The sequence below is a fragment of the Dipteris shenzhenensis genome, chromosome 14 (genome assembly GCF_047967505.1).
Source record: "Dipteris shenzhenensis isolate YYH24624 ecotype China chromosome 14, Dip_SZ_1.0, whole genome shotgun sequence".
Classification (NCBI taxonomy): domain Eukaryota; kingdom Viridiplantae; phylum Streptophyta; class Polypodiopsida; order Gleicheniales; family Dipteridaceae; genus Dipteris; species Dipteris shenzhenensis.
Genome location: NC_141609.1, coordinates 46,197,898 through 46,308,087, shown reverse-complemented (window position 1 = coordinate 46,308,087; position 110,190 = coordinate 46,197,898). Strand labels below are relative to the sequence as shown.

The following is a 110,190-nucleotide window of genomic DNA, read 5'->3' as shown; positions in this document are numbered from 1 at the left end:
TACATGGGCTATGGTCACCTGGTGGCATAGTATCATTAACCAATTTTTGAGGATTTTGTATACTTTCTTTTTTTGGAGTCTCATTATCTAGCTTCATCTGCACATGTGTCTTGAAATGTCAAAACTTTTTATGTTGGGAACTGTGGGGTAACTTTTCCACTGGCATAGTATTCCCAAGTAATGGTTCATTTTCTATGCATACACCTTCGAGTCCATTAGGGGACCATTCAAGGGGAGGTGGCTCAAATTTTGGGAGAACTGGCTTGGTAAGATACAACTCTATGATCCTAGCTTGGACTTGCTCAAACTCACTGAAGTGGTCGGCCTTGGCTTTGTGGCAATGTCCTCTTTTGGTTTTCTTGTGGGATCTTTTGCTATTATTCAACATTTGGAGTTTCAAATTTGGGAAGTTTGATGGCCATTAGGGCATGGAGAATGGCTAAATCATTATCAAAGACATATTCTTCTAACTGAGCATTTTCAACCTCTGTTTTAAGGTCCCAAGGAAAATCCGAGTCCTTATTATCATGGACAACTTCTTCGGGATCACTATCCCATTCAAGATCAACCATAAAGAATGGCACTTCTAGATTGATTGGTTCTTCATGTGTGAGTAGAGGTTTTACTTGCATGACCTTAGCATCAATTTGTGAGAAGATTGGATCTAGTGTATGGCAGTTGTCAATGGTCAACTTCACATACAAAAGCCCTTGGGAATAGTGAATGGAGTGTCCTCGAAAGTAGTAGGAGTCCAATTTACTCTTCATTTCACAATCTTGGATCTCCCCAAGAAATCTTATCAAATCTTGCTTGGACGTCCTTGGTTGCACAAAGCATCACTCGTCCATGATTGGGGAACTGATAGATTGATAATACAAAATCGTGACACAGCAATAAGAGTCAATGTGGGGACATGAGCAATAAAACCCATTGTGCCTAGAGCGTTGGATGAAACCTCTTCAAAGACGATCTCAAGCAAATCAGCCCTCCCATAACGTGCGGATGTGGAGGACCTGACAGTGGCAGAGCTGGTGAGGCAAAGAGGCCACTAAAGGGCACAATGCCGGTGAGGCACCAATAGATTTGGGCAGCATGGCCGTTGTAGCATCAATAAAGTTGGCGAAGGGCTGGGCAAGTGTCACTGTAGCCACCATTGTTGTTGGCGGGTTGGCCAACCACCTGTAGGCGAGCCTTTGGGCCACTTGAGGAGGGGGGTTGGAAAGGGGGTGGAGAAGGGGGGGAGAGGGGGTGGGGTGGGCGTAGTGGAGGAGAAAAGAGGGGGGGTGTAGGGGTGGTGGTGGAGGGGGAGGTGGGGGTGGAAGGGGGGTGGGGTGGGTGGAAGGGGTGGGAGTGGAGGCGATGGTGGATGGCAAGGGGGAGACGGGGTGGTGGAAGGGGGGGGTCTCGGGGTGGGGGGGGGTATTAGCAACTAGTTCCTTCTTGAGCCCCTCCTCTTGAGTAGGGGCTAGTAGAAAAACTAGTTTTTCCTTCCAGTGGAACCCAAATTCAATTTCTTGGTTTGCAACTCCCCCTTCCCAGGTGGTTGGGGGTGTGGGGGTTGGTGGTGGAGGGGAGGTCAGGGTGGAAGGGGGGTGTGGGGTCGAGGTGGAGGTAGAGGGGGGGGGGGGGGGTTGGGAAACTTGATGGATGGAAATCTTGATGGAAATTCAAGGAGATGATCACTTTCAACACTCTTCGAATTCTTTCTCGATGTAATAGGATTGTTGAGGGTGAATGGATAGTGGGTGGATGGCTAGGTTATCACTTCTACAAGAAGGGCTTGAAGCAACTTGACGATGAGGATGGGAGTAGGATGGTGGTCAATGGAGAGGGAGGAGGGTCTTGCATAGGGCTTGGAGTGGGGAAGAGGATGGATGCTAGATGTGAAAGAAGAAGAATGAGGGGCTCGAGTGGATTTTTATAGGAATGGGTTTAGGGTTAGGGTTAAGCCCTAAACTCTTCATGGGCCATAACTTTTCATGGTTAGCTTGGATCACTCTTTTGTAAAAGGTGAAATGTTTGAAATTGTGAGCTCTACACATTGGTGTCCATTAGATAGCCTGATTTGTTTCTTAAGTGGATGCTTTCTAAGAAATAACAAATTTCTTAAGGTAATAACCCAAGGTTGATGCTTGGGGTTAATACTTTTGGCTAGATTTGGGAAAATGTTTTACTCTCTTGGCCCTTGAGTAATATGTTCATGATAGTTCATGGTAGTTTGTTCTTTACACATACTTGCATATGTTTACTCATTACTTGAGATGCTAGTCTCCCTTGGCTCTTTTCCATGGCTTTCGCAAGAAGAGCAAGGTGTTCTCAGTATGCAAGGTTCCAAGACTTTTTGTCACCTACAAGTATATTGGTGTCGTAGTTTGTAGTATAAGTGTAGCTTAGGACCTCGAGTCATATTCCGATGAGAGACATAGGCTTAGGTGTGGTAATCAAACATAGTGCATGCATGTGTGAAAGGAACATGCATCATCATGATTGGGGTAATGAAGGCTTTCGCCTTCATTGGGGGTTGAAAGGTTTAGGAAGAGTTTAAGGGTTAGAGGGAGGTTCAAGGTTCAAAAGGAGGTTCCAAGGTTTAGAATAGGGTCTAGGGTTTAGAAGAGATTAAGGGTTCAGAAGGAGTTTAAGAATTAGAAGGAGCATCCAAGGTCCATTGTAGAGTACAGGGCACATAACTCATATCCCTTGTAGATAGTGGAGATCAAGGGTTGAGGGACTAATCTATGGTAGAAGGGTTTAGTGGGGGCATAGTGGGAGAGGAAGAAGGTGTAAGAGCATGGGGGAGGAGAAGGGAGGAGGAGAGGGAGAGGAGGGGCTACAAGGTTGGAGGAGAGGGGAGTAGGAGGCAAGGTTAGGACATGCTTTTGGATGTGGAGTGCAAGGAAGCATGGACACTTGGAGACAATTGCTTGGAATACCAAAGTAGAACTCAACACAATGCCCCAAAGAATGTGGGCTTCATTCCATTATGGCATATTTATACAAGTTGGCGAGCTTCTCTCTCTCTCTATAGGAACTGTAAGACATTCTTACTCTACATGTAGAACTTGCATCTAGGATGCACATGTAGAAGTTGCATGTTGCATGTAGAACATGCATGTAGGAGTTGCATGTACAAATTGCATGTAGGAGTTGCATGTATAAATTGTATGTAGGAATCATGTGTAGAACTTGCATGTAGAACATGCATGTAGGACTTGCATTTTGAAGATACATATTGAGGACTCCTAAGAGAGATGATTCCTAGCCTTATGCAAGTACAAGGGCAGCCCTAGATGGCTAGCACATGAAGTACCTCGATAAAGGTATTTTGTCTACTTGGAATGCCACCTAGACACCCAACCCTAGGAAGCAAGACATCCAAGCCTAGAAAAAGGGATACATGTCACTATGTTATTCAATAAAATATCTCAACTGAGGTGTGGTTTCCCACTACCCATTATTTGGATTCCTTTGTATTTTGGTGTGCTCCTTGTGTCTCATTTTGCCCATGCCTACACAAAGTGGATATCCTTAGCTTGCAACCACCCCTCTTTGTTGTTGATTCTAGCGACACTAAATATGAAGATTTGCTAAAATATTTATCTCAATGTGATTTTCCAATACAAATGGCCAAAGGAAGAATCGGAAAATTTGCTATTAAGGCCTAGAAATATAGTTTGATTGGTGGTCAGTTATATCACCAATGTGTGGATGTGTTACACTGGTGGGTTTTTCTACACAAGTGCACCATATGGTGCTTGTTGATGCTCAAAGGCTCCTATTGGAGGTAATTTTGCAAGTGATCTTGTAGCTCAAAAGTCTTTACAAGTAGGATTGTGGTGAAGCACACTATTTCGGGATGCCCATGCCTTTACAATTCAGTGTGATGCTTGTCAACGTATAGGAAGGATGCTTCCACCTGATCAAATGCCTTTGCAATTGAGTGAGCCTTGGGCTCTTTTTAGAGATGGGGCATCAAATTGTTGCTCTACTACTTATGTGACCAAGTAGGTTGAAGAAAAAGATGTCAGAGATAACTCGCTCACACTACTGCTAAGTTTCTCTTTGAGAACATAATCTACATATACGGTTGTCCTATTGAGTTTGTAAGTGATCAAGGTACATTCAAGAGAAATACTTGGATAAGTCTTTGTGCTACTAGTCAATGGCTATGAAATATAAGCTCTTAGAGTAAACAAAGACTGCACTTAATAGAAATTATTAGAGTCTTAGACTTTGTGCTACTAGATGATGATTGTGAAAGGTACATCCTTCCTTCTATTTGTTGCATGATAAATTGCATGATAAATTTGAAAAGTGTCTTACTATCTATGCATAATCAAAACATACCATAGGCAATAAGATTTGACCTACAAGACTATATCTGCTAAACATAACCTTTAGGCTACGCGATTTGTGGTTGCCCTTGCAAAAGAGAGAAGGATCAAACGATGAGACTATTCATATAGTCTAATCCCCTTCTAGATACCATGATTATGCACATGGGGATAGAGTGCAAGCTATAGGCTTGGATAGATAAATCAAAGCTTGTATGGAAACACACAAAATTAAAGAGGGTAAGTGAAAAACCTTACTCTCTAATAATGGAGCTTAGTGAGAGCTTACCTTGTAGAAATTCTATTGCCTTTAGCCCACACTACTAGCTGGCTCTTGACAGCAAGACCTTTCCAATTTTTGATCCCTTCAACAAAGACCCATAGATTGTTAAGTTCTTTAGAGATATATAGATTGTTGATAGAGAAAAGTGAGCTGGTAAAAGAGAAAAATGGAGAGGATGGAGAGAGGATGGGAGAGCTTGAGCCGATGGAGAGCTTGAGAGGATGGAGAGGGTGTAGGAGAGCTCAAATGTCAAGGGAATGCAAAAAATAGCATCAAGATTTGCTTAAAGAACTTCTAAAATAATACTTGTAGTGTCGTGCATACTTGTGCAAGTCCTTGATTGTGGTTGGCCCACCACAACCCTACTTGAAAGAATTTCTTTGATGTAATATTTCTTGAAAAATGACCATAAGACGCTCCCTAGTGCACATCCTATAGTGTTGCATTTTGTTCAAGACCTATAACACATCTACGTAGTACTTGTTTAATACCTCTCTCATACAAGTCCAAAATTAGCATTGATAAGAATTCCTGGTAAGTTCTCAAAAACTACTTATATTAGCATCACAACCTTTTTTGAGTAGCTATTTGGATGATATTTGATGGTATATTGATGATTTTTTTGATGGAAATATCTACGTCCTCCGTGCAAAGTTTCATCTTGACGAAACATCTCTAAGCCATCTTAAAAACTTACCTTGTTAAAATCTTAGCACACATGTGTAATATTATGTAGCATTAAAGGTTTTTAAATGGCTAAATGAATTCGAATGGTTGTGCCAACGTTGCATGTATGAATATTTGTGTGTGGAATTTATTTATGTCAAAAAATAGCATACCAGGCAAAAGATTACTTGAATCTATGTGCTTACCCTATAGAAATTTTGTGAGGATAAAGTGACAAATGCATGTCACATGCAACCATATGATAATAATTTGTATGGTTCTAAATTGTCTCTAAGAATTATGGGTCCAAGTTGCATATTTAAATTGTGGAAACTAATATATCCATGGTCTAACTTGACTTGTTAGCCCATTGTATATATCCATAACTTATATAGAATATTTTAGGTCCTTGGGGTGCAAACCACATCCAACAGTACATAGTAATGAATATAAATAATCAAACTTAGGTGATTATAAAGGACCAATGAGCTAAGCACATAAACATTGTAAAGAGCATTCCCTACCATGCTCTAACGTAAAGATTAAGGGGCAAGTGAAGTCAAAAGGACCCCTAAAAGAAGTCTTACAATTGAAAGTATCATAACTTGAAATTTATTAACTGTTTTATCGGCAGATTTAAGGATGCTTATCCTATATGGAAAAGTTTGAGGGTAGTTTCAATGGTTTTTTTAATGCTTATCCAATATGGACGAAACTATCAAAGGACTTTGTATCAAGTTATTTTGATGCTTATTGTAGTTTAATTAGGGTTTTATATCCATTTAAGTTTTCTCGATGAAAACTCTATTTTCAAGAATATAAAATTGTTTGTTATGCATATTGAATAATTATTTTTTTTGGGATTAGTGATAATACCAATGCATATATTGAAATCTCTTTTTTCTCCTTGAAAGTGTATTTTGCCACAAAGTCCACACCTCGGATACTACCACATCTGAATCAAGAAACCTTATTCTATTTATAAATGTAATTGTACTTAATAAATTTTGTGAGATGACCCTTGAAGAATAATAAAAGGTCATTGCAAAGCAGCTTCTTTCCTAAAATATGCTTCCTTTGCTTCTTCTTCGCTTTACCTTGGTGATTTCTTTTGCATTCTCAAATATCTTCATTACCACCTTTTGGGTCTCACATAGGCAACATGGCATCTTGTCTACATTTGATTTTATGCACTCACATAGAAAACATTCATGGTAGTGGAATGTGGCTCTAGTTGATTTGGTGCACGAAATAGACTCCCAATGAGTTATAACACTCTTATGTTCTTGTTGAAACACTGTACATCCACAAGTTCTTACATTACTTCCACCTATTTGAAAATCACAATTGCAAGACACTCATGAAGGGGAAAAATATGAATCCTTAGCTAGTTGAATGCATCTTTGAGGAAATACATTTGCCACATAGAGAGCAAGTGGCCAAAGTTTCAATATGAGTCTTTCTATTTATAGCTTGGATTTGTCTATGGATAGTGTTAATCCTTTGGATGCCAATCCACATCTTGGTCTACATGGCCAGGGATAGTTGTAAACTACAATATTGCTCCATGGCTATAACAAAACTATATCTCATGCTAGCCTTAATAGTTTTAGGAAAACATAAGGTAAAGAACATGGACCTATTTTTTACACCATCGATGGATAAGCTTTAAGCTTTGTGGCACAACATTCAGTTCTATGATACCTCACGACCCGTGAGTGAAGGATCCCTAATGTTATCCGGATTTTATTGTTAGCACTTAGCCTTAGTATGTCCTTGTCGACCAGTTAGAACATTTAGTCCTAGGACACCTAGATCACTTAGGACATTTTAGTGCTTAGTTAACGAGTTGCATTTGGTCCCATATATTGGCTACTCTTGTACTTTCTTCATTATCCATTTGCAAGTAGACTTTAATCCCTTTAGCTTATTGTATCCTCCTTGCATTCCAGCTTCCTTCCATTTCTCCTTACATTTAGGAGTTGTATTAGAGCATGATTTCTTGCTCCTACTTAACTCCTCTTGTGCTCTAAATTCATCTGAACTTACTCCTCTCAAGGAGATAAATGTCATGGGTAAAAACAGGACTGGAACTAATGTGCAAAAATAAGGGTGGGAGTGGCTTCTATTTGTATGCTTCAAAAATTAGTTTGGGATACAAGGGAAAAAATAGAGAGAGTATAGTTCAGGCACATCCCCATGACCTATAGCTTAGCAAATTTGCAACCTCAATGTTGCTCAATCCCATGCCATTTAGCTCATTCTCAATTTATTAGTACAGATTCATGCCATTCATCTCAACTTACATCTTACCACTGACATTTTTACTCTAGTTTTTAGCAAATTGGTGCCACCATTTGGAGAAACTTTTATTCTTCTCCATTGTGCCACCATCTACAAAAACTCTAGCTCTACTAAAACTAGTCACATAATCAATACACACGTTTGCTGTTGGTAATTTCACCATAAAATAGTACCCATACATCAACCACGCCATCAGTTGCACCTACTCAAAACTTAGTTCATATGTATGTCTCTGTCTATACACTTGTATGGACATCCATATGTTGACGGTCTTTATCCCTGATCCTGAGTTGACTAACTATTCATCCTTGCCAAGTTTGATGCACAAAATCTCATAAATAAAGATGCTCTCTCTTGCAGTCTATGGGTTGCTAGGCAAGGTTGCAAGTTGATACAAAAAATAAATAGGAAGAGACATCAAATAACTAACACAGGGTGACATAACAAGTAGGCAACCTGTATGAAGACATGCACAAATTGCTCGAATGGAATGAGATACAAAATTCAAGGGAACCAAATGCCAATTTTAATTAGAGTAGTGATGCCCTTCTTACAACATCTCATGGTTGCATAATCAACTCTACTCAGACTTTGACTTGGACTCGCCTTCCATTTCCTCGATTGGAGTAGAATCTCTATGAGCCCTCAGACCTATCTAGACCTTCAATCTTGGTGCTACCTTGGTCCCTCTATAGTATATCAATAGTACTACTCTCTAGTATGTTTGAATCTTGAATCTAAATAGAAGCCTTGCTGACTACACAAGGGCAAGATCAACAAATTCTAATTCTATCCCTAGCTAACTTGGTGCACTGCATTCCACCATTGGTTGATATTGATGAATTCCTACTTTTTTTCAAAATCTATGGAGCCCTTTTTTGTCAGTAGCATTTGAATCTCCATTGCTTCTACAATGCTTGCTACATCAGATCATGAGCCGATTCTGCATTACTAAGTCTGCCACCCCTAACTCTTATTGTAACCAAGGGTTAATAATTTCCTCAACCTATCTTTCAACTGTGCCCTCATAGTTTATCCCAGTTGATTGGTTCTAGTCATTTCTCAGAAGATAAGGTACCATCGATGGTGTGTCTTATGCCATAAGAATTTCATTGACATTTTCTTGGAGGGGTTTTGTGCTCAAGATGTGGCTCGAGTGGAAGGACCTCCACTTTAGTATGGTAGATTGGGAGCATCTTGCTTGAGGTTGTCATTGCCACATTATCTCCTCTATAGAAGCAATGATAGCTTTCATTTAGCCTATTGCTTAGGAGGTTCATTGGGACGTGTTGGTTTTGGTGGAATGACACCAGGGATCTGCCACCAATAGGAAATCTTTGTCTGGTAGCTCAGAGACTCCAAAGTCCATGGATATATTCTTGTAAAGTCAGTTGGTGACACTATTAGGGTGTGTTCCCAAGCATCTATCAATTCACTAAGGTCGAGGTGCATCTAGGCTTGAGACTTAAATATCATGTTGTAGTGGCAAATGACCCCATGTTTAGGCTTCATCCAATTTGCATAGGATGGTTGATAGAGTTTCTTGATGTGTTGGAAGTATGTTTCAACCTCTGTGAGTACATTTTTGAGTAGCTATCTTACAAGCCAAAGGACCTCTACAAAATAGGTCAGGAGCTATGACATACTTGGGGAGGGATTATGGTGTGCTATGCCTCCCCATTGTGCCACAAAAGAATCCTATTGCTTGTATGCTAGAGCTAATACTTCATTTGTCAAATGGATTGATGGCCCATTTGTAGTGTGTAACTTCCTTGACTAGATTGCATCCTCTTGCTTGTATGCCAGAGCTAGTACTTCATTGTCAAATGCATTGATGGCCCATTTGTAGTGTGTAACTTCCTTGACTAGATTGCAATTGGAGCTATAGAGCTTCCTCTTTGCAACTCGTTCACCTCTACTGGACACAGATGAGGCCATGGATATGGTGGAAATGGGAAAAATAAATAAGATATGGATTACACGGTGACCGACTTTGCCAAGGGAGCTGTGAGGGAAGCTGTAGGCATGGAGACAAAGACTTACCGAGATGAAGGTGACACAGTGCAATGTTGTGCATGAGGTAGTGGCTTGTTGATGACAATTTGCTACTAATTCAACCATCCCATGTGACTCATCAATCGAAACCCACTAGCTATAGCGCTCATGATCAGTGCAAGTATTGATGACTTTAAGAGACTCGATACCACGTGGCATTTGATCAAGCTTTCGTATATTGTCCACTATTACTACACTTGTTGTGGCATTGTGGTAAGGTTTGACTCGACTCCCATTGATCAGCTTGGGAATCACTTTGCCTCCTAGATTGGCCAACTTAATAGTACCATTATCATGAACTTCCACCAACTTGTATGGACCATCCTAGCCAAATTTGAAATTAGGTTTCATCTTATCATCCCTTGTATTGCATAACAACATAAACATACCCTTCTTTAGATTTTTGGGCACAATGTACTTGTCATGCAAAGCCTTCCTCCTACTCTGAATTACCTAGTGTCCATGTAGCTCTTAATTGTAATACATCCAATTTGTTGAGATGTTCAAGTCCCTGATGTATAGCCTCACATTCACCCAACTTATGTTTAGCACAGCTACACATAAACTCGGGACTAGGAACTCCACTAGAACAATAGCTTCCAATCCACTAGAACAACAACTTCCAACTCAAAGTCCATACATGGAGTAAGGTTGGTTGTGACTTATAAGCAGTTCTATATGCCCATAATACTGAATGCAATTTGGTTTCTCAATCAATGTGATTAGAATTGAGAGTTTTGTTAAGTGCAAGATTCAAAGTTTTGTTAGTGGACATTACATTTGGGGTAGTCAATAGTAACTGCCCAATGAACAATCACAAATTCCTTTGTCAGGATTTCAAAGACATCATTATGAAATTCAATCTATTTGAGATATTCTCCTTGACTGTATAGGGATTAGGATGTATCAACTTAAATATGGTCATCACTCTTTTCAAAATTCTTTTATTTTTCAATGGCCCCAACCAACAAACAATTAGCAATGCACTTAAGGTAGCATACATGTAGTACTTGATAGGGTTAGGATGCATCAGCTGAAATTTGGTCATCTCTCTTTTCAAATTCATTTTATTTTGGAATGGCCCCAACCAACAAATGATTGGCAACCCACTTGGAGATAATACATACAATATTTTTGACATAATGAATGGTAAGGTAAAAGTGGCCTTCCTCCTTGGGGCACATCTTGTCCCCTTTAAGGGAGCTGACATGCATTCTAAGGACTAGGGAAAATTTGATTGTGAGATATTAGTGGAGGTATTTAATACTATCAAGAGCATGAGAAAGGATAAGGTATCCACACCTAAGGATATGACTCTGATAAAGCAGGCTAGCAAGAAAAGAAATGACAATTTTTTAATAGGAAAAACTTGGAATAAAGATTTCTTGGAACCCTACTTTTTGTTTTACACAAAGGTCTTATATGAATGGCTAGTAGAGTATGTGTGTGTGTGCACATTTGAATGCAAGATTCATGAGTGCATCCTGCCTTGGTCATTGTCAATTATTTTAATTTTGTTATGAGCGTACTAGGAGTATTTGGACTCACTTGCACATTAAAGGGGCTTTTGTATTTTGGTTTTGTAGTTGTTCTAACTACTAGCTTTTGTATGCTCTTCTTTTCATTTGCAAGGGAAGCTAATAAGCATGGATGTTCTTTTCAAAGCTATACTTATATATTAATATAAAATCCTAGCAAAAGTTTATCATGCTAGTTTTTGTAGATTCACAATATTGATCGAACATGGTGGAATTCTCCTAGTTTCAATGACTTTTGCACTTTAAAGTAATATTAATTTGCTAGATTCATATTTGTGCTAATTTGGTTACTAAGTTGCAAAGAAGCCTTTAAACTCACTTGCACATTAGAGGGCCTTTTGCATTTTAGATTTGTAGGTGTTCCAAATGTTATATTTTGCCTACTATAATTTGCATTTACAAGGGAGGATAGTAAACATATTTTAAAATGTTTAGCAAGTATGTTTTTTTAAAGAACGTTATTCCTACAGTAGAATGGCCCAAATGAGGATTCTTTTGTTTGCATGTTGCTATGAATAAATTTTATGCTTACAAAAAGGTAATTAGATTTTCAAGACATTATTTTCCTAGTTTTTCTTTGAAAATCTATATGTTTTACTTGAACTAAAGCATCGGGCATGAGTCCGGATGAAGCCACTAGGTTTCAAGCCCTAGAAGGTAGAAACCTTGAATTTGGGTATGGATGCATCTTCCATGGTTTTTATTTTCTTGAAACTAACATTCTAAGGGATGAAGCAAGTGCCTGCATTATAGCCCATGACATCGACTTTGGTTTAGGTAAAACATTCCTTGTAATATTATGTTTGCAAAGTTTCTTGTAATCATATCACATCAACGAGAATGACCAAACATTTATTTCCATATCCAAGTTTGTATCTTTGTAGTAATTTGGGAAGAGATTAAAAGAAACCTTGAAAGGTGAAGTGAGACAAGATTGAGTAGGCAAGACAAGATTGAGTGATAATTGAGACAAGATTTTCTTCACTCTACTTGTAGGATTGGCACTCAACAAAGAAGAAGCTCAACAAAGTAAGAGTTCAAGAGACATAGAGTTTTCAAATAAGGGAGTGTATGAGTTTAATTTGTAAGATTGAGGTAACAAGGACAACTTGCTTCAAGTTTCCTCAATGTTACAAAATCAAACTTGTACTCTCCCTCCTCCCCAAACTCTCTCTCTCTTGAAGCTTAGAGAAATAGCCTGGCTATCGTGAACTTTCGGTAAAAAGTGGATCCAACATACTATGTAAGTTATCAGTTACTATCTTGTCAATTGGTGCATTTTGTTTGTACATTCATTTTTGTGGTAATCTTGGCTAGAATAATCTATGTTTTCTTGTGTAATGGAAAGCTCTTCTTGTTTTGAACACTCTTGTGGTTTGGGATGTTGCCATTTTTTATGATAACTCATTTGCAAGCATAATATAATCAGATTCTTGGGGTTGTGTAATGTTTATCTAGTTCAAAGGATCTATGAGCTTTCAACTTTTATATTGCTAATGTTATTTTCTTGGCATAGACTAACATAGAGGATGAGGGATATGAAGCAGAACGAGGAAGACGGTTAAGGTAAAGAGAGATCCTGAACAAGAGAGATTCTAAGGGGTGGAGCATGGGGGGGTCGAGCTTGAATTTGTCAGGATTGAGTTTGAATTTGTACAAGTTTGGAGGGGATCGAGAGAGACCTTAATCAAAAGAGACCCTAGAAAGGCTCATGAATTTGGGGACAAGGGAGAGTACGAGTTTAATTTTGTAAAAGGCACATGGGGTCCAATACCAATATTATACTCTTGCCTCTTCCCAAACATGTACTTTCCACAAGCATTTGCTATGGTGCTCTTGCTTGGAGGTTTGGTGCTTAGTAAAGGTAAGGTTGCATACTTTGTAAGGATGGTGTCCTTTGGAAAGAATATGGTACGTTCTCTTCTTTGATGTAAACCTCTTCTTGTTGTAGAATATCATGGTTTGAAATGCATTTGCATTACTTTCTGTGAGGCTCATCCACCATTTATAGGCTTTATTTCCAAGGGAAATACTTGCTTCCATGACTTGGTTATCAGGAGGAGTATTCCTGAGTCGATGGAAGTCTTGCCACTTTTGCAAGAACGTATTAATCGTATCTTTATTATGCTCCTTTTCTTCCCCATTGAAAATTGGCGATTTCAAGTCCTTAAGGATATTAGAGGTTTCTCTAAGTCGAGAGGTAGACCTATCAACTTGATTAGGAGGAATCGATGAATTTTCAATAATAGATACCGATTGAGAATTGGCTAACTTAGTTATAGATTTAGCTAGGGTTTTCAATGTATCATTGATAACTCCTAGTTGTGTTTCTATATTTTGCATTCGAGTTTCAAGTTTAGTGAATTGCGTACACAGAATTTTATAATCACCATAGTCTATATCCTCCATTTCCACGTTATCCTCTTGAGTTTCAATTTGTACCTCCTCATGTATTTCCTCTCCAACTATCGCTTTTCCTTTTCTAGCCCTTTCCTCAGCCTCCCTAATCATTTCATCTCTTTTTGGAGTTTTTTTTTTTAATGCATACTTTCCATAAATTATCAAGCAAAAAGCTTTATATCAGAGAGAAAAATGTGATGCCCACTTCCCCAGTATTTGTTTGAGGCATTGGATTCATCTTTAAAGTTGTTTCGCTTTCTTTTAATTCACGAACTCATCTTTGAATCTGGTCTTTTGCTTCCTTCGACTCAAAACTCCTACACGCGAGCTTTGATTCTCTTCTCTGATCTCCACCATCTTTTCAAGTCCTTTTCTTTAAGATTGGTGAGGCTAGAAGATTGGTAAGACCAAGGGGGTAAAAATAGTTTTAGAACCTTAGGAAGAAGAGGGGTAGAAAAGGTATTGATGAGTTGGCTTTTACCAAGTACAATTAGATGACGTGGCTTTTACAAAGCCTTAGGCTTTGTCTATCTATGCCTGCAGGTCGATGAACGGATGAAGGCACTGAAATTTGAATCCTACTTCCAAGAAGTCGTCTCAATCATGAAGGAATTTAATGCGATTCACCGTGAAGAAATTCGATGAATTCACCATTCCATAAGTGGCTGTAAGCCTACGCTACCCGTGATTGTCTGAATAATAAAATTATAGAAGATCGGCTACTGCACTGCTATAGCAAAACTAACCGCCTGACTCCGGCCGACTCTGGCCTGAAGCTGCCTGAAGGTGGACAATCTCAGTCTCGCAATAGAGATCTCAGAAATGATGCCTGCACCCCTCCATGCAAAGCTTCTCATAAATGCACCTTCCGTACCCTGCTCGCCCTGTGAAAGTTATACACTAGTGCTCAATTGAACCAGCCCTCATCCTTGCACAAATGATTCGCTTCTCTTAATAACAAATCCCCCTACTATTGAATAAGTTAACATGGGCTTCTCATGCTGCTCTACGATGATGCCACAAGGTCATTGGGGTTGCAGTCTCCAAAAACTCAAAAGTCAACGAACAGTTCAAAAGGATCTCATGGACTCTTAATTGCATCCACCGTTGCAGTGTCAAACCCTCTTGGTTTCCCACCTCACCATAATTTCATGGCATGGCTCTAGGATTATGGTTGACATGACAATCTGAACTAGGTCTGGAGGTGCTATTGTCGTGCCTTTCGCTTCAACTCTCACCTTGGGCTTCAGCTCCAGCTTATTGTCATATTCCAAATCTTCTTGGCCACTAGATAGCTCCAAATTTGTACTTTTGATCTAGAGAGAAGGTAATTACTCCCATCCAGTTTGCCTTTCTCCTTGGATACGCAACCAAGAAGCCATGGATTTGAAGCAACTGAAAGAGAAACACACTATTCAAAATTTTTGGACTTGTGTAAAGTCCAATTTGAGAAATGGACTAAAAAACAATCCAAAATTTTTGAATATACTAGTAATGTTGTTTTTTGAACTAGATTTGACAACTCCAAACAAAAGATTTGGTGATTAAGTACTAAGAACATCAATGCATAACCAAATCTCTTACAGAGGTGGTCTACATAAACATCTACTATCACCTAAGAACATCAATAGATGACCAATTCTCTTAGAAAGGTGATGTAAATAAACACCTTTATGTGTAAGTGGTGTGCACACACCTTTATGACCATTTCTTTTAGAAAGGTGGTGTACATAAACCCCTTAGAAAGGTAGTGTACATAGAGCCTTTTTATGTGTAAGTGGTGTACATATACACCTCACTTGGTATTAAAAAACACCTTAACTATAAAAATACATTGACATAAAGTTTAAAATACACCATTAAGTATAAAATGGACCTCACAAACAATCTTTATACACAATAATGAGAGTAAAGAAATCAAAAAAGTAGTTAACTTTTTATTAGATATTCACTTTACATAGAATTTTAAAACTTGCGAAGTTCAAAACTTGTGATTACAAAGCCGTCAGCCATCATGTTCCTCAGTACCAATGTCCTCAATGCCAGGCCCTTGACTACCAGGGTTCTGACTAATAGGCTACTCTAAGATAGTACCAATGTCCTCAATGCGCCCTTGACTACCAGGATCCTGACTAATAGGCTGCTCTAAGACTGGAGTCTCAGTAGCAAGGTCCTCAATAGTTTGCTCTTTAGTTCCAAGCACCGGACTAGTAGGCTGCTCTAAAGTCTCATGTCCAAGTTCTTGGTGAGTAGGGTCCTTGCTACTAGGTTCTTGACTAGTAGGTTGCTTTGGAGTCTGTAAGGTTATGGTTGAAGAACCATCTATGCCTTCTGGTAACTCCTCCTGGTCATGCTTTGCCTCACATCCATACCTTCTTTGGGTAAGGCTTCCTTGCTTGATCCACTTGCATGTCCTTCGCCCAAGATCAAATGTGCCTTCCTCACTTTTAATTTCAAGGGAAGTGCTTCCACCTCTTTAGCCTTACCTTTTCCTATGACATGATGTACTACTGCTTCTTGCTGCCACGAGCCTTCCCATATGATGAGTGGAACCTCCTTGACTCTAGTTGACAATCGATCACCCTTATTCTTTGTACAGATTTCTTCTTGGCATAAGTCATCGGATGCAGAGCTTTCATCCTCATCATCACCTGAGCTAGAATCATCACCCTCAGACTCACTACCCTCATCTTCGACATTTTCCTCACTACCCTCTTCTTTCACATTTTCCTTTTCAAAGAAGGTAGTGCAACTGTAGTATGTGTCAAAGAACTCAATCTGATGGGGGGTATCAATGACATTTACATTTCTGCCTTGGTGTAGCGATTTCTCAGCAGTAAAACCCATTCGATACAATGCTACTTCCCACCCATCATTCAGTAAATTCTTTGTCATCTCTAGTATCACATCAGGATCCATCAGCTTTCTATAATCCACCATTGTTGCATCAAGTTTAACCTTATTGTCCTCAAAGTAATGAAGCTTGAGATGGTGATGAACCCCACCTCCTTTGATCCATGCAATAAAGTGGCCATCCATATATGTGACAATATGATGGACAAAGTGGATTCACTAACCTTATAGAGTGCTATAAAGGAAAGGGTTAGATCCCCTAACCCTAACCCTAAATGGGTTTATATATATTCTATTTTTTTCAACTAAATCTAGCGTACATTTAGTCATTTGTGGTGTGCTCTCTAGCTCTGCCCTCTCCTCATCTCCACTCTTCTCCTCTCCCCTCTTCATATTTTATCATGGTATCAGAGCTCCCTTGCCTTCCGCTGAGGCATTGCAATTCTTGAGAGAGTGGGAGTGATTGAGAGATTGAGAGTTCTCTTGAGTGTTCTTTCACTTCCGTTGTGAGCGATAGAGAAATTTCCATCCATTTAAGAGGAATTTCTGTCCATGAGAGATTGAGAGATTTCCATTAATCTTTTTAGATTTCTTGAGTGTTTTCTTCAATTTCTTTGATAGAATTCCGGTTGAGAGAGAGAGATAGATAAGACTTTGAGTGAGAGTCTTCTTGTGCCTGAGAGAACTTAGGGAAAGAGATAATTAAGAGAAAGAGAGAAAGGTGATGAGCTAAGGGCCTCTGGGTCCTTCTGCAACAAGCAACGATGCTACTCCAAAGCTCTTCTCCAAAGCAACAATGCTACTCCAAAGCAGAGAAGCGCCTCATAGAAGGCTTTGGGAGCCGACTACTCTACCTAAAGCTACATAGCTAAAGCCTCTATAGCAACCTCCTTCTCCAAGCAGCTCACGACCACCTTTAGCAAAGGCTGACTGGCAGTGCTCCAACTGCAATGGCTCCTAGATCAGCCACATATCGATAGCGCACCAAATACAAGGCTCCATATTCATACTCTTGGATGACTTGTGGCTTCTCGTGAATTTGCTGTGCAAGTTGTGCCTGAGTGAGTTTCTTATCTAGCCGACCTTGCATAATTACCTTCTTGAGTTTATCGATAATATCTGGTGCGAGCTCCTTCGCCATCAGCCTGCTCTACAAAGAGCTCCAAATACTCCATCAACACTGCTCAACAGCAAATGGCTAGGAGCAACCTCATGTTTGGAGAGGCTAACATGTGCCAGCCGATGGATCTTCCAAGGCTCGCAACCAAATCCCATGCCATCTCCAACACTCCACATGGGCTCTACGGCGGCTCCTTCTCCAGCGAGCTTCACCATCAACAACAATTGAAGAAAGGCTCCTTCACTCCAACGTAGCTCAACTCTAGCCACTGTCGACTCGAACTCTCACGTAGCTCCCACACTTGCAAGCACCAAACGGCTCCAATCCTCATGCTTCTTCCTCGCTCTAGTGCAGCTTCCTCAATGAGCTTGCAACACCTCCAAGGCATATGGCCTCTTCTTCATCCTCACAGTCAGTGACACAAGTCTTTAAACAATCGGAATCTTCCTCTCATAGTCGGAATCTACAAGATTTCGGTTGCCCATGAAGAGGCACGTGGCACCTCACCTCACCTTATCCACTCCACAAACCATACCAGTAACCACAGTGGTTAATAGAAGATAGGGTTGGTCAAGCCAACCCTAGGTGAGGTTTAACAACGGTTCACCTAACCTAGTCTAGGTTAGCTAAGGTGTGATCAACAGGTCTCCATGTGGCCTTATCTCCTTATTTGCCACGTCAGCCGTGATTGCCATGTCAACCTTATTTGACATGTCACTCAAGCCACATCAGTAGCCCCATGAGGTTGCCACATCACCCTGCCATCTCACAGCCACGTCAACAAACATGTCATCAATGCCACATCATCTGCCACATCATTTGGCACGTCATCATTGCCATGTCATCTGCCATATCATTTGTGCCACATCATTTACCACTTCATCACTACCACATCATCACTACCACATCATCAATGCCACATCATCATTACCATGTCATCTGCTGACATCATCAGCAGTGCCCCCTTAGCTATCCAGTGACCTCTGCAGGCACACATAATGCTCCACAGTCACTTCATGTGACCACTCCTGCCACCTCATCACAGGGCTCCATTGGCACACCTCTTGCTACGCACAATGCCACATCATCACTGCATGTGACCCACAGTGACACATCATCATTGAGCACCATTTGCACTCCTTTTGCCCCTCCACCTAGATCGTCGTATCTCTCGATCCATGAAGAATTTGAGGGTGCTCCAAAAAGGAAAGTCACTTGTTTTTTTGTGCTCTACACGCTCGTCACATCACGCACACATTTTGGTGCAAGTTACACTCACATTTGAGCCTCATTGACAAAACCACTTCCTTCATGCACATTTGCCTCTACATCGACGCATCTGACCCAGCACTTAAAAAGAACAAAAGAAAAGGAATTATTTGCTCTTCTTTCATCGATCAATGATTGGTATAGATCTAGATCAGAGTAGACTAGATCGCCATAGAGGGGATGCTTTGAATTTCCCCAAGTTGCCAATCTAAGCCATGCCTGAAATTCCCGACTAGTACCTACTCGGAGTCAGAGTGCATATGCTCATATATGGTTTCACATCATAACATTACTTGAAACCTTACGTTCATCAGTTCATGAGTAGACTTCAGAGAGTACAAAGGCATTGCAGCTTGTTTCCGTGGGCAGATAGCACTTGATTTCACACACACATGCCACCATTGTAAAGCCTATTTGGCTATCTCATGGCATTGTGCACATCATTTCAAGCTTGTAAAGCCTCTTGGCTATTCCCGATATCATTGCCACAAGCCTTGTAATATAGATCAGATTTTATATATTGCAGTTCTATCTTCACTGACGGTTTAGAGATTTCACTTGGCATAGTTAGTGTATCTGCAGTTGATTCATATAGAGATTTTCACAACACTTTTGAGTACATTTCTTGCACCATGTCTATGACTAGCAACCTGAATGTAGAGGCATCTGCTAAGTTACACAACTCCAATTACGACATGGAAATACCGAATGGAGACCATTCTTGTACTTCAGGACAAATGGGAGTATGTTGATAGGTCTACACCTAGACCATTGGCCGATCTAGCCACAACTAGCTCTACTCCATCTATTGTCACAGCACCAGCAATGGGATCTACAACGGCATCTACAACCACACAAACAGTTTTCGCACTAGTAGTAGATCCTGCCATTGCCCGAGCTCAGGCAGAATGGGATAAGAAAGACAAGTATGCCTATCATCTGATCAAGCAGAATGTGCAAGATGTCATGCTAGAACAGCTCAACATAGTCAAGACATCGAAAGAAGCATGGGATATGTTTGCAGCTCTCTATGAGTCCAAGAACACATCCAGGATTCTCACCCTAAGAAACCAAAAAAACTAGAGTTTCTGCAACAGCAGTGAAACCGGTCATGCTTATGTACTCCGTATAAAAGACTACAACAATCAACTTGCAAGAGCAGGAGAGACTATGAACCTGTAGAAATAGTTCAAGTCATCCTGAATGGACTAGGAGAGGGATACGAGAATCTAGTCCAGAGTATTGCCATCCAACGGCAAATTTTGACACTGGAAGAACTTCAGTCAGTTCTACATGGTGAAGAACTCAGGACTCAAGCTATTCAAGCATGAAAAGGTCATTCTAATAACCAAGCATTCACAGCTTCAAACAGAAGCAAAGGCAAAGGTAGAGGCAGAGGTAGATCATACCAGAAAAGTGGTAATCATCAGCAACAAAATCAAAGTCAAAATCAGCATCATCCTCAGCAACTCAGAACCAGCAAAGAGGAAATCATTCTGACTGAGGAAGATTCCAAGGACGAGGGAATGCATCCACCAATATGTCAAACATTCAATGTAACTACTGTCACAAGTTTGGACACTATGAAAGAGATTGCCGCAAGAAGTAGTATGACCAAGGCGGTTAATCCAGTAGTAATCAAGGGAATTCCCGAGGTAGAGGAAATCATCGTGGTGGACATTCTAGTCACAGTCATTTTGCAAACGAACATGGGAATATGTTTCTTGCAAGCAAGGAAATGCATCGGACTGATACAGTGTACCCAGACACTGATTACAATCCCAAAGAGGACTTCAGCTATTAAGTCGACCAAGTGGAACAGGATCCTTGGTACATCGACAGTGGTGCATCATCTCACATGACAAATCATCAAGAATGGTTCACAAAAATGAAGCCATTAGAACGTCAGAAAAATGTCATCTACACAGCAGACAATACACCGAATCCAGTTCAAGGGACAGGTGTTATCTCGATGAACAACTTCATTGGTACAAAAGGATTAGTGAAAGATGTGCTCTATGTTCCGAAGCTCAGCAAGAACCTTTTGTCAGTAGGTCAAATGATGGAACACAATTACAAAGTCATCTTCAACGGTGATGAATGCACTATCAGAGACAAATCCAAAAGATGTTAGCTAGTAGCAAAAGGTGTCAAAGAGATTGCCGCAAGAAGTAGTATGACCAAGGCGGTCAATCCAGCAGTAATCAAGGGAATTCCTGAGGTAGAGGAAATCATCGTGGTGGACATTCTAGTCACAGTCATTTTGCAAACGAACATGGGAATATGTTTCTTGCAAGCAAGGAAATGCATCAGACTGATACAGTGTACCCAGACAAGTGTACCCAGACACTGATTACAATCCCAAAGAGGACTTCAACTATCAAGTCGACCAAGTGGAACAGGATCCTTGGTACATCGACAGTGGTGCATCATCTCACATGACAAATCATCAGGAATGGTTCACAAAAATGAAGCCATTAGAAGGTCAGAAAAATGTCATCGACACAGTAGACAATACACCGAATCCAGTACAAGGGATAGGTGTTATCCCTATGAACAACTTCATTGGTACAAAAGTATTAGTGAAAGATGAGCTCTATGTTCCGAAGCTCAACAAGAACCTTTTGTCAGTAGGTCAAATGATGGAACACAATTACAAAGTCATCTTCAATGGTGATGAATGCACTATTAGAGACAAATCCAAAAGATGTTAGCTAGTAGCCAAAGGTGTCAAAGAGATTCCCACAAGAAGTAGTATGACCAAGGCGGTCAATCCAGCAGTAATCAAGGGAATTCCCGAGGTAGAGGAAATCATCGTGGTGGACATTCTAGTCACAGTCATTTTGCAAACGAACATGGGAATATGTTTCTTGCAAGCAAGGAAATGCATCAGACTGATACAGTGTACCCAGACACTGATTACAATCCCAAAGAGGACTTCAACTATCAAGTCGACCAAGTGGAACAGGATCCTTGGTACATCGACAGTGGTGCATCATCTCACATGACAAATCATCAGGAATGGTTCACAAAAATGAAGCCATTAGAAGGTCAGAAAAATGTCATCTACACAGCAGACAATACACCGAATCTAGTTCAAGGGACAGGTGTTATCCCTATGAACAACTTCATTGGTATAAGAGGATTAGTGAAAGATGTGCTCTATGTTCCGAAGCTCAGCAAGAACCTTTTGTCAGTAGGTCAAATGATGGAACACAATTACAAAGTCATCTTCAACAATGATGAATGCACTATCAGAGACAAATCCAAAAGATGTTAGCTAGTAGCAAAAGGTGTCAAGGAAGGACGCTTATACAGAATGCTAGCTATAGTACTAGATAAGCATGTCATGTCAGCTCAACCGCAACAGATGCCACTATCTGTAAAATGGCACAACAGATATGGTCATGTCAATTTCAAGTACTTGTTAGATCTCAAGAACCAAAATATGGCAATTGGGATTCTGAAGCTACAGTTTCTTGGAAAAGTTTGCGAAGCATGCTGCTTCGGCAAACAAAAGCAGACCAACTTTGGCAGAAGTACCTCTTGTGCATGAGGTATTCTTGATTTGATACATACATATATATGGGATTATGCCCAGCCCCGCAGCATCAATGGTTCACTTTATTACTTGACTTTCATTGACGATTACAACAGATATTGTTGGGTCTACTGTCTTAAAGAGAAATCTGAAGTGTTTTCTAGATTTTAAGAATTCAAAGCCATGGTAGAAAACCAGACAGGCAGAAAGATCAAGGTCATGAGATCAAATAGAGGAGGCGAATACATGTCTTCATCATTCATGTACTTTTGCAAAAGTCACGACATATGAAGACAATTCACATGTGTAGATACTCCTCAGTAGAATGCAAGAGCTGAAAGGAAGAATGGGACTTTAGCAAACAGTGCTAGAGCAATGCTTAGTGAAAAGCATCTTCGGAATCAGTATTGGGTAGAAGCAATAGCCACTGCAAACTATTTGCTTAATCAGCTTCCTACCGAACCGATACAAGGTATGACTCCTTATGAAGCATTCACTGGACACAACCCACACATTGAACAGGTTGATGAAGAAGAGCAAGAATTGCCAAACACACCCCAAGCAGAGCCGTTGGTTATGTTCCTGTAAGGAAATTACATCGGGGCATTCTATGTACATAGTGCCAAAAAAGTCTCCACTTATTGACATTGCAAAGACCTTGAACATTGTATGTAATGCAAGTAATTGAAGCAGACATAAAAGATATGTACAGCTGAGCCAAGAAACATAGTAAAGGTATAAGCTGTCAGGCTTATACCTAATTATTCGATGCAAGTGAACATAGCTAGGTCTCAATTTCCAGCATCTCTTTTCTCCTCAGCCTGATTATTCAATGCAAGTGAACGCAGCTAGGTCTCAATTTCTTATGCATGTTCAGTTTATATTGTCTCAGGAACAAGCTCATGCATTGGAGCAGCCATTTATGCTTAAGGAACTAGATGATGCTTTGAGTCATTTACGTAAAGGCAGCTCTCTTGGTTGGGATGGATTGACTGTTGAATTCTTCCGTGCATTTTTGGGTGATCTCAAGCACACTCTTCTTCTTATGATCAATCATGCTTGGGCAAAACAATCTCTTCCCCCTTCTTGGAAACATGGGCTTGTCAAATTGATCCCTAAAAAAAGATTGTGTGAGACAATGGCTGATTGGCAACCCATATCTCTTATGCCAGTCATCTATAAACTCATTGCCAAGATGATTGTCCTTAGGGTTCGATTTATCTTGCAAGCCGGACTTCATCCCAAGCAGTATGGGTTTGTTCCCAGAAGGTAGATTACTGACAATATCTCCAATGCTTTGCTTGCAATTGAGTATGCCAAATATTCTAAACAAGATGTTCTCATTCTGCAAGTGGACATTGCGAAAGCATTTGATACTGTCCATTGGGATTTTATTTCTCAGACAATGCATAAATTGGGATTTGGCCCTTGGCCCGTTCATGTTATTTACTGGTTGTATTCTCATGCCACTGCACAGTGTCTGCTTGGTAGTGGGTTGTCAAGGACATGGACTATGACCCGTTTAGTGAGACATGGATGCCCTCTTAGCTCCCTACTGTATGCCATTGTTACTCATAAGTTATTGTTGCATATGGACCATCTTGCAGATACAGGGCAGCTTCATGGCTTGCAAATTCCAGGGGCACAGCCGTTTCTTGCACAGGCATATGCTGATGATTCATATTTCATGCCCAGGAATTCTCAAAGTGACCTCTCTCATTTGATGCATACTTTGAATGATTTTGGCATAGCTGCTGGACTGCATATCAACTTTCAGAAATCGAATCTTCTAGCATTGAAAGAAGCTGATTGGCATGCACTTCTCTGGCTAGGCCACATTATTTCTTCCCATACCATTGAGAGGCATTTAGGGTATCCGATTGGCTGGAATATTACCCCTCAACAATAGCTTAAATGGGTGCTTCAAAAGATTAATAAGAAGCTAGAATACTGGCACTTGTCAACTTGGCCTCCACATGTTCTAGTCCAGTCTATCATTATGGCATATGTGCAATTTTACTTGCCTCTTCTTCACTGGTCTTTTAAGCATTTGGCTTCCTATATGTCCCAGGCTATGGAGATATTTTGGAAAAGCAAATCTCACAAAAAGGCTTTGCGACTACTTCCCATGCAGTCTATTTGTTCTCTTAAGACTCACGGCGGACTGAATATTCTCAATCTTCAGTTTCATATGTTGGCAAGAAAGAGCACTATGATTGCTGATTTCTTTCAGCAAAAATAGCCATGGGCTATTATACTAGCAGCTATGTGTGGAAACATGAAGTCCCATGCATATGGGCATTGGATTACAGATCACTGGGAAGCAGTCATGACCACATTTCATGGGAAAATTCCTGGCTGTCCTATTTCTACTGCTTTTATTCATGAGTGGAAGAGAATTCTCTCTTATGCTAAATGGTCAAGTGCTTCCTCCCATCATGGTAACTCTCTTCGTTTGGAAAGCATCCATTGGAGCAAGGTGTTTGATTCGCCTCTTGCTTTACAGGCACCAATTAAAGCATGTAATCTTATGAAATTGGGCATAAGATTTGTCGGAGATGTGGTGGATCAACATGGTTATGTGCTCTCATTTCCACAAGCTTGCAGGACATTCCCCTTAGGTCTGCATCATAGGCCCATTTGGAGAATACTTACAACTATGTTGCATCCATTTGTTCATGTTCCTCCATTGTTTGTTCAGGACAGATTACTGGACTGGAATCTGATTTCCTTGTCTCCTACTACTTGTTCACTTTCACTGCATAATTTGACATCTTCGATGGTCTACAGATTTCTTCTTCCACTGCCATGGATTGATAAGCATGCCAACGCTCTTTGGAATTTGGATAGGCCTTTATCTTGGTGGCAATCAAAACTCAGGAAAATTTGGAAAGCTAAATTGCCATTGAAACAGAGGCTCTTCCTTTGGAGATGTATAGTGGGAGCTTTTTCTATTGGGGTGAAATTGGAAGCACGTCGTATTGCTTCCTCTTCCTGCCCCCATTGCTCTCATCACCATGAGACAGTTTCCCATTTGTTATGGTCTTGCCCGCACTCTCGAATATTGATCACTCATGTCTCTCATTTGCTACGGCTCCGGTTTCCCTCTATCAGATTCGGGAAACTCTTCTAGATGTTTGGATGCTTCTCACCTCAGATGTCTCCATTCCTCCTTTTCTTTCACAGGCTCGCTTTTGGGTACTATGGACTATTTGGACACAGAGATTGCATTTTAGGATGGGACAACAGTTTCCTCAGGCATTTGCTTTCTTCAGAATGTCCCTCAAGCAATCTTTATATGATAGTTATGCTGCGAGGGACTTGGATGCTACTAGCCTTGAAGTGTTTTCTCACTGTTTTTGAGTTCTTTCATTAGGCTCTCCTTTGGAGTCTAATGTCATGTACATTGATTTCATGTTAATTTTATAGTTACTGGTTTCACCAAAAAAAAAGTGTGTGTGTGTGTTTGTGTTTACAAGACATATGCAAACCAATTCATTACATTGTTGAACTTTAATTTGACAAGATATGAAGAGGGGAGAGGAGAAGAGTGGAGATGAGGATAGAGGGCACAGCTAGAGAGCACACCACAAATGACTAACTGTACACTAGATTTAGTTGAAAAAATAGAACATATACAAACCCATTTAGGGTTAGGATTAGGGGATCTAACCCTTTCCTTTATAGCACTCTATAAGGTTAGTGCTATGCACATATGATCTAACCCTACTAGGTACTTCTCATTAGATGAAATATTTGAAAAAATAGACTCCACACTTATGGAATTTAAAATTTTATCTTTGGAGATATGAATAGATCCACGAAAATATGGATACAATAGAAACTCTTCATTTCATACACTTTTAATAAATCCAACATTATTTATAACTTTTCATTCTTTTGTTTTCCATGCACTTCCTTGCAATGGGGCGGCCCATGAAAATCGTCAAAGATAACTACATTTTCATAATCAATAGCAACAAATCCACAAGCATACCATTCTACGTGTCTTTTTCAATATTTTAGGTCTCATTCCACTGGTTTGGGGGGGCATTGAGAAGTCCAATTTGGTGATGTGTATAGCCAAAGGAGGCAAACCACGACCATTGCTTTTATCCAAAACTTCAGGTCTCTTATGGGAGGTTCCAAAACCCTCTCTAGTAAATCCGAATTATATTGCCACCCATAACACTTCTTTTTGTGCTCGTTTTCATGGTCTTCGCACTTTCTCCTTTGGGTGTGCAAATTGAATCCAAGAATTCTCTGCAAAAGGAATGGTCAAACCCATTGTTTGGGCAACACTCTAGCCATGCCAATGCACCTAGATGATACAAGAGGGTAGAACTAAAATTTTGCCCCTCTTTCTTTCTCGTATGTGCCCGTTCCTAGCGCCCCTTAAAGTGCCACAAGCCCCCATGTTCCACACAACCTCTTCTTTAGGGTAACCCTCTTTTCATCATGTTGATCTCTAACTTGAGGTTCTTGTGGTGCTTGGGCTGGATATGGAGAAAAGATCTAGCTACAATTTCTCCCTTTTTCTAGGATGCCACTTCTCTCTTTCCACAACTTGGGCATGATGGATGTGTGAGCATAGCTCTTGAATGGAGTCTTCCTCAATATCAAGGTTTGATTTGTTTTTTTTGCATTATTACTCTAAGATGAGCAATGCATGTTATGTTATGATGATGGCATTATAGTGGAAGTTGTTTCCTTTGAAATTCCTTATTCTTGTGGTTCCTTCTTCCTTCCTTGAAGGCCAGAGGATTAGTATTCATTCTTCAACAAGAATTAAGGAATTTCTTTCTTCTCTGCTTGGAGGTCGGAAGATTAGGATAAACTCTTTAGCAAAGAATTAGAGAATTTCCGTATTGTTTTTCATGCAATTTTACACATTTGCATATGAAAACTTATTTGCGTTCTAGATGAACATCTAGATAGTATAGAAGCTCTTACCCTTGGTATTCTTTTTATTTGTATTGCAAGGAGAACGGAATTGATGGCAGGATAGCCATGTTTCATGATCATGTTGAGATCTTAATGTTCTAGTGGCAAACAAATGAGAAATATGCTCATCCTCTTCAACGATGCCTTGATCTCAATCAAGGGCTCTAAATGGATGTATCTTTACCAAGTGAATGTGGCTCTCATATCTTGTGTCATGTGGAATTGTTATGTTTCATATGTTTTTTAGTTTTTCATTCCTTGTGCAACTAAATGAAATGGTGAGCTCCTTCATTATTAAAGGGTACGTTTTTCCATTTGGAGCCTTGGATATGATGTTGAATAAATTGACATGTGCTTCATGTTTTTTGGTTGGAAGAAACAATAGAACAAGCATAATTGCATCATGAAGCTCTATAAATGCATGGTTTATGAAGCTCTACACATGCACGGGCCATGAATGTAAAGTTTCAACACATGGTTTGTCTTGTTGTTATGATTGAACATGCGAATATGATGCTACAAATAAGTATGCTCACTTATGATGTGAGATATCATGGGTCTTACTATTTGATCCCATACTACTAAACGCATGTGTGTTATTCTTTTTGGGATAGAAATACTATTGGGGAAATTAAAAGACACGACCATGGTGGATATGAGATCAAAGGAAGACAACACGAACATTGATGTCATCATACTCTAGGTCTAATTCTCATCTAAGTATATATATCAAGTCACATAACAATGTCTTCCATGTTATCAAAGAGAAAGCTTACAAGCTCATGACAACAATGCTATTATACATCTATTTGCTAGGCTTCAATCCGTCAAAGAGCATGTCTTTGATCACTAACTTGGGAATAAAAGCACTATCCTTGAGAGAGGATTCAATTGTGATGGACCATGTGTCGCACCTAGTATCCACAATTTTGTTCATACCTTTTGTTCCTTGATATGAGAAAGGGTTAAACTGTAGGATTCAAGTTGCGTTTGGAGTTTGCAAGTGTGTGCTCCATGGGAATTAAATAAACGAAATCTCAATTTTCATAAGTAAGGTAGTCTTCAAGTTGTGTTTCACGTTAATGGTTGTATTCCAAGTTATGGGTTAATACCTTACTTAGTTACTCTTCAAAATAGTTATTTTAAAGAAGCTGCTAGCATGTTTCGCTAAGGAAATTTAGTAATCCAATTTACACAATAAACAATTGGACACATAAATAAAATAAAATAAAATACACACCTACCCACCCCTGTGGTCCTATTAAGGGGCACTCGCCCTGGATCAGTGGGTACAAGGTCCACAGTTGCGGACACACCGCACACACACACCCACTCAACAACATGCTAGGATACCAAGTGCCACCCACCAACGTTTGAACCAGTGAACCAGTGATATGGGGAGTGGAATCCCAATGCCCAAACCACTAGGTCAAAGCTTTGGAGGAGCCATGTTACAATAACATAATGAAGAAATGCTTGCGTGTCAATATATTTTGGAAGTGTCATACTATTCGATTATCGGAAGTCAATCTAAAGTACCGTGATAGGGCTATTTAGAAGAGACAGAAAGTTTAAACTTAAAATTTGGGCGGAGACAGAATGTACTATCGCCAATATGGAATCTCCACGCACGTTTTGAAAGAGCTTTTAGCTAGCGTACTAACAGAGGCTACACTATACACGGCAATACAATTAATCTTCTAAAGATGGAGGATGAGGATGCTTGCAACGCAATTATATTACCTGGTCGTGTTAAACGTCACAAAAAGGTACAACTTTTGTTTCAATTCTTTGGGTATGATAAACCCTACGTGGCAATGCTCATGGTCTTCCTGCTCTGTGATAGGATCGGAAATCATCAGGTCCAACTGTCCCACGTTTGTCCAAGAATCAGCAAAGGAAACTACGTCGATTGCAGGTTTTGATCAAATGTTGTTTCTTTGAGTGTTACTAAGTTTAACTTATTAAACCTGAGAAAATTATGTATAAATATGAATTTAGTTACTTTGAAAATTGTGTATTTTGCTTCTGGCAGGAAGAAAAGGAACTAAAGGACAAGCGGAATGAAATTTTTACAACTCTTCAGTATCCTACTTACCCCTCTTGTTTAGCGGCAAGAAACTTTTATAGTAAAATAGCTAAAAAGGATTCAGCATATTGTGGTGGCTAATTGGGACTCAAATTTTATTGTAGCCCCTCCAAGGACAGAGTGACTTCTCAAGTCGATGAAATTGAAAATGGAGAGTCTGGGTGACCTGCCAACAAAAATTGGCGCGTCATATCTCATAAGGCATTGGCAGCAATTCAAAAAATATTTGTTTTGATCTTAATCCAAATCTCAGAAAGCACAAGTTGGCAGACAATGCTTATGCTCTACTTCATGCTTCTAGTACACGTGGGCAGGTTTGTACTCTCTTGGTTTGGCTTAAATCTGCTGAATTATTGCATGGTCAGACTTTCTGTTCCCTTTAGCTAGGCTTTGTTTGTTAATCGGAAAGTGTGATCTGCAGAGAGAACATATGCGGGAGAAGCTTCGAAGAGCCATCCAATTTGAACGTGCAGGACTCAAAATTCCTTCTGGAGTGCCACTGCTTTGTGAGAGGACGTTTGAAAATGGAAGCCTTTGGGACTCTCAGACTAGTAAGGAAGGCGAAAGTGCTTTACAGACAACTATTGAAGCAGGAAATAGACATGGCTTGCAGGCTCTTCTTAGTAAACGGAAGGGAGTTTGCAGTAATCATTCAAGTGCTGAGAATATTCATGGTGGAAATTGTGATGTCAAAGTCGAGTTATCATCCACAAAGCTCGAAAGAGTTGGCACGGAGCAAGAAGACTGTAAAGCTGGTGGAAAGGGCAGATTGTTAGTTGAACATTCAAGACCTATTCAGCATGATTCAACCATAGCTGGAGCTGTGGGAAAAATGGCACCTGTTTTGCAAAAGAAGAAGAAGAGGAAAGCTAAGATGAAGTCAAAAATGCAAGATGATACTAATGTTGGCACAGGAACATGTGTAGCTATTGATGTGGGACTTGCAAAGCTTGATAAAGATCCTGTGCACGTTGACCAAGTCACACAAACCAAGGTTGTTAATGGAAATGATGAGATTTTTACTGGCAGCCAGAAGTTTGTTGTGCATGTTTCAAGACAAGAGGAGGTAGAGATTGCAAGGAGAAAGCTTCCAATCTTCATGATGGAGCAGGAAATTATGGAGGCCATAGTTGAGAACCCAGTTGCCATTATATGTGGGGAGACTGGCTGTGGCAAAACCACCCAGGTTCCACAGGTACATATTTAGTGCTTTAAATATTACATCTATATGGCTTTAGTTCTACTCATGCATCCCTTAAACTAAGCAAAAACAGAATATAGAAGGTTTTTTTAGAAGCCTTTTATTCCTGGAGAGAGGTTGGGTAAACTCTGCTCTCTTTAAATTTATCAGCATTGCTCTCTGACATAATCAGTGTGATATCAGTGTGGACCCCTGCCTCAAACTCTAGAAAATTCTTGTTCAGAAAATAATGGATGAAAATTTTTCATGTTATCACACTGATGCATGAGAGTACATCCAACGAGTAAAGTGTTTTACAGGAAAATTTTTAGCTCAAACCAGAAATGCATGTGAGTATTTGTGCAATGCAGCCTAATAGAGCGACATTGCCCATGGGAACAATCTTGATTTGAAGTCTATAGTTTGATGCGTTTTACCTTTGGAAATATAAGGTTTTCAATGTGTCAATCAACACAGTTATAAAGTATACCATTCTTTTTCCCCTTAAAGAATTATACCATCTAATAAATGATACAGAGAGTCAGCTGTCCATGAGGCATTGAGAGAAAGGTACCTGTCCTGCAACCTGCTTTGTGGGTCTCAGCTTACTGCTCGAAGCACAGGTGCCAACTGTTGGGGATTAGCTGTTACCTCCCCACCTGTGAGCCCCCATATGAGGACATGGGGGAGGATGACTGTCAGCAGGGAAGGGGATCAGAAAGAAAAGAGAGAGAGAAGAGCAGCATGCAGGCTGCTGCGTGTGCAGCTGGTACAGCCAGTGGGGCTGCACTGCAGCAGCACCAGAAGGCCCTGGAATAGCGCTAGGGTGGTGCCCTGGACGGGCAGCACATATGGCACCTTCTAGGCCTATTTATAGCTAAGAGAGGGGCTGAACCAGGTCAAGACTGCAGGTACAGGTCGACAACAAGCAGCAGCAGTGTACCTGACTCCTGGTCGGCCTGTACAGGGTTTTCAGATGTATAGACTGGTCGGCCAGGTCAGGGGCTCTCCAGTCATATGAAATGGCTTCCAATGGAGGTGTTGGCATTCAGCAGGATCCTATGAGTGCAGATCTCCACCAGAAAGAAAAGCACTAGAAGAGCATCTAGGAGCAGCATAGAGCCAGCACAATGACGCTCATTAAGAACATGCAGAGCATGCAGGCTGACAGAGCTGAGAGGTGTCAGGAGGAGGTAGAAGGCAGCATACAGCCATGCCAAAGGCCCACATCCAGGCAGCATTTAGGCTGCTAGATGGTGCACTACATTTTGTATCAGGGTTTGAGCATTCTTCTATGTACATTTTGGCTATTGTACATGCTGTGCATTCTCTAGTTTATGTCTGTTTATTCCTTCTACACTTATGTATACATGTAGTGATTCTCTTTCATGGTTATATGATCTTTGTCAGTTTCAGTCTTCCATTGTATTTTCTGACACAAACAACCAGTGTGGTGAACTATCCAACCAACAAATTTCTTGATCTGTGAAAATATATACACGCTGGTATCAGGGTTTGAGCATCCTCCCATATACATTTTTGCTTATTCTACACGTTGTGCATTCTCTAGTGATTCTCTTTCATGGTTATGTGATCTTAGTCAGTTTCAATGTTTTCTGACCAAACTGCTCAAACTGAAACGGTCTGAAGGACTGATATCCAGAAGTGCATTGAGCATCTGCCATAAAACCTCTGCATGGTGCGGAGAATGCATCTTGGCTGTCTGACTGATTCCCATGCTGGGGTAATGCTGCTTGCTTTTGTGTGTTAATGCATGTGTGGTGACTTGGTTGAACTGCTGGCCAATCTATTGACCAAGCTGCTGCCCCAACCATAGAATATGCCCTGAAGCATTGAGGAGAACGCCTCAACAAATGATGTCTGCATATTCAGAGATGCAGGAGATATGGGCCAAGTAGAAACATCAGCAGGATGCCTATGAGTGCAGATCTCCACCAGAAAGAAAAGCACTAGAAGAGCATCTAGGAGCAGCATAGAGCCAGCACAATGAAGCTCATTAAGAGCATGCATGCTGACAGAGCTGAGAGGTGTCAGGAGGAGGTAGAAGGCAGCGCACAGCCATGCCAAAGGCTCACATCCAGGCAGCATTTAGGCTGCTTGATGGTGCACCACATTTTGTATCAGGGTTTGAGCATTCTTCTATATACATTTTGGCTATTGTACATGCTGTGCATTCTCTAGTTTACATCTGTTTATTCCATCTACACTTATGTAGTGATTCTCTTTCATGGTTGTGTGATCTTTGTCAGTTTCAATCTTCCAATGTATTTTCTGACACAAACAACCAGTGTGGTGAACTATCCAACCAAACAAATTTCTTGATCTGTGAAAATATAGACATGCTGAGCACTACATGTTGTATCAGGGTTTGAGCATCCTCCCATATACATTTTTGCTTATTCTACATGTTGTGCATTCTCTAGTTTGTGTTTGTTCCTTCTATACGTGTGTACACATGGAGTGATTCTCTTTCATGGTTATGTGATCTTGGGCAGTTTCAATCTTTTCTGACACCAACAACCAGTACTGGGGACTAGACTGCTCAAACTGAAACGGTCTGAAGGACTGATATCCAGAAGCGCATGGAGCATCTGCCATAAAACCTCTGCGTGGTGCGGAGAATGCATCTTGGCTGTCTGACTGATTTCCATGCTGGGGTAAGGCTGCTTGCTTTTGTGTGTCAATGCATGTGTGGCGACGTGGTTGAACAGCTGGCCAATCTATTGACCAAGCTGCTGCCCCAACCATAGTGTTAGAAATGACCCAACAGAGGGTACGCACAGCGGAAGACTGATAGAATTGCCCAGGAGCTCTCACAGTGTGGTGTGGGGTGTGGAATCACAGACTTCTTAACTTAATGTGCATAGATGTGCAAGCCAGTAAATAGACAATGCTCAGAGACAAATATAAAAGCAACTCTTTATATTTCCGTCCGTCCACAAAGTAGGACAGGATACAATACCAAAAGGTTCTCCTACTAGATGTCAAGCACTTCTAGATCTCTGAGCCCGCGTGATCCACCTCGAGCATATGTAGACTCTGTGTCCAAGCGTTCTTCTCAACCTTGCCGCCCTGAGTGTCAGCCTAGGTAGGCAGCCCCTGCCAAGCTTTGTCTGCAGCTCACAGGTCCTCTTGGTCCTCCTGAATGTAGGCCCCAAGATAGCGGCTCCACTGCTCCAAACTGCTTGTGAATGGCTGCTCCAAAAGATGTGAAATGAGGGCCTGGAGACCCTCCTTTTATGGGCCCCCAGGGGGCCGGCAAAAACTGACCAGCCTGCCCATTCTGGCCGACCAGTCTGTGGTCCAGCTCTACAAGGGTTCACAAACCGGGGCCTTTTTGGCCCACTCTTCTAGGGCCTTGGCCCTCCGATCAAGGCAAGGGCCCAGCCCTATATAAAGGCAGGTCCCTGCCTCATAGCAGCCTCCTTTGCTGCTCCACCAGGCCTCCATGTGGCTGACCTGTCATGCTGGACTGCCCCGCCTCTGCTGCACCACGCTGCAGCCCTTTGCCGGCACCATGTCCTGCCCGTACACCTTCCGTACAGTGCCCTGCAGCAGCCCGTACTGATCCGAACAGTGGCTGACATCATCGCGCCTTAATTCAGGCCCTGTTCCAGCCCGTACAGACAGTCCTTGAAGCACCTCTGCCAGGCTGCTGTGCTGCCCACATGGCAGCTCATGTGCTGTCCATGTGGCAGCCCCTTATGGCTGTCCTTTCCCTGTGAGGTGCTGCCCATGTGGTAGCCCCCTCCCTTACCTTTTCTTTTGGGCACATGCCCTAAGTCTCCCTCCCCCATGCTCTCCTCATATGGGGGCTTACAGATGGGGAGGTGACCTTTCCAACACATAGAATGTACCTTGAAGCATTGAGGAGAACGCCTCAACAAAACATGTCTGCATATTCAAAGATGTAGTAAATATGGGCCCAGTAGAAACATCTATGCCACTAGTGGATGCACCCACTATGGAAGGCATTTGCTTATGCTGAGCCTCATATGGTGGGTCACTACCAGGTAATGACTCTTCAAAACAAGGTACACGCTTGGTTGCCATGTTGAATTGTCAGGAAAATAGAAGTACAAATGCGGCTAGCTCCTTGCAAGAAGGTCCCAATCTGATAGACACGGCTCCCCCCACAAGCAAGTACTACCACGGTGCAATGAGGGAAAACAAATTCAATGAGATAGACATTTGTGTGAAATCTGTTATAATGTTAAATAAGCCCCTCATATTGTGTGCAGAGACATTGGAAATGTCACCTGGAGAGGTTTAAGAGAAAGGTCGTTGAAGAAGCTTTGGAGTGGTGCTCAAATGGGGCTGAAAACAGCCTTGTAACAGCTCGTAAAGGCCTTAAAAAATGGGCTGTAAAGGCCTGAAATTTCGGGTTTTTTGTAATAGGACACCTAGATCACCTAAGACAATAAGGACACTTGACCTATGACCACCAGGACAGCTAGGACAATTGATTCAATCCCAGTTAGTCAAACCTAAACTAACGTAGGTTAAATGTACCTAACCTAACATCGACTAGCTTAACCATTAATCAAAACAAGGTGGGGATCCCACTTAGGCCCTGCCTTTTGGAATGTTATTGTAGGTGTAAGTGTGCATTATGTGCAAATGCATGCAATAGGTCACCACTATGGCCTTGCTTGCAACAAGGTGGCACAATCACTAAGTCCCCATTAGAGAAAATGTAAAGTAGCTCGGATAAATATTACAATGAAATCTTCCAATAATGTGTAAAAGGAAAACAGAAGTGTAAATTGGAAGGAAAGGGAAAGAAAAAAATGCAAGTGAAGGTGAATGAATATTGGGAAAGGTTGATGAGTGAAAAGAGAGGAGAGAAAAGAGATGGACCATTAAATAGGAGTGGGGACGTGGCCATTTTGGCAAAAGATCCTCATTTAAATAATATCACATGCTTTTAATAAAGGTGGTGTCATACAAGCTAAATGACAAAATAACTCACTACCCCTCATGTAAGGCCAAAAACTTAATCAACATAAAGTGACAAAGTCATTTAGGATATCCACAAAGGGACAAAAACCTAAACCTAAAACTCATTACAATGGCCTAAACTACCACTAATCCTAACACTAAACACCCATTAACATGGTCAACTTGACCAAATAAACTATATTCTAGACTATGAGCGAGATTAACATTCTTTAATCAGCACCATCCCTTAGGACCCTTGTAGGGCCAACAAAACTAATCTAAGATCGATCTAGTGATCTATAGAGAAGTTTTGGAGGTTATAGTTTGATCCTTGGAGTAAACCTAAGGGTGCGTTGCCTTACCAGCTAGATGGTCTAAGCATTTTTTTTGGCATGGATGCTTGTTTGGGAGAGACTAAAATGAAATCTTATAGTCTTCACAAGCACTTGTTGCTTGAATGAAGAGAATGTGGATTGCTTTTTGATTAGCATTCTCCTTTAGTGCTAGCCTTTGTCACGGCGGTTGAGTTTGCCCTTCATCTCCAGAGTGCCGACAGAAACTTAGTACGAAAACCTTTGTATAAATGGTTGCTCAAGTATGTGTGGATGTGTGGATTTGTATGTGTGAGAGCATATGTTTGTACTATGGTCTACACCCACTGTTGGGCGCTGATGGTGTCAGTGGGGATGTCATAGTAGCTAGTCCCTGCTATGTGTGATGGAGTTTATGGTTTTCAACCTTATGAGTGACTATCATGAGATTGAAACTACGCTATGTGGTGCGTTTTAAGAGGATGAGTTTGGGCATGTTCCTGGATTCATCTTGATATATATAAACATAAGGGTTTTATCTTGAGCGTTGGTGCTTTAGAGGCCAAGAAGTCCCGAATGCCGACATAGAAGAACGGCCTGGGATCTCTTGATCATAAGAGTTGGTGGTATCCTCAGTTGACCTGAACAAATCATCCTATTGTTCGCCTGGTCAACTTGTGGCTCAACTTGGTCACTGGATTTCTATTCGTCGTACTAATCCTCAGCACTAGACTGTTCTACCAATCTTGGCCATTGGTTGGACTAAGGAGCTATGGGGCAAGTCCAAGAAAACATCAGCTCGCATCAATAGGAGAGAATGAACTAGCACGTTCCTCTCAGAATCCAGCATGTAGGGAGTCTGCTCTTACTGTAGAGAGGCTCCCATGCGGTGTCCCCCTCCTAGTGTCTTTTGGAGGCCTCACGGAGCTATGAGGCAAGGTACATTAAAAACTAGTATCTCATACAAGCTACCATGGGATGACACAAGGCTCGCTAGGGCCATTGCCAAGTGCTATACTAAAAATCCAAAATCAAAAACTCAAAATCCTAAGAGAACCAAAAGATGTAGTCAACTATGATCCTGGGCCTTCGATGGGATATATGGATATCTTGCCTCTCCCTTTGTCGGGTTGTCTCTTGCTGTGGTGGGGGGCGTAGCCTCCGTGATCTTTGTCTGATACGTCGCCTTTGATGGTTCCCTCTAAATAAAGTTGGGATAGACTGGACCTTCATCATTTGTGCTCCAGTCTATCTCCATACTATGCGTGGTCTCTGTGGCTCTAGCTCTAGTGCTCCTCATCTCCTCCTCACTAATCCACGTTGTCCTCATCTCGGCGACCTCCTCCTCCTCTCTACTGTGACCCAATGCTGGCTCCATGTATAGAAGTCTTTTGACATGCTACTGCGTCTGGTCTAGCTCTTTCTCCCGTGTCACAATCACCTCCTACTATTTGATCTATCAATAGTCTCTCTATGTTATCGCATCTTGATCAAGTAGAGGCCAATGCAGATGTGATCATGAAAATGGATCAGCCAAGAAAGTAGTCTGAACCCATGTCCCTCGTAGAAAAAGGCAATGATATCATCCACCACAATTCTCGTAGTAAATTGGGCATGTATAGAGAAAGTGCTCATGTGGCTCCTCCTCCTCCAGTGTGCATAGCATGAAGATCTTGCATAGTCTGCAGATGCATTGCTCTCTAGGTGTGCCTGCAAACCTCCCTATCTCGATCGTGAGCTAGGGGTACGAGACCCGCAACTGTCCAATAGCAATCATACGTGCATGGGAGATGCGTTTGTCCTCTAGGTATATGTCTAATAACCAATCTGTCGTCGTACATATGGAGTTGGAGTAGGTCCAAATGTATGATTCGATTGATCTCATCTTGTAGAATGTGAGAAGGTTGAGCATCCAAACTGTACTGAAAGGGCAGGAGTACATTCATCTTAATACCCTGACTAGCAAACTGTTTGGATATACATGAAGAACAAGCTGTAATTGCCTGTATGACTCTAGTGCCAAGCTTAGTAGTCTCTATCTTTGGGCAAAACCCAAATTCGATGAAGATATGCCACTGTCTAAAAAATGGCTTTGATCTAGAGTAGCATCATGGCAAACTTTGTCCGTACTATCTGATGAGGGACTGAGAGCTTTGCTTCGAATCATATGGGATCCCATAGCCACTTGTAGCCTCTCAAATCTGCCCAGTTAGTTGTTGCTAAGAGATCACTCCCTCCAATCGTGCTCTCAATCCAGACAGACATGGCATTTGGGGTTCATACCCCTTTGATTGACCCATAGAGACTCATCACCCCCCAGATCTTGACTCTTGGAATCTGAATCTCCGTGAGGTCTCTTGATCTTGCGAGATCGCGGAATTGTGTCAAAAGCCTTCTGAAAGCCTAGAAAGTAAGTGTAGACTTTTTGAGATCTTAGTCTTGCCTCCTCGATGATGGCCCATGCAATGAAGATGCGATCTAGAGTAGGGTGCTAACTTCAGAACCTAGCTTGTCCCAAAGCCTGCTACCCTTGTGCCTCTGTGAAGGTGCTGATCTCTCTCTCTCTCTCTCTCTCTCTCTCTCTCTCTCTCTCTCACTGACCAGGAGGTCAACCGGCTCATTCGAGCGGATCTGCTCCAGCTCCACACCTGGCGGACATGGTTTCTTCACTCCGAGCTTCCTGTGAAGCTCGACTTCTTCTACCGCCGACACTGCCTCCAGATCTCACAGGAGGGCTTCATCACACCTTCGGGTTACACTCAGCTTCATCTACCACATGCGCTCCGGATCTTCCTCGGGCCGCCTTTGCCCACTTTGCAACTTGCAGGAGATCGAGTCGTAGGAGCACTTTGCTTTCAGATGTCTAATCTATTATGCCATCCGAGGCCGGTACCACTGCCTCTTCCGTGACGGATTCGGCCCCCTCCCACACATGTTGCAGTTCTCGGATCAGCGATGCCTAGCCGCTTTCTTACATGAGATGACTCGCCACCGAGATACCTCTCTCCGAGCACGGCGACACGTGTAGCACACACAGTGTGAGGACACCCAACGGCCCATCACTGATTTCTTCCAGTCACAGGATACCTCTCCTCAGTCTAGCCGACGACGCGGACGTGAGCGAGAGCCAGAGCCACGACAGCTGCGCTAGCGGACAGACTCACACATCCGGGTCCATGACATCTCGTCTCTGCTCTTTGCCCGCCCCACCGGGGTTACCGTTGCCCTCATCCACAGGGCCACCCGCCCCCCCCGACGACTGAGCTCGACTAGGCCGCGTGACGTCAGAGGCCAATCATCTATCGTAGGGTTTTTTCCGGCCTCCCATTTGACGGCCCCTCTATGATTGGTCTCTGACGATCACCACCTGCACATATATTTTGTATCTCCCCCCCCTGCCCCATTTTTGGTGGCCCCCCCTTCTTTTTTGTATCATTTGGAGGTTGACACATATTTTTTGTATCAGGACTAGACACACCATCCTTCATAACCTCTTTTTTGTAGAAACAGTTGGCTGGCCCGTTTTGAGACCGCCACCGTTATGCTCATTGTATCAGTTATCTTTAGTCTCATAGACCTTCACGGTCTCTCGAAGACTTTAATAAACTTTCTTTCTTTCTTTCTTTCTCTCTCTATCTGATGGGGTCACCTGCCTTGTGTATTGGTACTATGGTGGTGGTACTTTGAGTAGGGGGAAGCCATGGCATATGGCATGATTGAACTTCTGTGCTAGGATTGGCGGCCGAGACCTCTTGCCCGTGCATGAAGTGCATGGTCTAAGGCTCTTCTGTTATGGAGTCGACGAAGTGCAGCCTGCACATTCCATGTGGTAAATAAGGTGGATGTGTCGGGCTTGGGTAGGGAGGACATATCAAGTGGTGCCTGGTCTGGAGCGTCATAGAGCGACTCGACATATGTGTGCTAGCTCGCCGGGTCTGTGATGAGGATGGGTGGCTTCCTATTTAATAGAAGCCCCCACGCAGTGGTGTGGTCCCCTCCCTGAAAAGAGAGAGAGGGGCTTGCCCAAAACTCAGGCCGAAATTACCAAAAGGCAGCTCAGTAGGCACACCAGCAAACTTGATGAAGGTTATAGATTGAAGATGATGAAGGGGAGGTATCTTGAAGGTGCAGCAAACATGCTGGGATGAGCCTAAACAGGGAGACAAAGTCCATTAAGGGCTGAGATAGAGGCTGAGGAGGGATGGCTGAGGGTCTCTAAGGGAGGAAGTGGCATGGTAGAGGAGGGAGGGCAAAGGTGGGTGGTGAAGCTAGCTAGAGGATGGAGCTCCGTTTCACAAGTCATTCACTAAATTATACCATTGTAAACTTGGCAAAGGTCATTGTGAAGAATCACAAGCGAGGAAGAGAAGGGTGCTAGTTCAAGTCTTCAAACGATTGTTAAATATGGATCTATATTTGTGATTTACTCCCTGTCTGTAGCCTCTCGTCATGTATGTTTGTAATGTTCACTTACCCAACTGTTTGGAAGACTATGAGATAGTGTGAGAAGGGGCCCTTTTTTGAGTTAAAAAACATCTTGGATAAGGTACATGATTGGCCATGGCCCATGTGATATTTGTCAGAATGTGCATTAAAACCCTCATGATCCAAAATCATTCTTACATCTAGTACATGAGTCAGCTTGTTCCATTGATCGGAATCACAAAGTCAAAAGCTTACTAATGTATCTTGAATAACCTTCATAAGAAACAATCCTCCCTTCTTTGGAAAAGAAAGAGAAAACCTCACTTGTTGTGGTTGGACATTAGCCTGTTTTTCTTTCAGGGCGGAGATCTTTATACCATATAGGATAAACTCTGTTGTGGACTGTTTTTGTTTCCCTGTTGCATACTTTCAGTTTTTGTATGAAGCTGCGTTCTCTTCAAGGGACTGTGCTGCGAGATCAGGGATCATTGGAGTAACACAGCCCCGCAGAGTTGCTGTTCTTGCAACAGCTAAACGAGTGTCCCATGAGATGGATTTGAGGTTGGGCCATGAAGTTGGTTTTCAAGTTCGACATGATCGGAAACTTGGCGAGAACACTCAAATTAAGTTTATGACGGATGGTATTCTCCTCCGTGAAATACAGGTTAGTAACGCTTTCTCAATATTCTACAGCTCAGGGATTTGTGATGGCTGCTTTGATTGTTTTGGTAGTGAAATTTGTGATTGTCATATGTTATGATTTAGTGAAAAGTTACCGACTCTCTGCAAATGTTAGGTATACAAGCATGCACAGTGGGAAATTCCATGCAAGAGATCTAGCTTGCATAGTTAAGAAAATAATAGCAATTGGAACCCTTGACCTAGGGTTCCTCTAACCATAGCTCCATATGATCAATAGCTGAGATGATCAACACAAGTAAGCACCATCTGGAACACACCACTCAATATAGAACTTCTGAAGCTCACCCCCAAGCACAAGACGTCATGGATAAGGCCTAGTGGCCCCTGGTAGGCATCTACATCCCATATCATGGATGCTCCCTCTATCAGGGAGGCATGGACTAGCTTGCTAGGCTGCCGTCGTTGTGGCGAAGGTCCACAATCTAGGTACTGATGTGTGAATGCCCATGGCCCAAGTCCTCATGCCACTATATAGTCTTAGGGCTTTGCTGAAATTCTCATGCCTTAGATTTCTATTGCAGATGTATTCTTTATCCGTAGCCCTAGGACCTTCCACTTTAGGTTAATAGCTTAGCCCCTGGGGTCTCATCAATGTTAGGGCTAGGCACCAGCAAGCATGGATTGACGTGGATGTACATATTTTGACTCCAGGATATTTATGTCCTCATATACGTTTTTGACTCCTATAAGAGGCTCATACCACCGGAAGTCATGAAGGAGGATGCTTTGTTAGGCTGAGTCATCAATAGGTTTTGGTTCAACTCAAGCCTCTAGTCAATTGGAACATCCTATGGTTTGCCATTTAACTCCTAAATGCTCTTGAAACATCTTCCAACTGAACTTTCAAATCACTTGCAAATATCAATCTATATTTTTCTTCTTTGCATTGTGATTTAACGTAGATAAATTACAAAGGCAAGAGAGAATTCTGCTTTTATTCTCCAGAGTACTATATTATCGGTACTCTTTCTAGGGATCCTACTGGCTTGCTCTGTTTCAGAAAATCATTTCTCAGAAACCGTTGATCATTTGCGATTGGAATCAATTGCAAAGTGATTCTAATTTTCGATACAAAATTCTAATGAACAAGCGAAAGGCAGGGCTGCTGCGAGAGAGGGACGCAGAGAGGGAGAGATGACGTCAGCACAGAGAGACAGAGAGAGAGAGAGAGAGAGAGAGAGAGAGCTCGCAGGAGAGGGAGCAAGTGATAGTGAGATAGAGAGGGAGAGAGCAGAGGAGGGAGCTTGTGTGTGTGTGTGTGTGTGTGAGAGAGAGAGAGAGAGAGAGAGAGAGAGAGAGAGCCTGAGAAAGAAAGAAAGAAAGAAAGGTTATTAAAGTCTACAACATAGTCATGTCCATGGTCGACTATATATCAATCTCAGCATCATCATCATCAGTGGCAGCAAGATATCAGGATGGATGAGGCAGTGGAGGCATGAAGTCGGCAATAGAGTGCTATCGGCCACTCAGAGGTGCGGTCCTGGCACGTCTCCTGGTCGTAGCTCTGCGTCTAACTAGGGCTACTGTGACCCTTGTCGGTCGGGCTCCGACTCGCGGGCTCCGACTCAAAACAAGGAGGGGATGTCCTCAAGTGTGATCTGTGTGTCGACCCTCTGTCTGAGTTGTCGCGGGTCACAGGCTCCAGGTCACGGTCATGTCGAGGCCTCGTCTCGTGGGGGTCCATGTGATCTAGTTGAAAGAACTCCGTGATAGTGCTTTGAGAGGGATCAGCCAAGGAAGAAGTCTGCTCTTATCTCCGTGCTCGGAGTATCCTCTCGCGGTGTCTAAGTGCCTCATGAATGAAACCTGCCAAACACCGTTGGTTTGGGTAGGAGAGGAAATGGGCCAAATCCCATAGCTATCCCTGAAGAGGTAGTGGAAACGCCCTTGGATCTCATAGTAAACAGGATACCTGAAGATGAAATGCTCCTCTGTCTCAACCTCCTTCATGTCACACTGTGTGCATATGCGCCTCTCCTTGGGTAGTCGCTTTGCTCCGCCGCTCTCATGCGAAGTCTGTGTGAAGAGACCCGGAACTGCCCAAGAGAGACCCTTAGCGAGTGGGGTAGGTGGATCTGCATGTATCGTGGTGGGTCAATGAAACCCTCCGCTTTGATATGTAAGAAGTGATCTTTGTAGAAGCTAAGCTTCACTAGGAGTTCACTCGGTCCCAACCAGGACCGAAATGTGTGTAGCTGTAGTAGATCCTCATGAATAACTTGGTTGACCTCGTGTGATAGGAGGGGAGAGAACGGAGCATCCATGCTGTACTGGAAGGGAGGTAGTCTATCCATGTGAAGCCCCAGTCGCTCAAACCATCTTTCTGTACGTGCATACCATCACCTTTGGTCCCCTCCTGCTGCAAGTGCCATAGAAGAGGATAGAGCTATCCATGGTAGCCTGCTACGTTCCGAGGTGTAATCCCCATATTCCCTAACTCGGTACAGGTATGTGATGACCTGAAATGCGGCATCTAGCTGTTAAGGGGGTGACCCAAACTCAGCCTGAATGTTTTGATGAGGAACGGATGGCTTACCACGAATCATCTGTGATAACATGAGAACCTGTAGCCGCTCCACACGGGCCCACTCTGTATCCTATAAGTCTGGCCCCCAACAAGGGCTGCTGTACATCCCCACTGGGTGAACCAAGGAGTCAAAAAGCAAACCCTTGGTGCGTGGATCCTAAAAGTGCGAGCGGAAGCACTGCCTCTCTAGTCTGGCCAATGAAGCATACCCTCTGCTCAAGTGTGCCTGCATCGCGGGTCTCATAGTGAAGCTGGGTCCGGAAAAGATAACCCCAAGATAAGTGTATGATGAAACTATCTCAATAGGTGAACCCTCAAATGTGAACTGCTCCTGACGCATGATGGCTTGAGATGTATTGAAGATCATGACCTTGGTTTTACTCAGGTTGACTTCCAAATCATGAGACTCACAAAAGGACTGTAGTGCGTCTAGGTGTCTGGAGCCCCTCTGCCGAGGAAGACAAGAGAGCCACATCATCTATGTAGAGCAATATCTGGATCAGCGTGCCCGCAAGAGAGCAACCTACACCCCCCTGTGTCTGCATCACTGTCTCAAGCTCGTCAATGTAGAGGCCAAACAAGGTAGGCGACAAAGGACACCCTTGTTTGACCTCGATGGTGCTCATGATCTCGTCTGTCCATCCAGATCCTACATGAACTCTGCCTGAAACTCTCTCGTAAAGTGCCATGACAGCCCAAATGATCTCTTGGTCATAACCCAAGTCCAATAGGCTCCGTATGAGGCGGGCTCTCGGAACTGTGTCAAATGCCTTGCGGAAATCCACAAAGCAACAATAAATCCTCTGCTTCCGTTGCCTCGCCTCCTCGATGATACATCTGAGCGTGATAATGTGGTCCATGGTTCCATGATCACGTTGGAATCCGGCCTGTCGTGCTGCTCTAAGTCCTCGACACTCTGCAAATCTGCTAACCTCAGAGTCAAGTACTGATGCATAAATCTTGGACATGACATGTCCAATCATAATGATCCTGTAGTTCTCTGGGCTCATGGGATCCCCTACCTTGTGGATGGGTGAGATAGTGTTAATGGTCCAAGTGTGTGGAAACCCCAAACAAACAGCTTCATTAAAAAGCTTTGCTAAGATCGGGGCTAGGATGTTAATCCCATATGCAATGAACTCAGTGCATAACCCCTCATGATCCTTCGCTCGGCCATTATGAAGTTTCATTACGGCATCCTTTACCCCTCCTCTAGTGAAGAGGGTGGAGGATGTGGGGCGAGGCATGTGTGAGAGATTAGGGACTGGCTGATTTGGGATGTCATAAAGTGTGCGTGCATAATTAAACCAGATCTGAGTGTCAGTGAGTGGCGGAGGGGACCGTCCTTGTAGAAATCTCTGCCAGAAGTCCTTAGAGTTGTTACTAAACAAAATGTTCAGTAGCTCCTCCTCATTCCGACGAACGAAGTCTAGTTTCTTTCTCCGTACCAGTCTATGGTACTCGCGTACCGTATTTGGTGCGCTCGGAAGACTGTTTTTTGTTTTGAATCTGAGCTGACGGCGTAAAGCCTTACACTCATCATCGTACCAACTATACAGGGTACGGTCCCAAGGGGTGTTGGAGCGGGTGGTGTGGGGGAAAGTGTGAATGGCAGCCTCGTGTAGTGAGTGGGTGACAAGGGCAGCACAATCCTCTAAAAGGGGTATGAAGTCAATATAAGCGAGAAGTATGTACAGACGGCCATAGTAAGGAGGTTACGATAGAAAGTGGTGATCGATTCGTCTGATCGATTCGTCTCTTGGTCTACTTACGCTTGCACGCTTGGGTGGTTCAAACTTCGACTTAAGTGGATACAGCGTTGTGTCTATACTACATTTTGGATACCGCCATATACTCATAGTAAGCAACAGGATACTATCATACGCAATAGGACACTGTCATACACTTAGGATATTGTCAATCGGATGTAGGCTAGTGTGGATTTGGTGGTCCAGTCTTTAGGATATTCATTTTATCGTCCAATCGTTAGAACAGGAGGTTGTGATTTGCTTGAGAGGAGATTGCGCAGATACATGGAGATGTAGAGTGATGTTAGTGCATAGAAAGTTGTAGTTCTGACCAGGGAGCTTTCCATCCTTTCTTTCTTAAAAAAAAAAATCGATTATGTTTGAATTGCAGTTTTTTGGTAATTGCATTTAGTTTAAATTGTAGGAATTCCCTAGCATAGGGAAGTGCACCGACAATTTGTAGTTTACAGTTTTACAATTTGCTATATGCTTGTATAGCGGGGTTTTGGAAAGTTGTTATATATAGTTGTAAATACAATTTTTGAGTTTGTATTATTTGGATAGTGGTGGGTGGAAAAAAAAATAATAACCAAAATAAGCCAACCCAAGTAGGGTTAAACTCCTGGACTCTAATTGCAAGATTTCATGGACAAAGGCAAAGCTATTGCAATGGAAATTGAAGAAGAAGAGAGTCCGGCCGACCCCATAGGTGTCTCGCCTAGCGGTCTAGACATTATTTGGTAGAATTGCATTACTGGAAGATGCCTTGCAACAGATTTTGGCTCAGCAACTGCAAGTAAATGTATGATAATCCGAGCTTAGGAAAATGGTTCACAGTATGTCTACTAGACCATCTCATGAGGAGAAAGGTAAAGCTCCACTGGAGCTTGAAATCAGTGTTCACATGGTCGAGCCTAGGAGGGCTAAGGTGCCTCATATTGCCAATTATAGGCCAGAAAAGTATTTTGGTCGGATTTCTAATCGCATTCCGATATCATAGAGACTTGGTTACACAAATGGGATGAGACTTTCGCCATTTGTGAGATCAAAAATGATATGAAGAAAATCCTCGAGGCCACCCACATGTTTAATGAGACAGCGGATAGATGGTGGATAAAACAACAGAAGGATGGAGTGGCATCCACTACTTGGGAGGGATTCAAGAAAGAATTTAGAAAACACTTCTTGCCTGTTGACGAAGAATCCCGAGCTTGGGATCAGTATAGAAACCTCTGCAGAGGAATTTGCCAGTAGCCGAATACACTAATAAATTCAGAGAAAGTGTAATGAAAGTTTATGAACCTCTATCTCAGTTGGTACAAGTAAAAGTTTTTTTTTCCCAGACTGAACGATCGGATCCGGGCTAAGTATGCGAACACGCTAGATGAAGCAATTACCATAGCCTTGATCTATGAGGATGCCAAAGGAAACAGACCAAGTGGGTTTGTGCAGGTAGGGACTCGGTATGAGTACTTGAAGAAAATTGGGTTTAAGAAGAAATGGGCTAGCAAAGGGAGTGTCTCACAGCCTAGTGGCCAAGCCAAGCATGCAAATCCAGTTGAGACTCCTTCCAAACCAAGTACCACTATTGGAGTGAAGAAAAGTGACACCAATGGCAGCCTGGGCTTGGTCAAAATCTTCTTTGACCCTAGAGCAAAAAGAGAAAGCGAGGAGAGAAGGCTTGTGTTTTGGATGCCTTCAGCCTCATCAGTGGAAAGATTGTCCACGAAACAAGGATCGTCGGATGGCTGAGATGGTAATCTCAGAATGTGACGTGGAGATGGAGGGAAGTCCCAAAGCAGTTTAGATGCAGATTTAGCTAGCGGGATCTTCTCAGAGGTCAGCACTTGTTTTTGTGTTGCTAAGTTAATAAACAATGCACCTGATAATATCCTATCAAAGCCCGCAGCAACGGGGGTATACAGTCTTTAGAGATATTTTTTTGCCGAAAAAACAGTGCTGATTATATTACTTCGAAAACAAGATACATGAGGTCAGCTTTGCAGCTAATGGGGCTGCGTTCACAAATCGGACGCAGCCCAAAAAGGAAACAAAAATATAAAGCTCTGTCTCACGGAGGGATCAGGCGAGTGTGAATGAACAGCCAGAGAGGTGGTGAATAGCGCCACTGAAGGCCTTGCGAAGTATGCTCGAAGAAGAGGCCCCGCGTATCCCAATCACGGAGGAAACGTCTCCGCTTCTCCCGGCCAGCCCGGGAATCTCCCTGTATCTGGTCCCACTGGCCTCTGAGTGTGTGTATAATCTCACTCCAGATGTCGGTCATGACCTGGGCAGTCGAAAGAGAGGTGCCACCGAGGATCTGCGCACAGTGCGAGGTCCAAATGTGCCATCCAGCGATGCTGCTAATAATCTCCCAGACTGGCTGCCTCTCCTGAGATCTTGTGTCAGCCTCTGCCAGGTGCGGCGGAATGCCCTCGAGCGGCCCCCAAGTCCCCTGTGTGATAAGGAACGTGGGGTCCTGCGGGCCTGTCTCGAACAACTGATGAAAGCCAGGTGCGGTGCTGCACCAGCAGAACGCGCCCCAAGTGATCAAACCTAGCTCCGGTGCTGCGCGAGTAAGGATCCCGAAGGTCCACCTCCACACTTCCTGGGCGCGAGTGCAGCTCCACAGGCATTGTTTTGGTGACTCCTCGTCCTCATGACAGATCTGACAACGTCCATCCTGACCAACCTGCCGCAGCCAGCTCCCCACTGGAAGACCTTTGTGGGCGAGTAGCCAAAGGAAGTAGGAGATCTTCCGAGGCCTCCAGCTCTCCCACAAGGCCTTCCAGAAGGCCTGCAAAAATAGCCTGGAGATACCCTGAGCATACCAACTGGGCCGCTGGGTGGGCGGGCGGCTCTGCATCCTCCCGAGAACTCTCCTGCCCAATGTCGTGCTGTAAGCGAAGAAAGAGGTCGGCCCCTGGCCTGTCACAACCTCTGGCCATCTCCACTCTCCTGGGTCCCAATCAAGCTCTGACAAGGCCCGCCCCTCCCAAAGCCAGAGTCGCCATAACTGCAGCTGATCCTGCTCTATACTAGGATCGGTCCGCCAAACCTTCCCCACGAGGCCTACGATCCGAACCCTCTGCCACGGGAGGAGGGGGTCGATGAGCACATCCTCTCTCCTGAGTCGGCCGTCCCCCAAAACCGCGAAGAAGGAAACAGAGGTGTCGTCCATCCGGCCTGCAACCACCAGTGGGATGCCACGGGGGGTGAACTGTCCCAGCCACCGGTCATCACCAGGCATGAGGATCTGAATCTCGGGTGGAACCAACCAACCGGCTGGAATCGCTCCGTCTATCTCTGTGCGTCTCGCCTGAGCTCCACGGGCACCTCCAGCTGCGGCTGCTAGAGCAACGGTATCCAAGTGTCTGTACGTGTCCCTCCAAACTCGAAGGGACCGGGCTGGCTTCCGCATCCAACCGTCCCACATGATATGTGATCTCTCCCCCAGCTGAAGGCCCAAGGCATCTCTGACCTGATCGTTCCAGATGAGCGGCTGGCGGTCGATCTCCTCCTGACAGCTAGGAGGGGACTGTATGAGACTGAGGTGGAGCCGCCTCCAAACCATGAGAAGGCTACGAACGAGCGGGGAGCGGGGGTGAGTGAGCGGTGCAGAAGTGAAGATCCACCTGAGGGACAGTAGCCACTCTCCACCTCGGCGCGGGACGCAAGAACCGATCCCCTGCTGAAGTAACATCTTCCACGTTTGCCCCCCCAGGGTCAAACCGTGGATAACCAACTTGCCCAGCAGGGCTTGACTCTGAAGCTCAGGATCGATGACCCCCAAGCCACCCTCAGCCTGCGGAAGAATGACTGTCTACCAAGCTACCCTGGCTCTGGTATCTCTGAGACCATCCCCCCCAGACCACAGGAAATTCCGGACCAACCTCCTGAGCTGTGCCACGCTGGATCTCGAGAAGCACCAACAAGAGGCCACATACCATGCCGTGGCCAGGAGAACCTGGTTGACTACAAGAGCACGACTTGCAAGAGAGAGCTTAGCAGTGCTCCAGAAAGCCAGCTTCCGTCGAATGGAATCTAGCACCGAGAGAAACTGTTGAGCTGGCATGATGTCCAGGCCGACCTGAAAGCCGAGATATCTAGCTGTCTGTCCCCGCGGGATCCATCTAAAACCCAAAAACCTCCCCCACTGTGAGCATGCCTCGGGGTATGTGAGAAAACCAACTGATTTGTTCCAGTTGATTTTCGCACCGGCTGCCAAACAGAAGACCTCTAAGGCCAGCCTCACCCTCTCCAGCATCATCTCATCATCCTGAACGTACAGCGCTGTGTCATCTGCATACCCCGAGTCCAAAAGCTCCGTGTCCTCCCTGATGGGAAGGCGAACACCCCGGATCCCGGTCGACCTCGCCCGAAGGTAGTATGTCATGGCCTCGGCGAAGAAGAGAAACAGGTAAGGAGCAAGGGGGCAACCCTGACGCACTGATCTCTCCAAACGAAATCGCTCTCCCATCCTGCCACCGATGATGACCCTGCTGGAAGCTGTCCTGTATAACGCTGAAATACCCTGAATCCATCCTACTGGGAATCCTAGTCTCTCCAGAGTACCCTCCAGGAAGGACCAGTCCACTCGATCGTAGGCCTTCTCAAAGTCGAGAAGTAGGATGGCTAAGTGCGACCCACTGTGCTGAGCCCACTCCGTCGCCTCTGAGAAGGTGAAGACATTATCCAGGATACTGCGATTCGGACAAAGCCTGTCTGAGTGTCATGAATGAGGTCAGGAAGTAGAGGCCGAACTCTGGCGCTGCTGATCATCTTGGCAAGGATTTTGTAGGCAGTGGTGAGGAGAGTGATCGGGCACCACTGACGGATCTCCTGATATATCCGCTGCTGAAAATCCTCTGAAGGGCTGCTAGGAGGGGCTGATGGATCTGATCCCAGAAGGAGGTGAAGAAAGCGCGAGAGAGCCCATCCTCGCCAGGGCATTTCTGCCCATCGATGGCCATCAAGGCCTCCAGCATCTCGTCAGTAGTGAACGGTGCCATCAACGTCGCCTGCATGGTGGGCTGAACAAGGGCTGGAATGTGCCTCCACACCTCCTCGCGGGAACGTCGAGTACGAGGGGCAAGCTGCTCCTGCTGGAAAAGAGTCCTGTAGAAGTCGGTAGCCAACCCCAAGACCTCATCCGGATCAGTAACGATGTGCCCCTCCGCTGTCCTAAGACTCCGAAGCTGATCACCTCTGCTGCTCTCTGGCCATGCGTCCTGAAGAACTCCCTGCTCATCCGGTCGCCCTTCGAGCCCAGTATGAGAGGGAGGCGTGATACGAAAACTCTGAGCGGCGCTGGAGAGTCTCCTCAAGATGGGCTTCGGCTCGAAGGGCTTGGATCCGAAGCTCCTCCGAACCCGGGGCTGCCTGCTGGAGTCGCTGAATGGAGGCGAGGTCCTTACGAAGAGCTCTCTCTCTGCCCCACCACTCCTGGCGAACCTGAAGGGCTGCGAGCTGGCAAATCTGGCTGGACTCCTGCAAAGCCTGCGCCACCGAATCTACCAGATCCACGCACTCGCCCCAATCTCTGTCCCAAAGGCTACCGATACTGCTGCGCACCTCCTCCCTCGAGAAGATGGAATTGGGAATCCGGCACGAACGGGGAGGAAGGGACTGAGTTGCCAAGTCTAATGATAAGAGCACAGGCGCGTGGTCGGAGAGTGTCGTCCCTGGCACTATACCCGCCTGATCACCTCTGCTGATGGCCCAGTCACTGACATAAAATCTATCCAGTCTCTCCAGGAGTCTGCCTCCTTCCCTGCGGAAGCCCCACGAGAAGTCCAAGCTCCCGTGCCAACGGCGGAAGGACGGGTCTCTCCAGCTGTCCCTAGCTCCTGTCGCGAAGATAAAGGAGTCCCAAGCGGACTGCTCTGCCTGAGCCATACTTGTAAACTCTGGTCCTTTGCCCTGCTGGTCCTCCAAAGTCTCCAGATTGTTGAAGTCACCTCCAACAATCCAGGAATCCATGTCTGGGAGAATCCCTGTGAGTGTCCTCCAGAAAGTGGCTCTGCATCGGAGGTCTGTGGGAGCATAGATGTTGAGGATTCCTATTTTGGAACCCTCCAACTCTAGGCCAACCCAAAGTGCACGGCCTGGAATCAACGTACCATGACCAAAAACTCCCTGGGCAAACAACTCGCACACGGAAGTACAGACACCGCCACTCCTTTCCTGTGCACCAATCGAGGGCTCCCAATAAGTGTGAGAGCGTCCAGGGAGGATCTTCCCGCAGCTACGGGAATGAGCTACTGAAAGCTTATGCTCCTGGAGCAGAAGTATATCCAAGCGACCAATCACTGCTGGCTGAAGTTCCTGTCTCAAGATGAGCTTCCTAGGACCACGGGTGCCAGAAGAATGAAACCCGTTCACGTTCCAGGAGACAAGGTGTAAGCTCATGATGAGGACTGGTTGGCTGCGAACAACTGTCTGCTCGCGGCTGATGTCGATGAAGAAGCTGACATTTCGGAATGGAGGCGCTGACGCTTTTGAGAGGGTTTGGAGGGGGAGGCAGGGTCGTCCTGCCCGTTCTTCAAAACTTTTAGCAAAGGCGTGAGGCCTTTAGTGCCATGGACAAACGCTTTCTCGAGCCAACTCGAGATCTCTGAGGTAGTCATCCCGTAGAAGGCTCGGAGTTTCTGAGGAGTCCAGGCTTTGACATCCTGGGGAAGGGGCCACGACAAAGGGGGCCTGAGGATCACAATCAATCTGAAGTGCTTGGCGGCGCAGCGCCATTGCAGGCGCACGTCACCCTCGGACCACTGAGTCTTGAGAAGCTGTCCACCCGACGGGCCTATCCAGGAGCAAACCTGAGCGTGCGTCTGCTCTCTGAGAGCCTCCCAGACCGAGTCATCTGTCCAGGTCTCGGTGCCATCGCTGAGAAATGTGAAAGCAAAGCTAGGGCCATCCCTCGGGACCAAGGCTGCGATCTTCCCATCCGCCTCTTTACGGAGCAGGAAGATACTGATGTCGAGACAAGCAGGGAAGGTCCCAAGGTCGGCCACATCCAAGTAGTCCCAGGGACCAGATCTGTAGAAGTTGCGAGGAAGCTCTCTCTCCTGAAGCTGAGGCCCGCCAGAGTCTGCAAGTGAGGGGTCGGGCTAGCAGATAGGGAAGACTGCTCCAGGGGTGGTGTAGACTCGAGGTGTCCTGCCTGGGATGGGGAAGGGGGAGGAGGCTGAGGGGTAGGCAACTCAGACTCCACGGAAGCGACTAGCGGGGGGGGCGGACATCAAAATCCGCTGCGCTGAATCCACGGTACCAAGGGACTATCGTGATGATCTTTCCATCCACAGATGTGGGGGAACCAGCATTCAGGTTGCTCGCAGCTTTCGCAGTGGAGAGTTTAAGCCAGAAGATGCCCCTTCCCATAAGGGCCACCTCCTCGATGTGGCTGTCCTCTAGCATGAGAGTGAACTGGAGCCAGTCCCTGATGGCTGATCTGGAGGGAGAGTGTCCAATGACTCTGCCATAGACGGAAGTAAGGGCAAAGTCATTGGCAACCTCTTGTACCCGAGACGACTATTGCTCTGTCAAGATAATGCGGTAGGCATCTGGAGAGGGAGGGTCCGGCTGGGCCTCCGGTTCCGGGCAGGGAGCCGCCATACCGCCAAGACAAACTGCGAGACCTCCGATGAAGAAGAGGCTGCCACCAAAAAGGGGGGAGATGGACGAGGGGGTGGGGCCTGGGTGTGACGGAGAAGGGTGAGGCGAGACGAATTGAGGCGGGTGGGGGAAACGGAGGCGAAGGCGGGGGCGGAGGCGGAAGGCGGAAGGAGTGGAGGGCGGATGGCGGAGGCGAGAGCGGAGGCGGAGGTCGAAGGCGAGGGGGAGGGACGGCGGTGGAAGCGAGGGCGAGGGGCGGAGGGGGAGGGGGCGAGGGCGAGGGGCGGGGGCGGAGGTCGGAGGGGGGTGAAGGGCGAGGGCGGAGGGCGGGGGGGGTGAAAGGCGAGGGGGGTGAAAGGCGAGGGGGAAGGGCGGAGGGGCGAGGGGCGAGGGGCGGGCGGGCGGGCGGAGAGCGAGGCGAGGGGCGGGGGCGTAGCGAGGGGCGAGGTGAGGCGGAGGGGTGAGGCAAGGGGCAGGCGGAGGGGCGCGGCGAGGGGCGGGGGGGGGTAAAGGTGAGGGGCGAGGCAAGAGGTGAGGCGAGGGTCGAGGGGCGGAGGGGCGAGGGGGTGAGGTCGTGGAGGCGGGCTGAGGCGGGGGGTGTGCGGCGAGGGCAAGGGGGGTAAGGCGAGAGCGAGGGGGGCGAGAGCGAGGGAGAGAGGCGAAGGGGGGTAGGGAGGTAGAGGCTGCGGGAGGGAGGGAGGGGGGCTCGCAGGAGCTGGTTGGTGTCAAGATGTAGCCTTTAGAGATATGGGGTTACCCAGTTGGAACTTCGAATTCAGGACTATGCAGAGAAGCTTGATTTCGAAATGACAAGGCTTGCTCACGCAGATATAGCCCTAGGTAAGGCTTGGCATTTTAAGAAGAATCTAGCCATAGATTGAAAAAGAACATTTATTAGTTATGAATGATGTGTTGTATGTTTTACGAGGTAAAAAGGATTTACCTCAGGAACCGTTAGTTTCGGTTATGGAAGTTCAAAAAACTCAAGAAGAGTTTTTGTTTCTTTGTACAGAATTGGTAGAGCCGATTGATGGTCCATTGGCTAGCATTGATGTTGATCGGATAGTAGAGGAGTTCTCTGACTGATTGCCAAGTTGGCTGATTAGATAGTAGAGGAGTTCTCTGTGTGTTTTAGGGACGAGTTGCCTTAAAGGCTACCTCCAGAGTAGAATGTTCAACATAACATTGAAGTTAAGAGTAGAATGTTCAATATAACATTGAAGTTATCCCGGGGCAGAACTTGTAAATAGGCGTCCCTATAGATTAAGTTTTACCGAAGAAGGGGAGGTGCGAAGACAATTGGAAGAATACCTCAAGCTGGGGCATATTCAGCCCAGTATCTCACCTTTTGCTTCGCTAGTGATATTGAAGAAAAAGAAAGACAATACTTTCCGCCCATGTATAGATTACAGAGCACTAAATAATATCACTGTTAAGCACAGGTATCCGATGGCTCGGACCAATGACTTGCTGGATGCATTACATGGCCATAACTTTTAGCAAGATAGATCTTAAGTGTGGCTACCATCAGATCCGTGTTAGAGCCAAGGATTGCATAAGACCGCTTTTAGAAGCAGGTTTGGACACTATGGAGTTTTTGGTAATGCTGTTTGGACTTACCAATGCTCTAGCTACATTCGTCATGCTTATGAATGATTTACTATGCTCGTATATCGGGGAGTTTGTAGTACATTTTATTGACGACATTCTTGTTTTTAGCAAAAGTATTGTTGAACATCGTGAACATTTAAGAATAGTGTTAAGTACTTTTAGGAAAGCCAATCTGTATGTAAACAAAAACAAAATTGTGATGTGCATGGAAAGACTTGAATATTTAGGATTCATTATTACTCTTGAGGGGGTAGAAATGGATCCAAAGAAAGTGGCCGCGATACTGACTTGGCCTATCCCTCAAAGTTTGACCGCTTTGCGATCATTCTTGGGATTTGTCCAATTTATCGAAGACGTATCAAAGGATATTTTGAGATAGTATCGCCATTGACTGATCTGACCTCAGATAACGTACCTTTTATATGGGGATAGAATCAACAATAAAGTTTTAACGCCATAAAACAAGCTGTAGTCTCAGGACCGGTGTTAAAAATAGTTGATCCCTAGAAACCGTTTTTCGTAGAAACCGATGCGAGTGGCATTGCGGTAGGAGTAGTTCTCCACCAAGAGGGAAGGCCAGTAGCCTTTGAAAGCAAGAATTAGAGTTGTATGCTGTTGTCTATGCTTTGAAAACATGGAGACATTGTTTGTATGGATCAGAGTTCTATGTTGATGTTGATCATGATATTCTGAAACATATCTGTAAGCAACCTGACTTGAGAGGCCGCCAAGCTAGGTGGGCATAACTCATGCAAGAGTTTAACATGACTATTCAGTACCGAAGAGGGACGGATAATAAAATTGCTGAATCGTTGTCACGCATTATGCGTAATATGAGTTATTAGAGAGTGCTCTAATGGCCAAGATTAGAGAAACTCAAAAGGTGGATGAGTTCGTCCAAAACCTTTGGCCTAAGGCTTATGTACTTAAACCCGGGGAAAAGGGTGACCTGGCATCTAGAAAGGCCAAACTTATGCAAGATATACCATACGGAATGGTATGTTGAAAAGAACATATGCGGATGAAAACAGATTTGTTAGGGAATTTAAGGAAGGAGAAAAGGTTTTTCTCAGAATTCCTTCACACTCCAAGTCTTTGATTGTAGGAGTGCAATGAAGGAGGCCGGGGCTGAATTGGTGAAGCGCCAAAGATGGCAAGAAAGGGGTGTAGGCCATTCTATGGGCTATCCATAGGTGCCACTTATTCCTTTGTATGTGCCTTGTAGGTCTAGTTATAGTCAATTAGGACTATTGGTACAGTTAGTTCATGTACCATCTAGGTCAGTTAGGACACTTAATCGAGTTAGGGTAGTTAGTCCTAGGGTTTTGTTATGTTGGCTCTCCCTGGAGCCTCCGCACTTGTACTTGCAGCATTTTCTTTACAACAGCTCGTTTTTTGGCTTCTTGCACTCATTTCTGAGCCTCCATCGCTTCCTACACCCAACAATGGTATCAGAGCAGGTTAGGGTTCCACCCTCCAGCCATTGGCAACCTCCCCGAGCACTAGTCCTCGCATTTGGAGCTGTTTGGCAGCCTACTGTTGGCCCATTTCTCTGTGCATTTCCACACGTGTGCACATTCGAGGCTTCTCCAAGCAGTTTGGTCGCGGGAAGCTTGTGTTTTGGAGCATCTGCTGGATCTTTCGCTGCATTTTCCACCTCCTACAGCCGTTCTCGACCAGTTTTTGCTGTAGCCGCCTCACACGAGGGAGTGTACGGAATCTGTGTAGTCTGTATGGCCTGTACGGACTGCAAGTGGCCTCATTTATTGATTGTACGGCACTGTACGGGTCATTTACTGCAGCTAAATTTGCACGTGCAGGTCCGTACACGGTACTAACTACTGTACGGGGTGTTTATTGACTGTACGAAGCTGTACGGAGGTATTTGCAGTCTGTAGGAACTGTGTCAGGGTCTTTCATTGCAGGTACGGCTGTCGTACAGACTGTCAGTGCATTTACTGCTACATTAATTGCAGTCCTGCATCTGTACATAGCTGTCAGAGCTGTACAGATTGCATTTACTACACCCAGCTTCAGGTCTGTGGTCCGTACACCCTGTATAGACCTATATGAAATCTGCAGCAGAGTTTTTGAGCAGTTTCAGTTCACCTCGGGGCTCGTGCCAGCTGTACGGACAGTTTTTTGATAATTTTTTGCTCATTTATTATTCTGCTGTTGCAGTACGGACAGCCGTACACTGCTGAACAGTTTGCCTCGTGAAGCATGCCTTCATTTTCAGCCTTTGGGATTGCTATACATTTACAGTTGAAATTCTTAAGGCTTGTGCAGTCACTTGTATTCCCTTTGTCAGTTGTGGTGTTTGCTCTCCGTTTGCATCAATGGCTAGCCACAAGGATGATCTTTTTGGTATGCTTGGGGCTGATGACAAGCTTGATGGCACCAATTATCCCATGTGGTTGTACATGTTGAAGTTGTGGCCATATTCCCCACTGTCGTGCTTCTGAATGTGTTGTGACACAGCTTCAGGACTAAAACTGTCTTGCATATCTGTTTCATGCTGCACAAGCTGCTCCTTGTTACTGTGGGTAAGTTTACTTTGGCATCCCTTGCTATCATCTGTGTGGTCTTCTATATTTTCATCCTTAATGGAGACCATACAATCCTGGATACTCACCTCCTCAAAAACTTTGTCTTCAAAGTTTGCATGCCTAGAAGGATTGAGTGTAAGTGCATAGGCTGCATAGCTCCTCTAGGCATCATAGCTCCAGGAGACTCTTTGGGTGGATTGATATCCTTACCATCCCCATCGTTTTGGTGCATAGAAGGAAGCGTGGGCTGCTTTCCCATCGATTGCATTGCAATGTGTACAACCTCTCCGACCTCCTCACAAATTTGCTCGCCGATTTGTCGGCCCTCTGCTGTGCTCTGAAGCATCACCGATGAAGCATCCATGAAGTTAGCCCTTGTGCCATCAAGTGTGTGCATTGCAAAGCTAGGAGGGTATACCCTTGGGTGCTCCCAAAATGACAGCTTTTGATTCTTGCTGTTCATAGCCATTTAAGCTGCTATTTTCATCAGAACAATTGTCCCCACAACATCCTTTAGTATTTGCAGCTGCAGTCACTTGACAACGACCATAGTTTTGTCCTGCATCCGAAGGCATCATCCATGGCTCTACAGCCACTGTGCCAAATACATGCACATGTGCTCACTTTCTGCCTGTCTCAAAGCTCAAAATGAAATGGAGAGGCTAGGAAGAAAGTGGCAAAACACGCTGGAATGTCCATGGAGAAGGCTCGAGAAAGTAATTGATGAAGAGGCTTCAAAATGGAGCCTGAATGGGTTGTGGATTCCCTATGTCACCTAGGACTGTTAGGACAGCACTAACCTAATACCTCTATGACAGTTAGTACATTGACTTAACCCAACCTAACCTACTAATTGAACCCTAGTTAGGTTAACCTAATTAACCAACTAACCAAACCTAGCTAACCATACCTAACTAACCTAACCCAAGTAACTAACTCGACCAACTAACCGACTTAACCCTAGTTAGTACACTAACTTAGTCTAACCCAATCTAACTTACTAACCGAATCCTAGTTAGGTTAACCTAACTGACCAACTAACCAAACCTAGCTAATGAGACCCAACTAACCTAACCCAAGTAACTCACCCGACCAACTAACCGACTTAACCAAAACTGACTTTCTTGCCCTTCTTTTTTTTTTGGGAGGGGGGTGGGGTTCCCTATGTCACCTAGGTCTGTTAGGATAGCACTAACCTAATACCTCTATGACAGTTAGTACACTGACTTAGTCTAACCCAACCTAACCTACTAACTAAACCCTAGTTAGGTTAACCTAATTGACCAACTAACCAAACCTAACAAATCAGACCTAACTAACCTAACCCAAGTAACTAACTCGACCAACTAATTGACTTAACCCTGGTATGGTCTAACCTAAGACCTAGGCTGCGACGGAACGTGATGGCGTGACGGACTTGACGGCGGCGTGGGCGTGGCAGGCGATGACGATGGACTGGTAGGGCGGCTTAACGGTGATAGGCGACGGATTGGTATGGGTGTCCTGTGAACGACTGAGTCGGCGGATTGTGGCAATAGCGTGGCATTGACAGGAGATGGAGGCATGGCAGATGTAGGCGTGGCGGGGTGATCACGCAGCAGACGAGGTTGGTGATCATGCAGCAGGGATAAATGTACAAAACAATGCTCCTCTCTTCGAAGAGCTAGATCTGGCGCTCCTCTCTTCGACGAACATGGACGATCTAGTAGAGAACGATAAAATCATGCGCACATTAGGACCTGACTTATCCGTGTAGTGGGCAAAGGATACCCCTATGCAAAGCGTACAACTGATGGCGTGGTGCAGAAATGGGCGTCAAGCTACCCCTATGTAGAGCATGCGGTTGTTGGCGTGGGTAGAGATGGGCGTCAACGTCATGACCAAACAGAGATTTGGGGTTCAGAGATTCATGACCAGGACCTGACGCTGATTTGGTGAAGCTTGATTCAGGTGGAGCTGATGCTGACTAGTAGCAACCGTCTTCTTCCCAACAACGTGGTTGTGGAAGCGCCAATCTTATAGGCGTTTGTCTTATGGGTGGACAGCTCTTTGCTTGTGAGCGTCGGTGTCAGTTCGGTGAAGCTACGCCAACGATAGAGATTCACCTCTAGCCGAGATTCGGGATCGGTGTACTACTTGCTTGTTGCAAGGGAAGAGAAGCAGGTGCCAAGAGCAATGCTCTGATACCAATGCAATGAAGGAGGCTGGGGCTGAATTGGTGAAGCGCCAGAGATGGCAGGAAAGGGGAAAGAGGAGAGGGGAGAGGAAGAGAGAAAGAAAGAGTGAGGGGAAGAGAGATAGGGAAAGAGAGTGTAGGCAGCACGTAGGAGGAAAGAGGTGGGAGTAGATAGGATTAGATGTGTAATGAAGGGGAAAAAGGGCCAAGTTAGAGGTCCTTTAGGTGGAAAATGTGGAGGGACTATATAAGTTCCCATCCACCCCCTACTATGTACTTTTTTATGTGACTTCTAATTCCTAGCTCCTCCCTCCTACGTGCTACCTACACTCTCTCTCCTAGTCTCTCTCTATCTCTCCCTCTTTCCTTCTCCCTTCTCTCTCAATCTCTCTCTTCCTCTCCCTCTTCCCTACACCCTCTAGCACTGTCCTCTTCTATGGCTCTTTAAGCAAGAGGGGACCAGAGATGCTGGTATGCACGCACAGGGAGATGGTTTGAGTGATTGGGGCTCCACATGGATAGACTCCCTCCCTTCCAGTATAGCATGGACGCTCCATTTTCTCCCCTCCTATCACACGAGGTCAACCAAGTTATCCGTGAGGATCTCTTACAACTACACACATTCCGGACCTAATTGAGACCAAGTGAACCCCCCAGTGAAGCTTAGCTTCGAAAGAGATCACTGCTTACATATCACAGAGGAGGGTTTTGTTGACCCACCAGGATACACACAAATCTACTTACCCCACTCATTGAGGATCTCTGTCTGGCAGTTCCAGGTCTCTTCTCATAGATTTCGTATTGAGACCAATAGAGCAAAGCGCCTATCCAGGGAGAGGCGCATATGCACATTATGTGGCATGTAGGAGGTTGAGACAGAGGAGCACTTCATTTTCATGTGTCCTGTTTACTATGAGACCCGAGGGCATTTTACTGCCTCTTTAGAGATAGCTATGGGGTTTTGGCCCGATTCCTCTGCTGCCTAGACCAGAGGTGTTTGGCAAGCTTCATTCATGAGGTACTTAGACACCGCGAGAGGATACTTCGAGCACGGAAGCAGGAGCATACTTCTTCCTTGGTTGATCCCTATCAGAGCTCTATCATGGAGTTTTTTCAGCCAGATCACATGGACCCCCACGAGATGAGGCCTCGACATGACTGAGACCCAGAGCCAGTGACCCGACAGCTCAGACAGAGGGTTAACACGCAGACTGCAGGGGTTACTGTAGCCCTTGTTTAGAGTTGGAGCCGACTGGCAGGGGTTACTGTAGCCCTTGTTAGGCACAGAGCTATGACCAGGAGACGTGCTAGGGCTGCACCCGTGAGTGGCCGACAGCACTCTATCGCAGATTTCATGCCTCCATTGCCTCATCCACCCCACCCTGATGTCCTATGATGATGATGATGATGAGATTGATATGTAGTCGACCTCCGACATGGCTATGTTATACTTAGTACTATACTTAGTACTTAGTACTACCATTCTGTATTTTCTGTATTTTGCATTGGTGTGGATGCTCGTTTACCACAGCTCGTTTATACCACAGCTCGTTTATCCCCTCCCTGTTTAGAGTTGGAGCCGACTGGCAGGGGTTACTGTAGCCCTTGTTAGGCACAGAGCTATGACCAGGAGACGTGCTAGGGCCGCACCCGTGAGTGGCCGACAGCACTCTATCGCAGATTTCATGCCTCCATTGCCTCATCCACCCCACCCTGATGTCCTATGATGATGATGATGATGAGATTGATATATAGTCGACCACCGACATGACTATGTTATACTTAGTACTTAGTACTACCATTCTGTATTTTCTGTATTTTGCATTGGTGTGGATGCTCATTTACCACAACTCGTTTATACCACGATTTTCACAGTCTCATAGACCCATCTGTCTTCCGAAGACTTTAATAAACTTTCTCTCTCCATCTGGCAAAAGCAAGTAGGTATACGAGGGCAAGGAGGGGTAGCATGCATATACAAAGACCATTTACATGATAGGATCTCCATAGTCAAAGATGACATCCACAAACGCTTCACATGGATCATGGTAAAAGCAAGCCATCCGCCATTGTATATTGCAGGATGCTACATCCCTCATAGAGAATCCCCCTTCTACCAGAGACATGAGGTTGATCCATCCCAACCATTTGGAGACCTATGCTTAGATATTGCCATGTTCAGCAAACAAGGAAATGTTATGCTTATATGCACGCATAGGAGACTCACAATTTCAATATCCCACACAGCAAGAATATATAAAGGACCAGGAGATAGACATTGACCCCGGTTGGTGTAGATGCTCGGAGGATAAAGTGGTGAACGCTCATGGCACAGCATTGGAGCACTTGATGAATGGGATGCACATGTTGGTGGTAAATGGGACAGCCCTTTTCCCAAAATCCAATTCCCCTACTTGTTTCCCTGCCAGCCGGGGGGCTAGTGTAATTGACTATGCATTGATTCATGTGGAAGCTTGTAATCTTGTCCACAATTTCTCACTTGGCCCGAAGTCTCCTGACTCAGATCACAAACCACTCTATGTAGAGCTTAATATATTGTTGGCCACAGCAATTTTTGAGCAGCATACAGCGGCTGAGTGTGGATATAGAATAAATGAGGCGAAAAAGATGGAGTATGCTGAAAGTTTAGAGGCATGCCTGCTGGGGAAACAGAATTTTGGGTGGGCAGAACTGAAGAATGCTATCCTCACCACAGCCAAGTCAGTTTTGGGGTACAAAAAGAACAGTAAAGAGCGTAAGAAAGGGCTACCCTGTAATGACTGGTTTGATGCTGAGTGCAAGGCAGCTAGGAATGCACTGAAGGGGATTCCAATGGGAGATGAGAGAAGAGCAGCTGAGAAACAGTTACATGCTCTCATACGCAAAAAGAGGCGTTTGTATATTGAGAAAAAGGAATGGATAGATGCAATTGACTTTGTCAAGCAACCTAGAAGAGCATGGAGAGGAGTTAAACAAAAGCCAAATGACATCATGGGAGATTTTACAGAAAAAGAGATGTTTGAGTATGCTCAACAGCTCTACACCCATCCTAAGGCTCGGCCCATGGTGAGCATGTCTCTCTTTGGCAACACTCAAGGCTTTTTCTCATTGGAGGATGTACAAGATGGCCTAAAGAAAATGGCAAATGGGAAGGCGGCAGACACTCTACATCTCACGGCAAAACTTATTAAGTGGACCAACAAGCACACGCAAAGGCACATACTAATGGCATTAAACCAAGCATTGGTATATGGCTTCCCGATAGAATGGCAAGAGAACTGGATCAAACCAATTTACAAGGGGGGTGACCGCGATCAGTTATCAAACTATAGAACCATTATGGTATGTTCCACTCTAGCCAAGCTATATAGTACAATAGTAGAGGCAAAGTTGAGTATTTGGGCAGAAAAGGAAAAGAAGAGGGCAGTGGGACAAGCGGGTTTCAGGCCCAAACACTCTACGGTGGATCACCTAGTCACCCTCCGAGTTTTGATGAAGGAAAGCCGCCTCAAGGGGAAGCCACTCTTTTGTTGTTTTATTGACTTTAAAAAGGCATTTGATACAGTGCCCAGAGACGTGCTATGGGAGAGAATGCAATGCGTAGAAGTGCCCGAGGAGATAAGGTTTGCTGTCTTTAGACTTTATGAGAAAGTAAAATGCCAGCTGAAATGTAAGGATGGGACGTCACAAGAATTCTACAGTAATATGGGGGTCAAACAAGGATGCCCGCTCTCACCCACCTTGTTTGGTTTGTGCATTGATAGACTTGAGGAATTGGTGCACAAAGAAGCATGTAAAAGAGGATTGTCTAGTCTTAACCTAGGAGGTTTTGGGATTTGGTTGCTTCTTTATGCAGATGATGTGGTTGTTTTCATTGATAATGAGAGCAAGATGCAACAAATGATGGATATACTCGGCATATTCTGTTCGGAAAGTGGGCTGCCTGTTAATGTCACAAAACTAAACTCATGACAGTCAAAACTATACAGCCAAGCAACCCCCCCTCAATCTCATACATGGGTCAACCAGTTAATACAGTGCACTCATTCAAATACCTAGGCATTGAAATTCCAGCCAATAATAAATGGAGCAGCTGTGTGCAACGGAGACTTGATGCAGGATGGGGAAAGTATTACCAATTTGAAAATGACTGCAGTAATAGGAATACAAGAAGATGGCATGTACGAAACATGATTTTTGGGGCATATGTGATACAGACAGTGCTCTATGGAGTAGAGGTGTGGGGTGGGAGTATATCATCCTCGAAATGGAATGATTTGGAAAAAATGCAGAAATTTTTTATAAGGAGACACCTTGGCATCAAGGCTACTACACTCTACTCTCTGCTACTTCTAGAGACAGGATGCTTACCCATAGAGTTACATGCTTTAAAGAAGGTACTCAGATGCATTACAAAGGTCAAAGGCATGGATGTTGAAAGGCTGCCAAAGAGGGCATGGGAGAAAGTCAAAAGCCCCAAAAGACAAACAAGAGCAAGATTTTGGCATCTGGATGGGCACTAGATCTGAGAAATTGGTTCAGGAAGTGGGAGGTAGAGGAGTACTTGAACTACTCACCAGAGGAGGTAGATGAAGATGCTTTTCATCGTGACCTGCTGAATGCACTACACAGGAAATGGCAAATAGCTAAAAATAGAGATAAGTTCGAGTACTACTGCACATTTATCAACCCCCAATATTAGCCCACTTATGCAGCAGAGGAGTCAGCCACGCAGAAGTACATTTGCACACCTATGGCAATGCATAAGCGGAGGGCTTTGGCTTCACTTCGCACCCGATCACACCAGCTGCAAATTGAAATAGGAGGATGGAAAGACATGCCAAGAGAGAGCAGAATATGCCAATTATGTGACCAGGGTATGCCAGAAACAGAAGAACACATGGTAATGATATGCCCTTACTATGCACACATTAGGAAAAAGTTCAGCTCTCTTCTTGAGGGACATAACAAACTGGCTGATTTGCTACATAAGGCGTCACCCTCAGCTTTAGGAACATTTGTATCTAAGCTTTTCAAGCACAGAAATTCACCTAGACATAAAGGTAGTTTCTCTTATTGCCCTCCCCTTTGAGGGAGGACTCTTTATGTATGTAAGTTTTTGTATTGTTTCAGGTCCCATAGGCCGATTTTTGGTCTTTAGAGGACGATAATATATATTCATCTTCTTCTTCTTCTTCTCTCTCTCTCTCTCTCCTACCTCATTCTCTCACTCCTGCCCCTCCTCTTCCCCCTTTTCCCCTATCTCTCTCTCTCCCTTCTGCTCCTCTATCCCCTTTCTGCAAATCTGTGCCTATCCCTTTTCCACATTGGTATCAGAGCTCCGACCTTGGCACGTGTGTCTTCCTCACATTTCCTTGCTCCGACTCAACTGCAATGAGGGCAACGCACAAGTTGACGCTGACAACCAGCCCCAAGCTTCCGGTTGCTTTCCAATTTCGCCAATCTAGAGAAGCGTTCCACTGGTAGATAAAAAAACCACCTCTAGTAGCTGTTAGACGCAGGATGGAGAGAGCACACACAAACTGATAGCTTCAACGAATTGGTTGCTGTAATGTATTTAGTTGCAGCTAAAATGTTTGATGCAACGAAATACTAAGGAGGCAACTCGGACGAACCAAAGGATCGAACCAATCGAGAACTACTTCAGCACTAAAGATGTGTCTATGAGGGACTGCTTGGCTCAGCTTCAGTAAAGGAGCTTTCAGTGCACACTCTATAGTACCGGGCAATCTATTGCTCGGTTTAAATATATGCAGTCTCACTTGGCAGGCTAGATATCTCACCGTTTGACCTCTAGATATCCATTTGAGCCAAGAACTTCCCTCATATACTTCCTCTAACATTGTGAGGAAGCCAACTACTTTGTTCTAATTGATTTTGGCCCCTGAAGCCAAGCAGTAAATCTCTAGCAGGCGTCACACCCTTTCCAAAGTAGCTGCAAAGCCCTGCATAATGCAGACAATTTAATAAGCCATTGTTCCTTCCATTGAGGGCAGATCATTGCCTTTCTCTCTGAACTATGCTAAGTGCTTTGATTGGATTCATTTTTATCATAAGGTCGTTTACGAAAGAGGTGTAGATTTCCTGGATGACACTTTTATATGGACACATGGAAGTACATGTTTACCCATGCAATATGGTCGTGCACATAGTAAACAATCACATACACGGTTGCATGCCAATAGCAGCACACATAGATGTCGGATTGGTTTTATTTCTTTTGTTGATTATTTGACTTCAAAGCTTTTATCTGATTTGATCTAGGAGCTGTGCTTGTATGCGTACTTGATTCTGCAGTGTTTTTCTTGTTTTTTCAGTCAGATTTCTTGTTAAGGAAATACTCAGTGATTGTACTGGACGAAGCACACGAGAGAAGTCTCAATACAGACATTTTGATTGGGATGTTGTCCCGAATTTTGCCACTCCGCCAGGTACGTATTATTGAGTCCATAGGTAACCAATTGTGTTAAATGTTATGGTTATATTTAATGGTAAGGATATCATTCCATGTTTACATAATTACGTAAATACTCTCTCGTTCATGGCAGCATGATGCGCTTAATGACTCTCAAGTGCTTCTTATTACTATATGTGTAAATTTAAAAAGATTGTTCTACCAATTGTGGAGTGCTTGTCAATTAGGCATGATAGCTCTTGCAGTCTCTTGTGGTTCTTCTCTTGGGTTTTGAGAAGGTGTACAACTGAGTAGATTGGCATTCTTGGAGGGCGCTATGAGTAGAGTTGGTTTTTTAGCATGGTGAACTTGGGGCATCTGAGCACTTGGCTACTAATTAGGAGGTATAAAGGTAAGGACTTCTCGCTTTCCTGTTCCATTTGAGAGGGTGGTAAACACACACTTGGGCATTTTCCCTGTAGTTAGAAGGTTTTTTTTCCCTAGGGTTTCCTTTATAACGATTCCTCATCGTGATCATCCTTTTAAACATAACTCTTGCATTGTCAATACATCTCCACGTTTTGGTATTCTCTTATCATTCCCGACATTTGATATCATAGCCCTACTCCTCTATTAGATCAAGTTAGTTTTGCCTCAAAAGAAGGTTCTCTAGCAAAGCATCCTTCTTTCAAGAAAAAACCCTGGACAAGTGAAGATGGTCTGATGTGCAAAGAAGTAAGGGTGGGAGTGGATTTTGGTTGTGATGCAACCAGCCGTTCAGGTTCGAGAGAAAATTACATAAGTGAGGAGCTCTATTCATCTCCTCAAAGTCGCTCTACATCACTTCGTCCATCCTTGCAACTTGTGCACTACTTGCTCCGTACAATTGTTGCCTTAGTATTGTGCATGACCTGCTTTTTGTTGGTCGCCCGAGAGTCACTCTACGTTGCTTTGTTTGTCCTCACGATCCGCATGCCGCCTTCTCTGTGCAAGTGCTACCTCAGTACTTTGCGTGGCCTGCTTTCTGTTGCTCCGTTCATCCTCACGACTTGCCACCACCTTAGTATTGTGTGACCTGCTTCAACGCCACACTTCCGTACATCTAGTGTGTAGCTTATTCGTATGGCTATATGACCTACATGCATCGTTGTATGAATCCCCTGTACACTTTTTGTTTGTAGAACAAAGGTTCAGCAAGGAGGAGATGCTTTTGGGATTTTGACTCGAGAGTTAAGTTACCAACTACTCTTTGTGGAGCTTTTTAGTCAAGAATGTACTTGTGGCAAAAAGATTATGGAGTTCCAATTGATCGAGTTCAAAATCCACTTTAATGAGGTGCTGGACGAGGTGGTGGGCAGCAAGCCCAGATTGTCTAGGCACAACAACCAGTAGTAGTTATACCCACCCAGCAGATATGGGATGCTAGAGATGCTCAAGTTATGTCTATGATTGCTATGTTGGTGAGGAGGTTTATTATTCCTCATGTCCGGTCAGCTAAAACATCAAGCAAGCATGGGACTCTTTAAAGACCTATAGCAAGGCCCGCTAATAGGCCTGCTAATTTAACCCTAATTCATTAAGTAGGCTAGCATAAGAGATAGCATAGGAAGTAATGGACAGAGCAGCAAGAATCACGAGAATCCAAGGTCACAACATGGAATCCATGAAGGCGTCCTTAGACTTGTGATGGGCTTCACAAGCAGCAGTCTAGGAGGAAGATTCCTAGTTCAGCATAGAGCAAGTTGGGCTCAGCTGCAGTGGCTGTTGATAAAATTATGAGTACAAGGTACAGCAGAAGCAGGCCTGCATACAACAATTACCACTTTGTTTATCAGATGGATGTCCTAAGATGCCACATGGCAGCAACAGACCATCTTGCTAAGATTACTACTATTTACAGAGCCAATTAACCCACGTTCAGCTGCTATCCAATCCTAGGTACACCATGCACATGACACTGGCCATACTAAGATGACAGCCACGTTCTTCAAACACATTTCAACCTGCATCATCAGGAGTTATAATGAACCCTAGATTTTCTAACTTGAGCATTTACAGTACAGTCTTCTTTTATTTACAAAGAAACTAGGTTGTCTTAAAGTGCTAAACACTTTTCTTAAGTGTTACCTATGTTTAGCAAAATAGATTTCGTTATTGAGTGTACTATAAACTTCCCTACATGTGGGTGTAGTGTAACAGTAGAGTTTACTAGACTAGCAGACAGCTAGATAATAGGCTTTGTTAGCCAATAAAGAGTCCTACTAATGGTAGTTACTTTAGTACTGTTCTTATACATTTAGTGGTGTTTTCTGAATTGATTATGGGCTTGCCACGTGGCAACCCTATTGTAATATTGTAATATCCCATAAAGGGGCTTCAGCTGTACTACACATTCATTCAACATTAATGCAATGACATTTCACTCTTTGATTGTTGGTAGTTTCTAGGCATCATCCCATAGGCTGCACATGCAGCACCAAGCTTCTAGCTTGCCAACCACATGGGAGCTGCTAAATCTCATGCCCTTTTCATGTAAGAGAGACCTAATCTTTTCCCTCTACTACCTTTTCTGCTATTTTCTGCCAAATAGTACCTTAGTTACCCCTAAACTAGTCACTATTAGTAGTTGCTAGTAGAACCTATGTTTCAGTTGGTTTTCAAAGCTCTTTTCATGAGGTCCTGTGGTCAAATCTTTATCATTTTTCTCTGAAAAAACCTATCGCAGAGAGATGTCCCTATATCTAGATTGACATGTGTCAACCGCTGAGATAGCCAATTTTCCGAACTGCTCCGATGTGAATGATTCTTACATCATTGTGTTCAGGCTGATCTCCCGATCATAATCCCTCAACAAATTTAGTGGAATTCCGTGATTCGAGTGAGAATTGCTCATGAAACAGTAGCGCTGCCAGTTTTCTTAATTTGGTGCGATCTAGACATCCACAGCTCCAAATTTCGTTTTGATAGTTTCCAGGGAGTTGCCTCAGATTCTGGACCACTTGTACCAGGTTTGTGACTGATCAGAGCTCATAAAATCTATTTCTAGATGGCGCAAATTAGGGATTCTCTACCTCCAGAGCAAGGAAATTGTGGCTTTTCAGTTCTATTTGCCACTCTGCTCTATTCTATTCTGTTCATACCTAAATCGAAGCAATTGATGGTGATTGAGCCCTCGAAAATCAGAATTAGAGCAAACTGTACACTGTGCATCTGCCACGTGGACAGTGAATCTGCTGTCCTGGTAGTTGGCATATTTTGCTCAGATATTGTCTTCCAAACAGAGATTCAACCAGTGTTTCTTCTCTAAACAGTGGTGAATTCACAGTTCAAATAGTGTTCATTTCCAACTGATTTGGATTAAGGTACCTTCAAGGGGGCCCGGAAATTGAGAAAATTTGCTACTAATTCTGATGCCTACAAGGAAATCTGACACTAGTTCCAAGGGATATCAGACCTGAAATGGAGTATGAGGAAGCTCAACTAATGGGTTAGACAGAGGCTTTGGTAGCTATAGATGATAATTAGGCCAGTGTGTTGGATTAGGGCTGGTTAGCTCCCCACCTGTGAGCCCCCAAATGAGGAGTGCATTGGGGGGGTGGACCATAGGACAATAGAATGAGACATGGGGACATGGGGCTTCCACATGGGCTGTGGCAGGAGAGAAAGAGTGGAAGTACCCGGCAGAGGAAAGCCACCATGGAGGACTGCAAAGGCATGGCAGTGCCACAAGGTTGTCTGCAGATGGAAGGGGGCTGTTTGTGCAGGGTTTCCAGCAATGGAAAGAGGCAATGAGGAGGCGGATGACTCAGCACTGACGTCAGCAAGAATGGAGGGCTGTATGGATGCATCGACAGGGGATCCAGGGCCTAAAGGAAGGCTGGCCAGGGTGTGGAATGATGGATGAAGGCAGGCGCAGCAGTTCGTGGATATTTTGTGTCCATAAGGGCCCAGTTTGGGGCAGAGATATGGGCTGGATCAGCCTGGGCCACTTTCTGGTTGCCTTGTGGTTAGGTGGGCCAGCAAGAACCTCCAAAAGGGGAGCCCAGCAAGCATTTATAGACATTCCCCTCCAGTCGGCCCTAAGGGGCTGGCTGGTCGGTTTTGTTCAAGGGGGCTCAGCCCTATAAAAGGGGGCATTTGGGCTCCACAAGGTATCACTTGGAGCATCCCTCAGAGAGTATATAGGAGCAGCAGGAGACCCTCACTTGGGCCTACATTCATGAGGTGGAGGGACAAAGGTGCTGCAGACTAAGCTTGACGTGCTGCCCATCTAGGCTGACTACCTAGGCAGCAAGGTGGAAGGGATCATTGGACAGAGAGTCTACGGAAGCTCAGAGGAGCACGTGGGCTCAGAGATGTAGAGGTGCCAGGCAGATAGTAGGAGGGCTTTTGGTAAGAACGGAGGACCATGATTTGGTGGGACTCGGCATCTCTTTTGTATTATGTCTGGTTTTGGATGGATGAAAATATATCATCGTTCCTTCCATATTTATCTTGGATGCACTATCTATTTATTGGCTTGAACACACATCTATGGTTGTGAAGTACACACAAGTTAAGAAGTTTGATTCCATAGTGAAACACTTCCATGTGTAATTCCTGGGCTCATCTATCAGTCTTCCGCTTTTGCGGGATACCCTCTGGTGAGGTTTCAATTTCTAACATAGTGATCATGAGTATAAGGAGACAACTCTTTCTTCAAGATCTCAAAACCAATCACCTTCTAAGTCCCCTCACCCCAGGACGAAGCTTGATTTTGAGGGTTTCATGGTAATTATGTTGGAACAACAAGAACAAATGTTTTAGAAACACAGTGAATTGATGCAGCAACAATAGCAGAAGCTATTTGGCCAAGTTGGGAAACTCAATTCAGTGCTGAAGTAGAGGGGTTGAAGGTGTGGAAAGAGACTACAAGACTAAGCTTGGTAATGCCTTTACTCAGCGAAGAACTATTAGGAGTGATGTGAACTTGGTAAGGAGTAGGGTTGAGCCAAAAGGTAAGGAGATTGCCAGGAAAGGACAACCCAAGAGGCCTATGGATTTAGGTAAGACTGCAATGAAACCAAGCAGGGGGGAGCTCATGGCTGATACCTTCATGGAACACAACTCATTCCGGTGGTTCAAAACATAGTCCAGCTCATGGAACAGAGCCTGATGTTGTGCCTAGCTCTTCCAAAGTATGTCAAGCCTCCCTCAGGAGAGGTGAGATCCTATCTCAATGTAATGAAGGGGGGAAAAGGCTATTTTAGAGACCCTTTAGAGGCCTTTCAGGTGGGAAATGTGGAGGGACTATATAAATCTCCATTCACCACTCATTGTACACTTTTGATGTGACATCTAATCTTATCTATTCCCTCCTTCCTCCTACGTGCTGCCTACACAGTCCTAACTGCCTTAGGAGTCCTAGGTGACTTAGGAACCCTTCCCTTAAAAAAGAGGGCCTTTTCATAGCCTCTTTTGAAGGCCTTCCACAGCCCGATTTGGGCTCATTCGGGCTCCGTTTCAAAGCCTCTTTGACGACCTTCCTTCTAGGCTTCTCCATCGGCATTTTTAGTGGTTCTTGAGTGCTCATTACAGCAGGTTTTTGCTGTCTATTTCTTTGAGTCAGCTTCATTTCTTTGCCTACATTTGTACCGCTTGTCGGGGCAGCCGTGTCTGTCAGATTGGGAAATTCTTTGCAGTGAAAGCCATACATTCGAGCTCCCTCTTTTTCAACAATGGCACCCAAGCGTGCTGCTCGTGAGATTGTGATGAGGCTACTCAGCATGAACAATTGCCTTCCACAGTGGGTGCACCTGCTGGTGACACAGAGATCCCTACTACTTAGCCTCTCTCTCCTGCATCTCGAGAAGCGCATGCACAATTTTTGGATGCCCTTGCCTCTATGCTGCAGGGTGCTTTCTTCCATATTGGACAGCAGTTCAGCTAGGAGCTTACCACGGCCATGGATACCGCTCTTGCCCAGATGGGACAACGGATTGGTCAGCAAATCACATTTGCCATTGCTATGGAGGATAAGGGTAAGCAGCCTGCACCCCCGCGTGGGGATTAGTCAGATAACCATGATGAGTTTTCGGGCCCACGCAGAGGGTTTATGGTTGATGCACATTGTGCTATGGGCACTTGTTTTCTGAGTTTATGGCTGATGCATGCCGTGCCTATGAGCACCTATTTTCTGGACCTTTGCATGTACCCCAACATGGGGATTATACTGATCGGGGTGATGCCTTTTTGGTGCCGCAGAGCACTTTCTTGAAAGATGCCAGGTCACCTTTCGGCTCACATCTATGAAGGCTGATCCGTTTGTACTGGGCCGACCTACGGGTATGCATCCGTTCAGTACTGCACCAATGAGTATGCTTGGACTTGGTTTTGGGTTGCAGTGCAGCTGGGAGCGAGGTTAGTTCTCTTCTCAAGCTTTTATGATGCCATATTTTTTGAGGGATGCCTTTGGGAGGCAGACTAAGCAAGGGGTGCATGCTTCTATGGCTGTGATAGTGAACACTTTTAGCCAAACACAGCCCGTGCATCAAGTGGGTGGTGTTCCTGTGCAGCAGAATGCTGGAAATGGGCAGCAAAGTGAGATGCTTTCAGATGCCTTAAGCTCTTATCGGGCTTTGCCTGAGGATGTGCGTGATGAGATTCCTTTTTCTCAGAATGTGAGTCTAAAGCGTGAGGATGCCCGATATTCTGGTGGACACAACAAGAACTATGTAGCCAAGGACATGAAGGATAAGCTCTGAGTTCATAAGTGCCGGTACGCATATGCACGCATATGCAGGATTATGCTCACACGTGGTGGTGGTATATGATGGATTCACCTCAAAGGCCAACCACATGGAGGTGTTTTAAAGAATTGCTGGTCACTACCTTCGTATCCCCACTCATCTTGGATCAGTACTTGGCAGTGTTCTATGCATTGTCATAGAGCGGTACGGTCCAAGAGTACTTGCAGCGCTTTGGAGGCTTTCCTTGTTTGTACAGGACGTATCTGAAAAAGGGAAGCTGTTGCGTTTCATCCATGGATCCTTAACTAGCTGTAGATGTGAAGGCACATAACCCTCAGACTATTGAGAGGGCAGCCCATCTTGCAGAAGTTTTTGAGCCAAAGCATGCCAGCAAGTATAAGAATGTAATGGGCAACATGCATGGTATGGTGTATGAGGCTGAGAAGAAACCTAAGTTGGGTGATTGAAATGATAAGAAATCTGCAGGAGCATCCTTTCCACGTTTCCTACTCTTTCAGGGATTAAGATGCCCTATGCCAAGCCATACAGGCCATCAGTTGCCAAGCTGGGAGCCAAGCCTACTGCTGGGAATGAAAATCAGAAAATCAGAAATATATAATGGATAATAGGAAGAAAGTAAACTTGTGCTTAAAGTGTAGGGAGAAATGGAACCCTGAGCATCGGGATGTGTGTAAGATGTGGAATACTGGTTCAACCAAGCTTAGCATGATCATCGAATTCTCTGATAATGATGATTTGGTTGATGCCACGGATTCCTTGGATTCCTCTCATGATGAGAGGGTGAGAATACATGATGCGGATGAGGTTCCTGACATTGGAGCCACGGAGGGGACTGATTTTTGGGTGGTGCTACTGATCATGATATTCATGGTATGCAATCAATTGACATTCAACCCACCCATGGCATGCGAGGTCGTAGGCCTACATCTTTCCTTGTGGAGCATCAATTTGCTATGCCTTTTCATGCACATGAAAATGGTAGTGGTAATGCTCCTGTGGATGTAGAGGAAATTCATTGGAACACTCTATGCCATCTCTCTGGGTGCCAAAGTGCTGAAACTATCAGATTCAAAGGGATGATTAATGGCAGGAATGTTCAGGTGTTGGTGGACAGTGGTAGCACTCATAGTTTTATGGGCTGAGAGTAGAGGTGGCAAATGGACAGCATATGATAGCAGATATGGTTGCTAGGATGCAAGGATCAAGTTCTCTGATGATTATGAATTTGCAGGTGATCTCTTGGCATTGGACATGGGCCCAATAGATGCTGTCCTGGGCTGTAATTGGTTGAAATCATTGGGCAATTATGCATGGATTTAAATGCTTTGTCACTCAGCTTTGCCCACAGGGGTAGATCTATAACACTGCATGGTATTGCAACCCTGAAATTGCAGGTCATTTCAGCAAGGAAGCTGGCCAGAGAGTTCGAGAGGGAGAGTGCGATCTATGAGCTGAATGTGTCAGTGTCTCAGGAGGGTAGCATTCCCCGTGTTGAGGATTGTGATATGTATTGACCCCGAGGAGAGATGTTGATCATGCCATAGTCTTAGAACTTGGCAGTAAGCCAATTAATAAGGCCCCCTACCATCTTTCTAAGGTAGAATGGGAAGAAGTGGCAACACAGGTGCGAGAATTGCTTGAGAGGAATTATTTCTCATAGTACTTCTTTTGCATCCCCAGTACTCTTGGTAAAAAAGAAAGACGGTTCATACCGCATGTGCATTGATTACAGAGAATTGAATAAGGCCACTATCAAGAATATGTTTCGATCCCCAAGATAGATGATCTATTGGATGAACTCAAGAATGCTCAATTTTTCACTAAGATCGAGATTTGAGGTCCGGCTACCATCAAATCAGAATGAAAGAAGGAGATGAGCACAAGACAGCCTTTCACATAGAGAGAGGTTCATATGAGTTCAAATTGATGCCTTTTGGATTGACCAATGCACCAGCTCCTTTCCAGGCACTCATGAACAAGATTTTGCAGCCTCTTCTTTACAAAGGTGTGCTGGAATTTTTTGATGACATCCTCATTTACAGCAAGGATAAGCAGGAACACATCGCTAGAATTTTTTTAGGTTGCATCAGCTTTATGCTAAAGCCAATAAGTGCACTTTCATGGCAGAAGAGATTGAGTATCTTGTGAGCAGGAATGGAATTCGGGTGGATCCGGCCAAGGTCAAATGCATAAGGGAGTGGCTACAACCACGGAATTCCACCCAACTCAAAGGCTTTTTGGCTCTTTTTTTTTTGCGCAAAAAGTAGTGCTAGTTATATTGCTTGACAACAAGAGTACAAGAGGGCCTAAAGGCCAGCAGGCTGTAATCACAAAACGGATACAGCCCGTGGTAACAAAATACTAATTACAAGCCTCTCAAGGCATAATCATCGGAGTGTGGACAAACAGCCACGGTGGGGGGGAGTAATGCCACTGAAGACTCTGAGCAGAGTGCAGGAAGAACAGCTCTTGATGGTCCCAGTCGCAAAGAAAGCGCCGTCTCTTCTCCTTCCCTGCCCGGGACTCCCCCTGAATCTGATCCCACTGACCCTTGAGCGTGTGAATGATCGTGCTCCAAATGTCCGCTAGGGTCTGGGTAGCAGAAGAAGCCTGATCTCCTAAGGTCTACGTGCATCTGGAAGTCCAGATATGCCAGCCTACAATACTCCCTATGATCTCCCAAATTGGATGCCGAGTCATCGCTCTTGCATCTGTCTCTGTCAGATGCCAAGGGAAGCTGTCCATCTATGCCCAGGTGGCGTGCGTGATGAAGAAAACTGGATCCTGCCTAGAGAACTCATAAGCCAAGTGATGTCCCATCTCGGTGTTGCACCAGCAAACGGCTCCCCAAGTGACCGGTCCTAGCTCGGGTGCAGCCCTCGCTAAGATCCCCATGACTCCCTTCCACACTGTCTGAGCATGCGAGCAACTCCAAAGGCAGTGTTTCAGGGACGACTCCTCCTGAAAACACATCTGGCAGTGCCCCTCCTGCCCCATCTACCTTAGCCAGTTGCCCACTGGTAGCCCCTTGTGGGCCACCATCCAAAGAAAGTAAGAGATCTTCCTCGGCCGCGAGCTTGCCCAACGAGTCTTCCAGAATGTGCGAAGAAAAACCAGCGATATCCCTTGAGCATACCAACTATGTGTCTGTGTGGGTAGCCTGCGCTGGAGAGCCCCAAGAGCACGCCTACCAGTACGCGCACTGTATGAGAAGAAGGGGGTAGGGTTCTCTGAGGTCTCTAGTGGTGGCCAGCGCCACTCCCCTGGGTCCCACTCCACCTCTGTCAAGGAGCAGCCCTCCCAAATCCAGAGTCTCCAGTCCTGGTCCTGCATAATCAGGGGGTCTATATGCCACGTTTTCCCTTGCAGCCCTATGATGCGAAGGCGCTGCTAGGGAAGCTGGGGGTCGATCACGGCCTCTCTGCTCTGGAGACGGCTACCATCGGCGACGGAGAAGAAGTGAATCGAGGAGTCCGAGGCGACTCGGGCTCTGGTGGTGCCGGAACCATCTGAGCCAAACCTAAGAAAGTTCCGCACCAGTCTCCTCAGCTGGGCTACACACGATCTCAAGAAACACCAGCAAGATGCCACGTACCAAGCGGTGACAAGAAGGACCTGATTGACCACAAGGGCCCTGCCTACCAAAGATAGCCGAGCCGTGCTCCAGAAGGCTAGCTTCCGTCGTATGGAGTCTAGGACCGGTAAGAACTGCTGAGCTGGCGTGATATCCAGACCTACCTGGAATCCCAGGTAACGTGTCGTCTGTCCTCTAGGGATCCAGCGAAACCCCAAGAAAATACCCCACTGTGAGCTGGCTCGCGGATCTGTAAGAAAACCAACTGACTTATGCCAGTTGATTTTCGTCCCAGCGGCTAGGCAAAAAACCTCTAAAGGCAGTCTCACTTGCTCCAATGACTCGATATCATCTTGCACATACAGGGCCGTGTCGTTTGCATACTCGGAGTCCAGAAGTTCTGCATCATCTCGAATAGGGAGGCGCATCCCTCGAAGACCAGTGGTACGGGATCGTAGGAAGTGAGTCATGTCCTCCGCAAAAAATAGGAAGAGGTAGGGCGCAAGCGGGCAGCCCTGACGCACCGAGCGCTCGAGGGTGAATCTCTCCCCCATCTTGCCGCTGATGATAACCCGACTGGAGGCCGACCTGTAGAGACTAGCAATACCTCTGATCCACTCGTCCGAAAAACCAAACCGAGAGAGCGTACCTTCCAAGAAGGACCAGTCTACCCTGTCGTATGCCTTCTCAAAGTCAAGAAGGAGTATGGCAAGGTGCTGGCCACTGTGCTGGGCCCACTCCGTCACCTTTGAGAATGTGAAAATGTCGTCCAAAATGCTGCGATCTTGGACAAAACCAGTCTGGGTGTCATGGATCAAGTCATTTAGCAGGGGGCGGATGCGGCTACTGATCATCTTGGCGATGATTTTATAGGCAGTCGGGAGGAGGGTGATAGGGCGCCATTGTCTGATCTCCTGGCAGTTCCCCCCTTTGGGGATGAGGCAAATCAAGCCTGTCGCAAGGCTCTCTGGCATCTGTTCGCCGGAGAAGATATGCTGGAAGGCTGCAAGCAAGGGCTGGTGGACCTGCTCCCAGAAGGTGGTGAAGAAAGCTCTAGAGAGCCCATCCTCACCTAGGAATTTCTGCCCATCAATAGCGCTCACCGCATCTTGCATCTCTGCCACGGTGAAAGGGGTGTGAAGGGTTTCACTCATGCTAGGCTGCACGAGCGACGGTGTATACCTCCACACCTCCTCCCTGCAACGGTGGGCACGAGGGTCTGGGGGCTCCTGCTGGAACAGGGATCTGTAGAAATCTGTCGCCAAGTCCCGGACCTCGTCTGGATCTGTCTCGACACTACCGTCCTGTGCTCTAAGAGATCGGAGCTGTTTCCCTGTTGACCTCTGGCCATGAGTCCTGAAGAACTCTTTGCACATCCTGTCGCCTTCCCTAGCCCAAAAGGACTTGGAAGCATGAAACAAGAACTCTGAGCATCGCTGGGTGATCTCCTCTAGCATGGCTCGGGCTCCAACCTCCTGTCGTCTGAGCTTCTCAGAGCCTGGAGAAGAGTGCTGCATTCGCTGTATCGAGGCAAGATCTTGTCTGAGGCCCCTCTCCTTCGCCCACCACTGCTGTCTGACTTGAATCGCCTCTTGCTGACAGATGAGACTAGACTCAGCAAGAACCTAAGCTACCTGAGCTGCCATATCTCCCATGGGGTCCCAATCCTGCTCCCACAGGTCCACTATCCTGCTGCGAACCGCTGCTCTAGAGTAGATGGAGTCTGGGATCCGGCACGAGCGTGGAGGTAAGGAGTGAGAGGCTGAGTCCAGGACTAGGATGACTGGCAGAGAGGGTCGTCCCTGGAACCACTCCTGACTCTCCACCTCTGCCTAGCGCCCAATCGCTGACATAGAAACAGTCCAACCGCTCCAGAAGTCTGCCTTCCTCCCTCTTGTAACCCAAGAGAAGTCCAGACTCCTTGTCCATCTGCAAAAGGAAGGCTCCCTCCAACTGTCCCGACCTCCCACAGCGAACAAGGAGTCCCAATCCGCCTGCTCCGCCTGAGCTATACCGAGGAACTCTGGGCCCAGTCCCTGCTGATCCTCTAAAGTCTCAAGGTTATTGAAGTCCCCTCCTACAATCCAAGAATCCATCTCTGGCAATAAGTTTGTCAAAGAGCTCCAGAAAGTGGCTCTCTGTCTGAGGTCAATCGGGGCATAGATATTGAGGATGCCGATGCGGGATCCCTCAATATTCAAGCCCACCCAAAGCGCTCGTCCTGGGATCAAGGTGCCAAAACCACACACATGCTGAACTAGAGAAGCGTCGATGGAGGTACAGATACCCCCGCTCCTCCCCTACTCGCCAATCGAAGGTTCCCAGTAGGTGTGGGAGCGTCCTGTGAGGACCTTCCCACACTTACTGGTTTGAGAAGCCGAAAGCTTGTGTTCCAGCAATAGGAGCACATCTACCCTTCCCACCAAGGTTGGTTGGAGCTCCTGTCTAAGCACCATCTTCCTGGGGCTGCGGGTTCCTGATGAGTGGAACCCGTTGACGTTCCAAGAGATAATGCGTATACTCATGAAGAGGAGAGATGGGCCACAAATAGCTATTTGCTTGCGGTCAATGTTGAGGTGGTCGGAGGATGTCCAGTGTGCAGACGAAGGCACTTGTGTGAGGGTTTCGAAGGAGAGGCGAGATCATCGGACCCATCCTCTAAAACCTTCAATAGAGGGGAGAGGCCCTTCGTCCCATGGTGGTAAGCTCTCTCTAACCAACTCGAAGCCTCCACCAGGGAAATATTGTAGAAGCCCGCTACCTCTGAGGTCCTCTAAGGGCGGAGCCCTTCCGCGTAGATCCACTCCAGAGGTGGTTGAATGATGACCAAAAGGCAAAATCGTTTGGCGCTGTGGCGCCATCTCAGACGAACGTCACCCTCCTTCCACTGCTGCTGAAGAAGCTCCGTTGCTCTGCTACCAATCCAGTCCTGCACCTGCTCCTGGGGCTGATCTCGAATCATCTCCCAAACATTTTCATTCATCCATTGCTCATTCCTGTCACTGGTGATAGTGAAGGAATAGCTAGGACCATCATGGGGGGCAAGGACGGACACCTTACCCTCCGCCTCCTTTCGGAGGAAGAAGATGCTGATGTCTAGGCATGCAGGGAAGGAGCCAATACCCGCTGCATCCAAATAATCCCAAGGTCCTGCTCGGTAAAACTCCAAAGGTAGAGCTCTAGGAGCGGCCCTTGAGTGTGGGGACGAGGATGAGGAGTCTGAACCAGAAAGAGGGGTGCTGGCTGTCGAACAAGCTGGAGTGGTGCTGGCCATATGCGGGGAAGGGCCTCTCCCCTCCACCGGGCCAGGAGGGATAGGCGCGGAGGTCTGTGCTGGCTTCGGGACCGCAGGCGACGCAGGCGGAAGGGGGGGTTCCCTCGGGATCATGCTCGAGGGAGGGGGCTGAAACCAAAGGTGCTGGAGGGGATCCCGGAGGGGGGGGAGGTAGGGGGACCGAGGAGGGGGGGGGGGGGGGCGGGGTGAAGGATGAGGGGGAGGCTGGCTGATCTTCTCCTCCCCTTTCTCCTTCCCCTTACCGGGTTGCTGCTGATTGGTGACCACAGGGGTCTCTTGCTGTAGATGGGAAGGCTTTTTTGGTCCTATTTTGTTTCCTTTCCATTTTCTTTTGACCTCAGTTCAGCCTTCCCCTTCGGGAGGGGGTGTCGATGCCTGGCGGGGGGGACCCTGAGTTGCCTGGATGGGGGCCATCTGAGGTTCTGTCCTCGTGAAGCAAGGGCAGGAGCGCGCCTGGCGCCCGAAGCCATGGCATCTCAGACACTGATCTGGGCGACCAGTGACCATAATGCGCTGCGTCACCACACTTGTGTCCGTCTCAATCTCGAACTCCGAGGGGATACTCTGCGGATCTAGGACTGCCACTTTGACACGTGGCACCCCTTGGGCTGCCGCCGCATCAATGAAGGTGTCCTGCATGAGGCAGCCAAAGTGCGCCCCCAGGTCCTTGATGATCGGGCGAAGCTCTGTTGCGAGGCTTGGGAAAATGAGGGTAACTGGATGGCGAGGAATGCAGAAGTGGGCATCGAAGTCCGCTACACTGAAACCCCTATACCATGGGACCATAAGGATGATCTTCCCACCCACAGAAGTAGGGGACCGTCTGACCATATCGCTTGCAGCCTGTGCTGAGGAGAGCTTGAGCTAGAAGATACCACGTCCCATGAGTGCGACCTCCTCAATGTGGCTGTCCTCAAGGTAGAGGGTGGACTGCAACCAGTCCCTGATGTCTGCTCGTGAAGGGGCGTAGCCAATGACTCTCCCATAAACGGACGTCTGGGAGAAGTCAGTGGCGGCCTGCTTCACCAAGGAGACCTGATGCTCTGTCAGTGTTATGCGGTAGGCTGATGGAGGGGGGGGGTCCGTGTGGGCCACCGGTTCCGGGCTCACGGCTGCCATACCGCACCGACAAACTGCGAAGGCTCCAAAAGGCGGGGGAAAGGAAATGGCAGAGGCGAGGGAGGGGGGAGTGGGACGGAGGCGGCGGGGGGGGGGGGGGAAGAGGGAGGGATGGAGAAGTACGGGGAAGCGGGGGGAGGAGAGGTGGTGGAGAGGGAGCGAATGGCGAAGGGGCAGGAAAGGAGGAGGGAGGGGGGGGGCAGCGCAGCGCAGGGTGGGGAAAAGGAGGGAGGAGAGGGGGGGGTGTGGCAACGCAGCGTGAGGGGGGGCAGGGAAGAAAGGAGAGGAGGGAGGGGAAGGGGGGGGTGGCAGCGTTGCGCAACGGCAGGGAGGGGGAGGAAGGGGGCGGGGGGATGGTGGACGGAGGGGCGGAGAAGGAAGGAGAGGGGGGGGGGGATGGCGGGCGGAGAAGGAGGAGAGGGGGACGGAGGAGGCGCGGTGGGCGGCTGCGAGCTGGGAGGCGGCAGGGAGAGAGGAGGGGGAGGGGAGAGGGGGCCGCGCAGCGTGGGGGGGGGTAGATGGGAGCGGGGGAGGGGGGGGAGCATTCGCAAGAGCTTTGGTAAAGGCTTTTTGGGTCTTGCTTCTTTTTACAGGAGATTTATTGAACATTTTGCCAAGAAGGCAGCCCCTCTCATTGACTTGTTGAAAAAGGATGCCTTCAAGTGGTCAGAAGAAGCACAAATCAGTTTTGATGACCTCAAAGATGCCTTGAGTAATGCACCTATACTTGTATTCCCTGATTTCTCATGGTCCTTCATTGTAGAGACAGATGCAAGTGGCAAAGGCCTGGGGGCTGTTTTGAGATGAGCATGGAGTTATAGCTTCTGAGAGCAAGAAATTTGAGGCCAAGGAATTGAACTACCATGTTTATGATCAGGAAATGTGAGCTATCCTACATGCCTTCGAGAAATGGCACCACTACCTGTACAGTGGCAAGATTAAGGTTAAGACGGATCATAGGACACTCAATTACTTTTCTTACACAGCGCAATTTGTCCATAAGTAGAAGATGTGGTTGGCTGCAGTTCAGTCCTATGATTTCGACATTGAGTACAGGAAGGGGAAAGAGAATGTGGTTGCCGATGCCTTGTCTAGAATGTGGACTTGTAGTTTATTTGCCATTTCCACTATCTATCATGAGTGGATTCAATATATGCAGAATTCAAAGGCAGCTCCCATTTTTTTGGATTTACAGGAGCCTTCAAGCCAAGGGCATGCTGACATCATGGGCTGTTGTACTGCAAGGACAGAATTTATCCTGTGCCAGATTCAAAGTATAGACTGCTGGTGTTGCACGAAATGCACTCATCTCCTATGGCAAGACATGCGGGTATCACTAAGACATATGAAAAGATCAAACAAAGCTGCATCTGGGATGGCATGTGGCAAGATGTGGTTAAATATGTCACTGAATGCCTGCCTTGCCAATAGAATAAGGTGGACAGCCAGCTACCTGCAGGTCTCTTACAGCCATTACCTATTCCAGAAGGCAAGTGGACTCACATAGCTATGGATTTCATCACGGCTTGCCTTCTACAGAGAGGGGATGGGATAGCGTTTATGTGGTGGTGGATAGAATGACAAAACAGGCTCATTTCGTACCCGCTAAGATATGGTATTCAGCATCACAGGTTGCTTGGCACTTTATTGAGCATGTTTTTAAGCATTATGGCTTCCCTCTGGAAATTGTCAGTGACAGAGATTCAAAATTTATGGGTCACTTTCGGCAAGAGTTATTCACAGCAGTGGGTACTCTCCTCACACCTAGCACTGCTTACCACCCTGAGACGGATGGACAGTTAGCAAGGGTGAACAAATGGGTCGAGGAATACTTGAGGCACTTTTGTCATGATACACAGAAGTCCTGGGATAAGTGGTTGGATCTTGCTGAGTTTTGTTACAACAGTACCAATCACCTTTCTATTGCCATGAGCCCTTTTGAAGCAATGTATGGATGCAAGGTTGGGATGCCGCCTTTAATTGCAGACATGGCTCTAATGGATGCCCTTCTAGAATTGGATAAGAAGAATATGTAGAGCCAAGCAGAAGAAGTATGCGGATGAACGCAGAAGGTATCTGTCTTTTGACGAAGGCGATTATATGCGTTTATGCCTCCATAAGAACCATTATGCATCGCTGAAAGGTACCACCAACACGAAGCTTGCTCACAAGTATTACGGTCCCTACAAGATCATCCGCAAAGTTGTAGAGGTGGCATATGAGTTGGAGCTACCCAGTACTTCCAAGATTCATAATGTGAAGTCAATAGTGGGCTTGAAGTAGCTATGGCTACATGGGAAGAGTTTAAACGTGAGATGGTTGTTACCTTTCTCTCACCTTTGATAGTGGATCAATATGTGTGCCAATGGTATGATTCAGTGTAAAATGGGTTAGTTAGGGACTATATCAAGCAACTATTGAAGCTCTCCTTGTTTGTGAAAGGAGTAGATGAAAAGCATCTAGACCTATGTCATTGGTTGAGACTATGCAGGTAGTAGAATTGTATGAGCCCAAATACAACTCCAAGGAGAAGGAATTGGGACCTTTCATAAGTCATCTACTGTGGATCATAATTGGAAAAAGCCCATTGGTGAGCAGAAATTTCATTTGGGTTCTAAGCCTTCCCTACTAACTTATGGGATACAATGTAAGATAATTCCTAAGCATCCTACTGTTAAGGTTTCAAAGACTAATACTTTTGGCAAGGGTTCTAAATCTAATGATAGACATCAAGCTGATAATAAGTTAAAGGAGGAGTTACATAATTAGTTATCTCAGTCCCTAATGGATGAGGGGAGAAAGAAGGGTCTCTGCTTTAGATGTGGTGAGAAATGGAGTGTGAAGCACAATAAGGCATGAAAAGCTAAATCAGTCCCAGGAAAACTAAGTACGATTATAGAGGTCTCGGAATTTGAGGATGAATTTGAAGATGCAGAAGAGTTTCATGACTGTGGACAGAAGGTTCTAAGGGATGATGAGATAGATGATGAGAATTGTGTGTTCAACCCAGTAGGCCTCAACCACTGTGAGCTGAGAGCTATGAATGGCTCTAGGACCTGGAATCTTGATTACTCCTTTGACTATTGTAAACCCTGCAGGGAAGCTGAGGGTAATTGGCATGTGAGTGATGAAGAGATTTTATGGGATACCTAGCTAGAGCTGTATACAATATCCGCCCAATTCTTTAAAGGGTGTAAGCAGTCCCACCACCTTCAGGATCAAGGGGCAGGTATTGGGCAGAGATGCCTATATTTTAGTGGATTGTGGAAGCACCCAGACTTTATAAATGCTAAGTCCATCCTCTCATTGAAGCTTCCATTGGATGACCTTCCACGCAGCTTGAAGGTTGAAGTGGCTATTGGTACTTTCACCACCAGCCATAGAATTTGTACTGATGCTGTAGTTAATCTTTCCTTCATGTACGATTGATCTATTTGCTTTGAATCTTGGTCCTATTGATATTATACTTATAATGTGACTGGCTTAAGACATGAGGTAAGCTCAGTATGTATTTACAAGACATGACAATGACTTTCCAAGACACGGGCAAGGAAGTTTGTTTATCTGTACTATTCAATCTCAGAAATTACAGATGGTGACAGCCAAACAATTCAAGAGATTTTCAAGAAGGAGGTTCGTCTATTTGCTTTAAAGCTGAGGCTGGAGGCAATCAGAAATCTGGTAAGAACTTCAAAGTAGAAGATGTTGATATGCTGGGACTGTTACAACGATATCAGAACATATTTAGGGAACCCCCTACTGGTCTACCTGCTAAGAGAAAAATGGATTGTGCAATCTATTTAGATGAGGGAAATAGACCTATCAAGTAGGCATCATACAGGTTGTCAGAAGCAGAAAAAGAAGAGGCAGCCACTCAGATTCAAGACTTGACAGATAAGGGTTTTATCACTCCTAGTCAATCGCAATTTGCATTCCTCGTTTTATTCATTAAGAAGAATGATGATACTTTAGATTATGTATTGATTACAGAGAGCTCAATAAAATGACTAAAAAAATTTGGCTTCCCATCACTAGGGTGGATGAGCTGAAGGGGTCTAAATACTACTCCAAGATTTACCTCAGGTCAGGGTAGCACTAGATAAGGATTAAGGAGGGTGATGCACTCATCCTACAATGGTACAGACGTGGAATCTCAGTTCATGTCGCTTGGGTTCACTCTTTCTGTAGAGATGGACTTCCATTTATCGTCCTAACTGTATAAGCATAGTCAGATGGACTGATTTTAAGTTTCCATCTTTTCACGAGTTTGGCATTAGTAATATTGTGTGTTGACGCTGAGTTGAACAATACTATGACGTTACGGTTTGCCACTTGCTCCTTCATTTTTAATAATTACCATTTTGACAAAACTTGAATATCTCGTTGCCACGGGCTTTTTTTGAAACAGAAACACAGAATAAAACAGTTCCAGCTCTAGGAATCTGTTCCATTTCTGCATCGCATTCTGAGGGAATCTGTTCCATTTCTGCATTGCATTCTGAGATAACCATATCCGCCATGTGACGACTTTTGTGTTTCAGACAATGCCTCCACAGATGTGGGTGAAGGCATTTGAAGCATAGTCCTTCTTTTCTACTTCTTTGGAGTCAGAGAAGATTTTGACCAAGCCCGCGCTGCCATAGGCATAGTTGGAAAACACTACTACTCTTCCTAGTCTGGAAGATCTGTTTCTTACATTCTGGTATTCATACTGAGATTAAGGATGCGCAAAACTACTTGTTCTGTCTCTTACATCCTCATAATTCAACGCAATGGCAATTGCATTGTCAAGGGTGTTGGCATATTTAGCCCTCACTTCCATTGTAATCCGATTATTCAAGTCAAATATATTATTTTTCACTTGATAAACTGCGGTAATAGGTCAAGTATCTTCATTACAATCTTAGTGTATTCTTCTACTGATATATTCTTGTCTAAGGGACCTGTATTTATCCCACACCTGTGAAGCTTCATTGGGTGGAAAAAAGTGTTGTCTAAACTCTAGTCGAAAGTTTTCCCAAGTAATTGAAGCTATCCCATTTGCCAAGTGTCCTCCCCATATGCATGTGCCCTATTGTCTCTTTGAGTCCCCCATAATAATGTTTGGTCTTATTTTTACCTAGGCGTATTGAGTGTGATAAGATGACTATGGCCACCCAGCATGCATAGGGAAATACTAGGGATATCTTGTTCTCTTGTGTCCCCTCACCAAGCACCTTGACAGAACCTTGTCTTTGACCATTAGTTTGACCTTGTAAGCCGCAAACCAAATATAAACCACACCATGGTTTCATACATTAAACTTAACCAACATGTACAACAATTTACATACCCAAGTTACATCAAACCATTTTATGTGCCTCTTTAAAGACTTATATCGACTAATCCTTTCTAGTTCGTGTCTCATTCAATCAGAACGTAACCACCACTCAGATAAGGATCCCTCGGCTTCTTGGCAAGGACAAATGTCTTGGACTAGTGTCGATATGAGAGTGATATGAAAGTTTTAGGATGGGAAACAGAGGTGTGCTACAGCGTGCACTCCTCTCTTGGCAAAAGTTACTTGTAGATGATCCTGCTCTTGAGATGATAATGTGGGAAAGAGTTAGTGTGATCGGTCATGAGGGAAATTGTTAGAATATTGATTGGAATCTAGGTAGCCTCAGGTTTTAGAGGGCCACTTGCTTTGAGAGGTACACAGGGACGCTAGAAAGTAGGTTTGGATTGAGCAGACAAGGTTGCTAGAACCAATGTTCTTTCCCCCTTGTACCACCTGCATTGGTAGACAACTTTATCTGTTGCTCCTCCATGGAGTCCGTTGAATGAGCAACACGAGCTTTCATGGCAAGTCTCGACTACCTTCTCTCTATATTTTGAACATGGCTTTTTTAAAGCCACTGGCCAGGTTGGCAGCGCATGCAGTCCTTGTTGGCCTGCAGCTAAAACATAATACCTGTCATTGTTGCAAAATAGGGCTCCAAGAGTCGATCTAGCATTGCTTATGACAATGTGTGGTGGCTCAGGATATGGGAGGTGGACACTTAGGGTCACCTCATGATTGCATGTCGAGGTTCACCCTTGGGAAATGGTATCTTGGCTCATAGAGTTAGGGCAGGCTTTCTTGTTCAAGATAGAGGTAGGATCCCTAGCTTACCCAGGGACTTGGTGTTGTGCTAGGCGATCACGCAGCTCACCTGATCTCCATGCAGCACCTGTCCCCCTACCTGAGGATGACATTTGCGAGTGGCCAGTATCACAGCTTGGCATATATGGGTTGCAAGATGGGATAGGGGCAGTGACTTGACCTTGTAGCCACTCAAGTTAATGTCTGGCTGGATATTGTTTATACTATGCACTCCATAGCAGGGGTATGAAGGTTGTAGAAAACTTGATTTATGTCCATTTTGACAACTGTGAAAAGGTAATGATATGTTAGCAGAGATCCAGCAGTAGCATGTCCGTCTGTATTAGCAGAATGAGTCTGAACTTTAGATTTCAGTTCCTCTATTATGAATATCTCTTGTTTTTTCTCCACTTTCTTCGATATTCTCTGGCAAGTCTTGGAGCCTAACCCTGGCATTTCTGTACTCGCTTATGTATATGGATTTTCTTATATTCCAAGTTCAGGTATGTAATCTTCTGCATCTACTGTGAGGATAAAGAGTGCTTTCATTTCCTCTATAATTCTTCTCTGTTCATTTATAATTGTCAATGAGCTTTAGACCCAAGTATGTGTATGACTCATCCATCTTCAAATCTTTTCCTTTAATGTGGATGTGGTTTGTTTTGTGCCGTGTCCCAATGGCTAGGATTTATTTATTGGCAATGTTCACTTAGGAGGATTGGGGGAGAAACTCTCTTTCCGTAGGTGACGTCTTGTTTAAGTAAGCCAAAGCAGTCTATTAAGCAGGACCAGGGAAATCTCATTTTATGCTGTAAAAAAGTTTACGCATTCTTTCACGAATGCTTTTGGCTAATCATAGTACTTCTCAACCTTTCTATCTTCCTGAAGAGTTCTCATGTTGTCATTTTGCAGAGTTTATTTGAAGAGCAACGCAAATTGGTAAAATCTGGAAATGGTAGCCAAGCTCCTTCTGTGTTCCCATTAAAGCTTGTCATCATGAGTGCTACTTTAAGGGTTGATGACTTTGTGTCAAATAGGGATATGTTTGCCCAAACGCCCCCTGTGGTGCAGGTTCCTACAAGACAATTTCCTGTCACAGTCCATTTCTCTGCCAAAACAGAGCTTTTGGATTATGTAGGTAAAGCCTACAAGAAAGTTTGTTCTATTCACAAGAGGCTTCCGCCAGGAGGAGTTCTTGTGTTTCTAACTGGGCAAGCAGAAGTGCATGACTTGTGTAGGAGACTTCAGAAAGCTTTTCCCAAGATTGAAGGAAAAAAGGAGCATGACAATGGATCAGGTTTTGTTTCCATAGAAAACAGCAATGCTACAGAGAGCATGAAAAACGGAAGCAAAAGGGATAGCCAGGGTGGTATAGACATGTATCTAGAGGACATTGTTAAAGCAGTTGATGGGGACTACAGCTATGATGATTCTGATCATGAAATGGAGATGCAGGATGACTGTGAGACGTCAGATAGCATGGTTGACTCTAGTTCTGAAAGCGATTGTGAAAATTTGGACGTGACAGTTACAGAGCACAAAGAGGCTGAGAATGAGTGGAATCTGCAAAGTCCTGTCTCCTTTGAAGCTATTAGAGTAGCTTTTGATGCTTTTAGTGGTGCAGAAAAGGAGTTCATACCTAATCCGGAGCAAGACATTGACAGACTTGGGCTTTCTAAGGTTGCTGGTCCGCTTCATGTGTTGCCTCTCTATGCAATGCTACCTGCAGCAGCACAGCTAAAGGTATTTGATGCTATTCCAGAAGGATCACGGCTTGTTGTGGTTGCAACCAATGTTGCTGAAACATCAATCACCATACCTGGTATCAGATATGTAGTGGATTGTGGGCGTGTTAAGGAAAAAGTTTATGAACGTGCAAGTGGTATTACAAGGTATGAAGTTCGCTGGATAAGTAAAGCATCTGCAGCACAGCGTGCTGGCAGGGCAGGCCGAACAGGTCCTGGACATTGCTATCGCCTGTATTCATCTGCAATTTTTAATGACACCTTCCAAGCATTCTCAGAGCCAGAGATCCATCACTCTCCCATCGAGGGTACTGTCCTCCTTTTAAAGGGCATGGGAATCACTAAGGTAATCATGTTTGTTTGATTTTCAATGATAGTGGATTTGTGTCATATAATTGTGCCAGCCTCTACCTCTGCTTGTGTTTTGGCTTGTCAATGAAGTCGTCTTCACTTGTGTCTTTTAATAAGCCTATTCTCTGTCCCTCGTGTTGTGGCTGCAGGTCAGCAACTTCCCTTTTCCTTCGCGACCTGATCAAACAGCACTCCTGGAAGCTGAGCGCTGTCTCAAAGCATTGTCAGCACTTGATGTGACTTCAGGCTTGCTAACACCTTTAGGACAAGAAATTTCGGTGTATCCCATCGGTCCTCGCCATTCCCGCATGCTTCTCACTGCAATGCATGTAGGTTCTTCAAATAATGCTACAGAGGCCAATCTTTTGCTGGCGTATGTGGCAGCAACAGCATCAGCTCTGAGCTTGGACAGTCCTTTTATACATGAGGTAGAATCTCAAAGGGAAACTGATGAAAGTAATGCAGGGGCCAATCCTGATACTGATCCCAAGTCGCTGGTTAAAAGCAAGCAGCAGAAGTCCGGAAGTTCTGAGGCGAAACACTTGGCACATGCAAGATACAGGCATCCTCTAAGTGATGCCCTCTCTGTTGTTGCAGCTTTGCGTGCATATGAGACATCAAACGATCCGGAAGAATTCTGCCAAAGAAATTATTTGCATGCCAGGATAATGCATGAAATGTCAAAATTGCGAAAACAATTGATACAGCTGTATCTTGTTTCAAGTAATAATGGGTCCACAAAAAACAGCATCCCAGGCAGTGCTGTCAATTTAAATGATGTGGAAGCTGTGTGGCGATGCCCAAAAAATCAGGGCTTGAGTGTCAAACATGAGCAAGTGTTGAGGCAAGCAATCTGTGCAGGATGGGCAGACAGGGTTGCACGCAAGGTCAGTTTACAGGAAAGGATAAAGAACAAAGATACAGGTGGGCATAGAAAGCGCAAAACAATCCACTATCAGGCATGCACACTAGATGAGCTAGTCCTTCTGCATCCATCATCTTCTGTACGGAAAGTCGCACCTGAGTTTGTGGTGTATAATGAGCTTGTACGCACATCAAGACCATATATGCGTGTTGTGACGAGTGTGGATGCCCACTGGCTTGTCTTGCATGCAAATGCTTTGTGCACGTTTTCTAAACCTCTTTCAGATCCACCACCCTGGTATGATGCTTCCTCTGATGATGTCTTCTGTTGGGTTTCCCCAAGCTTTGGGCCCTACTTATGGGATCTTCCGTTATGTAAGCTCCATTTAAAGAGTAGAAAGCATCGCATTGCAGTATTCGCATGTGCCCTTATGCAAGGCAAAGTACTTCCCTCCCTGGCCACCTTATATCCACATTTAGCTGCTGATCCATCTCTTCTGTTGACACCCAGTGGCCCTGCTCACAAACGTGTTAGTGAGCTGCTTCATGTTTTGGGAGCTGCTGAAGTAGACAGTCGACATAGGCTGAATGCTGTCTGGAGTATTCAACCTGAATTTTTTTTCCAAGAGATCCAATTGTGGGTGCAGAGAAGTTGGCATTCACAACTTGGTAGTCTTTGGGCTCAATTAAAACAAGAAGCCCAACTAGATGGAAAGGAGCTTTTTGGAAAGAAGAAAAGAAAACTCCATTTAAAGCAGGAATATGGAAGAAGCTAGTCTTTTGGACGTTCAGGCTGGTGGTGTCAATGTATCTTTGACACCACGTTGTGTACACTAGATGAAAAAGGTGCATGGAAATAAATGTCCAGTCAATGGAGAGAATTATGAGATCTGTATAAATTTACCTTCCCTGGTTGTGCAGCTCTCCTGAATTTTAATACAATCAAATCATCTCTCTCTCTCTCTCTCTCTCTCTCTCTCTTTGCGCCCGCACGCGTGTGAATGTGGATGCATATGTGCGTGCCTGTGTGCAATCCATTTAGCAGATCATTATATGAACACTCAAAATAGACTTTCAAAAGAAATGGACCACAAACACCATCATACCCATTCACAAAACAAGAGGTCCCATGGATACAAGCAACTACAGACTATCATGGTGGGCCACTTGATGACTGAGGTGTATGATCTTTTTTTTTCCGAAAGAACTTTATATTAATGCTTGAAAAAACCCCCATACAAAAGCAGCTGCCTATAAGGCGCTGATCATGGAACTAGGAAGAAAACTGGTTGAAAAGAGGAAACCATCTTGTTTTCAGAGAACCCGTCTCACTACCTCGGAATTTCTAAGACATGGGCTAACAGCTAGGGGGTGGATGATACAACTAGTGAATCCCTTGCAACGTGAAACTATAGAAAATGCTTGCAGGCCAAGCCTTGTAGAAACGCTCCAGCCTTTTGGCGGTCGCTCGAGATCTTGACGTTCCACTCTCTAGGTGGAGTGTAGGGTGTAGACAATATCTTGCTAGATTGGGACGAGAGTGGACTCGCGTGAAACCAAGTGCTCACCCATCACCAGGGTGTAGCACACAACAAAGTTCCATGTTGTAATGCTAGCCATTGTCTCCCACACACGTGGCTGTCGAGTCGGCGGTATTGCTTCATGCAGCTTGATCCCGAAGAAGCTCTATTCATGTATCTTGTAAGCTAGAGAGACCTCATCAATCGAGAATGCGTGGTCTCCCTTTTTGAACTAGGCCACCATGCCCCTCATGAAATCCCTCTGAATACTCTACATTTAAGCCACAGTAAGGTATCAACTTGAACTTGGTCAGTGCAACGATGACATAGGCCATCCACCCACATCTGCTCCAACCGTGGCTCGATGGGAAGGTCCTCATGGGCAACCATCTAGAAGAAATATGAAACATTTCGTGGTCGTCAGTTGGATCATGACCGTGTCAAGAATCTAGATCTGACCTCCTAGGACACTGTTGCTTAGTCCAATGTCGCTCTCTCGAGGGAGTCCACATCATTGCCTCTAGTTGTAGCCACCGTTGACCAATGCATATTTTGTAAGAGAAAAAAACCACCTTCTCCATGTGCTTTGAGTGGCCTACTTTGTATAGCCAAAACCACTTTCTAAATCCCACTAGATGTCATGAAGGAGACGACCCTCCCACTGCCAGAGGCGCCATTGGTGTACGTCTTGGTTTGAGATGTGTGTTGGATTGATGGACCACAACCAATTGGACCATGGCTCTAATCATCTACCATTGAAGCGCATCTTGACTCTCCCATCCATTTTTGGATCGCCCACACACATTGGTTGAAAGAACCCTACTGACCTCACTTTATAGAAATAGATAGAAACGGTCCCTTCACCTAAACATACTCCTCAAGGGTACCTTTGTTTTGCCCATCGATTGAATGCAAACAAGTGAAGTACTACTAGTCACGACTCAGGAATGGTTGCATTAATGTTCCTCCTTGACCTACATAGATGAGACATGGCCTCGAGCTCTCCTTTTCTCCCTCGGGAAGAGTGCACCATGTACCAAAAGAACTCGTTGGGCCACTGCCCCACTGTGCCCATCCGATGCGAGTCCTTTGATCAAGCATGAGACCATTGTGATTCTGAATCTCAGGTCTAAAAACCCATTCATACTATCCTCCCACTGATAAGATCCCCTTGATAATATACTTCTATAGCCACCACCTATAAAATTGAGATGTGAACCCCGTCGCTCCTGCCTATTGCGGGGCACCATACCTCGATCTCTCTTTCTCTGTGAGGAGATTGATGTCGGTATCTGATATCTACTACTGGAAACATATGCTTTTGGATCAAAAGAAAGTCTATTGATCGGCCTACCAAAGCCATCTGCGACTCTCGGCAAAGTATCATATGCTATGTTTGTTGTCATGCAAAGTCATGGAGTGCGTGCATGTTCCATGGGGAGGAAGCATCAAAAAAGAAGGATTTCTTATCTGTGGGAGTTTGCACCACCACCTTGAACTTGTGTCTTCGGAGAATGCTTGGAAGGAGAGTAGTCTGCATTTGTGCGGTCATGACCGGTAGCTCTACACCTACCTTTTGCACCACGAAGGAAGCCTTTATCCCAAGATGGTAGCACATTGATGGAGCGTCTAGTAACATGAGTGAGCTACACTTGGCCCCGCCAAGCTATACCTGTACCTGGCCTCTCCTCGGTGAAGCCGATCTGAAAAGCAGTTGAGGCCCCATGATTTAACAATAGGTCTATTGCTTGGGGGCCCATCCATTGCTCCAACATGTGAAATAACTGCTCTTGCATCATAGACTCAAATAAAGAGGGGGTCCACTTCTCTTGTCATGTGAAGGCAAAGTGGAAGCCTAGAGGGAGCAAGAGAGGGAACCAACCACTTTGTTAGACCCCCTTTCCGAGTTGAAAAATCATCACTGTCATTTCTAAGGCGAGATCGTACTCATTCCAAATCTCCAGGTAGCTCCATCATCTAGGCCTCTAGAACTCCCTTGGCAGGGGTTGTCCACGTTGGGGCCTTGGCCTTGGAAGCCGGAGAACAAGCTACCTAACTTTGACATCTTTGTGAGGCGGAGTATTGCACATGAGGAGAAGAGGGCTGCGATTGAGAGAAGGAAGCCATGGCATGGGGGGGGAAGACGAGCCATGCCCTTGCTCGGGGGCTAGGGGTCTAAGCCTTGCCTAGGGGTGGGGTGACACGTGGAAGAAGTGGCTGGAATATTGTAGAGGGGAGAGAAGGGGAAGGAAGAGGAGGGGTGGAGGGCGAACAGAGCGGGTAGTGAGAGTAATTGCAGCAGGGGGGGGGGAGGTGGGGAAGGGGGGATGAGGGGGAGGGTGGAGTTCCAACGCAAGAGGCGGGTAGGCGGTTGGGGTAGCGGCTATTGACTCAGAAGGACCTTCGGAGTCCTAGCTCCTCATGGGCATGAGGCTAACTATCCCACCCACCATTGCTTTGTCCAAGATTGACTTGACTGCTAGCTTCACCTTGCCAGAGCAAGGGTTGCCACCAATATTCGATCCCCAAGATAAACAAGCACACGTTGTGTTACCAAAGGAGAAAAAAAGGAAGTGGGGGTGGAAAAGGAGGGAAAAAATAAGGGGAAAAAAAACCTCCCAAAGAGTTGGATGGGAGGGCCAGCTTAGCCAAGGAGAAGCTCAAGCTTCCAACAAAGTACCACTTGAATTGAAAAGGCCTACCAAGCTAAAGGAAGCTTGAGGATGAGAGGGCTACTGTCGGTAGTGTTAGAGAAGCTACAAAAGCTCCTTGAGTGCTCACGAATCAAGAAAGTGCTGCAAGGAGCCTCAATGTGAAGGTCTTTCAGGGTGATGAACCAAGAGAGCTAACTGGCCAAAACTGTCCAACAAAGGTTGCCAAGGTCTACAAGCAACCTCGGGTCGAGAGAAAACCCAAAGACAATAACGAGCAAGCCAAAAAGCTATACGGGCCAAGATGGAATCAAGAATTACCTTCAAAAAATCAAACTTCTAGGCGCTAATGGTGTAATTTGCTCATCCCTTTTTGTACCTTGAGCACCTTCAAAGGCTGTAGCAATTATTTGGTCGGAACCTTTCTTCAAGGGGTCCTGAAGGACATGAAATTCTGATCCAGTTGCAAGATGATGGTCTGTTGGAAGAACACATAGGAAGCCACCCGACTTCACGATCAATAGCTAGTTGTTGCTCAAAACTGATAGCACCTGCAATAACTACTAGATCACCACAAGCTACTCCAAAGCTGCACCTAGTTGTAGCAGACTCACAACCTCCAAAAAAAGGAGGGCAAACCTGCAATGAAAGAGGTGAGGCTGCAGGGGATGAGGGTCGCTGCTACTGCTGATGGGCACGAAAGGAGAGAGGAACAGAGGCAAAGGAGGTGGGGGGGAGAGGTGGCTGAAGGGGATGAGGCGGGAGGAAGGATTGTGGCAGGAGCAAAAAGGGAGGAGCTACATGATGCTATCGAAGCTCAGGTGTATCATCTTGAGTTACACATCATTGAGAGAGCGGGTGGTATCGAAGCTCCCGTGTATGTTCTTAAGCTACACATAATTAAGAGAGTGGACATGAAAGCAATTAACAATGATATAAATAAGAAAAGTGACTACGTTTTCGAGCCCAATGGACTCGTCACATCATGTGTAAGTTTTGACACTTGCATCCAACCTCTTCTTTGCACATTTCATCTGAGCCCATCACATTAACAAGCACTAAGAAAAGAACTTATTTCTTGTTTTTCATCACGACGACGGTTGGTGTAGGATAGATTAGCATAGCTTAGTCTTAGAGGAGATCCAACTCCACAAAGCTAATTGAGCCCTTTCTTGAACTCACATGATTAGTTCCTATTAGAGCCATTCCCTTCACTTTCATGCATTTTCACACTCATTACGTATAACATTATTTCTGAAGACGTAAAATGGATAAAGTTTACGACTTTCAAGCCATATCCTTTTCGAGTGTGAATGATAGATCAATGAGTGGCTAACGATAGAGGTATGCTACATGATGTTGTTATTTTTGTAGGAGGCATTCACTACGCTGTTAGTCTCATTGTGATTGCCATAGAGCAAAATGCCTATCCTATTTTGTTAGAATGACCGTAGCTCAAGAGTGCAAAGTGCATGATATGGATCCGAGGAGATGATCATCAAAACTGATGGCAAGGAAATGTGCATTCCCCCTAACCCCCGAAAGTTACGAAACAGTTACCAACCTAAGAATTTAGAAGTTGTAGACCCATTTTCTCAAGAATTGGAATCATGCTTGATGGAATTGCAAATCCTTCCTGTTGGTGGAATCGATATCTTTCAAGTGGCACAACTGATATTTTGCAGAAAATGAAGATCGAGCAAATTGCAACTAGAGAAAGATCTATCCCGAGAAACCACTGAAGATGGTGAAGGGAAAAGAGAACAGGCAGAGACACAAGTCACTATTACATGACTTGGAACTGATCAGTTAGTTCCAGAGCCGACACAAAGAACTCAACCTTGGCACGGATGACAAGCCTACAACTTTTGTGGTAAGTGCCAATCTTTCTTCCGACCAACTTCTTGTCAAGGAAATTTTCAACAGGTACAAAGATATTTTTTCTTGGAACACTAATCTTTGGGGAGTCCTGTCCAAGTTATGTCAACATAGAATTCCTTTGGTACCAAATTCCACACCAATCTAGCAACAAAGATACGTAATGAATCTGAATTATGCTAAGCAAGTGAAAGCTCTTCGAGCAGTGTTTGTAGTGATTGCCTATTTCCCATTGTGGTAGTGCCAAAGAAGAATGGTAAAATTCCTAAATTTGACCATCTACAAGATAGTGAGTAAATTTCATAGTATTAAGCGATATTGGCATTGTATCAATAGACAAATTGCACATTATTTATTTTGTACTTCACATGCCTTCATTATAAAGATTTATCTGCTATTTTTTTGGCATTTATGTAGACTTTTGAGCCTTTTAAGTTCTTCTATGATATCCTTGTCATCTTTTATCATATTACATCTGGTAATAGATTGGATACATTGGGATTTCTATCTTCATCACACTAGAGCAGATTGCAGTTGACACAGGCAGTAGTTTCATAGGCACTTTGAGTACTTTTTGCATCATGTCTGCTAGAACCTCAACTTGGAGGCATTTTCTAAACTAGATAAGGGCTCATTCCCACTATGAGTTAGGGAGCACAAGTTAAGAGTGTTCACATAAGTGTGCATTTACTTTGACATTTAAAGATTAAATCTATTAACATGCTTGTAAACTTAACTCCCCCAAAAGAGGTACTTTAAGGACTTCTTTGAAGAGGAAAAAGTTGGAATGTAGAAATTTAATGGAATCCTACTTTAGGTAAGATTCTTATTAAGAAAATTTCATGGTCAAGATCAACGCACAACGATACATGGGTACTCATTTGAAAATTCTTGAAAAGAGGAATCCATTGTGAGCTTAACTTTAAATAATAGACTTTGTATAGATGAAATAAACCATTTTGTATGAAGAAAATGTGAAAAGTTTCAATCAAAACCACTTACCAATGGGAATGTAATTCCCTTGTTAAGGTTATCATTAACTTAATAGAATTGGTTATGTTAAGCTCACCAACATAACCTAACTATAGATGGGAAAGGGACCTAACTCCAATTATGGTACAAGGATAAGTGGGTATGTAGATGGGTCTACACCTAGACCATGTGGCGACCTTGTAGAGTAGACCTTGCCATTATCTAAGTACAAAAATAGCGGGCTAAGAAATACAATAATTCCTATCACTTGATCAACAAAATATTCAAAATATCATGCTTGGAACATTGAACACGATCAAGATATTAAAGGCAACATGGGATATGTTCTTAACTCTTTATGACTCTGAGAACCCTTCTAGAATTATACATGCTGAAACCAGATTGATCAGGCCTATGTACTCAGGATCAAAGACATCAACAGTCAACTTGTAGTAGTAGGAGACACTAGAAGCCCCCAGAGATGGTTCAAGTCAGTCTCAATGGACTAAGTGAAGGATATGAGGATCTAGTCCAAATAATTGCCATTCAAAGGCAATTTCCATCACACAAAGAAATACAATGAATGTTACTTGGTGATAAACTCAAGACTTAGCTCGTTCAAGTAAGGAAAGGCCAATGTAATGAGCAAGCATTTACATCCTCTAATAGAGATAGAGAATCTCAAAGAAGTTTACATGAAAATCAACATTAATAGTAGCATTAGAATCAACATCCAAGACAAAATCGTTCCAATAGAGGAAAATTTCAAGGAAGAGGAAATGGCTTCAACCGCATGTTAAACATTCATCACAATTACTATCACAAGTTTGGATATTATGAAATAGATTGACAAAAGAAGAAATATGACAAAGGAGGCCAATTTAACAACAATAGATGAAATTTTTGTGGAAGAGAAAATCATCGAGGTGGGCATCAAAGTCATAGTCATTAAAGCTAATGAATTTGACATAATGTATCTTGTGATCGACAGTATGCAAAAGATTGATAATGATTCTAAGGCAAAATGCAGTTATCAATTGGCCATGTAGACCAGATACATTGATAGTGATCCATCATCTCACATAATTGGACATCAAGAATGGTTGAAGGGATCGAACCATTAGAAAGGTACAAACATGTTGTCTGCATCGTAGATAACACACCGAATCCAATTCAAGTAAAAGGAATGGTACACGGTCACCAAGCGTTGACCTTGGTTAGGAGCAAGGAGCGGTGGAGATGGTCAAGCATCCACTTTGTAGCCAGAGGTGCAGTTGATCATGGCAAGTCAACCTATAGGTGAGTAGCCATTGGTGCATCGACCTTACACTCAAATAAAAGGCAGTTCTTTAGGTAGCAATCAGGTTGTAACAAGAAAGGAAGAGAAAAAGCAATGTGCTGAGTTCTCTTCCTCGGAGTTGAGTTGATAACAAGTGTCCGTTGCAAGCCGAGGCGGCTTGTTTGTATCAAGTTGATTTGATTTAATGATAATGAACAAGCTATTGACTCTCTTCTATCCACCTCTATTGTTATTCTCTATTGTCTAAGTGTGGAGTATATTATAACTCGTGTTCTCCCGTCATCCTACGGTTCTCCCTCATTAGCAAATCTCGACCTCCGAGTGTTTTTATTTGTTGATGTTCATTTTGAACCCTAACACGCTCACCTTAGGACTAGAAGAGCGAGCATCTTCACTGAGCACAACACCGAGTTGGGAATAGATTGAGAACTTCTAAGTTAGCTGAGTGGGAGTTCAAAATTGTCAACATTTTGGCAATCCTGTTGATGTGAGATTTAGAGATTTAGAGAACCAATCACTTCTAAGTTAGCCAGGTGAGATTTAGAGAACCGAGTTTTTATGACAGTAAAGGAGAGAGACGAGTTCTTGATAACTCATGATGAAGCATAATAGTTGTTGGGCATCATGGAATAAATTCAATCAAGTAACTCCAGACGAGTGGCGACAACTAATAGTGTTCTTGAAGACCGAGGTGTGGAATGCAGAAAGCACTCGGATTGATCTTCAACTACTTTTGGACTTAAGCAATGGTTGGCACACACTCAGAGAGGTGAAGAAGGTACGGGGCTAGGCGTGAAGAGTATCTGAGCCAAAGTCAACTACATCTAATTATGCATGGTGGAGCAATCTAAGAGCTAGAGTTCAATGCCAGAAGGAGGCTCACAGAAGAAATTGTCCACAACGAGAGCGACGAGCACAAGAAGAGAGACTCGACTACGCTACCCCAGGTGTGAAACTTGATTACTATGCAGAGCTAGAGGGTCAAAACAATGGTGTCGGTGGGCCAAGGCATCCTAGAAGATTGGCGAGTGAAGGCCCATCAAGGAAAATGGAATTCGAGCACTCATTTATGGAGAGTTTGGATTTTGAATGGATGGCCATCTCCTTGGTAGAACAACAACATGAGTGTGGCGAGTTCTCTTCCTCAGACCCGAGTTGATAGGGAGTCTTCATTGCAAGCCGAGGCGGCTTGTTTGTATCAAGTTGATTTGATTTAATGATAATGAACAAGCTATTGACTCTCTTCTATACACCTCTATTGTTATCCTCTATTGTCTAAGTGTGGAGTGTATAATAACTCGGTGTTCTCCCCTCATCCTATGGTTCTCCCTCATTAGCAAATCTCGACCTCCGAGTGTTTTTATTTGTTGATGTTCATTTTGAACCCGAGCATGCTCACCTTAGGACTGCAAGAGTAAGCATCTTCACTGAGCACAACATTGAGTTGGGAATAGACCGAGAACTTCTAAGTTAGCCGAGTGAGAGATCAAAATTGTCAACATTTTGGCAATCCTGTTGATGTGAGATTTAGAGATTTAGAGAACCGAGCACTTCTAAGTTAGCCAGGTGAGATTTAGAGAATCGAGTTGCTATGACAGTATAGGAGAGAGACTAGAGTTCTTGATAACTTGTGATGAAGCATAATAGTTGTTGGGCATCGTGGGATAAATTCAATCAAGTAATTCCAGATGAGTGGTGACAACTAGTAGTGTGCTTGAAGACCGAGGTGTGGAATGCAGAAAGCACTCTAATTGCTCTTTGATTGCTTTTGGACTTAAGCAATGGCTGGCACACACTCGGAGAGGTGAAGAAGATACGTGGCTAGACGTGAAGAGTATCTGAGCTAGAGTCAGTGGTGGCTACATCTGACTATGTGAGGTGAAGCAATCTAAGAGCTAGAGTTTAATGCTAGGAGGCTCACAGAAGAAACTGTCCACAATAGGAGCGACGAGCATGAGAAGAGAGACTCGACTACACTACTCCAGGTGTGAAACTTGATTATTATGTAGAGCTGGAAGGTCAGAACAATGGTGTCGGTGGGCCGAGGCATCCTAGAAGATTGGCGGGTGAAGGATTCAAGCACTCATTTATGGAGAGTTTGGATTTTGAATGGATGGCCATCTCCTTGGTAGAACAACAAAATGAGCATGAAGACCAACTCAGAGAGCAATGATAATGTCTTCAGTGATACTCAGCTATCAACCTCGAAGCAGTATGACCAGAAAGGTATGAAGCCAGAAGACCCGGCTATGGACAAAGAATCCATCATCATGAAGACAGACATGCTTCTAATGGAGAGGGACACCACCGTAGATCAGAGGTGAATCAGGAGCAATGAAGGTAGTTTTTTATGAGTTCCTCTCACAACAAAGCTGCACACTTAAGGCTTGAAGACAGTACCAACTGAGTTAGGAGTCTAAAATGACCTCACAATTATGAAGGTGATGAGAGGTGGGGGGCAAGCGAGTTAGTTCTTCTAAGCAGTAGACTTGCCTACTCGGGTTTTGGGGTGGAAAAGTTCAAATCCAGCTCCAAAATCAAGTTAAAATTCCAAAATTTCAAAGGAATAGATGATGAAGATCCTTACAATCAGTTGCAAAGTTTCCTGCGTGTCTGCCACATTAATGGTGCAAGCAATCCAAGACTTCGTGCGCACCCAGGTAGATTTGCACAGGCTAGAAATAGTCAATCCAACTAGGACCTCTGAGGAACTTTGTTGCCTTAGAGAAGAGCGAAGGTTCAAAAAACAAAGTGAAAAGAAGGATGATGAGAGTGACACTAAGAAGACTCTAGTTAAGAAGGATATGCTCAAAACCGAGATGAAGAAGGCCTTAAAAGAATTGGGCATTTGAGGTAAGCTAGGTAACAATGAGAAGTGGTGTAATAGATGTTCCAAAGGGGGACATGTGGAAGAGGAATGTAAGACTAAGTACTGTAACACTTGTACCAAATTTGGTCATGACGACTCTGACTATTGATTTAATGACAAAAATCACCAAGTGTTAGTGAGCGGCAAGTGGCAATGGAGAACCATGCACCAAGCGGCAAACCACCGGATCCTGAGCAAATGTACTCATTTATGGATGGCTATAGTGGATACAATCGAATTACAGTGGCTCTAGAGGATCAATCAAAAAATTAATTTTATTATGGAGTGGGGTGCCTATGCCACCAAAGTGATGCCTTTTGGATTGAGGAATGCCCCATCAACCTTTCATAAGTTTGTAGTGGAAACTTTTAGAGATTACCTCACTAGTTCATGCAATTTACTTAGATGTTTTCTTTTATATTCCTTGGATATTGATCACTTGGGATACCAAGAGCAGGTTTTTCTGAGATGTAGACAAGCATTTATCTCTTTGAATCCTACTAAGAGTGTGTTCTATGTTCGAGTTGGTATTCTACTTAGTCATGTTATTTCTAAGGATGGAATCAGAACCAAGCCAGGTAAAATAAAAGCCATACAGCATGTACCTCAACCTTAGAACTTATCTCAGTTATGTTCTTTTGTGGGGTTTATTAGTTTCTATCGTAGGTTCATCAAGGAATTTGCTAAGATTCAGCAAGTGAAGTATACATTTCAACGAGTTCTTCAGATATATGGAACTTGGAAATAAATCACTCATTTGACATTGCCTTGGTGAATTTTTCTGATGACAGTGTGCCAGCTAGCTGTTTAATTATAGTGGACCAAATGCATTGTGTTTCGCCACCACATGGCATGATTAATGTTAAGGGATTATTAATGCAGACTCATCATGCTAATGCAAGGGAGCCTCATGCAACCATTGATTTAATAGGAATGACAAGTGCAGATTTTGATTGACTACATTTGGTAAGGAACTCTACTAGTCAGATTCAATTGCAAACTCAATATGCTTCATCGTCATCATCTTCATCCTCTCCAAGAGGCATCTCTGTGCTCTTATTTGCTATTTTCTTCACACTTCCATGAGTTCCTTTGAGCTTCCTATCTCCCTCAAACCAATCCATTCTTTGCCTCCAGCTTCCCCCATAGTCAACTTATTTCTCCATATCTAGCTTCGTCATGTTTGTCTTGATGGAAAAGGGTCAAGTTCATCAAAAGAGAAAGCACAACTCTCATGTCTCTCCACACTCAATCAAAGAATTTTCTAATGATGTTCTCACTGCCATCCTAGCGTCAAACTGGCTCTTGAAGTTCAATCACCTACCATGGAATGATGTCTATGATGGGGAGTTAGCTGAAGAGATCCTGGACTCCTATGACAAGGAAGACTATAGTATCATTATCAATGAAATGTGATGTTCAAATCACCTTTGAGCTTTTGAAGAAGGCATTCTGGTTGAAGCAAAGTTCCAATCCCAAGAAATTAGCAGACGCCAAACATTGTGATGCATTCTTCAAAGCAGGCAGCAATTCGTCATCCCAAGGGTATCTCATTAACACGGTGGGGAATGAAGGATTGAAGAAAACATGTAGGTTCTTGTCCAAGTTCATCGGGAAAACATGTAGGTTCTTGTCTAAGTTCATCGGACTTTAAAAGAGCGTGGGGCATGTATCTCGCAAGTATGTGGCCCGAGTAGTCACCGCAGTGGAGAACCAACTTCCTATCAACTGGTTTGCAATTTTTGAGAGGCATTTGAAAACCAACTCCAGGTAGTTAGCAAGGGTCACATGCACTGCAAGCTTGGTCCCCACCTATGCTCCCCACCTATGCATGCTTTACCATCGCCTAATGTCTGGGTGAGTACCCTGGTCAGGGACATTATTGTTTGGTAGAGTGGGGCCATTAGAAGCAGGCGAGCGGGAGGAACACAAAGAGTAGGAGAAGGAACAAGGAGACAAGGAAGAGCAAGACAAGCAAGATGAACAGGAAGGAGAAGCACGGGAAGAAGAGCAGAATTTAGATAATCGGGACAGTTGAGATATGGTGCCATGTGCACATAATTCAAGGCTAAGGCATGGTATAGGAATGTATTAAAGTAGCCACCCTAGGATGTGGGCTACATGATGTGAGGATGTGGATAAGGACATCCACAAGGAGAAATGTGGATTAGAGGATCTCACAGATGTTGACTATTCAAAGGGCTCTCTCTATATTAGAAGCCTATGTTGTATTGATTGATATAGATATACATTTGCTATCTCCCTCTCATGTCTTATTCAATGTGGTTTGAGACTCCTCGATCTCTCACTTTAACATGGTATCAGAGCATGGTTGTACCTTCCACTGAGGCGCCATCTTTGTGAGAGGTCGAGAGTTCTTGAGTGTTCTCTTTCATGAGAGACTTTTGTTCATGTGTGAGGAATTTTTTGTCCATTTTCTTGAGGATTCTTTTGAGAGATCTATGCCATTGCATAAAGCGTTTCTTTTGTGACCTGTAACATACGAGCCAAGAAGCATTTGCTAAATTGTCTCTATGGCCTATTCACGTATCGAGAATCCCACTCATTTCCCTCAAGCCGTGGATCTACACAACTGCGGTGTGAATTTCAAGGCTGTTGAAACTTGACGTCCGTCAAGTATGATGCGAAGAGAGCTATCCTTCTTTAACGAGCTTATTGTATGCTGTGGATATAGCAGCTCTCATAGCAGGTGCCAATACACAGTTCAAGTAATGAAGCGACCTTCTACATAGTCTCTAGTTCAACGCGATTCCAACTCTTCAAATCGTTTAGTAGCCGATCATTGTTCTTGGTCTCATCGATCAACTTTGTTCTACAGCTTTCATCCTGTGTCAACTGATCCATCCTTTTTTCACACTCTTTAACAAATTCCCAAGATTTTCTTAGACTCTCAATTTGAGAGATCATTCTTTTCTCCTCCTTGAGAGCAAGGAAAGACTGACTCAGCCGATACTCTAATTTGGAGATTTCTTCATCGACCTGATCTGCCTTGACGTATGGAAGCTTCTCTCATAGAGATATGTATTCTTTCCCTCATCTTGTCGACTAGATCCAACTTCTCTCAATGAGGCCGCTTCACCTCATCTTCAATGAACTGCTCGAACGCCTCCATCGACCGTCTCTCATGCGCGATAGGATAACCATTAGCAGCGGCATGGGGAAGCCTTCTTTCCCCTGAGAGCTTCTGCAGCTTTAATCTACTTGAAGGACTTGGAGAATGTCTCGCTGCGGTTCCCTATCCAATTTGACCTAGCATATTGAATACGTCTCTCTGACTTTTGTGATTGCTCACGAGCTTTGCCAGTGCTCTGACGTCCGCGCTAACCATACGCTCTGACTCCAACGACCGCGCCATCCAAACAACCTGTGAGTGAATCCTAGTATCCACAGCTCAAACGAGCAGCAACCCGTGACCTCGACCTCTAACGGTGACCTCCAAACGATGCCCGAGCTCTCTGTTTTGCATTGTTCTTGCTAAAGATCTTAGTAGAAAACGTGGCAAGGTAAGCCTAGGTCAAGATTGACCTTGGCTTTAGATCAAAGATGAACATGGTTAAATTTGCTACCTTGGGTTAACTAAGTAGGTTAAAAGGTTGCCACGTGCCACCTAAGCATGTAGCCCCTTGATAAGCACGCTTTGGAATCTGCATGTGAATTCCTGTGCCACATCATCAAAGGCCACCTCTTCTTCATAAAACTTCGACAAGCCATAACTTCCAATCCACGAAGAATTTGCACGCACTCCAAAAAGAAAAAGTGATAGACTTTTCAAGCTCTACGCGCCTGTCAAGTCAGAGTCATTGTAAGCAATTAGACACTGCCATTGAAGCAAAATAAAGCTCATGGTAAGACCTATGCAACAAATAAATGAGCAACGCATGTATGCACAAAGCATGCCAAAAGCACAAATACGTGAGACGACCATAACACAAAGCATGAAATCCACACATAAAGTGTTAAGGCACATGGTAGAACAAAGCATCATGCATCAAGCTACATCAAACAAAGAAGAGAATGCCATCGACAACATGTATTAAGAAGCAAAAACCTTGCCACCTTTAGCCCACATGTTTGTAAATCAAATCTGACCACTTGAGAGTAGCTATGAAAGCACTTAGGGGAGGTATTGACATGTAAAACCCACATCTGACCACCTTATGTAGCAAGGTATGGACTAAGGGGAGGTGATGGAATGTAAACTCACATCTGACCACCTTGCAGTAGCCAATGGATCATGGCGCCAAGGGGAGGTGTTGAGATATGGTGCCATGTGCACATAATTAAAGGCTAAGGTATGGTATAAGAATGTATTAAGGTAGCCACCACCCTAGGATGTGGACTACATGATGTGAGGATGTGGATTGAGGACATCCACAAGGAGAAATGTGGATTAGAGGATCCCATAGATGTTGACTATTGAAAGGGCTCTCTCTATATAAGAAGCCTATGTTGTATTGATTGATATAGATATACATTTGCTATCTCCCTCTCATGTCTTATTCAGTTTTCTTTGAGCCTCCTTGATCTCTCACTTTAACAGGGACAAGGACCAGGAGCAGGAAAAGCAAAATGAGAAGGCCACTGAGGAATAGGATGGATATAAGCCAAAGGGAATAGTAGCAAGGGCACCTTCGAGCAAGACAAACATGGGGGAAATAGTGAGGAGGGGACCCCCAAAGAACATGAGAAATCAGAGGGGAACGACCAAGAGGACACCTTCAAAGTAAAGGGAATGGATGAAGGCGGGGAAACGATGGACCAATAACCACCAAAAGAACAAGAAATCCAGACGAGTGAAGCCAAGACCTTGCATAGAGCCAAGCAACAGGGAGCTGGTTCATCACTTGCCCCTCTTACGTTGCTGCCACTCCCTGCATCCCTTCAGAGCCTTGGACCAGTGGAGCCATTTCCTCTCGACCCGTTGCTCGCTCCGGATGAACATCAGGACCAAGCTGCCACGTAAAGTTAGTGGCAGATGTTGAGAGAGAATATAGTCCATGTAGTGCAGGTGATTAATTACTTGGCAAACCATTAGATCCCTCCCTATGTAGTACTGGAGCATAATTTTTCTTGTAGGCTAAGTAACGGGAGGAGGTGACTAGGTTCTTTGAATAGCAGTTGGCCAACCTGTGTAGAGCTGAAGGTGACCTGGCTCCTGAGTGTAGGTCTTTGAAGGAGCAATTGGGAGGCAAACAGGTGGTTGACAATGGCCTAGTCCACACCCACACACAAATGTAGTATGCACACATAGAATTAAGACAGACCATAACAAACAAGGACCAAAATTAAGACAAACCATAACAAACAAGGACCAGGGAAATGTTGTATCCATTGTAATGAAGAATGTAAAAATGCAACATGCCTTGCGTAAACTGCAACAAAAGCTCTCATATCTTTCTAGCCCATCCCACCTCCCCCCCAACCCTCCCCAAGATGTGGCATGCAATAAGATGAGGCATGCATTAGAACATTTGCCCCCCCCCCCCCTTCTCTTAGAGATTGTAACATGATAGGCTACTTAGTTGCATGCTATCAAACTTTTGATTGCACCCTAGATCATTGTGAAAATTTCAAAAAATGGCTGGTGTCATTAAGTCATAACGTTCCTCATTCACATCCTTTCCTAGTCATTATCTAAATAGAGACTTTGAACCAATGAATGAAGTACTCTCTTTATCAATACCTCCAGGTGCTATTAAGAATAAAAAGTCTCGCTACCAGAAATCATGCCTACAAGGAGAATGAGGGAAATACCCATTGTCTCCAGGGATGATGATCTTGAGAAGTGTTCATTTCAGTGCGGCTATAGTTGTAATGGAAATAAGGGTAGAAGCTCTAGGCAAAGAACATAAAGAGGGGATTGGTGTGGAGCTATGGCAATGGTAGAGGTGAGAAGGGGAGAAAAACCCACTATCTCTATCAAACAATGCCACCATAAGACAATGGCTAGTTTGTTGAAGAGAGGAGAGAGATATGTGGCAATGGTAGTGGCAAGAAGGGGAGGGACATGGAGACCATTTTTTTTGCTCCTCTCTATCAAATTCTCCATGTGCTACTATGTATTAAAAGTCTCACCACCACAAATCATGCCAATAAGGAGAATGAGGGGAATACCCACTTTCTTCAAGGATGATGACCTTGAGAGGCATTCATTTGCAAGTGGCCATGGCTATGATGGAAAGAGAGGAGCATAAAATGTGGCTAGAGAATGGAAAGAGGGAAGCGGTGTGGAGATATGGCAATGGTTGAATCCACAAGGGGAGTGGCTCAAATGCTATCTCTTTGAAAATGTTGCAAGGAAGGACATCTTCCCCATTCAAATCAATAGCTGAATCATGTTTTGCCTCTAGTTGTTTGAAATAGTGCCATACTAGAACTAAAGGTGAACTGTGCCTTTGATAATCAACTCTATTACTACTCCAAATCACCACTTTAATTTTAAGATCAAACTTAAAATTCTACCAACAAAGGTGGTTCCAAGCAATAGCTTGATTTCTTTTGTAGTCCCCATCTATAAATCTCAACAAGCTAGGTATTGGGACACTAGTCATACCATCCTCAATGTCTTTGGAAAAGGGTCTCGATGAAATAGGAAGCATCCTTCTCAAGAGTTCCGTTTCCCAATTATACGGCCTATGAAGTTGAGATCATAGTGGAGACAAGGCTCAAGTTGCTTATAGAGGCCAGTAAGTTGAATGTTTTTCCACAACTACATTTGGATTCTAGTTTGGTTCACAAAGATGTGATGCTTGATTGCATGTGCACAAGATGTGGCACACACCACACCCTTTTTTTGGGGGGGAAGGGGAGGTGTGGTGTATGCCACATCTTGGGTAATAGGAGGAGAGGAGAGGGATGGAGAATAAGGAGAGGGTGGATACTTTGTAGTGAGGAATATGTTGTTTGAAGTGGTTCTTTGACCAAACCGATATCCCAAGTGTGATCAAATATCCCAAGTGTGATCAAAGGTCATAACAATGGTGAGCTACCTAAAGTTGAGGGCTATGGATCCTACAATGTAGAATGGCATCTAGCTGCTGCTGCTGCTGACCTCAAGACTAGTAAATGTATGTTTAATATGGCACATGGAGCAAATAGAAGACATAATTGTCCATTGTGTATGTAAAAGAGAGTACCATTGTAGGCAAGTTAAAAGAACCAAAAGAAATGGGCTTGTGTGCTTGCAGAGATCGACTAGACTAAGGCACCGGATTGTGATATTTCAGGGAAAGATCCATCATGGAGACTAATTCTTGAAATTCCTCTTGAGAGAGTACAAATTTGTGCCCTTCATGATATTATCAAAATAATTGAAAAGATGGTGCACTTGTATATCATAGGTGCATATAGTTTAAAGCCCCAACTAGAAAGTGAGAGGATCATTGCAAGAATTAAAAAGGTGCTTTTAGATATGGGGCTGCTCTAGGCAAGTCAAGATTACAAAAGATGAGAAAAGATGTGGAAAAACTGGCAATGTTCCTTGTAAGCCAAGTTTTGGAGGTGTCAAGGCTTTATAGGCTCAAACGTGCTTATGAGTTTGATGTTTGGCAGAAGTTACACATGCTTGTTTGCAAACGAGGGGGAAAGGGAAAAAAAGATTGGAAAAATCATGAGTTTGGTTAGCTCTTGATAGCTTGGTACCTTTGCCTACAAAAGAAAATATTTGAAGTTGAAGATGCACACTATTTCATCAATGCTATGAATGACTTTAGCCAAAACATGGAGATTTTTTGGGGAAGGAATCATTTCACATAGTACATGGTAATCCCTAACTTACATATTATGATGTACATATTGACTGGTCCCATAATTATCAATTTGTTTTTTTTGTTTAGTAACAAATTTTATACGCCCATGTGGCATGCACCATACATTTCATGGCATTATGGAAGCATTGGAGTGTAGTCCAGTCAGAGCATGGAAAGATTGCATTGGCCAGCACATTGTGTGTATAACAGAGCAACCCAACATGGAGGTGGTAGAACTAGGTCAAGCCCGATGGTTCAATTGGTTCAATGGTGGTACATGTGTATTGAAATAAGAACAGTTGCAACATTAGTATTCAAAGAGTCCTTAGTATCCCATGTAGTACAAGATGTCAATGTTGAACGTAGAAGAAGAATATACAATTCATAAAATGCAAGACAAAATCATGCAAGGTGGAGTGCAACCCATCATAGAGAAGGGTGCATATGGGTTGGACTCAGATGAAACTGATGGTGTGGAGTCTTTCAATATGGATGCCCATTCATGAAGTTTAGAATTTATTTGTAATCTAGTTTTGTGATATGCAGTAAAGTTAGTGTATAAGTCTATCAAAAGGAAATTTGAGTTTTTCAATGTTAATTATAGTTTCTAGCTCTAGGTTGCATCAATTCTATGCTTTTAGAGTTCATGTTGAAAACAAGTATTTTTAAAAATTAGGGTTTTGGGCCCTATATAAAGCAAAGGAATTGCAATAAAGAAAGAAAAATTTGAGTTGTTGGATGTTAATTATAAGTTTCAGCTCAAGGTCACACCAAGTTTATGTTATGTGAGTTTATGCCAAAAATAAGTATTTTAAAAAAATAGGGTTTTGGGCTCTACATAAAGGAATTGGTGCTCATTTTCATTTCATTATTTTAAGAGCTCCCTACTCCCACACTCCCACATCCCCTCCTAGTTTCCCCTAATCCTTGATCCCCTTCTCTCCCTCTCGCATCCTCTCTCCCTCTCTCTCCATCCCCCATGGCTAGGAAAAAGCAAAAGGTGAGGAAGCTAGGAATACTAGTGACACCAAAAGAAGAGAGCTCCTTTAGTGACTCACCCCATCACTCACCCTCCTTAGGACAACAATCCTGATGTGAGAAGCTTCTAGTGTAGAAGCTAGGGAGGTGAGGAGAAAATAAGGAATCACACATACAGACGAAAGAAAGCAAAGGGGCATTCCAATGATGTCATGAGACGAGGTCAAAGAACAACCAAGAGAAGCAATGCCATCCACGGCAACCACGCCCTCCTCCATAGCCACATGGTCCACATGCACCCTAAGGGAGATCACAATAGCCACCTCTACATCTAGGCCAAAGAGGTCCTCCTCGATGGAGATGGTATAGGTCCAAACTAGGCACTGTGGCACTTCAAGAGATCTATAGGTATCAGAAGTCTACCAATCTCCTCATCCTGAAGGCAAGCTTTGCCAAAGTCATTCATGAGGTCATGCAAGACGTCAACCAAGGCCCTAAAAATAGGTGGTTTAGTAGGGGTGGAGGAGGCCCCTTGGCATATTGCATTGGATGCCCCACATAGCTGAGGCCTACTTGATAGACCTCATGGATGATGTAGAACTGTATGCCATCCATAGGAGCATGGTCACTATTATCACAAAGGATATGTAGTTCATTGTACAGCTTACAAGAACCAAGAATAATTATGTTTTTTTTTGCACTATCCCTTGGGCGATGGTTAGAGATGATGTATGTACTGTGCCTTGGGCAATTCTCAATGTTGTATTTTGCTCCTACAAATAAGATAGTGTCCTTTTTTACAATGTTTGTAGTCTA

General features: G+C 44.5%; 1 protein-coding gene across 2 annotated transcripts; it reads left to right on the top strand.

Moving 5' to 3' along the window:
• The first annotated feature begins 28,867 nt into the window (after positions 1 to 28,867).
• On the top strand, positions 28,868 to 90,376 carry FAS4 (RNA helicase family protein). 2 transcript variants are annotated; one of them, XM_087384743.1, is made up of 9 exons: positions 28,868 to 29,073; positions 29,151 to 29,222; positions 29,340 to 29,389; positions 29,647 to 29,707; positions 29,815 to 30,588; positions 40,705 to 40,935; positions 65,540 to 65,653; positions 87,390 to 88,568; positions 88,723 to 90,376. In XM_087384743.1, exons 1-9 carry the CDS (start codon positions 29,011 to 29,013, stop codon positions 90,211 to 90,213), a joined length of 4,035 nt encoding a protein of 1,344 aa, XP_087240869.1. In that variant the 5' UTR covers positions 28,868 to 29,010; the 3' UTR covers positions 90,214 to 90,376. The 2 variants fall into 2 exon arrangements, with proteins under 2 accessions (XP_087240869.1, XP_087240870.1); XM_087384744.1 differs by lacking the exon at positions 29,151 to 29,222.
• The last annotated feature ends 19,814 nt before the right edge of the window (positions 90,377 to 110,190 follow it).

What these genes read in the sequence shown, in the direction of transcription:
- FAS4 (XM_087384743.1), top strand. Translation starts at nt 29,011, where the DNA reads ATGGAGGATGAGGATGCTTGCAACGCAATTATATTACCTGGTCGTGTT. An exon ending in CTTCTAGTACACGTGGGCAG is followed by an intron (nt 29,708 to 29,814) that starts GTTTGTACTCTC and finishes TGTGATCTGCAG; the next exon opens with AGAGAACATATGCGGGAGAA. An exon ending in AGGGCATGGGAATCACTAAG is followed by an intron (nt 88,569 to 88,722) that starts GTAATCATGTTT and finishes TTGTGGCTGCAG; the next exon opens with GTCAGCAACTTCCCTTTTCC.